General features: G+C 32.8%; 1 protein-coding gene across 1 annotated transcript; it reads left to right on the forward strand.

The window, feature by feature from the left end:
• The first annotated feature begins 7,243 nt into the window (after positions 1–7,243).
• LOC126890253 (uncharacterized) lies at positions 7,244–73,600 on the forward strand. The gene is made up of 2 exons (XM_050659110.1): positions 7,244–7,375; positions 73,100–73,600. The coding sequence occupies exons 1-2, from the start codon at positions 7,244–7,246 to the stop codon at positions 73,598–73,600; spliced, it is 633 nt and encodes a 210-aa protein (XP_050515067.1).
• The last annotated feature ends 70,579 nt before the right edge of the window (positions 73,601–144,179 follow it).

Here is a 144,179-nt window from a genome sequence, read left to right on the forward strand (position 1 = left end):
TGGCAATTTTAAAAATAACACAAATAAAATTTGCAGATGCCTTTCATCATGTTGTAAAGCTATATGGACAAAAATTTGACAGAGTAAAGTTAATAACAGAATTGATAGTTCTTTTTAATAATCCAAATTATATCGATAACTTGATAATGCATTTCAGGAAGATATTAAATTGGCAAACGTATTTTTAACAGTTTTGGCTACAAGTGCATCCGCTGACAGCAGTTTTTCAGCATTGATGTGAATTAAAACCTGCCAAAAAATACCCAATTGCAAGATTAAATGTCCTCATTTTCTTTGATTTCCATTGAGAAACGCTTTTTAAATGGATTAATGACAAAATCCTCTTTATACAATTCTGTTATTAACATTTTTGCAAATAAACAAAAACTTATATTCGGGAGCTTCAAATTCAAAATATATTTTTTAATACATCTGGTTTTGGTAACATTTTAGAAACAGTCACGCGCCGCCACTGGATACAATACGTTCCGGACAGTGTAAATTGTTCATATTTAAAACCATTAAAATCAATATTTTTCCGAAACTAAACGCTACGTGCCGGAAACGATGCCTGCATGAAAATATGTAGAAACATTGATAATAACTGAAACTGTATGATGGATATTCCGCGACCACTCATGAACAAAATCTAATCTTATAAAATCCTAATGCGACAAGTCACGCAGTCTGTTCGGTACGATTTCGATATGAAAACATTGAATGACGTTTAATAAATGGCATTATATTTTGGTATATCTTTTTTATAACAGCTCCAGAATGACTGAATCGAAATACCTAATTTTGATTTTAAAACATTTGAAGGAGTACAAGAAAGGTTTAAAAGGTGAGAAAATGTGATAAAATTGTAAAGGAAATACTAAAAACAATAAAGGGGAGTGCATATAGATTTTCACTTCGGAAAAAATCAAACAAGACAGAACTTTTTGTAATTTCATTAAGAAATGTTTAATAAACAACATATCAAAAAGTTCTACTGGAGAAGTGGGTGCTTCATTTTTTATTAAACAAATGAACTACGAAATTAGATGTTTTTTTAAATACCTCCGAAAATATAAATTTTAGAAAAAGACTGACTACCATTGAAAAATTTAGAAAATTTTACAAAAAAAACCTTATATAAAGAATTTTCTAAAATTAAATCTGTATTTTCTATAATTTTTTATTTATAACGCTAAAGTCACCCTTCTCACACACATTGGCGCACTATAAACTAGCGAAGTGCACGGTTGAGCTATTTTAATGTAATTCTTTAACTAATGGATCAAATGAAATTTTGCAAATTGAACATGGAAGAAGAATAATTAAGCTATATTATGGTTATAATAGAAAGGAATAAAATATATGGGCATGAGTACGGTGTGGACGGAAACTGAGCCTTACATGAATTTTGTTTAAAAATGATTTAAAAATGTGTACCTAATACAATTTGTCTTATAAAACTCACAATTTTGCACAGCTTACCTTTCAAACATCTTACTAAATGATGTTTCATTAAAAAAAAATCTCAAAAATTTAATTCAAATGATATGACATCTCAAAAAATGTAATTTTTGAATTCTTCGTAGTTTTATAGAATTACCACCACTTTAAGACGGTACTATTCAAGTTTGAACAGATCTATTACAGTTTTATACGTGCTTTTTAAAGCTTAGGATGTAATCTTATTATTATTAAAAATTATTTTACTAAATTATTTTACTTTAGAAATTAAATAAACTATTTCTTTTTAAGAAAATTAAGAAAGATAACAAAAATGTAATACAAAAACCGAAAATTACCAGCTAAAAAAATGTTTATAAAAAGTGATCAAAACTTTTTTCTTTAAAACTTACCTAAAATACTAATAATAAGCTTCAACAATAATAAATGTTCAGCAAAAATTTTTTTTTAGCTCTTATACGGTATGTCTGTCTAACTTGGAACCTATTGATAACTTTTTTATTATCAGTTTAACGAAAAAAAGTTATTCTTCAGAAAATACTCTGCATCGTATATAATCTAAGATGCAATCATCAAATATCAAATTTAATTAATGTTATACGAGGTATGTCAAAAAATATGAATTTCACTCAAGAGTAAAGTACTTTTACATTTCACAATATCGAAATTTGTTATTAAGAAAATTTGTTTGGAATTAAAAAAATTTTTTTTAGTGTTCAATTACATCTTTCTAATTAAAATATTGTGAATAATAAAGGCACTTAACTCTTAAGATAAATTCATATTTTTTACATACCTCGTTTAAAATTAAAAAATTTGATAAATGGTGGTTGTATCTTACTTAGATTTTCGACCAGGGAGAGCATTTTATGAAAACTAACTTTTTTTCATAGAAGTGATAATAAAATAGTTATCATAATTGTAATAAAATGATGATGAGTATCCGTAATTTGAGAAAAAATTGAAAAAATTTTTTTCGATTAGATTGTAATTCTATATTGTAATTGTATATTGTAATACTGTAATTGTATATTTAGACATCGTTTCTAATTTCAAACAACTTTTCATAATAACATTTTTTAATATCCAGGAATACATATAAAGGTACTTTACTCTTTAACGAAATTCATATTTTTGACATAACTCGTATAAAATTGATAAAATTTTATATCTGATGGTTGAATTTTAGGGTTTTGACTATCCAGAGCATTTTATTAAGAATAACTTTTTTCGTAAAATTGATAATAAAAAAGTTTTCCATGTGGTTCCTAGCTACGCAGACACACTGTATAGGAGCTTCTGTATAAGAATTTTCAAATTGCAATGCCATATTCGGATTCAGCATAATCAAAAACAAAATAGAAACATATTTGTTCAAAGTAAAATGATGAATTTAACGATATTTTTAAAATTATTTATACAAAAAAAATTGTTATTGTTTAAACAGTCAATAAACAATTAGCGGCCAAATCAGCGAGTAGAACATTTTACTTTAACATGTATATAAACTAACAAAAATTTTTTTAGAAAAATATAAGCTTGTTTGAATTTTTCCGAAACAATGCATGTTTTCGTTCTAATCCCTAATAATGTTATTGTCATATAGACACAGTTATGCTATACTCCTTTAGATTTACGTCACTAAAACTGCGGCTAATTTTGAGTCTATTTATTTACTTTTTTACATTTCCCGTGAAATTCATGCTTTTGGCACTTTGTTAGATCTAAATATGATATTTATACTACTACTACTTCATGTCGGTTTATAACGTTCTCCGCCGTTTTCCGACTTCCAATTGCCACTTCGTCCGGTTGTTCCATAGGTTCTCTTCTATGTGTATTTCTCTCAGCTTTTTATTTATTCCTTAGCTCCAACTTTTTCTCGGTCTACCTCGTTTTCTCTTTCCTTCTGGTTGACATTTTAATATTTTTTTTGGTATTCGTTGTTCATCCATTCTTTTTATACCTATGTCGGAAACAGATAATTTGCTTTGTTGTTAGGTCATTCGTGATTGTTCGTTTAATTCCCATTATTCCTCTAATGCGTTCGTTGCTAATAGTTGCACATCTTCTACTATTCTTAAAAACAGTTTCTTCTTTAGACCTGTTGTTGGTAATGAGGTAATGAATGTGATCAATAATTTAAAAAATAAAAAAAGTACTGGATTTGATTCTATCTCGATACGAGTATTAAAGGCTATGTCATCTGATATAATAAACCACATTGCATATTTGATAAATTTATCAATAGGTAAAGGAGTCTTTCCAAGTATTCTAAAAAAAGCAATCGTTATTCCTATTTACAAAAAAGACGATCCGGAAGACATTTCAAATTATAGACCTATTTCCTTATTGTGTGTACTTTCCAAAGTATTTGAGAGAATTGTGTATAACCGTATGTCTGAGTTTTTGGGTAGATTTAAAATTGTAAGTGATTGTCAACATGACTTCCGTACCGGTAGATCCACTCAGTCTGCTGCCTGCAGATTTTGTGAAAGGGTCTACAGATCTTTGGATGCAGGTGAATATGTGGCAGGTCTCTTTTTTGATCTAACCCGTGCCTTTGATTGTCTTGATAGTCGTTTTGTTAGCAATAAACTGTATAATATTGGTTTTAGAGGCATATTTTTAGATTGGCTAATCAATTATCTATCAGATAGGATCATTTCTGTTAAAATGAATGAAGCTATTTCGGAGGAACGTTTTATTAATCTGGGAGTTCTCGATCTTTTCTGATTATTTGATACCCTCTACATCTTATAACATGTTGGTTTAAGAGCCAAGATTCGCTAATAAGGATTATATCTGGGTTAAGGTTTTTTATAAGGATTTTTAGATTGTCAGAATTAGTGTTATATGAACGTATATTCCACTGAATAATAGTTATCGGAGTGTTAGGATTCATTATATAGAGTATGTTTGCTAGACCAAGGACTCAGAAGATCTCGAATCCTCAGGCTCGAGATCCTCTCTTCCCCTCCGACTCTGTTTTACATTTGTATTGAAAGGTGATACATTTTTAGTTATGCTGGTCTTTAGATCTACCATATTGTAAGTAATGGAGTATGATTTTGAGTATATTAAGTCCCCAATGAAGGTCATGACGAGCTCCCTGTGAGATTGGTTCAGCATAGACATGGCCTGATTGAAATCCAAATGAAGTTGGGATAAATATTGTGAGTTAGTGATTCGAGAATCATGAGCAGGATTGAATTTTGAAGTTGAGGGCTCATTTATTCTTCTACCTGATGGATTAATAAGTAGTCTTTGGTGGGAGATTTTATCATAACCTGTATTTTCTTGTATTGAAGGTCTTCTTCTTTTTTGTGGAGATTGAGTGACTTGACTAAAAGGTTTTGAATATTGAGCTGAGGCTGCAGACCTCCTCTCCTGTGGTAAGATGCCATTAGAATTATTCTGATCGTTATGTGAGGGGGGGAAATCGTTTATGTTGAAAGATGAAATATTAGAGATCCTAGGAACCTGCTGACTTGCCTCATAAAAAGATAGATTAGAAAAGGACATTATATCCTTAATATCTTTTTGTCTGACTCTCTCTCTACAATTACGACTACTTGATTCATGGTCAGAAGATTTGCAGAAAATGCAATATTTTGTATACGTATTAGATGAAGAATCCTCATGAGAAGTTCCGCATCTAGCACATTTCTTTTTTCCTCCACATTGGTTCGTAGAATGGCCATAAAGTAAGCAATTTCCACATTGAAGAACAGGGCTGATGAATGGTGTGACCCTCATTGGTAGTTGATATATGGAAATTTCTTTTGGAACAGTTTTTCCTGAAAAAGTTATGCTAATAGTTCCCGTGGAGACAAATTCAATCTTTGAATCTACTTGTACTCTTCGATTCATTCGCTTAACACTTAATATCTTACATAAAGCCAAGTTTGTTTCTGATGCCTCCTTTATTTCTTCCTCTGTGAATTTTTTATTAACTCCCCTTACTATACCCCTACAAGAAACCTTGATGAAATGGAATGAACACCTCATACCCTAGGGCTTCCCAATCTTTTCTCACAACGAAATCGTTGGCTGCTTTTCTAGTAGCAAATAATACACCTATCGTGTTTTTACCCTTTCTACTGATTTTCGTGATGTCTTTAATTTTTAAAACAGAAATAGATTTAGCTATGCTTAACACGTGATAATCTCCAATATTGCTATTCTGACCTTGGACAAACACTTCGTAAGGACCTATGTCGGTCTCCGAATATAGTATTTGTTTTTTTACTGTAAGACTTTTTTGAATACTTGGACGTTGAGATTGACATTCATATTGGTTGATTTTATTAGGAGGGTCAGGTGGTGGAGGAGGATCGGGAGGAACTTCTTCTTCCATCTTATGCGGCGGATTGACGAATTTAAAATATATACTAGGCGATGCAAATTAGAAATTAACAGGAAAATATAGGTAGTTTTGGCCCTTACCCTTTGGATGAGTTTCAAAAGTCGTCCGTTCACCCCTAACGATAGTCACAGATTTGTCTATTTCAAGTTTTCTTCCAAAAAATCAAACGTCAAACACAACAAAAATCACAAGAGATAATTCACTGCGAAAAGAAGCCGAGGCTGTTCATCCCAGCGGACCTCGACTTCTTATCAGCGATAAATAAAAAATTAACAAATTTAACAACTATTTTCAAATTAAATTAGGTTTGATGAGGTTTTTTATCAAAAAGTAAAAACTGTCAACTATTCGCTCGTTATCAAAATTTGACACTCATATTCAAGTCTTCTTTACAATGAACTGTCAATACGGATGGAATAGGCCCAAAGACAACTAATGCAGCCGCGAGAGAGGTCCTAGAGAGAGACAAACAAGGTGGTGGAAACTTTGACAGGCCGTGTAATTTGAGTTGCCTATATCAACTTAAATCGGGGAAATATAAAAATAAAATTCTAAATATAAAAGTAACATAAAAACATAATCAAGGACTACTTCTTCACTTTATATAAAACAGTCACTAATTTAGTATTTAAATAGTTTTAAAATTATTTAACTCCCAAATACTTTAGGAAAGTAGGTATTTGTTTTGATAAATACAAATAACCATTCTGAAAAGTATTTAAACACCAAGTATGGCACTGTGTACTCTATTTATCCCCTAAATACAAAAAAGTGGTTAAATTTTGAAATATGTACTGCCAATCAGCATTAGGCCTTAGCCAAGTTAAAATATAAGTTAAAATATTCAACGAACTGTAAATACTGATTCAATCGGGTCCATTTATATAGGCAACTCAAATTACACGGCCTGTCAAATTCTCCAACACCTTGTCTGTCTCTAGGACCTCTCTCTTGTATGTTGGTGTCAATCTTGCTTCACTATTTGAATGGGACATGGCCATTCCATCCGTATTGACAGTTCATTGCTTCTTTATCTTAAAATAGTTCAAAAGACCAGTGACGTCACAGAGTTTGACTATGTGGTTGATTGTCAAATAAAATACCAAACGTCAGACCGCGTATTTTAAATTTAAGAAATATTTTCCAAAAATTTAATATTTCTAAACTAGACATTACGCTTTCGAGGTGTGAACAGTTTCTGTTTTGCAGCAGTTAAAGTTTGCCACTAGTTTAGGGTCTTAACCTAGCTAACAACCGCCGGTGTTGTTGCTTAAGTGTTTGCATATAGGTAAGTTGAGCATTTTTGCTTATATTTTTTTTTCAAGCGGCTTTCTTTTATGCTATTTTGCTTGCTCTTTTTATTTCTTTTTGCTTTCTAGTTATTAATACTTCATTGACTGGTTTTTTCTTACAATGAGTGAGGAAAAGGGGGGCTCAGTCCCCCCTTATCCTGATACTTCTTCTCCGGCTAAAATTGCAATGACTAATAATCCCGAAAAAAATCAAAATCAGACTTCCGACAATAATTCTCAGGAAGAAAAAAAGGTTAATACATACTCCGAAAAAGATCATGGACCTTTTGTAGTATATCTTGAATCTACAAATATACCGAATATAAAAATTGGCACATTCAATACAATTAAAATAGCTCGAGATATATTCAACCTCAAACTTAATGACGTTAAAAAAATAGATAGTAAAGGGCTCAATAGAGTTTCAGTTGAATTTGCCAATTTTCACTCGGCTAACATGCTACTTAAGAACACTCAACTTCTAAATCAGGGATACAAGATATATATACCTTTTAACTTCGTAACCTGCAAAGGTATCGTCAGACAGATTGATACAGATATTGATGAAAAAGAACTTCTTCGGTGTTGCGATACAGGAAATGACATTGAAATTTTACATATAAAAAGATTAAATAGAAGAGTAATTAAAGATGGAGTAACTTCTTATGAACCCACAGGTACGACACTATTTACATTTCGAGGCGTTCTTATGCCCAAAACTGTGTTTTTTTATGGCATACCAAGACTAGTGGACACATATATTGCCCCAGTGACACAATGCTATAACTGTCTTAGATTTGGCCACACAAAAACAAACTGTAAAGGAAAAGAAAGATGTTTTAATTGCGGGGAAAACAAACATGAAGACGTATGCATGACAAAATGTTTTTACTGCAAGGACTCTCACAAATCTATTGACAAGAGCTGCCCAGAATATACAAGGCAAAAGAATATTAAAGAACTGATGGCGTATGAAAATTTGACATTTTTTGAGGCAAGTGAAGCCATTCCAAAATCGTACATCTCAAATAATAAATTTATTTATAACCCGAGAGATTTTCCAAATTTTAAAAATAACAGCAGGCCATTAGAAAATACTCCAAGTACCAGTACAAATAATTCTAACACCATAGAACCATCGCAACGAAGAACAAACAATTTTAGATCATCTACAGTAAAACGTTCCTTTCAACAGGTGGTTCTGAACTCCGACAACAAACGGAGAGTCGTGCAAAAACGTCAAGATAAGCAACCAAATGAAAAGAGTACTTATACATAGCAATTAAGACCAGAAAAGCCAACCTCTTCCCCCACTAGCTCATTTTCTCGTTCAGAACCTTTCAAATCAAGAACCTCAGCTAATTTATCACAAAACTCCAATCAAGCCTGGCAATCCAGTGCATCGCAAAACTTTCAAAATATTGATACCTTTTCTTCAAATGACTTTTTAAACTCATGCCTAAATTTTATTAGTAATACATCATCAGAAAACTTAAATTTACTTAAAAACCATTTATTTTCCCGATTAAACGTAGAGTCCTATATGGACCAAGAGGATAAATCTGATTCTGATTTTAATTAATTAAACATATATCAAATCACATAATCATGAATTCAAAAAAGAAATTAAAAATTATTCAGTGGAATATTAGAAGTATTAAATCAAACAGGGAAAACATAACGAACTTAATTTTCAAAGAAGACCCTGACATAATTGCTATTAATGAAACTTGGCTTAAACAAGATTTTAATTTTTCTTTGAAGTATTATAATGTTGTCAGACAGGACAGAGATGACGGATATGGTGGAGTAGCTACTTGTATCAAGAAATCTATTATTTTTTCTACAATTCAGAAGTACAACTCAGACCAAATCCAATACATAACAACAAAAATTGGTAACTTATACATAATAAACATTTACTCCAATACAAATAATGCCATAACTCTTCCTTTCTTGAGCTCAACAATAGAAAACATACCTACAGAAAACTTAATTATACTAGGTGATCTGAACTCTCACCATCCCCTATGGGATAAATGTCCTACCAATAAGGGAGGAAAAAATATTTATGATTTTATTTTTGATAAAGAATTAATTATCCTAAATGATGGGTCAGCAACATTGTTTCAACCTCCTAATAATAATCTTAGCGCTGTAGATCTAGCCATAGCAAGTAATAATATGGCTCTATGTTCTACTTGGGGTGTCATACAAGATTGTGGAAATAGCAACCATTTCCCCACCTTTGTCATAATAAACAACTGTGAGTTTAACAAAAATGATAGCATCTATACACAAACATACAAAATGAGAAATATTAAAAGAGCAGACTGGTATACATTCCACACTGGGATGATAACAGGAATGCTTGATTTACCGGTAAACTCTAATTACAATGAGTTTTTGGAGGTAGTTAATCAAGTAGCAGATAACTCAATTCCCTATAAAAACTGTAGAACACAGGGTAAACCTTCAAATCCGTGGTGGGATGAAGAATGTTCACTTTGGATTAAAAGCCGCAAACAGGCAATTCAAAACTTTAAACAATCTGTTTCCTTAGAGAACTATATACACGCTAAACGTATAATCGCCCAAACTAAACGAAACCTCAGAATTAAAAAAAGAAATAAATTCATAAACTTCTGTGAATCATTAAATAAGGAATCTAACACTACCTATGTCTGGAATAAAGTTAAAAAATTCTCAAATAACAAAAATTACGGCCAGTCATTTCATAACCCAGCAGATAACATTAAAACAGAAATTCTACAGAACATGTCTGCAGTTTTTATTGATCCAAATTTTGAGCTTGACGATATAAACGAGCAAGTTTCCCCTTTTACAATCTGGGAACTTAACAATGCTGTAAATAATAAAAAAAATTCGGCACCAGGTATGGACGACATTCCTTACCTTATGATAAAACATCTACCACTACAAGCTAAACATTTTCTGTTGAATATCTACAATAATTGTCTAAATGGTGACAACCTGCCTGAAGATTGGAGAAACCATAATGTTATAAATACCTTAAAGCCACACAAAAATCCACTCTTGGCCAGTAGTTTCAGACCAATAGTTTTATCCTCATGTGTGCTTAAAACATTAGAAATATTAATCAAGAATCGCCTAGATTGGTCCTTAGAACATAACTGTTCATTCACCAACCATCAGACAGGTTTTAGAAAAGGAAGAGGCACTGCTGACAACTTGACCATCCTTCATTCCACAATTGTGGAAGCCTTTGAATCCTCCCAATCGGTTTTGGCCATCTTTCTTGATATCAAAGCAGCATATGATAATGTCAATATATACAAACTTTATAGCAAACTAAAACTTCGAAATATTCCATCTGCAATAAATAATATTGTGTTCAAAATTTTACAGAACAGACTTTTATATTCAAGATCTAATGATGGTGACTTTTTGGGACCTTTCATGGCAACTAAGGGGCTACCTCAAGGTTCTCCCTTAAGTACCATTTTGTTTAATATTTATATAGCAGAATTGTTTTGTATTAGCAATAATGAAGTTAAAATATGTGGATATGCAGACGACTTGGTTTTGTATATTAAGGGATATGATATCCAAAGCATGGTAAGTAAAATAAACAAAGAATTGGAAAACACATTACACTGGCTGGCAGAACATGACTTGTCCTTATCCAAAGACAAATGTGAAGCTGTATGGTTCACAAAGGGTAGGCGAAGAGATAATCTAACAGAAATCAAAATCAACAACACAGCCATTCCTCTAAAAAATGAAGTGAAATTTCTAGGCATAATTTTTCATAAGAATCTATCATGGGACTTACACGTTGACAATATTATACTCAAGGCAAAGAAAAATATTAACATCCTACGTGCAATATGTAGAGCCTGGTGGGGAGCTGACCCACGAACACTCCTAATGGTTTTTAATGCCTTGATCAGATCTCACCTCGATTATGGTTCCTTCCTATTCAACCCAATATCACAAAAATGCAACAACAAACTCAATGCAGTATTTTTTGAGGGACTTAAGATATGTTTGGGGTGCATGAAGTCTACACCAAATTTGGCAATCTTGGCAGAGTCTGCCCAAATGGACCTAGAACATAGAAGATTATTGTTAGCCTCTAAATTTTTAAGTAAAATCATCATTATTGAGAATCATCCCATAATATTACTCCTAATTGAAATACGTAAAAGACTTATAAACAAACCTAATTTTTATACAAGGAATAATGTACCATACTTGGTTTCGGCATTAGAATATTTTTTTCCATATTTTAAAAAAATATACAAAAGCTCAAATTTTCCATGCTATGAATTAGACTATGATACACTAATGAATCCACTTCCAATTCTAAATTGTAATATCAAAAAATATGACCCGATGATTAAAGAAAAATTCCTTATGACTACTGAACAATATGGGAAAGACCATACCTTTATATATACTGATGCCTCAAAAAACAAAGAAAGGGTAGGTTTTGGGATATGCATCCCGAGTATTGAATATAATTTCTCCTCAAGACTTCCTGGAGCTCTAAGCATAAGCAAAGCAGAGAGTATAGCAATACATCAAGCGGTGGAAATCGCAACTACAAAACATCTAAAGAAAGCTATAATATTTTCTGATTCGCGCAATGCAATAACCAATATTAAAACATGTAACATATCTGCTTCAGCAGATATAAGGGCCCTAAAAACAAAGAAACTTATATCTTCAGCCAATGAGAATGGTACCAAAATTCTCCTTTCCTGGATACCTGGACACTCTAATATATTTGGTAACACCCAGGCTGACATACTGGCAAAAATAGGAAGAGACCTGAATGTACCCATGGAAGTACAACTGAATTCCCAGGATGCCCTATCAGTCATCAGAGGAAAAATTACAAAAGAGTACCAAGAAAAATGGAAATCTTTAGTCCATAAGAAGACTTCGCAATACAAAACAATTCAAGACTTCTTTCCTACAAAACCTTGGTATTCAAATTTTCCATATAGAAATAGAAGACATACTACCACCATCATTAGAATGCGCACAGGCCATTGTTTAACAAAACAACATCTGTATAAAATGAATATAAAAGATAATCCTTTTTGTGAATGTGGTCGTCTCGAGGATCTAAACCACATCTTTTTTGAATGCCCGATTAATGTGATTCCTAATTTTGATATATACACAAAATTTATTTCCATGAACTTCAAAACACCGCTCTCTATATACAATATTCTAAGTTCCTTAACGGAAGAATCAGTCAATGTAATTATGCGTTTTCTTGCAATTAACCAAATAAGCTTATAAACTGCAATGCGTTTTCTAGCAATTAACAAAATAAGCTTACAAATTGCAAGGCTCAACTGTTTATATGTATCCGTGTTATGTTGCTATTTGTCATTTAATTTATGTTTTAATTTTTAATCATACTTAACCTGACCCAATTAATCTCATTTAATTATAATCATCACACCTCATCAAAAGCTTCCTTACAAGAACATAGTCAGCGATTTTGGTATGGCTTAGAGCCAGACTACGTCAAGATCGCTTATAAATCGTGCTGGTAATCGCCTTGCAGCGAAACCAAAAACAAAAAAGAAGAAGAAGACTATGTGGTTCAGTTTCACGGTTATTAGACTTTATTACGGTTGTCTTGTCCGACGGTGGTGGGGAGACTTATATTTTTGACTTTACGTCACAAGAGTTTACATTCCCATATTTTTAAATGATTTTCGATCATTGAATGTGTTTTATTGTGTATATATGTGTATTATTTGTGTTATTGTGAAATAATTAGACAAATAGTACACATTTTATCTTATACCGGGTGGTGAATCGTAAAAAGGGCCATAGGAAACTCAATGTAAAATTCTGAATTGTTGAATTCCTGCTTCCCTAATTATTTTACATCAAAAGTCATGAGAGAATATTTGTAGAGAATTAAAATCTGTATTAAAATCAAAAGTTAAAATTGTTCTACGATTTAAATGCATTCCAAAATTTTGAAAAATATGATACATTTGCCACAATAGGTATGCGTGTAAAAGTAAGGCCACACGTTACTATTTAACTGACAGTGCTCACATCATTGACTGAATAAAAAAATCTTTATTATTAATCCTTTCTCCGCAACTGAGGGTATCTTATCAACTGTATTGTTTTTAAACAATAGATGATAAAATAAAAATATTGACAGTTAAAAAATGTGAACATTATTGCATTGTGTGTGGCCTAAGTTTGGGCTGAAAACTAAAATGAATTACATTTTTACAAAATTTTGGAAATATGTTTAATTACGTAGACCAATTTTAACAGTTATTTCCAATACAGATTTCAATCCTCTACAAATAGTTTCTAATGTCTTTTGATGTACAATAATTATTAGGGAAGCTGGAATTCAACAGTTCAGAATTTTATATCGAGTTAATGCAAAATTTTGACGTATGTCAAAATTCTCAATGTGTTTTAATAGGGCTTTTCATTCACAGTCATTTGTTTCGAGCTTCTGTCATGTGTCACATAATATTAATATATCTACGTAATACGTTATTGGAATATAACAATGATACAAACCAGAGACGTATGACGTAGATATATTAATATTATGTGACACATGACAGAAGCTCGAAACAAATGACAATCGATGAAAAGTCCTATTGTATTCATTTTTTTCGAATCTTGAGAAAACTAATAAATATTTTTGAAAAATTTAAACTTAGAATGAAAGACTACATTATTACTGAGGGCTGAAAGTCCCTGAAAACTTCTATAATGTTTATTTTAATAAGTTACAGGGCTGAAAATAAAAGAGAAGTGTGATATTTAATTTCAAATATTTCATTCAATAGAATCTGCTTGTTTATTCTAAGGGGCTTTCCGCCCTGGGTAATAATGTAATCTTGCATCCTGCGTTTAAATTTTTCTAAGATACTTGGTTTTCTCAGGATTCGAAAAAAATCATATTACGATTCAAATGACAGTAAACTCTCGTGACGTAATCTTACCCTTAATGTTCATTGGTTAGTCGATTTAGGCAACCGTAGTAATGTCTAAGAACCGTGGTTCAGTTTACCGTTATATTTACGTATATTCTTCTTCTTCTTCTTCTTTAGTTTATTGGCCTCCACCTACTTGGGGATTTAGCCAGATCGTCGTCGGGGAATAAAGGAAAAATATTTATATTCTAATGACATTTATCGTATGTCATTTTAATAAAATATGCCAGTTTGTTGAGATTGCAGTTTGATACAGTTTTTGAAGGAAAGGAAATTGTTTACTATTGAAAATAAAACCAATTTGTAAAAGTACAAATTTTCTATGAATAGTTCAAAGGATCAAAAACATTTGTATATAACTGTATTTTCTACTGACATTTATAATGTCTAATTTAAAATTATGAATACAATAGGGAACTTGCACATTTTTTTTATTACATAATAATGTTCAGTTTTGTATAAAAATGAGATTTCCAAAATTTCACGCTTCAAAACCTCTTAATAGCTTAGAAGTACAAATTTAAAGTCTTCGGTATTTTAAAGTAAGTAGTTCGAACGGCCCGTGACGTCACCTAGTTTTCCATTAGTTATTATTATGGTTTATAACCCAATAAAGGAAGAAGAAGAAGAAGATTATTATGGTTATATTTCGCTGTATCTAGGTAAACGCTAACGTGTACGCAAATAAAAAAGTTAGGTACATACACGCGAATAAAAACTTCATCAAGCCAGTGACGTCATTATTTAACTTACGCAGTGACTGTATATTTTGGTAAATACATGCTATTTTGATATGTTTAGTGTTTGTTTGATAGAAAAATATTTGTTAAGGGAAGGGAAGCAGAACTATTCAGATGTTTCAAACTTAATTGTAATAAATCAATGTATACGCTCTGAGCTTCGCTGGTGTCGCTCCTAGCGGTTACTAATTCAACTTTTACCGGTAATTTTTAAATTTATTGTTTAATTGTTATCGCTTAATATTTACAACGCAAAAAAGTAATTAAATTGTAATCGATTTTTTTAAGATTTTTCTAATCATTTTGACGTTCTATTGATAAAATATCAATTTCTTACTTCGGATACTTTGACAATAATCGTGTAGATGGCGCTAAGAGTATAATAGATTATTTATAATTAGATATTACGGAACAATAAAAAAACTTAAATTCAGTATTTAAAACGTAAGTATATTTAAGGTAAAAATATATACCACAGCTTTGACCAACTAATATTGTTTATAATTAATGTTTTTAATTTTAATTTTAAATTAATCACTTTGACATTTATGTCAAATTTCCGGTAAACGTTTACAAACTTGTCACTACTGGCGTTCGCGAATTTGTAAATATCCCCTCTACGTACGAGCTCACAGCGTATATAATAAAAGTATATAAGTATTTAGGTTAGCAAAATAAATATATGTATTTAGTTGACATGACACGTACAAAATATTGCTAAAATAATTTTTATACGTAAGTTAATTATTATAATCAACTATTCTAAATGGGAAATGAGCCACAATTTAACCAAAAAAAGATTTTATTAACGTTTCGACGTCCAAATCGGATGTCATTGTCAAAATACAAAAATTGGTCAGATTAAATAAATTATTAAAAAAAGTTTTTTACTACCCAAGTAGCAATTTTTCGACGCATTGGTTGTCAGTACAAACAAGTGCACTGTATATAACGTTGCCAGAGAGCATTTTCAGTTGTTTCGGCCAACGTCCCCTATCGCGACTGACATTACGATGTTACAACTTTAAGTAATACCTTTAGTTATACGGGCAACTAATTTATTACCATTGTGACAACTACATATCACAGTTCAGTTTTTCAACAATCGCAACGACTTAAAAACGTTATAATGCTAAACTAATTTACTCCCTGGCCGATTTGTGTTTTCTGGCCGACTCTGAAGTTGTCTGTCACGACCCTAGGTGTTGTTCTAGGTGTGTGACACCTTTGCGGTAACTTCAGAAGGAGAAAAATAATTTACTTTATAACCTTATTTTTTTCTTATTATTATATGTTTTATTTTCCTGGAAATTTTGATTTATTTAACAACCTGTTAATTTGTTTTTTTAATAGCTGGTTTCCATTCCATTGTCCACTGTTTTATCAGTAGATTTGATAACCTTAATCTTTCAATCTTTGTATCAGCTTTAGTAGGCGGGGTTGCCAGGTGAGTTTTTACTCTTTCAGTATACTTATAGCTTTGCTTTCACAAAATCAGTAGATTCTTTTTAGGCCATGTAAATACAGTATACTTATACAGTAATATGCATATCCGTCCTAAATATCCCAAAAGAAATTCCAAAAATTATATATATATAGTTTAGCTCTCCAGGCCTAGAAGGCCCATGGCTTGGTTTACTATTCCTTTCCAATCTCTCCTATTTGCTGCTTTATTTTTCCAATTTGTGATTTTCAGTTCTTCTATGTCTTTTTCAACATCTTTCTTCCATCTGGTTTTCGGTCTACCTTTCTTCTTCTTTCCTCCTATTCCTCCCGTTAGTATTTTTTTGGGAAGTCTCGTGTTTGGCATCCTTTGGATATGTCCCAACCATCTCAGTCTTTGTGATTTTACGATCCCTACTATGTTTGGTTCACCATACATCCTCTCCAATTCCACATTTGGTCTTCTTATCCACATTCCATTCCATATCTTTCCGCCAAATATTTTTCTTAGGACTTTTCTTTCCCATACTTTAAGCATGACTTGCTCGGATTTGTTCATCGTCCATGTTTCACTGGCATACAAGACTATAGGTCTTATCACTGTCTTGTATATTCTTATCTTAGCCCCTCTAGATATGTTCTTATTTCTCAATAAGTTGTTTAGAGCAAAGATACAACGATTGCCAGCCATAATTCTCGCTTGGATTTCTTCTTTTATATTTGGTCTCCTAGTGAATGTCGCTCCTAGATATTGGAATCTCTCTACTTCCTCGAATTTATATATTTTTGCCTCTGTGTTTATTGTCAGGTATTGTCCTTGTGTGTATTCTCGTTCTGTCCATTCCATATATTTAGTCTTTTCTTCGTTTATGTATATCCCTTTCTTTCTTCCTATCGCCTCTAGTCTTTTTAGTATTTCTTTTAATTCTTGTTTGCTTCTGGCTATCATTACTATGTCATCAGCGAATGCCAAGCATTGGTGTTTTCGTTGGTATACAAGTCCTGTCCTGTTAATTTCGGCTTCTCTGATGACTATTTCAAGAAGGATACTAAACAACAGTGATGACAGTGGGTCTCCTTGTCGTACCCCTTCACCGACCCTAAACTTATCTGTTTCCTTTCCATTTATTTTAACCCTGTTCTCTGTTTCTCTGAGTGTAACTTTTACCATCTTTATTAATTTTTTACTAATTCCAATTTCACATAGTGCTTTGTATATTTCTTTTCGTTTAACTCTGTCAAAAGCTTGTTTAAAGTCAATGAATAGGGCCATTGTAGATTTTCCGTATTCGTAGCTTTCCGCTTGTATCTCACGCAGCAGGAAAATTTGATCCACCGTGCTGCGTCCTCTTCTGAATCCACATTGATATTCTCCTATGTCATTATCTATCTTTTGTGTTATCTTGTCTTTTATATGTACTGCAAGTATTTTATATGCAACGTTTAGTAGGGCTACTCCCCTGTAATTATGGCATAAACTTTTGTCGCCTTTTTTGTGAATTGGACACAGTGTGGCTTCAGTCCATTCTTTTGGTATGTGTTCTTGTTCCCAAATTTCTTTTATCAGCTTTTCCAAATGCTTAATTAGTACTGGTCCTCCATATTTAAACATTTCAGCTGTTATTTCATCCTTACCTGGGCTCTTGTTTTTCTTTAGTTTTTCTATTATTTCTTTTATTTCTTTTTCATTAGGCGGTCTTTCTTGTATTTCTTCTTGATCAATATTTTCATTCGGTCCTTCTTCTTCTTCTTCTGCATATTCTGTTGTGGGAATTTCATTTAGAAGCTCTTCGAAGTATTCTCTCCATCTGCTCAGTATTTCTTCGTCGCTTACTAAATTCCTTCCATTTTTGCTTTTGTAGTGTACAGGTTTTCTTTGGAACCCCTTTTTCTCATTTTTTACTCCTTGATATAAGTTCCTGACTTCTCCATTTTTATAGTTTTCTTCTATGCATTTCAATTTATCTTCGTTGTACTTTCTTTTCTTTGCTCTTATGATTCTTTTAGTTCGTTTTCTTTGTTCGTTGTATTGTATCTCCATCTCTGGTGTTTTCACTTGTATCATTTTGAGTCTTAACTTATTTCTTTCATCCAGTTCTATTTTACATTCTTCATCAAACCATTCTTTGAATCCATCTTTTATATTTCTATTACTGACTTGCGCTGCTTTGGTCATACATACTTTTATTTGCGTCCATTTTTGTTCGATGTTTTCATTTTTTGCAATATTTTCCAGTTCTCTAGTGACTAGTCTTTCATATTTACTTTGTTCTTCTTCTGACAGTAGTCTAATAGGTTTAGTTACTTTGTACCTTTTTTTCTGTTGATTTCTAAGAACTGGTATAACCTGTTTAAGTTGTATTCCGACTATAAAGTGATCTGTGTCTGCATCCGGTCCTCTATATGTTCTTATGTTCTTTATACATTTTTCCATGTCTTTTTCGATGAGCACATGATCTATTTGATTTATGGTTTTTCCATCTGGTGATCTCCATGTTCCTTGATATATTCTTTTGTGTTGAAAGTACGTGCTCATAACGATCATGTTTTTTTCTTTTGCAAAATCTATTAAGAGGTGACCATTTTCATTCGTTGTTTCATGCAGACTATATTTTCCTATGGTGGGTGTGTATATTTCTTCTTTTCCTATTTTGGCATTAGCATCACCTAGTACTATTTTTATATCGTATTTGGGAATATTTTCGAATACTGTATCTATTTGACTGTAGAAGTCTTCCTTTATCTCTATGTTTTTCTCTTCAGTCGGTGCATGTATGTTTATAAATGTTATTTTTTGGTATTTTCCTCTTATTCTTAGTATGCATATTCTCTCTGAAATTGGTTTAAAGTCAACGATTAGATCTTTCAGCTTTTTGTTTACTACAAATCCTGTGCCTAACATTCTATTTTCGCCTCCGCTATTGAAAAATAAATAGTCATTTATTTCCATTGAGTTTTGGCCTAGTTGTTTCGTTTCTTGTAGTGCTACTATTTCGAATTTATATTTTTTACATTCATCTACTAGGTGTTTCAGTTTTCCTTCTTCGTATGTTCCTCTTACATTCCATGTTCCTACTAATATATGTTCTTTTATGGGCTGCTTTTCATTAATAATCTGTACATTTTGTCTATTTCGTGTACCTGTACTTTGCCATGTCGTCTCCGTTATTTCAGTCTGCTTTCGTTGTATTGCTAGTTTTTTGGTTGTATATTTTTCTCTTTTATGAGTTGTTGTTGGCTGTTATTCCATGTCCATATTTCACCATTAATGATTAGCTTCTGGTATCCTATTTTTACATTTTTTCCATTATGCCTCTCTACCATAGCCTTGCTTCTAATTTCTTTCTGAATAATTCTTTCTTCTTTTGACATATCATCATTAATATAGATTCTTTCGTCCTTTTTGGTTTTTAATTTACTTTTATTTTTCATTACTTCTATTTTGTTTTTCACGCTGTTGAGTTCCACTATGACAGTATTTTCTCCTATTTTCCTTGCTCCATTTACATCTACTGAAACTTGTAGCTCTTTTTCCATAAAATTCTCCATAGCCCCTCGTAAAACTTTCTGATCATTTGTATCAATTTTTATTCCTTGTATTATTACATTTTTTCTCTTTCTTTCTCTTTCCAATTTCTCTATTTTTTCATTTGCTATACTAATTTCTTTTTCTAATTGACCTATTTGATTTATAGCTTTTTCGTTTGTTTCTCGCAGCTTTTTTATTTCATCTTTGTAGCCGCTTTGTTGATCTTTCAGTTCTTTAATTTCATTCTTTAGTTGTGTGATTTCGTCTCCAGATCTATATTGTTCTTTTTTTATGTCTTTTATATCCATTGCTAATTCCCTCATCATTTTCATCATTTGTTCCATTCCACTTATGTTATCTTCATCTGTTTTTTGTGATGTTCTAGCTGTTATTTTTGATTTTTTGCTGGGATGTTCCTCCTCTTCCCTTCTCCTTTTCATTTCATCATCTAATTCGCTATCTGAACTCATTGTTCTTAATTCCTAGTTATTTTTCGTGCTAGAGTTATTAGTCAATGCGTCACGGGTGAAGTTTCGTGGAGAACTCTACTCACAGTTCAAATTCCCACCCGCACCCGCGCTAGCCGTTACTAATTTTCCAGCACTTTTATTCCTAGGTAAAATCAAAATCAAAATCCGGCCCTGGTTATCTGTTTATAATAAAATTAATTATATTATAATAAAGTTTTCTACTTACAGCTGATTCTGTTTATTAATATGCTTTATTTTCCTGTAGAAATACACCATTCACAATATTGTTTTGTTTCCACCTACTGCAAAACCTGCTTTGTTTATATTCGATATCACACAAGTTTTTATCACTTTACACAAGAATTTAATTCCTTATCGTTGGAATTACTTTTTTCCGATTTTTTCACTGTATAATTAGTTAACTAATTAGGTTGTTTATTTATGTACCTACATATATTGGTTTATAGTTACACTGCACTTTTGTATAACACAATTGTTTTATTGCTATATCTGCCCGAGAATCGAGTTAAGATACGAGCTAAACACGTGTGTTCTATTCGCTGGTCAGCGACCGAATCCATTCCAAAAATTGGAGACCTAATTATTCCAAACCATTCGATCCAAACCACCAACGTAATTACCATTTTTTAGCTAAAATCTGCTAAATCAAAAAATAAAATATACTTAAGGATTTTTGGGATATATTTGGGATTTTTGATAATAAAAACAACAGCTAACTTAAGGGGATAGGCGCAAAATGTCGCCTGTTAAAATGTTCAATGTATTTTAAATGTTTACATTTTTTGCGAATCCTGAGAAAACTAATAAGTATTTTGAAAAATTTAAACGCAGAAAGAAAGATTACGTTATTACCGAGGACCGAAAGTCCCTGAAAACTTCTATAATGTTTATTTTAATAAGTTACAGGGGTGAGAAAAAGAAAAAAAATTAGTGTGACTTTTAATTAAAAATATCTCATTCAAAAGAAACGTTTTGGTTTTTCTAAATAATGCAGTCTTTCATTTTGCGTTTAAATTTTTCAAAAATACTTATTATAGTTTCCTCATGATTCGAAAAAAATGAATTGGTACATTTAATAACTAGAATATTTTGTCATCCCCTAATTTTAACATCTGCATGTCTGGATCAAATTCTTCAAACAATTGTTTCGCATTTAACATTAGAAACACGTAAACACAACATTTTTTGTTTTGCAAAATTACATATGTTTAGATATTTTAGTTTTCCATCATTAGCTTCTAATAGGCTCACCGAATGCCAGAACTCTTCAATAACACCTGAAATACTGCTTGCACTGTTACTTGAAATCTGCAAGTTTGTTACACAAGAATCCAGTTTCCACTTTCATTTCTCTGTAACATTGCATCATCTACGTCCTGAATCTTATTTTCGGTAATGACATTAGGAAATTGTAACCAAATGTCTGAAAATTAATTTAGAAATGGGGTAAATACTATTAAAAAGCAAATTTTATTTTAGTCATAACAAAATGTTGAAATATATCAAAAATCTACTAACAAATATTGCCTACTAGAATATTTTAAAAAATATCAAAAACCTACCAAAAAAAGTAGAAATCTCCTAAATGTGACAACGCTGTTAAGGAGAATGCTACACTTTTGACACTGGTCACATGACCTCTGTCACTCAATAAGAGGGTGCGTTCTAAAATGGTTGGGATAGTCGGCGCGGCCGGGTTTTGGTTGGCGATTGGACTTCTAAGTTGTCTTTTCCGTCTAGGGTTGGTAATAAGGTATTTTTTAGTAATATTGGTAATATTGTTAATGCACCATTTTGGTTTTACTTGAGATGTAAAGAAAATGAAAACACAGGATATAAAAAATGCAGGCATTTTTGATACCTTTAAAAGCACCATCAATACATTAAATTTATACAGAACATCTTAAACATAAATTTTGACTTTTATATTAAAATTAGATTTTTTTAAATTTGCATATTTTTTGTCAAGAATGTCATAAAAAGGAGCGCGTGTGTTTTTTAAAGGTGAAATATCCATATTTGACGGTAATCTGAGATGCGTTTATAAATTTCACATCAGGTAATTTTGTTTAAGTCCTTTATGTATTTATATAAATTTAAATACCTAAAACGATGTCAAAATAGTTACCTTTTTGGTTTTCGCATTCACCATACAGGTGTTAAAAATATAGGTAAAAAAACATAACCAGTCTGACTCCTTGAGCAACCATTGTACGCGCAGGTTCTTTTTATAGTCGCTTCAGTTGTCTTATGCAACGCTTACGAAACGATGTTGCTTCACAGGAGGTTGCCTAGGCAACGTCAAGACAACTCAAAAATCGTCCACCAAATTAGTGCAGAATAGGGTCGTCTTCTAGGCAATAACAACGTTGTAACAAAACGTTGCCAAGCGGTAGACAACGTTGTCGCGTCGACAAATTGCTACTTGGGTAAGCAAGAACATTTTGTTTAATTTAATAATATTTTGTATTTTGACAACGACGTCCGATTTAGACGTTGAAACGTTAATAACATCATTTTTTTAGTTAAATTGTGGCTTAGTTCCCATTTAGAATAGTTGATTACAAAAATTCCACAAGGAAATAGCTTCATAACAAGTTAATTATTATTGTGAAAGCTTTAGGTCTTCCTTTTATTTTAATTTTGGACGGTAATACTAAATATTGTATATACTAAATTGTAACATATTGTAATACTAAATACTGTATTTCACTTATAACTAAAAAAATATATATTAATTTATAGTCTCTTAACTTTTTCATACTATTTTAAAATGTTGTTAAACTCATTAAAACAACTAAATAATTGTCCACACTGCATAGTTAATTTAAAAACAAACACTAAACAAATAAAAAATAAAAATCCCTTTACTAATCAATATTTAAATTAAAGTATAAACACAACGCAATTAAACAAATTCCAACACTCTGACACTAACTTTTTTATTTGCGTACACGTTAGCGTGTACCTAGACACAGCGTTATATTTAGGTATATTCTTCTTTTCCTTCTTTAGTTTATTGGCCTCCACCTACTTGGGTATTTGGTCAGCTCGTCGTAGGGTAATAAAGGAAAAATATTTATATTCTAATGACATTTATCGTATGTCGTTGTAATAATATATACCAGTTTGTTGAGATTGGAGTTTGATACAGTTTTTGAAGGAAAGAAAAGAATGTTTACTATTGAAAATAAAACCATTTTGTAAAAGTAAAAATTTTCTATGAATAGTTCAAACGAACCAAAACACTTTTAACTTCACATAACTATATTTTTTACTGACGTTTATAATGTCTAATTAATTTTGTTTACTTTTTGGTGTAAAATGTAAATGCAAAACCATATGACGTCACGACGCGTTTTTTGCTGGCTGGAATAATTTGAATTTTTAATCGTCTGTAGGGGAAAAATGAAAGACAAACAAAACTTTTTTATCATTGATACATGTTTTAAATTATGTTCTGTTGTGATTTATAACATTTTTTTCCAATTTTAAATTTTATGCAAGTTCCCTATTGGTGTAGAATGTAAATATACAACCCTGTGACGTCACGACGCGTTTTGGGGTGGCTGGTATAAGTTGAATTTTTAGTCGTCTTTAGGGGCCAAACGAAAGACAAACAAAAGTTTTTTATTTTTATACAGGTTCTAAATTATGTTCTGTTGTGATTTATACCATTTTTTTCGAATTTAAAATTTTATGCAAGTTTCCTATTACGTTTGTAGAACAAATATTGTATGATATGCGTGTTAAAAAGTACATTTTTAAGGCACTCATGTGAATTGCAGAACTCGCTTCGCTCATTCTGCAAACTTTCACATGCGTGCATTAAACATGTACTTTTAACACTTATAAATAACTACATATTATTAATTTAAGTAAACAATGTTTTAAAATTATTTTGAATTATATACACACGTCCTATAAAACTAATAAAATTTGATATCTGATGGGAAGTTGTAAAGATTTCCTTAGACTTCTACAAATGTTTCAAAATCAAAAGTAGCCAAATCAATCCAGTCCTTTTAGAGTTATAAAATAAAAAATATAAAAAAAAGAGTAAAAAAACTGAGTGCAGTGAGTGTAGAAGGCAATTACTGATTATATATAGGGTGGAAGAATAAAATTATTTCTGTTCTTGTTTCAAAAAATTATAAAAAATGCTGAAACACGTCGATTTTTAAATAAAAATGTGCACTTTTTAAACATAAATTTAAATGTACAGAGTGATCCTTGCAAGTCTAACAGAGTCCATAAGCTTTATTTTTAAAGGAACGCCCTGTATATTCTTATATTTTAAAAGCTGTTTAACAATCTGATTTCAACAAACAATATCATGTAGGGTATATTATGAATAATATAGGGTGAAATTTTGAAATTAAAGAGTATGGAAATCACTTATGGAATAAAATTGTTTGTGTCTTTATTTTAAAAAATTATAAAAAATACTGGGATATGTCCGCTTTTAAATTCTAATGGGCGCTTTACAAACATAAATTAAAATATACAGAGTGATTCACGCAAGTACAGCATAGTCCATGATCTTTAGTTTTAATAGATCACCCTATATATTTTTATATTTTTAGAATCTGCTAAACAACCTCATATCAAAAAACTGTATACCTATTATGTAGGGCCTATTATAAATAATACAAGGTGAAATTTTAAAATTATGTGTAATTTTCGGCAAGATATTAAATACCTATATAAAATTTTAAAATTAATAATTTACCATGCTTTAAATAATGGTATATATTTTAAATTAGCTAAATAAAGGCATCCATTTTCTAAACTAATTATTAAATAAGGGTTTTGTATTTAATGTCTTGACAAAATTGATAAATAATTTCAAAATTTCACTTTGTATTATTCATAATGGACCCTACATAATACACTTTTTTGATATGAGATTATTTAGCAGATTGTAAAAATATAAAAATGTACAGGGTGATGCATTAAAACTAAAGTTTATGGACTATGCTGTACTTGCGTAAATCACCCTGTATATTTAAATTTATGTTTGTAAAGCGCACATTTGCATTTAAAAATTGACGTATCCCAGTATATTTTTAGTTTTTTTAAAATAAGGACACAAACAATTTTACTCCATCAGTGGTTTCCATACTTGTTAATTTCAAAAGTTGACCCTGTATTATTCATAATACACCCTACATGATATAGTTCGTTGAAATCAATTTGTTAAGCAACTTTAAAAATATAAGAATATATAGGGTGTTTCATTAAAAATAAAGCTTATGGACTCTGCTAGACTTGCAAGGATCAAGTATATTTAAATTTATGTTTAAAAAATGCACATTTTTATTTAAAAATCGACGGGTCTCAGCGTTTTTATAATTTTTGTATACTATTGTATATGACCAAATTCACTATTAGTAGTAAATACAGTGAGCACGTAAATGTTGGAATAAATTCATTTTCTCGAGAATGGACGACTTTTGAAAAAAATCCCAAAACAGGTCAATTTTTAATTTTAAATTACGACTTTTTGGCATATATATATAATACTAGTGACATCACCCATCTGGGCGTGATGACGTCATCGATGATTTTTTTAAATGAGAATAGTAGTCGCGTGATAGCTCATTTGAAAGGTAATTCAATGCTCTATTCAGTAATATAAACATTAACATAGTTATTTATACAGGGTGTCCAAAAAAATTTTTTTTTGATTAAATTTATTGACATAAAAGAAGAATGTATGTAATTTATTTATTTCAAAATACATTTTACTGCCCGCAGAAAACAGAAAAAAATGTATATTTGAAAAATAATCATTGCTTTTCGCTTAAATTAAATGTTCAAATTGTCACGAGGCTGGTGGGTACCTGCTTTAATATTGAATTTAAGCCAAAAACAATATTTATTTGCCAAAAACACATTTTTTCCTGTTTTCTGATAGCAGTAAAATGTATTCTGAATTAAATAAATTACACTCATTCTTCTTTTTATGTTAATAAATTTAATTAAAAAAATTTTTGTTTGGGCACCCTGTAGAAATAATTATGTTAATGTTTATATTACTGAATAAAGAATTAAATTACCTTTCAAATGAGCTATCACACGACCCCTATTCTCATTTAAAAAAAACATCGATAACTTCATCACGCCCAGATGGGTGACGTAACTAGTATGATATATATGCCAAAAAGTCTTAATTTAAAAATAGAAATTGACCTGTTTCGGTAGTTTTTCCCAAAATCGTCCGTTCTTGAGAAAATGAATTTATTCCAACCTTTACGTGCTCACTGTATAATAATAGCCGGACAAACCCGATTTCAGGAAAAACTAGTTTGGCCTAGGCCAAACTAGTTTTTCCTATCGCGCGTAGGCCAAACTAGTTTGTCCTTGGCCAAACTAGTTTATCCTAATATAAATACAAACAATTCAGGCCAAACTAGTTTATCCTGATTTAATAAAGAGTCACACTCCAGGATAAACTAGTACGGCCTAGTCTAAACCAATTTAACAGAGTCGAAAGTAATTTAGCGAACATGTAAGGACTTTTACATGCGGGGAATTCCCAAATCACGTCCCAACAGGAATGGCAAAAAATATTATACATCGATATAGTGTATCATAATATGATACATCGAATGAAGATATTGATACATGCTATAAATAAATATATTTTTGTACAATTAAGTAATATAAAAAACAATAAATAAAAGGAAGAGGTTTTCTCCAAAAATTGAAAGATAAATAGACTTACGAATAAAATCGAGTACGAATTAATATTACTTTCACCAATTTTCAAACAATGTGAAAACGTTGAATTATTCACGTCCGTCTCTCCGTCCGTCCTTCCGCCTGTCTGCCTGTCCGTGAACTCAACTCCTCCGTCATTATACCAGGTAGAATGGCAAATGAGGTGTCAAATGAAAACTTATAATCCAAGGATGGTACTAAATGTGAGAAATTTGACCTAGGCTGTCTGCCCGTCCGACTGGGAAATATGCCCGAATATAACTCAATATTATTGTTTGTTTGTATTTTGTTCAATTTATTATTTATATTAAGCCGTACTAGTTCGCTGGATTACTTTCTTCTTCTTGGCTATTTCCCATTACGAGTTTGCCGTTTTCGTCTTCCATAGCACTGTATTGACTCTATTCTCCCAGTCGCCATCTCTGAGGTCTCTATAATATATCATAGCATTTCCTATGTGAGTTTTCCATCTCACAGCAGGTCTTCATCTCCGTCTTCTTCCCCGCGGGTCCCAGTCCAGTAATCTTTTCGGCTACCTGAGCTCCGGCATTCTTTGTAAATGCCCGTACCATTTCAGGGCTCTACGTTTACTACCACAACTTTTTTGTAATTGAGCATTCTACTTCTGTTCTGTTTCATATTTCCTCTGTTCTTATTCTATCATACCGGGTAATTTGTAGACACCTTCTCATAAACTCCAATTCAACTGTTCGTATTTTATTTCGTATTATTGTTGTCACTGGCCATTCTTCTGCTCTTGTAGAGTAATATTCAGCATTACGCCCTGAAAGATCCTTTTTTTGTTTTCTTTAGTAAGAGTGTTCTTCCATATCACCCCATGGAGTATTTTCGTGGCTTGTTTTCCCCGTACTATTTTCATTTCTATGTCTTTCATACAAGTGCCATCTCTGTTTATCATTTACCCTAAATATTTAAAAGTCTTACAACTCTTAAAAGTGTCTCCTAGACTTACGTTTAAATCAGCAACCAATCTGTAATCAATTATTTTCGACTAGATTAAAGTGGTTTAGACTAGGCTAAACTAGTTTATCCCGATATAATAACATACACTTTAGGATAAACTAGTTTGGCCTGAAGTGTGCGTCTTTATATCAGGATAAACTAGTTTGGCCTAGCACAAACTAGTTTGCCCTACGCGCGATAGGACAAACTAGTTTGGCCTAGGCCATACTAGTTTAACCTAACGCGCCTAGGACAACTAGGCCAAATTAGTTTGTCCTGAAATCGGGTTTGGCCGGTAACAGATATAACTAATAGATATAAGCATATAACTTATGCTGTACAATTTGTAAATCTAAGAACTCTAAAAACTAAAATAATACCTACTTGTGTAGGTACGTCCAATAAATTTCTTTCTGTCTATTGAATTCGAAATGATACAGTTTCATAGCTTTTTAAAAACAACAAAAACAATAATAGATTATAATGCATGCACTATTATTATGGCAACAAAGCTTAAAGAGTTATTATTGCCCATTAAAACTTTTAAGTTCCCAGCTTTAGAATGTCTGTTTCTTCATAATGCAGAAAAGTAAAAGAACTTGGATAGATTAAACTAAAAGTTTTAATAGGCTAATAAATTGTTTCTCATGGTTCAGTTAATAGAAATAGGAAGCTGCACTTCGCTTTGTCATATCAAATACCAGCGTACTTAATCAGATCAACTTCTGACAGGCACTTATCAGTTCTTGTTATGTACGTATGTCTCTCAATCGGCTAATCGATATAATATGTAGTATACTTATTTTTTAATACACGATTAATTATAAATGTTGAATCATAAAAAGAATTAAAAATCTTGAGGATATATTCAAATCTTTTGGTAGTTTTACCTGGAAAGTTTTCCGGAAGTTTTGTAAATTGGCACTTTTATGGATTTCGGTATGCTCTTTCCGAATTTCAACTTTGCTACGTCGTATCACCGCCGCTCGCGCCGCCATATTGAAAATATTAAAATTTTTTTCATAAAATCAATCGGTTTTGGCGTACGAGCTCCGCAAAGTATATCTCAATAGATGTTTTGAAAAAAAAAGTCATTTCCACACCACCTGGAGTTTTTTATTGCGGTTTTTATTGTGGGCTTAATCCACATATGATTCATTTATTAATTTAGAAATTTAGCACAGTCGTTTTTCTGTTCCTGATGGACTAGGTGATACCTACGAATTCGTCCGGAGCGTCAATCGAGATGCAGACCAAAATTTCGTCCGCATCATCTGCGATGTGACTATCAGACTCATCACATGCCTCTTAGTTTTCGATTTCATCAGCTTTTTCAAAAATAGTCGCCATTTATTCCTCTTCATCGTAATTATACAATGCAATTTAAAAAATTATTACAAGTATCACTACAATTTGTACATTTTATAATGCATTTTAATCTAGCTTTTCTGCATCCACAGGCTTTGTGACATCCTTTTTCACACTTACAAGAAATAAGTTTCAATAACGATTCTGGAGCTGGAGCATTTTTTTCATTCTCGTACCACTGCTTAACCTGATCATAGGTTCGGAATGAATGTTGTCATGCTGCTGCTTCTGTTGGCGGTAGCGACACAATATGCAATATCCAATATAAAATATGCAATATGCAACATAGCAATATTATTTTACGCAATATTAGCGACGCAAATTTACTTTTATTTGCTGTTTGCATGAAAATCCATTGTATTTTCAAAATCCATCTATAGCGCCACATCTCAAATGCTTCTAACTTTTTTATATTATCTACTTTTAGTGTCAAGCTCTCCATTCCATACAACAAAGTCGAGAACACGTATCATCTTAAAGCTCTTTTCCTAAGCTCCAGAAGAAGGTCTCGAGTAACAACAATTTTTTCATTTTTATAAATGTTTGCCTTGCAGATATTTGTAGTTATTCACTATTTCTACTTGTTTTCCCTCGACTTCTAGCCTTTCTATGTATATTACTTAGAAATAATTATGAACTTGGTTTTCTTAACGTTCATTTATAGTCCATATACTGACTTGTAATCTATTTACTAATCGTTGCAGTGCTTCTAGACTGTCTGCAAAAATAGAGGTGTCGTCTGCGAATCTTATGTTGTTCCGTTTACGATTTTTCCGTATATTAATAAACCCTGTTCTTCGTCTGATACTGCTTTTTAAAAATAGCTTCGCTGTAAAGATTAAATAATAATAGAGTCAATACGCAACCCTGTGTAACACCTCCTTTGTTTTCTATAGTTTCTGTTTCGACATTTTCGATTCTAACCTTTGCTTTTTAATTCCAGTACAGATTGACAATAACCCGTATATCTCGACTGTCCACATTCTTTTCTTTTAAAAATTTCATGAGTTTCTGATGTCATACTCTATCAAAAGATGACATCAGAAACTAGAAATCATCTGAGTGGAAAGGATTAATACCGACGGGAATAATAAAATATTTTAGAAAAATATACGAAAAACTCGTGATGGTGTAGATGATATTTATTCTACAGAAAAAATTATAAACACATAAATTGTAAGACATTTTTTCTAGTTTAATTTTGTACATAAATATTTTTTCGTTAAATAAATGGAAAAGGAGATACTCCCAAAAAACTGTTGTTAGGCACCATTTTTTCAATATGGCGGCGCGAGCGACGGAGATACGAGGTAGCAAAGTTGAAATTCAAAAAGAGCATACCGAAATCCATAACATAACCAATTTTCAAAACTCCCGGAAAACTTTCCAGGTAATCCCTTTTTTCGACCAGATGACTGAACTAACATAAAAGTTTACGTAAATTAAATATTTTTTAGTAATATGCACAACAGTAAAAAATTTAATATATCACGATTCACCGTAAGAGAAAATGATCATCATCATAAGTGCCATCATAGCTCGTTGAGCGAAATGCATGAGCGAGAGCATTCTTCAGAACAATCTTCCATTCATCCCTGTCGCTGGCAACTCTCATCCATACTCTAACTCCAATAAATTTTAAATCGTCCTCTAAGTTGTTTTGATACCTAAGTCTCGTTGTGCAATCAAACTTTTCACCTCTTGCACCTTCCTCTCACCTGATTACATACTCTATCCATCTAAGACCTTAACCCTCGCGGGACCATCCTTTTAGTAGAAACAGCTAGGACCAAGGAGGGTCAATAAATGTCCACACATAAATTAATCAAAAACGTGCTTCTTTGTTTAAACTAATTTAAAAATATCACTTTTATATTATTCCTAGACGTTAATGGAACAGTTAAAAGATACGAATTTATAATTTACCCGGAGTCTTCGACTTCAGTGGAATTGGCATCATCGTAGGATACAGAAACATTTTTGACTTCTTGCTGTGCTTACCGCATATGTACATACATTTTGAACAAACTATGGTTGTTTTTGCCCACTTATTGGCCTTTTTTCTTTTAGAATTTGCTAATTTGACACATGAATGATATCGTTCGTTTCCATTTTGGGATGGTGTTGAAGGTATTCAAGGGGATTATTATAGTCCACTGTCAACTTTTTATAAAAGTATGAGGAAATGAATTAAATTATAGAAATGCTAATTCTGCCATCTAATAGGGCAGTAGTACGCCGACAACTACTAATTATTTTAGATTTTTAGGAACAAAGATATTTAGAAAATCGGATGTCATGCAATGTTGTGAATACTTTTTAACCCTCCTTTTTTCTTCTAGGGTTAATGAATTTTACAACGTCATGTTCCTCAAAACTTCTATATAACTCAACGCTTATGCCACAAACCCTGCTATCTTATTACTCCATAAATTCTTTTTATGATTTCTCACTCAACACGTTTAAGCAGTTCTTGGTTCTTCTGTGCAAGTGATCACGTTTCTGCTATATATTATGTTAGCACTGGTCTTATTAGTGTTTTATAGACGGTCACTTAAATTTTCTAAGGAAGTTTTGAGGTCATCTGTCTTCTCAAGTCATAGTAACACTTATTTGCAAACACTATTCTTCTTTGAATTTCTTCGCTGGCGTTGTTATCTTTAGTTAACAGCGGTTGATATGATTGACAAGATGTCCACGCCTTCCAGTTCTAAATCGTCAAGTATTATTTTTCAGGTGTCTGGTTACTTGGCCTAGTACAACACATACACTACGTTTACTTTTCGATTAGATATACCTAGGGACTATTTCTTTAGTTTTGAATATTCTTTTAAAAATCCTTACTTGTTAATTGTTTTACTTATTCATTCCAGTTATTAAGGTACCAAGGGTATTATATGGATAATAACGCTTGAGGTCAATGGTGTATAGACCGAGGGCCTTCGGCTCGAAGTATATACGTTGACCGAAAGCGTTATTATTATAATACCCGTGGTGCCTTCAACGTTTAATGTCCGACTAAATTATCTTTTATATGCAAAAGATTTGAATGAATTTTGAATTAATTAGTTTTCAAATAAGTACATTTACCAGATAGTCGTAACGTAATTGTGGTAACCATAGTTTTACTTATAGGTCTGGATCCCGCGTATGAAGAAAAGTTGATTAATAGCAAGCTGAAAATTTGTTAATAGCTTAAGGGTGTCTATTCGGATAAACTTTGATATATGGGAACACTGGGACAGGGGTAGTTTTAATTGTGGAACAGGTTAAATATTTGGAACGGTCAGACCACGAAAACGGCATATGTATTTTGTCTGACAGAACAGACTTAAACTCTCCGAACAGAGATTAAACTCTCATACAAAAATCAGACTGCTATTTATCAGCAAATGGGCGTTTTAATGAGTGGAACATGTAGAATATGTCAAATGGCAGGAATTGGTGATAAATAGCAGCCTGATTTTTGCATGAGAGTTTAATCTCTGGTCGGAGAGTTTAAGTCTGTTCTGTCGGACAAAATAAATGTGCCGTTTTTGTTGTCTGACCGTTCCAAATTTTTAACCTGTTCCACAATTAAAACTGCTCCTGTTCCAGTGTTCCCATATATCAAAGTTTATCCCACTAGACACCCTTAAGCTATTAACAAATTTTTAGCTTGCTATTATTAATAGACTTCGAAATAATGTCATTATTTGTCAAATAATAAACCAGCCGGACATTAATTAATTATTAGGATTATTTTTTCACCAACTGTGTATTCAGTTATTACAATAATTTATAATATGCTGTACATTAAAGAGACTAATAATTGTAAAAGTGATTTTAATAATATACTGTTATTATCGGAACGAGTACGAGTAGATATATTTCGAACATCTTTAATGCTTAAAATATAGAGAGGGGATTGCTGAACGATGATGGAATAATAAACAATATGCGACTAATGTGGATAACCACATGTTGCCGATTTTAGCGCTTTTTTCAATGTGGTATATCTAATTAGAAAGTAAACGCTCTCTACATTTGGTCTTTTGGGCATTAATATTTAGTCCCATAGTCTCTGTGTAGATGACCCTAATGACCGAAATGCATCGGCCAGAGACTGTGAACCTAGCTATGTTGATGTCTCCTGTACATCCGATAACTTGCATAGATTTGTTGAAGATAGTGTCATTTGTGTTAATTTGGAACTCTCGAAATATCTTTTCTAAAGCAAGGTTAAATAAAAGCTGACCACCTTGTCTTAGTATGTTTTTCCTTAATTAACTATTTAGATAGGAAATAAGCAACAATTAAATTGAAAAAAATAATTCTATTAACGTTTCGACGCCCAAATCGTGTGTCGTTGTCAAAATACAGAAAGTAGTACTTTCTGTAACAGTAGAAAGCTACGAATAAGTAGCATAAAAAAACAGAAAAATTAACCAGCAATTTTACAGAAAAAAATTAAATTTTTGCACGAACAATACGTTAAAAGTGGTTAAAAATTAGTAGTTCCATTATGTAAATCAACAAAGAAAAAGCATTAATAACGCACATTAAAACTTCTAAGATAATCTGAAAAAGTGCTGTAATTTCAGTTGTCTAATGGGGCAGAAATGCAAATGTATACTTGGAGAGATGGTATTAAAAGTTTTAATATGCGTAAGTTATTTCCATTTCTTTGTTCATTTGCTAAAACGAGGAATTGTATTTTAGTTTTTTAATTGTACCTAATGTATATATTATGTGAAAACCACTTATGAAATTAAATAATTTGTGACCTTATTTAAAAAAAATAGTTAAAAACGAGATATGGCAAGCTATGGAAAGATATGGCAAGTTTTAAATATCTATACACCAGTTCCAAATTGTAACAAGTCAAAAATCATTAGTAACTAGAAAACAGTGTAACAACTCGAATTGTTACACTTTGGAACCAAAATAATTACCGTTTTATGACAAAATAAACTGCGCGTCATAGAAAACGGGCACCCTAAAAAATGGGTCATTTTTGATGTCGCGTATCTCCTAAACCTGTTGTCCGATTTAAATGATTTTATGAATATGTTATAGCCCTATTCTTTGTCAATATCTCTGTATTAATATTTTTGCAAAACAGGTAAATTTTCATTATATACCGGGTGTACGAATCAAACTGTGTTTTTTTCTCAAAGTTCGCAGCACCCTGTGGATTATTCTAGCATTTATAAAATACTGAAATTAAAATTCAACTATAGCCTCAGGTTTTCTTAACATTGTGTTTTTTGATTCATTCACTTATGTTGGATAATACAAAAGTTATGTACTTTAACAACTAGCCATGTTCTTCATCAGTATAGGGTGTTATAAGTCTAAAGTGTTTCAGGGACTAAATAAGTTCGACAAACTTCAAGGGGTAATTCTGCATTAAAAATAATGACAGTTTGCTTTATAATCATATATCCGCAAAAGCTTCGTTTCCGAGATACGGGATCTTAAATTTTTTCTTACAAACTGATGATTTATTTATTGCTTTAAAACCGGTTGAGATATGCAAATGAAATTTGGTAGGTTTTAAAAGATGGTTATTGGGCATTTTTTGACATTCAACTAAGAATTTTATATTCATTATTGGAGCGCATACGGGTAATATGACCGATCATATTATTCGTATGTACGCCAATGGTGAATAAACAATTCTTAATTGTATATCAAAAAATGTTCAAAAATTACGTCTTAAAACCTACCAAATTTCATTTGCATATCTCAACCGGTTTTAGGGCAATAAATAAATCGTCAGTTTTTAAGAAAAAATTCAACATCCTGTATGTCGGAAACGAAGCATTTGCGGACATATGTTTATAAAGCAACCGGTCATTATGTTTTCATGCAGAATTACCCCTTAAAGTTTGTTGTACTTCTTTAGAAACACCCTGTACTGATAAAGAGCATGCCTAGTTGTTAAAGTACATAACTTTTGTATTATCCATCATAAACGAATGAATCAAAAAACGTAATATTAAGAAAACCTGAGGCTATAGTTGGGTTTTAATTTCAGTATTTTATAAGTGCTAGAATATGCCACAGGGTGTTGCGAACTTTGAGAAAAAAACACAGTTTGATTCGTACACCCGGTATACAATAAAAATTTACCTGTTTTGCAAAAATATTAATACAAGGATATTGACAAAGAATAGGGCTATAACATATTCAAAAAATCACTTAAATCGGACAACAGGTTTAGGAGATACGCCACATAAAAAATGACCCATTTTTTAGGGTGCCCGTTTTCTATGACGCGCAGTTTATATTATGTGTGACATTTTTATAGAACTTTATTATAGTTGTTATCCTTTGGAACTCGTAAATATTGGTTATTGAAGCATTTTCCAATACTTAACTTAAAATAACTAAAATTCAAACTTTTTACTCTTAGACTGGGGGATAATATACAGAAGTTCAGGCACGATTTTCTGAGTCCTGCTTTTTGCAATTCTGGAAGCGTAGACGAGGTTCCTACAATTCGTGGAAATATCCACAAATTTTCTAGGAAATTTTCCTGTAAAAATTAGATTTTCCCAAAAAATAAAAATAGGGTTTTGCGATGAATTTCAGAGTCCTGCCATATCAGTAGAATGACAGGATACTATGGATTTTATGAAGAATATTTTTTGGACAGGAGGATTACAAACGGCCTAACGGAGTATAATATGTATACAAACATGTAAGGAAAATAATGAAATTTTTATGATTTTCTGGGTCCTGCCAACTAAATAAATGAAACATGTTTATTTCAAAATGACCAAAAAAAAATGTTGGCATACTGTTTAAGTATACTAGTTCATTGGAAAATTCTGCGGAAAATTTTCACCCTGGTTCCGTGATTTTGTGAGTCTTGCCTTTAAAAAGTTATAATACTCAAATGCAATCAATACTTTTTGGGTACTCGGCAGAAAGCTTAAATGGTTTTTGTAAGACGGGATGAGTCCTAGATTTGTAAGAAAATTCGTGAAAAACTCCACGATTTCTGAGTCATGCCATTTTGCAGATGTTTCAAGAATCTTAATATAAGTCTATTTATAAAGAGGCAGGATGGTTTTATAGTTATTTCGTATACAGGGTGGAACATTAGTGTGACAAAGTCAAATTACTCGTTTGTCGTAAGAAATACGAATAAAAGATATTTATGTAAAACTTGGGGCAAAGATAGGACCATAATTTATATATGGGGTATTTATATATAAAAATATTTTCTCATTTACAGGCCAACCGTATTGAGGAGGTGACACAAACTTATGTTTTTTAAATCGAACACCCCGTATATAATTTTAAGTTTCTTAAGATAATTTTAAGAAAATTTAACACAATTCACCTAATCCAAAAATGTTTCCTAAGGGAGCTAGAGCTCTTTGAAGATGGCACCTTGTAACTAGTTTTTTATATCTCCGGAACGCTTCCATTTCGACAGACAGAAACTGGTCCGCTATTTTATCTTATCAGAGATAAATCGATTCAATCAATTGCGATCTAGTACTGGTCATAGGGGTCTGTTTTGGGTAGGGCAACGGTTATTTTATCGCATAACTTTTTTGTCCGTAACTTTTAAGCATTTTTGACACTAGATTTAGTAATAATAAGAATTGTGAGGTATTCTACTACTAAAAGATGCTTTTGCTTTAAGTCGGTAGGATGCACAATTTCCTAGAAAAATCGATTTTAAAATTTTTCGTATTTTGAAGTTGAAAAAAATTTGAAAATAAATTAAAAAACGGTGTATTTACCGACTTAAAGCAAGAGTAACTTCTAGTACTAGAATGCCTCAATTTAATACTCTACTGTCACAAATATTTATAAATTAAAGACCAATAAGTTATGAGATAAAATTTCCGTTGATCTACCAAGACGGACGCCTATGACCGGTACCAGAAATTCACAATTGATAAAATCGATTCATCTCTGGAAGAGAAATAAATGTACTTATTAGTTTTCGTTTTTCTGAATAGTTTTTTTTAGATTTTTTCATATTAAAAAATCGAAAAAATTTTTAAATCGATTTTTAGAGCAAATAGTATTCTACCGAATTAAGCAAGAGTACCTTTTAGTCGAAAATTTAAATAATTCAGTGTCAGAAATGCTTAAAAGTTAAACAAAGAAAAGTTATGCGATAAAAAAATCCGTTTTCCTAGCCAAAACGGACGCCTATGACCGGTACTAAAAATTGACAATTGATGGAATTGATTTATCTCTGGAAGATAAATAGGTGTACCAGTTCCGTTTTACTAAATAGAAGCGTTCTGGAGCTATTTAAAAAAATAAATACAATAAGCCATCTTTAAATAGCTCTAGGCTCTTCCTTAGGCATTTTCGGACTAGGTGAATTGAGCTAAATTTTCTTAAAAGTATCTGAGGAATCTCCGGTCTTCGTTTGTTAGGAGAGTTTCTAGACACCCTGTATAATAGGTACCAATAAATTGTAAAAATTATTGATTTTCTTCCCATTACTTTTATTGCGTTTACTTAGACAAAAATATGATTTAATCGCTTAAAATAAAGATGTTACAGTTTGGTATTAGATTTGAAAGGTGTGTAAAAAATCCGAGACATTACTCAGGAAAATAATATATAATACCGTACTATTGTTTTAACGATATATTATAGTCCAGAAAGCCACTGCGCATACGCTAAGAAAAATATTCTGATTCGGATTTTTTGCACAATCTTACTCAAAAAGGACCCCTTTTAACAAATTTGCATGTTGCCAGCTCCAAAATTGGGCCAAAAATTTTTTAAACGTTTTTTTTCCTAAAATTATTTTTGTTTGCATCGAACGAAGCTTTCTTAAGTTTTTTGGACCATTTTAAACAGAAAACGTCTGTATTCTGATTCTGAAAAATATTCTGATTTAATTTTTGTTTCACCACAAATAAATTTGGATGTTGCCAGGATAAAAAAGCAGAACAAACATTTTTTAAACGTTTTTGTTGTCTCCTAAAACTAATTTTTTTGCATTGGACAATTTTTTAGGTTTTTGGATCATTCCAAATAGAAAAGAGCTTAAGTGGCTTTTTCTAAATGTGATAGTTTTCGAGATATAAGGGACAGAAAATTTAAAAATTGCAAAATCGGCCATTTATAACCCTCAAAAACTATGTGAAAAACCGGAAATTTCAATGTCACCAAGGTACTTTGATATTCTAAGAACATCTTTTAATGAAATCCCGAAGAGCTTTTTGCAATACAATATCGAAAACCCCTTTGTTTCTTAATTGCTGATGAAGCGGGCGCAACACTATTTTCAACAGTTGCGTGTATAATTATGTAATCGGAAAACATTTTAAGTTTAAAAAAATGTTTAAAACATTTTTTGACTCATTTTTGATCCTGGCAACATGCAAATTTGTTAAAAGGGAGCCTTTTCAATCAAGATTGAAAGCAAAAAAAATTGAGTCAGAATATTTTTCCGCACATAATAATTTTTTTCTACAATCACTTGATAAAGAAGACTTTTTCGCTTGTCAATGGCAACGAAAAGTTGACGTTTACTGAGTACCATCGCTTTATCGCTCTAGCGCGTAAAGTTTGATTTTACGCTCGTCGTCCGTAGCAACCGTACAACCATACAATAGGGCTTTTCATCGATTTTCATTTGTTTCGAGCTTCTGTCATATGTTGTGTAATCTGTGTATAATATTAATATACACGGATTATACGATATATGACAGAAGCTCGAAACAAATGACTGTGAATGAAAAGGCCTATACAAACACATTGGACATTTAAACTGAAAGATATAAAAGTTATTTGTATCCCAAGTAGCAATTTGTCGACGCGACAACGTTGTCTACCGCGTGGCAACGTTTTGTTACAACGTTGTTATGGCCTAGAAGACGACCCTATTCTGCACTAATTTGGTGGACGATTTTTGAGTTGTCTTGACGTTGCCTAGGCAACCTCCTATGTTTAAGCAACATCGTTTCGCAAGCGTTGCATAAGACAACTGAAGCGACTATAAAAAGCGCCTCCGCGTGCAATGGTTGCTCAAGGAGTCAGACTGGTTATGTTTTTTTACCTATATTTTTAACACGTGTATGGTGAATGCGAAAACCAAAAAGTAAACTGTTTTGACATCGTATTAGGTATTTAAATTTATAAATACATAAAGAACTTATTACCTGATGTGAAATTTATAAACGCATCTCAGATTACCGTCAAATATGGATATTTCACCTTTAAAAAACACACGCGCTCCTTTTTTTGAAATTTTTGACAAAAAATGTGCAAATTTAAAAAAATCAAATTTTAATATAAAAGTCAAAATTTATGTTAAAGTGTTCTGTATAAATTTAATGTATTGATGGTGCGTTTAAAAGTATCAGAAAATGCCAGCATTTTTATATTCTGTGTTTTCATTTTCTTTACATCCCAAAAATCTCAAATAAAACCAAAATGGCGCATTAAACAATATGGCCAGTATTACTAAAAAAATACCTTATTACCACCCCTAGACGGATAAGGAAACTTAGATCGCCAACCAAACCCGGACGCGCCGACTATCCCAACTCCCAACCATTTTAGAACGCACTCTCTCATTGGGTGACAGAGGTCATGTGACCAGTGTCAAAAGTGTAGCATTCTCCTTAACAGCGTTACCACATTTAGTAGATTTCTACTTTTTTGGTAGATTTTTGGTCCTCGGTATTAACGTAATCTTTCTTTCTGCGTTTAAATTTTTTAAAAATATTTATTAGTTTTCTCAGGATTCGCAAAAAATGAAAGCATTTAAAATACATTGAACATTTTAACAGGCGACGTTTTGCGCCTATCCCCTTAAGTTAGCTGTTGGTTTTATTATAAAAAATCCCAAATATATCCCAAAAATCCTTAAGTATATTTTAGTTTTTGATTTAGTACATTTTAGCTAAAAAATGGTAATTACCAGTTGGTGGTTTGGAATAATTAGATTTCCAATTTTGGAATTCCTCTTGGGACATTTAGGACGGATATGCATATCACTGTATATAATGTATTTACATGGCCTAAAAAGAATCTACTGATTTTGTGAAAGCAAAACTACTGAAAGAGTAAAAACTGACCTGGCAACCCTGTCTACCAAAGCTGATACAAACATTAAGATTATCAAATCTACTGATAAAACAATGGACAATGGAATGGAAACCAGTTATTAAAAAAACAAATAAACAGGTTGTTAAATAAATCGAAAATTTCCAGCAAAATAAAATATATAATAATAAGAAACAAATAAGGTTATAAAGTAAACTCTTTTTCTCCTTCTGAAGTTGCCGCAAACGTGTCACACACCTAGAACAACACCTAGGGTCGTGACAAACAACTACAGAGTCGGTCAGAAAACCCAAATCGGCCAGGGCGTAAATTAGTTTATAGGTACCCTATTCCACGAACATACGCCTGTTTTGGATTACTTCGACAACGAATACTTTACTGTGCAAAATAAGAAGAACGAAAGTAAATTGCAAATTACATTGGCACAGGAAGAGGCGTATGTTCGTGGAATGGACTATAGCATTATAACGTTTTTCTAAGTCGTTGCGATTGTTGAAAAAACTGAACTGTAATATATAACTTAGTTGTCACAATATGGTAATAAATTAGTTGAACGTATAACTAAAGGTATTAATTAACGTTGTAACATCGTAATGTCAGTCGGGGTAGGGGAAGTTGGCCGAAACAACTGAAAATGCTCTCGGGCAACGTTATATAATGCATTTGTTTGTACTGACAACCAATGCGTCGAAAAATTGCTACTTGGGATGGCATTATAATGACAGATATAAAATAGTTTCAATAATGGTAATTATTTAAAAATAGTTTCATTTTATTTAGTGATTGTAGAAAAATGTGTGTAATTATCGAGTAATTACCGCTCTCTGCTACGCGTCGAGCGGTAACTCTTAGGCCGTCCGCACATGGAGCGACGCTCAAAGTAATCGACTCGATTCCAATCGCGTAGATCTCTCCCCGTCACTTAAGTTCCTTCGTTGTGGCATTGAGTTCCGTACACGGAGCGTTTAGGATTGCAAATCTCCTCGTCTTGTACGACTCTCGTTCCGTGCGATCTGAAGCGAACGAGAAAGTTCGAGTGAGACGCACGTTTAGTCATTATTTTATTTGTTTGCTTCGTTTTTGTTGATTTTTGCCCTAAATTAAATTTTTGTCTTTTTAAAGATCGGTGAATGTTATGTTCGTTGATTGTAGTACTATTAGCTTTGTGGAAATATACTGTTTGTAATGTAAAATTCTGAAAACATTGAACTTCTGTTTCTAGATGTTTATTATAAAATTCGTTGAGGAAGTAGAAAAATATCCTCAACTGTATAATGCAACTGTATAAAAATGTAATAATACCGTACTCTTCACAGATCGAAATAGTCGTTTTGGTTACTATATAAAAAAATGCGTTAATTTATAAAAACAGAATCGACTATTGTGCGGAGGGCAATCGCTTGTGAAGCAGGGTTCGTACAAAACGAGCAAGACGCGCGAACTTCGAGACGTGTCTTCGATCGACCCATGTGCGGACGGTCTTATTCTCAAGCAATAATGTATCACTTTTCGCTCTTAATACATAAATAACTAATATTTACGCATATTACATACGATGTTGTACATAATAAATGCAACCGTTGGAAATAGCAATTAAAAAACAAGGGGGTTTTCGATACTGTATTGCAAAAAACTCTTCGAGATTTCATGAACCGCGTCCCAACTGGAACCAAGGCCCGCTGATCTATCAGTACGCCACTGATAAGCAATGGTCGGTCGATTCTTCTTCTACCGAGTGGTAAATTATCTCTCGCTATTTTGACGAAACGTGTATCCTCCATTCTGATTATATGGTTATTCCATTATTTTTTCTCTTTAGTGTCCATTCGTTTATACACTGTACGTTCAGGGCTGCTTTATCCATCAGGCAATATAGGCAGTTGCCTAGGGCGGTAAATTATGAGAGGGCGGCAAATTATAAGAGGGCGGCAAAAATACTGTACAAAAAATATTTGTATATAAAAATTAAAATCGAATAACATTTAAGTACAGTACATCCATCAATGGAATATAAGTGGGCATTCATTTCTAGAAAACAAATTGCATTTTCTTAACACTATTCTTTCAAAAAGGACAGAAGTCTTAAATTTAGGGATTATTGGGCCGTAGGCAGCACTGTTCTATAATTTTTTTTTAACTGAGTCCTTTTGGGTTATTCGTGGTTGAAAATTTGCCATTTTCATTGAAAAATGTCGCCTTTTCGGTCGCGAATACCTTAAAAATTGTGCATCTAACGAAAAAAATTATATAAAACATTTTTGTAACATAAAAAGAGATATGGTAGTTGAAAAGAATTTTTTTTGTGCATGCTCAAATGGGTGTGTTCAACTTAATAACAGAAAAATGGTCGATTTTAAGGGTATAATGCTATCAATATCTTTTGTAATTACTGCCTGAAAAGACTTTTAAAACGACCGCACTGTTAAATTTCGATTACATTCAAACTAAGCGAGCTATGGTGCAACAATAAAGGGTGACTAATTTATTTAACCTCTCATCCACCAGATTTAAATACATCGTTTTGCTTCTACAATACCTTTTACTATAGTGTCATTTCTATTTTCAACAAGTTGGACGGGTTTAAAATGTATGTTTTTTGAAAAAAAAAAATAAGATCAAATTATAGAGAGTATTTTTAATTTTTTTTAAATCTTCTTTTTCTCCATGTAACTCGAAAATGATAATGAGATACAGTAATGAAAGAAAAAGAAAATTGTTATCTAAAATAAAACCTACATTTTTGTAAGGTATTTTTTACGTATCTCTTATCACTTTCGAATTACATGGAGAAAAAGGAAGATTTTTAAGAAAATTTAAAAATGCGCTCTATAATTTGATCTTATTCTTTTAAAAAGCCATTCATTTTAAACCCGTCTAACTTTTTGAATATAGAAAAAACACTATAGTAGAAGGTATTCTAGAAGAAAAACGATGCATTTAAATTCTGGTGGATGAGGGGTTAAATATACTTCTGATTTTTCCTTAAAATTGATTAGTCATAAGTTTTTTGCACCATATCTCGCTTAGTTTGAATGTAACCGACATTTAACAGTTCTCGTTTTAAAGGTCTTTTCAAGGACTACAAAAGGTATTCGTAGCGTTATACCCCTAAAATCGACAAGTTCTCTGTTATTTAAGTTGGATACACCGATTTGAGCATACACAAAGAAAAATCTTTTTTCACCTACCATCCCTTTTTTTTATTAAAACTAGAAGATTTATGAAAAAATGAATCTCTCTGATTTTTCATAAACTACAAAAATGTTTTATATAGTTTTTTTCGTTAGTTGGGCAGTTTTTATTGTCTTCCCAAAAAAACAGTCTTCGAAAAGTGTCATTTTTCAATGAAAATGGCAAATTTTTAACCACGAATAACTTAAAAACTATTGAGTTTTCAAAAAAATTTATAAAACAGTTATTGCTTAGAATTAGGTTCTCTGGCCACTTCCGGTGTTAGTGTGATAAAAAAAATTCCACCCCCGAGAACGGGTGGGAACCATCCCTAAGTTAAAAGCGTCATGGGATATAGCGTAGACTTTGTTTCTTGAGCTATTCCCTACTTACAGTGAAAATATCAAGTAAATTGATGTAGTAGGATGGAATTCGGAGCCAAATACCCTCACTGACTGCACTAATAGATACCTACATCATTCATACATGAATGCATTCACTTAAAGGTTCATTTGGATACCACAATAAAATCACCAATCACCAATAATTGACATATCTAAATATTTAAAGAAGAGTGGATTGAAAGATATTTTCCCTAATTTTGATATTGCTTTGCGCATTTATTTGTGCCTCCCAGTTGCCAACCAACGTGTCAAGAATTTAAAATAGTCATGAAAATAATTTCCGATCAAGTATGACGCAAGAACGTCTTAACAATTTGTCGATTTTGTCCATAGAAAGTAACGTAACGAAGGCGATAAATCATGACGACATTATAGATGATTTTTCCAAAGAAAAATAAAGAAAGAAATCTGATCTGGTCGAACTGGAGTGACAATTTTTTTTATTCTTATTTAAATAAAAAAATCTGCTTGCAATTTTTTTTCGCAAAAATGGTACATGCTTGAAGGGCGGCTACTAGAGAATTGCCTAGGGCGTTAATTGACCTAAACGCGGCCCTGTGTACGTTACGTTGTCTTCTAATGTCTTCACTCCTCTTTCGATCTCTCAGCGTATTTCTTGTACCTAATTATTCTCAGTACTCTGCTGTTTCCCATTCCCATAGTCTTTTTGTTGCTGCTTTTTGTCTAGATCTCCGTAGCTTGACAATATAATTCCAACGTCTTATATTTCCAATACTTGTTCAATACTGATTTTCTATTTAAAATCTGATTGGTTCTTTACTGATTACTATGTTTTTAGTTTTCTGACATGAAATTTTCATATTGAATTCTTTTGCTCTCATGCAAAATCTTTGGACCAATCTTTGCAGACTGTTTTCATCTCGGGCTATCAATATTGTTGATTCTGTATCCTCCTCCTTTGTTAACTATTTTGATGATTTCATCCATGGTTAAATTGAAGAGCATAAGAATTGAAGAGCATAAGAGTCTTTCTCTCTTGTCTACCTATCCTGACTTTCATTTTGTTGTTTTGGTAGATGTTTTTATTAGTTTTTATGATATCTACGGGGACTTAAGACTTCCCTATTATAGAGAAGATGGATTACATCTTTAAATCTTACTCTGTCAAATACTTTCTTCAAATCAATTAGACATATAAATGCTGGTCAATTATTATATGCTAGTGATTTCTCAGTAATTTGCTTTATGGTGAATATTGTTATCTGCACCTACATGATTTTCCAGTACGAAAACCCTGTTGTTCACGTGCTAAACTTATCATCTAATTCATTAATTCTTGTAGAATTTTAGTTGTAAGTTTTGGGGCAGTATTAACAAGGTAATACCTCTGTAGTTTTCTGGTTGGTTTTACCTCCTTTTTTGATATTATAATTAGTTCGTTCGTTCTCTATTTAGGCGTACGGCACACCTCTAATTTGAGGCTTAGAAATCGAAAGAGCGACCATGATGGGTGACCGGCAAATTTGGGTCATTCTTTATATTTTCGAGGGCGCTGATAGATAGAAGTTCTTAATTTTTAAACCTTTTGTCGTCAATTTCATTAGTTTCGTGTTTACTTAAAACAGTTGAGTGAAAAACTTATTAGTTTATAATTTTAGCCAATAGAACATTAAAATATAAGTCATAAAGAATTTTTCTGGAAAATTTTATGTCAAAATATGCAATAGGAAAAAAGTTATGTGACTTTATAGACAAGTGGCACTCCCAAAAAAACGCTTATTTCTCGAGATACCGACCACGGTGTGGTGAATAGCTCATTTTGGTCCTACTTTATGATGGTGCTAAACACGAAAATGAGGTTTATTTTAAATTTTAGAGGGGGAACATTGTCAAAATCGCAATTTTACCCTAAAAATAAAAAAAATAAAATCACGTTTTTCTTAAAATTATTATTTTTATACAAAACATTTTGTTGTTGTTACTCTATATTTTAACATATACTTGATTAAAAAGCTAAATTTCAAATTTTATCACTCAACTTTCGCGACCAAGCATTGCAATTTAGGAATGTGCACCTTTTACTTCAAACAATTCATAACTTTTATTATAATAAGACAAAAAGATTTGAGAAGGTTCCGTTGTCTTCAGAAAGGTGATAAATATACACTATAAAAATTTCAGAAAAAAATATTAAAATGGAACAGAGTTGTAGCGATTTAAATCCAAAAAAACGTGATTTTATTTTTTTTTTATTTTTAGGGTAAAGTTGCGATTTTGACAGTGTCCCCCACGTAAAATTTAAAATAAACCTAATTTCCGTTTTTAGTTTAGCATCATCAGAAACATAAAGTATGACCAAAATTAGCCATTCGCCACACCGTGGTCAATATCTTAAGAAATAAGTGTTTTTTGGGGTATGCCGCTCGTATATAAAGTAACATAACTTTTTTCCTGTTGCCTATTTTGACTTAAAATTTTCCAGAAAAGTTCTTCATAAATTATGTTTTATTGCTGGGTTGGTTAAAATTTTAAACCAAAAATTTTATCACTCAATTTTTTTAAGGCAATCGGTACATAATTCGTAAATATTTTACGGCTATCCCTACTTTTTCTGTTTTTACACGGCAAATTACGTGTAGTAAAATTCACACTGTTATGGATATGTAAACATTACTAGAATGTCATTCTACTTGACAATGGATTCTGACAGTTATTCTTGGATAACTGTTATTTGTATAATTGCAAATTATTAATTCAGTTAATAAATGTGATAATTTTTTCACTGCGTATTCAGTGATTGTAATAATTTATATGTACAACAAAAACTAATACTCAATCGAGAAGAGAGGAAAAGTGTTAAAGTGATTTTTTAATAATATATTGTTACTATGAAACGCTTACAATTTTGAACATCTTCAACAAAAAAATACTTGGATCACAGAATATTTCCTGATGTATTCTCTGCTTGGATTTTCCATAAATAATAAACAATAAATAACTTTTTATTAAGTTCACGTCTTAAATCAATTACAATGGTAAACACACAATTTGCTGCCGGAAATTTTTTTACTTTTTCTAGGTAATTTGGGTCTGCTGAATCCAAAAATTCCACCAGATTTGCTCGATCAGATCGCTTTCAGAAAATACGACAACAGATTACATTTCTTACATATAGGGTAATTTAACGCAGCACTACCTACATATATGTAGTGATGCTACCCATGAAATAAACAAAACACGAATAAAAAGTAATATATTTATTGTACAACACTATACTTACAAAAATCATGACATATCTGCCAAAAAACTTAACTTTCCATCTAACTTTACCAGCGTCGCAGCAAAAAATGCCGTTATTCGGCATCACCTAAAAACTTCCTTTTATATGATTTTCTATCGTTTTGATATCTTGGTAAAAGCGTTACCCTTGTTCCTCACTAAGCTCACCAAGATTTTCTGGGAAACGGTATAAATGGCTGTAGAGGTATTTTAATTCTCATATGACAACCGTGTTTGTTAAAGTCGTTGAGAATTTCTTCCACTCTAATGCCCAATTGGTATACTTCCATATCTGCTGCCATTATGTAGAAGGACACACTTTAAACTTCGTTTGGAATTGTCCATAAAAAGATGCCAGTGATCTGGTGTATACTCAGATACACCCATTTCTTCTAACAGTCCTTTAATATTGTTATAAAAACCATATCATCTTACTGAGAAAAAAAGGCAAAAGACCTTTTTCTCTCTTACGGTCGTATGTAATTTTGGTGTCTGGGTGAAGAATGTTCCTTTGTTTTAGTCTGGAGGCAAGCAACTCAGAAGAATCCTTTGGAAGGTTCTAAGCTCTGATAAGATCGCTTAGCTCTTCCTGAATAAAACGCTCAAGACGTGTTGAATCCCCTTTAAAATCACTGTCGTCTTCCCAAATCTATTAGTCTGTAGTTCGTCAGATAACATTTCGAGATTATCCTCTGGAAACGTAAGTAGACTGCTCAATATTGGAATGGGTATCTGCTCAAGCTGATGTGGAATTGGTCTTATTGCTGAATCCAGGTTAGGATGGTCTTTGCTGAATCGTTAAAATGATTTTTTGGTTCTCTCCATACCATTGGAACACCAAACTTTAAACATTTTCATTGTCCTTTCGTCCACTGTCGCAAGTTTTTAAGACAAGTTTTGCACACTACATGTGGAGCCCAGGATTTATCTTGATCTCCTAAATGAACAACAAAATACGCTTGATATGTCCTTTTGTCCATTTGCCCATTTGTCTTAGATTTTGTTAAGTTTGTTTATAAACATATTGCAATTATAGTGGTGGAATATACAGAAATGTAAGAATATTTAAGTATTTGATGAGTATGATATATCTCGAAAACTAGAGCTGATACAAAGAAAAGGTTTATATTTTTGGAATCAGCATAGATGAATTAACTAAAATCAGTTGATTTTTTTTCTGCAGCAAGACAAAAAATTTTTTTTGTTGGGCTGTGTTATTTATCAAATACACTCCCAATATTATTTAATCAACAACTCAAAATATACCCGATGCCATGTAAAATATTTAAAACTGTCACTGTGTCTGTCTTGTCATCATATTCTATTTGACTCATTATACTTTTAAGCATCGTAATTGTGAAAGGTGAGTTTTTAATAAAAAAAATATTATATTTAAATAAAAATAATAGTCTTGTGGTAACTGGTCTTTACCAAAGCCATTAAATAAAAAAAACCTCTGTAGTTGACACAAAATAGATAATTAAAAAATTATGTTTTCTTTAAATAGTTGTACTAAAATAGTTTTTTCTTTAAAATAGTTGTTCCTACTAGTTGTACTTTTCTTTAAAATAGTTGTACTTGTAACCGTTTAAAATAGATTTATCTTTAAAATAACCGTTTTCAATAGTATTATTTGGTATAGTTGTTCCATTTTAACTTTGCCCATGCATCATGTGTCAGTTTCAAACAAATTAAATCAAAACATAAAGTGAAGCGTACGTCGACGTGTATAAGTCAGGCCGTTTGAGTTAAAATAAATACATTATCTCGAGAAGGGGCGAAGTTGGAGAGAAATCCTGAGACAGGTCGATTTTTATTTTTAAATTATGACATTCTGGCATATTATTGACGTCATCCATCTGGGCGTGATGACGTAATCGATGATTTTTTAAATGAGAAGAGGGGTCGTGTGATAGTTCATTTCAAAGGTTATTTAATTCTTTATTGAGTAATATATGTAAACGTTAATATAATTATTTATACAGAGTGTCCAAAAAAAAATTTTTAATTAAATTAATTGAGACGAAAAGAAGATGGTATGTAATTCATTTATTTCAAAATATATTTTAGTGCTGTCAGAAAACAGAAAGAAATATTTATTTGAGAAATAAACATTGTTTTTCGCTTAAATTTAATGTTAGAACTGCTAACCACCGGTCTCTTAGTAGTTTGAACATTAAATTTAAGCGAAAAGCAATGTTTATTTGCGAAATACACATTATTACCGGTTTTTCTGACAGCAGGAAAATATATTTTGAATTAAATTAATTGCTTACATTCTTCTTTTTTGCAAATTATTATAATAAATTTTTTTGTAGACCCTGTATAAATAATTGTAGTAATGTTTATATTACTGAGTAGAGAATTAAATAACCTTTCAAATGAGCTATCATACTACCCCTAATCTCATTTAAGAAAATCATCGATTACGTCATCACGCCCAGATGGGTGACGTCACTAGTATGATATATATTATGTCAAAAAGTCATAATTTAAAAATAAAAATCAACCTGTCTCAGGATTTTTCTTCAAATGAGCCCATTCTGGAGATAATGCATTTATTCCAACTCAAACGTCCTCACTGTATAGTATACAAGTATACAGTATACACAATGTATATAGGGTGAGGCAGGTAACTGGCCTATTAGAAATATCTCGAGAACTAAAGGCAACAGAATCATGAAAATTGGGATAAAGGGGTTTTGAGGGATGATCTATTAAATGAAAATATTTTCATCTCTTTGCAACTTCCGGTTATACCGGAAGTTGCTTATAATTTGGTTTTTTTAAATGGGACACCCTATATATTTTTACATTTTTGGATTCTCCTCAATATCTTCTTTCTTAAAATATGAGAGTTTGTAATATTATACAGAGTATTTTAAAAGATATTTACGTTTTTTTATTAATTTCGTAGCAATATTCACACCCTGTAGAATTGTAATAGTTTGACATTAAAAACTCTGCTTACGTTCAAGTGATTTTTAATATAGTCTATTATTGTTAAGAATCATTAGTACAACTAATTTTGAAATATTAGTATACAGGGTTGGTCGAAACTCGGAATGAATATTTTCTGAGTTTTCTTAAATAGAACATCCTGTATTTTAGTATTGTAATGGAATAATATTTCATAGTAATTTTTTATTTTATAAGTATTCCCTATACCTAACTGCTTTAATTTATGAGTTATTGGTGATTCAAACTAAACATTAATTGCAACAAAAAATACGTAAAATTTTATTAGGTTGGCCATGAAAATATTCAATCACAAATAATTTTTCAGAAATAAATACATATTAATCCAGACTGATCCTTAAAATTACCAATAATGGTTTAGCTATCAAAATAGCTACGTAGTTAACATTGTTGGTGCGACTAACAATTAAGCACAAATTAAAGCAGTTAGGTATAGGGAATGCTTAAGAAATAAAAAAGTACCATAAAATATCATTTCATTACAATACTAAAATACAGGGTGTTCCATTTAAGAAAACTTAGAAAATACTCATTCCGAGTTTCGACCAACCCTGTATACTAAAATTAAAAATTTAGCTATACTAATGATTCTTAACAATAGTAGATTATATTAAAAATCATCTTAACGTAAGTAGAGTTTTAGTTGTCAAACTACTACAATTCTACAGGGTGTGAATATTGCTACGAAATTAATAAACAAACGTAATTATCTTTTAAAATACCCTGTATAACATTACAAATCCTCATATTTTAAGAAAGAAGACATCGAAGAGAATCCAAAAATGTAAAAATATACAGGATGTTCCATTTAAAAAAACGAAGTTATTCCGGTATAACCTTTGCAACTTCCGGCATAACCGGAAGTTGCAAAGAGATGAAAATATTTTCATTTAATAGATCATCCTTCAAAACCCCTGTATTCCAATTTTCATGATTCTGTTGCTTTTAGTTCTCGAGATATTTCTAATAGGCCAGTTATCTGCCTCACCCTGTATACACATCGACATACGTTTCACTTTGTGTTTTGACTCAATTTGTTTTAAAATGGATCGTGGCGCATGGGCAAAGATAAAACGGAACAACTATACAGGATGTAACAAAAATACAGGTCATAAATTAAAGCACATATTCTGGGACCAAAAATAGTTCGATTGAACCTAACTTACCTTAGTACAAATATGCACACAAAAAAAGGTACAGCCCTTTGAAGTAACAAAATGAAAATCGATTTTTTCCGATATATCAAAAACTATTAGAGATTTTTTAATGAAAGTTGACATGTGGCAGGAACATCTTAAAAATAAATTATAGTGAAATTTGTGCACCCTTTAAAAAATTTTATGAGGGTTTTGTTTCTTTCAACCCCCCACCCCCCATACTTTTATATATGTTCCAATTAAATTATTATTTTGGTACCATTAGTTAAACACAATGTTTTTAAAACTTTTTTGGCCCTTAATATTTTTCGATAAACCAGTTTTAATCAAGATGCGGCTTCTTTTTTAATATGTTAACAAAAAAAAATTATGGGCGTTTTGTGGCTTTAAACCCCCCAATGTTTGTGTATGATCCAATTAAACTATTATTGCGGTACTATTAGTTAAACACAGTATTTTTAAAACTTTTTTGCCTCTTAGTATTTTTCCGATAAGGCACCTTTCATCGAGATGTGGCTTTTTTTTCTAATATAGTTCAAAATATACCTCAAACTGTAATTTGTAAATAAATTTTAATATTATTACTTTCAGGTCTCTTTAATAAGTAACAGTATACAAATATGTGGTGGATTTGAAAAATATGCAAAACATTTCAATAAAAACTAGCTTTTCGAAAAAGTACTAATAGGCAAAAAAGTTTTAAAAACAGTGTGTTTAACTAACGGTAACAATGATAATTTAATTGGAACGTACACAAAAGTTTGGGGGGGTTTAAGGGAATAAAAACCCCCATAAAATTTTTATGGCGTGCACAAATTTCACTATAATTTCTTTTTATGATGTTTCGGTCATAAAGAATGTTACATGCCCGTTTTCAGTAAGAAAACTCAAATAGTTTTCGATATATTAGAAAAAATAGATTTTTATTTTGTAACTTCAAAAGTCTGTAACTTTTGTTATGTACATATTGGTACTAAGGTAAGTTAGGTTCAATCGAACTATTTTTGGTCTCAGAATACGTGTTTTAATTTCTGACCTATATTTTTGTTACAGCCTGTATTTGCTACATACATCGGTGTTCACTAAAAGACCGTATTATGGTCTAAGAGAGAGCTTAATTAGTGTAAATTCTCATTACAGAAGTTGTAATTACTCATGCCCTTGAGGTGTCTTCTCTATTAGGTAGGGATGAATGTAGTAAATTGTTTTCCGTCCCATGCCATCTTTAGTAATTGATTGTAGTTATGTGTATCTCAATTTACTTAAGTTAGTTGGACAAGGGAATTTATTCGTTTTTGATGCTCTGTTTGCTTTAATACTTAAATTCAAATAGAAGATAAGATAAGGTCTACTTAATAAGTAAGTAAGTTCTAAATAGTTAAATATTTTCTCATATATTTCCAGAACTAGTAACATGAAATATTAACGTGTAATTTTTAGGGTCAACTCCGAATTGCATGAAAATTTGGATCTAGGTTCAACTTACCCTCCACTTCAAAGTTAAACTTGTACCGTTGGTTGCTTTTACTTGAAGGGTGAAAGTCACCTCTTCTCGGGGGTGAAAAAACGCACCTTTAAAATAAGTTTGGTAATTGAAAAATTGATTAATTCTAAGCAAATTTCATTTTATAGGGTTGTTTAAGTGAGTAAATACTTTTCGAATTATTCGCGATTAAAAATGTTTATGTTTATTTTTCGACAAAAAAACACGTTTTTAGTCAGATTTTGGTAAATAACTCAATAAGTAAGTATTTTATCGAAAAAAGTATTCTTAGGAAAAATGTATGTTGTGAAAAGAACATTTAAATTAGTTCGAATTTTTTAAAATCTCGCTTTTAAATCTGTTGGGACAATCTGTAGCATTCGCTAATAAGATTTAAGAATTTTGGAATGTTGTGTTAGGCGCACATATGACCAACACATGGTTCTCATTTTTACATCTTCGCATTTAGCAAGGAGAAAAACACATGTGTGGATACGCTTTTATCAAATGGCGTTTTAATACCCTTAAGAGGATCGGTACGTATTTTCGGCTGCAATGCTATTCAAATGGGGATTCATTTTTTTCGAATCCTGAGAAAACTAATAAGTATTTTTGAAAAATTTAAACGCAGAATGAAAGATTACGTTATTAGCGAGGGCCGAAAGTCCCTGAGAACTTTTATAATGTTTATTTTAATAATTTACAGGGATCAAAAACTAAGAGAAAATGTAGTGTGATTTTTAATTTCAAATATCTCATTCGAAAAAAACTTCTTATATATTCTAAGGGGCTTTCAGCCCTCGATAATAATTTAGTCTTTCATTTTGTGTTTAAATTTTTTAAAAATATTTGTTAGTTTTTTCAGGATTCGAAAAAAAATGGACACCATGTCCATGGAAATCAAACATTCGCTATCTTTGTCATACAACCCACTCATTCGAATATAATGTTATGACAAGACTCAAGGCAGTGACAAATAGAGATGTGCCCGACCCGCTATTTTAATATACCAGTTCATTCTGCTACTGCTTTTTAACGCTTTTACGATGATAATAAAATCAATCAAAGAGTTGTTTATTAAATAGTACTTATTGAAAGTGTATTTGAAAAATAATAATTGATTTAAGGCGTACAATTATTAAAAAGTTATTTATTGTTTATATATATTATTTATTGAAAATCTAAGTATTTCAAGTCATTAAAGTTCAAATAAAAGTATTATTTTATAAGAGTTTGTTCCGATAACCGTAAATAGATACGAGTTTAGCTATAAAGTAAAGTGCCTATGGTGGCATAAAATGTAGTAAATGCTAATGCTTCTAGTACGTACTACATTTTTGAAGATTTCACTACACTTAAAAAGCATTTGCTTTTCTCCGTAGTATTTGCTACTATTTACGCAGCCTACATAGAAGAATGTACTACGCTTTTGAAGTATGTAGAAGAAGATTAACAAATAACAATTGTTCATTTTTATCCTCGCGTAACTCTTTTGTCGCTTCGGATCTGAGTCAATCATTTTTACTCATGTACAATTCTAATAATTTGGTACGTAAAAATGTGAATTCACAAATCACAAGCACATGGAAAACTAATTCCATCACTATTGGTGTAATGCAGACACGGCTGGCGCTACGCTTTTTAGTAGATATACTTCTGGTCAGTAGTAGGTAATTCTGTTGTGTAGTAAGTTCTTCTCAACAAACGCACCTACTTTTATGTAAAAGAAAATGCTACAGAATAGTGACTATTTGCTGAAGCAATAGCATTTACTACGTTTTATGCATTCCGCCCATTTTCTTGAGTGAATTATTAAATGTTGGCTTCATATTGTAATAAAGATGATTTTAAGATTTTATAATTAAAGGCTTCGCTTTTTACTAGGAGTTTTAACGCTTTTTTTTCTCGAAGAAAAATAATAAAATGATATTTTCGGCTCCTCCTGTTAAGTGACTCCTCTATTGAGGTTGGCGGTCAATATGGCAAATTTCTCTCTATTCTGGGCTTGATGAATTAAGTCATTTCCTCTTGTGTGGGTCCAATCTCTGATGTTTCGGAGCCAAGATTTTTTCTTTCTTCTTTAATCCCTTTTACCTTCGATCTTGCCATTTAATATTACCTGCAGCTGCTCAAATTCCCTATGGCACATTATGTGTCCTAGATATGACGTCTATCTAATTTTGATAGTATTGACCAGATGAGGACGTGTGTTTATTATTCTCAGTAATTTTTCATTCGTGGTTCTGCTGGCCCAGCTTATTCTTAACATTCGGCGGTTCATCCACATTTCGAATAAATTCAATTTGTTAACGTCATACTGTTTTAATGTTCAGGTCTCGCAACCATATAGTAATAGAGGCCACACATTCACACATAACACTTTAGTGTTCTCAATCTTATTGTGACTGATAGCTTGGGGTTACAGAGCATTTTACGCATGTTCATGAAACCAGACCTTGCTATTTCAATGCGTCTTATGATTTCTTTTCAGTGGTCTACTTGAGTATTTAGCTCTCTGCCCAGGTATATGAAGCTTTGGGAACTCTGAAGAATGACTTTAACAGCCTGTGACTTTCTTCTGATATTATAATATGTTCATCCATATCTTAAGTTGGTCTTCTGTTTCCGCTAATAAACTTTTTTTCTTTTTCGACTATTTGTATAGTATATAAATAATGGTAACCACTGAATACATAATTAGCTAAAAATAATCATATCATTTATACAAGTAAAGGTTATCCAAGAACATTCAAAAACTGAACGAAACCGAAATAGCCATCTCTACCTTTCTAATGACAATGTCATTGTTAACCTAATGTTTACATTTGCAGTTTCCATACCAGTGAGAATTTTACTTTACGTAATTTGCCGTGTAAAGACAGAAAAAGTAGGGATAGCCGTAAAATATTTGTGAATTATGTACCCATAGTCTTAACGAACCACGAAAATATTATGCAGTGATTTAGACTAGTCCCTGCTCAGCCTCTGGGCGAAGAGTTTGATTTTACCCTCTTGGTGGTTTTTCTGTCGCGAATGAATGGTATGGTACGCGTTTTCCTTTTATCGTGCACCCTCGCTGATAAGCCTGTATACATAGACTCTGTTTCAAGTTTTAGACTCTTTCGCTAATAAAAACTCTCTTAATCGATCAATCGTTTATGTAGTTAAATTAGTTGTTTCTTAATAAATTTTTGTCGTTTAACAGTTTCTATTTCTTTTCCACCTCATAGACAACACTTTATTCTCGTTTCTTAGTTGCTTTATACCAATACTAAATACATCGTAGAACCAGTTGCCTTAAAGTTCATTATTTATTAATATCGAAGGACAGATTTATTATTTAAATATTTGCCGATATCCAATTAGAGCAAACGGAATAATTAACCCCTTTTCACCACGGTGGGGCGAGATTAAAAATAAATAGCTCCGCAATTTAGCATGGAAAGAACGAAAAGAAGTTGTGTATCCGTAAAGTCTGTAGAACCAGCAGATTAAAAGTTGGAGCTCATGAAAAATACGCTTTTATTTGTCAAATTTAAAATCGAATATGTCAACGTGAAATAAGCAAAAAATTAATTTTTTTTTAATGTTTAAAAAAGCTTTATTTATATTTTTTATAAAAGTTTCTAGCATCAAAACTAAGTGAGTTACGCTCAAAATAAAGTTGGCTCTTTTTTGGTAAAGAAAGTCGTGAAAATCTACTCCTATTTAGCACCTCACATGAAATTACCGCTTTACAAAAAATTTACTTTACTTATGTATTTTGTATACAATCTGAAAATTTCACCGGTTTAAAGTGCTTATTTCTGAAAGGGTTAAAGCTTTAAAGTCTTGAACTAGTTACTAATCACGAGAGTATGCAGATTTTGAACAGCCATATCTTAACCAATTTTTGTCTTACAGAAAAGCAAAATAAAACAAATCCTACATTTTTTGTTGTCTTAGATTTTTCGCATCACTAATACTTTTAAGTTATTTTGAAAAAAAAACATTTTTCCAAAATTCTTTGAACAGTTTTTTTTTACCTAAAACCATTTTTTCCATAAATCGGTTTTAGTATTTTAAAAAATTTAATAAGTTTTTCCCGAAAATTGTTTAATTTTTTTTTAATTCACGTTGAAATATTCGATTTGTAGTTTGACGAATAAGAACGTATATTTCATGAACTCTAACTTTTACTAGGCTGATAGACTTCATTTTTACACCATTTTTTCCTTTTTTAATAAAGCCACATTTTTCATTTATTTACAAAAATATTTTTTTTCATAAAATACTTTTTTTTTGAGTTATTTGCGAAAAACCGCCTGAAAACATGGTTTTTTGTTGAAAATACACATTTTCGCTCGAAAATAACACGAAAAGTAGCTTAATGTTGTTCTGAAGCTATTTCCTTGTGGCATTTTTATAATCGACTATTTTCAATGGGAAATAAGCCACAATTTTACCAAAAAAAATGATTTTATTAACGTTTCCACGTCGAAGTGGGGTGTCGTTGTCAAAATATTAAATTAAACAAAAATGTTGTTGCTTAGTAAAAAATTCTTCTAATAATTTATTTAATCTGACTCATTTGTGTCGGCAATTCAGACACGTATTTTACATTTTAAAGTAGAAGACTTTAAAATGATATTGTCAATATTGATGAGTTGCGTTCCTGGGACGACTTTACTAAAAAATAGCTCATTTGATTACATAAAATCAACCCAACTCAAGAATATCCGCCACAAAAAATCATAGCATGTGATCTGTCTTTAAGAAATAGCTTTGTTAAAAATCTCTATAGAACAAAAGTTACTTAGAATTAGTCAGTTTATGCATTTCCGGACTTAGCTTGAACGTATGTTTTTTCACCTAAGAAAAAGGGTGACTGTCACCCCAAAATTAAAAGCAAGCAACTGCACAAGTTCAACATTCAACTGTAAGGTAAGTAGAACCGAAAACCAAATTTTCATGCAATTGGAGTTGACCCTGAAAATTACACTCCAAAATGGTCATTTACTGGGCTACTAATTTAAATGCTACGTTATGTTTCATATATTGTGAAATATTTGTTCAAATCAATTGATTACCAATTAACAGAGGAAGCAGAATCAGTTATTTGGAACAGTCTTTATGTTCTAAAAGGCTGATAGTATTAATACCCCAGGCTGTGGGTGAATAAACTACAAAACTACAAAACACTAACATTTACGTGATGTATAAAAGAAAAATATATCCCAAATGAACGGACGCAATCATCTATTTAATCTATATACAAAAAAACGCTGGACGGAAGGGCCGCCCGAGAACTTTATCGTACCGATCTATTATCGTTATGGTACTAGATACTGGCATTCTATAAAAATAACAAAGTTACTCGTTATTTTGATATTTTAGAAACACTTTCTGTACTTGAAAGTATTTTATGGTTCCACGCATCATTAATTCCTGCATTTGAGAAAATGTTCGATGCCATATTTCAGGGATACACTATAGATGTATAGATTATTGCATCAATAGAATATTATAGTCATACTTTCATTTCAAATTAGTTCATTTTTCTGAGAAATTAATAGTTTACAATATTTGCATTTCATTCTATTTCGATTACGCTAGTCAATGCGCGATATTAAGAACAAGATATTATCTTCAAATTCTATCCTACTGCATGGATTTTAATGAAATTTTGGGAGTAGCCCAATCTCCTAATTCAAAGTCTATCCTATATACTATGGCGCTTTTATCATGGGGGCGGTTCCCACCACTTCTCAGGGGTGAAATATTTTTATTTTCGAATTACATGGAGAAAAAGGAAGATTTTTAAGAAAATTTAAAAATTCATTTTATAATTTGATCACATTTTTTACAAAAACCATTCATTTTAAATCCGTTCAACTTTTTGAAAGTAGAAATAACACTATATTAAAAGGTATTGCAAAAGAAAAACAATGCATTTAAATTATGGTGGATGGGGAGTTAAATGTATATACTTTTCATTTTTCCTTAAAGTACATTAGTCATATATATTTTTTGCACCATATCTCGCTTAATTTGTATGTAACCGGCATTTAACGGTGCTCATTTTAAAGGCCTTTTCAAACACTACAAAAGGTGTTGGTAGCATCATACACCTAAAACCTACCCTTCCTCTGTTATTTCAAGTTGAATACACCAATTTGAGCATGCACCAAAAAACAAACTATTTTCACCTACCATATCTCTTTTTGTATTATAAATAGAACATTTACGAAGGAACGAATCTCTTTATTATTTATAATCTAAAAAATGTTTTATATAGTGTTTTTAGTTCGATGCATAGTTTTTAAGGTATTCACAAAAAATCCGTCCGAAAAGGTGTCATTTTTCAATGAAAATGGCCAATTTTCAACTACGCATAACTCAAAAAGTATTGAGTTCTCAAAAAAAATATAGACCAGTTTTTGCTTAGAAATAGGTTCTTTAGCCACTTCCGTGCTTATTTTGACCAACAAATTTTCCACCCCCTTGAAGAAGTGGGAACCGCCCCAAGATAAAAAGCGCCATAGTATATAGGGTAGATTTTGTTTCTTGAGCTATTCCCTACTTACTGTGAAAATATCAAGTACATCAATGTAGTAGGATGGAATTCGGAGCCAAATACCCTCATTGACTGCCCTACAATAATGCTCTCCTATGATCGCGTGAGAGAGGACACACATAAGATTATAGCAAAATTTCTATTTAGCGTAACTTTTTGAGTTTTTGAGCTACAGCAATGAATTTTATGCCATTGGAAAGGTAATTTTACATTATTTCAAAATGTTTAAAAATATATAGGGCGTATCTAAAAAATTAAGATTTATTATTTATTTCCGGTTCAACCGGAAGCCATATTTTCGGTAAAATTTATTATGATAATAGATAATAAAGTACCATATATGTCTGCAAAATTTCAAATTTTAGTTTCTATTAAGAAGGAAGTTACGGGCACTCGAATATTTTTTTATAAAAAATTCATAACTCTTCTCCTATTGGGAGTTAACAAATCTGACTAATGTCATTCAATTTAACGATAGGATATCAAAAATATGTCAAAAAATAAAAAAATTCCTTGGAGCCATTTTTGAGAAAATCTAGTTCAAATTTATGTCAAATTTTGACCCCTTAAATATAGGCAACCCGTAACTTTTTCTGAAAAACGATAACATCCTTCTTATAGCCCCATCTATAGGCTATATAACGACTTTTTCAAATTAAACTTATCTTAAACAAGTTTTTAGATAGGTAGGGAAATGTGTCGGGTGGGCGGTCGGCCATGTTGGCCGCCATTTTGAATTTGGAAATGTCAAATTCCGTATTTTTATTTAACTATCGATGATCTTACTTTGAGTTGAATTTCATTCATTTCGGTCAAAATTTGCAAAAATGGGCCCTAAATAACCCCCCTATTTCGGCCCCCCTTTGAGAGGTTTTTTTTAAAAGCTTAGTTTCTCGACAAAATTCTCTTAAACTTACTCATACCAAATTTCATCAAAATCGGTTTGGTAGTTTTTGCTGGGCGGTGGCGAGATACGTACGTACGTACATACTTCCGACATGTTTTTTTTTTATTTGCTTTTTAGACTCAGGGGGACTCAAAACGTCGAAAAAAAGTGAAATCTGAAAAATTTTTTTTGCACGATCCTATAACTTTATCTATTATACTATACTACGTATATAGTACGATAAAGTAAAACAGTAAGTCGACTGGACTTTTATATGGTAGAATGATTAAAACTAGAATAGAAGTTAATGTGACATAATATGATAATAAGACAGACATCGAAGAACAAATTAGTTTTAGAGCTAGGCTTTGATAATATATTATTTGATTTAAGACAGATTCTTGAAAAGCAATCTGAAAAGAATAGATCCTTCCTCTACTTTTCGTAGACCTTCAAAACGCATACAGGTTGAATACTCACATATTTTAAGATACTTTAAATTTAAATTTTAAACGTGGCCTATTGCCAATCCAAAAACAAGGTAAATTTTCGATATTTTGCTGGAAGTCGGGATATCGGAAAAGGTTATTTGAATAAGTTGTTTCAATAGTACATTGTTTACCGGGTAGGAAAAGCTTAACATTCCTGGACGACTGTGAAGATTGCTAAGTCGAGGCGCAAGCCGAGACTTAGCAACACAGAGTCCAGGAATGTGGCTTTTCCTACGAGGTAAACATACTATTTTTCCGCAAATCGTTTAAAATTCGACAGATACTGATTGATTTAAAAAAAAACGCGATAACTTTATTCCCAAATAAATGGTGCTTTGAAATTCCTAATAAAATTACTTGGGTTACTATGGAAACGTATTGAGGTTGAATTGTCAAACTTGACGCTTATAAATTTAATTGCTGGTGTTCTCGAAAGTAAAATGATAAGTGATGATGAAATTTCCATTCCTGGGACTCCTCCAGAGCTGGTTGAGGCAGTGAATACTGCTTCATTAGAATTATTGCCAAAGAAATCAAGAGAAAAGTACGAAAATGCATACAGACGTTTTATGGATTATCGCATGAGTAAAAATACGAGTTCTTTCTCAGAAAATGTTGTAATGGCATACTTCCTAGACCTTTGTTTAAAGATGAAATCTTCAACATTATGGGCCAATTATTCAATGCTGAAGTCAACCCTTGCACTTAAACACAATGGATATATCTACATACTCAAAACTTCGTTCTTTATTGAAACGGCAAGCTCAAGGTTATAGGGCAAAGAAATCTAAGATTTTAACGAAGGAAGAAATTGAAAAATTTATCCAGGAAGCTCCAGATAAAGAAAATTTAATGATTAAGGTAATTTACAAGGTTTTAATAGCAATGTGTTTTCTATCATTTATGTAGAACACTAACAACTGTACGGAAATATCATTTCCTTACAGTAAGGAAATGACATTTCCTTACAGTAAGGAAGTCCTGACTTTTTCTTCAAGAAATTTTGACAGGAATGTCAAAATTTCCTGGCGATTTGCGGAAAATAATATTATTCTAACTTTTTGTGTCCTGGCGCAAAATAATGAAGAAACTAAAAGTGAAAATTTTGTCATGAATTTTGGTATGTGAAGTTAGAATAATATTTGAAACAATTCTTTTAAATAACTTTTTCCGATATCTGTATCGCGAAGATGTCGAAAATCTACCGTCTTTGTGGATTCGCAATAGGCCGCGTTTAAAATTTAAATTTATCATTTAATCCTTTTATTTCAAAATGCCGATAGCGGTATCTTTAAAAACTGTCGACCAAATGAATTTTACCATATATTTTTTAAAGTTCAAAGATGATTAATACGTTTATTTTAATTTTCTTCAATATAGATGAGGAATTTCCATTCAGTTACACAACAACCATTTCAATACTTGGCAAGAGCGTCATTTCATAATTTCAGAGCATTCACCATTTATTCTGAACGATAAGGCTAAATTACATTTCTCTATGATTTATGGTTTGTGTAATGCGCGTTCTTTAAAATGTATTGTAATAAAATGCATACATATAATAATATAAACTATTTTTACTTCAAAAACACGCTTACGTCAGTCAAGATTATTGACGTCAGAACAGTGCCAAAACATTAGAATATGACTGTTCATTATGGTCATATTTCTTGTACACATAGTTATTGCGAAGTGGATTATACATCAAAACAAATTAATACTCAATGCAAATAAATTAATGTTACCAATAGGGTTTTTCGTCGACTCTCATTTGTTTCGAGCTTCTGTCATATGTTGTATCATAATCATCATCACTGGCTCGACAGCCCTTTCTGGGTCTTGGCCTGTTCCAGGATTCTTCTCCACTCTGATCTTTTCCGTGCTTTTTTTCTCCAGTTTTTTATTTTTAAGGTTATTATATCATTTTCTATTTCTTCTAAATATCTCAGCTTCGGTCTTCCTCTTGTTCTTTTTCCTACTGGCATCTGTTTGAATATTTTGTTTGGTATTTCGCTTTCTTCCATTCTTTCTACATGTCCCATCCAACGCAGCCATCCTATTTTAATGAATGTTATGATATCCGGATCCTGGTATATTTCGTATAGTTCAAAATTGTACCTTCTTCGCCAAATTCCGTTTTCTTTTGTGCCCTTATATATGTGTCGCAAGATTTTTCTTTCAAAAGTGGCTAGCAACGTTTCCTCTCTTTTAGTGAGTGTCCAGGTTTCTGAGCTGTATGTGAGTACCGGTCTTATTAAGGCTTTGTATATTTGGCATTTTGTTTTCCTTGCGACGTTATTTGATCTTAGTTGCCGAATTAAGCCATGGTAAATTTTATTGGCAATAAATATTCGCCTCTTCACTTCCTCTGCTACGTTATTATCAGACGTGACTAGGGATCTTAAGTATGTAAAGTTTTTTACCCCCTCAATGTTATATTTTGTGTATTCTCCTATTCTCCTATTGTTATATTTTGTGGCTGCCTTATTTCTGTGCTTTTATTTACCTGCATATATTTTGTTTTGTTCTGGTTGATTTTAACGCCACTATTTTGTTCAGCTCGTTCTATTTTATTGAATGCCTCTATCATTTCTCCTCTTGATCTTGCGATTATGTCAACATCATCTGCAAATGCTAGTATTTGCACGCTTTTATTAATGATTGTTCCTCGAGTATTGACTGTTGTGTCCCTGATTATTTTCTCGAGTACGATGTTGAACAAGATGCATGATAGAGCGTCTCCCTGGCGTAGTCCCTTTTTCACATCTATTGTTTCCGTTAGTTCGTTTTGTATCCGGATTTTACTTTCTACTTTTAGAGATTCTTTTATCAGTTCTATTAGTTGTGTTGGTAGTCATATGTCATATGTTGTATAATCTGTATTGTTATATTTCTATTTGATATGAAAATTAAATTTTGATAATTATAGACAAAATTCAATTTAATATAAAATATTTTCAATTTTCTCAACCACGGGCATATAAATTTAGAACAACCTGTATACAACAAATTGTTATATTTAATTTAAGAAGTGATTAAACGAAACTCGGGACAATGCGCTTAGAACAAACAAAGTGAATGGAGCGTACCATTATCGTTGTTCGCGGAAGGTTCGATCATTAGCCTATGCTAAATAAAACTCAAGTGAAATCGATAATAGGTCATTATCGTTGTTCGCGGAAGGTTCGATCATTAGCTTATGCTAAATAAGACTCAGTTGAAGTAGATAATAGATCATTAAATTTTGTAATTAGTAGAAAGTAATTTTAGAATGGGAATTAACTATTTTTCTTTTGAAATCCATTAAGCATATTTAGAAAGATTAAAAATTGGTTTTGAGGAATACTGCGAATGAGAGTTGGTGGTGGAAGTTTGATTTGTGAATCTGGAAGGGAAATTTAGAAAGTAGGGGAATGAATGACAAATAGAGATCAGAATGTTTTGAGCGGTCGAGAAGTGAAGTCCAGTAGTAGACGGTAGTGTACGGAGAGTGAGAAAGCCGGTGTAGTTCCGTGAGTGTGGAGTATCTATCGTGGAACGAGAGGTAGGCCAGGTTGAGAGTAAAAGAACCTCCTTGAGCCAAGAGTTCCCGGTAGCTGATTGCAGTTTCGAAAAAGGTAGAACACAGCATCACGACAGAAGCAGGGTACGAGAGCTATACGAGCTAGTTTCAAAGGAGAACATTACTGGAAGCCAGGACGAGGTTTTGATCGCAGCCAAGGATAGCAGGAAACGGGTTTTGTGTGAAGACATTCTCAGTTCACCAGAAAAAGGTCAGTCTCATTTGTTTGGACATGAATGTATGGGTTTTTCGTATTAAATACCACATTATAAATTGAAGAAACATAATCAATAATATCAGAAAAGCTTCATCAAACTTAAATAGAATTGTTGCTAATAAATCCTAATAGTTAAATGTTAATAAAAACTTTCAATTGGAAACCAAAAGGAAATAAGATTCCCATTTGTAAATGTTATGTTTAAGAAAAATAAGATCTAGCAAATATTAAGCAGTAATTGCCATTTAAATAAAATAAACAATATTTTGATTATAATTGTAACCCATATATGTGTATTATTTTACTCTTTTCTTCCCTATCCCGATTAGGAACCATTGAGAAATACTTAGAAGCCACGAGAGTAAGTAATTAATTTTATAATTCGCCCTGAGATTGAAAACATATTGATATGTGATCTAGTAAATTAATTAGATTATCATTAATACATTGATTAAATTAAATGACATATAAGAATATTATCTCATATCAATAATCAAGATCACATCAACTGGCGCCCAACGTGGGGCTTTGTAAAGTATTTCTAGTGGCAAATTTGAAGGATAGAAAGAGTAAAGCCGGTATTTGAAAATTTATATGCCTGTGGTAAAAAGTGAGATACTTACATTTGATAACATAAAATTTTAGATCTCTTTAGGTACAAATTTTACATAACTGATTTAATATTTTATTTTTACGATATTTACATTTGATATATTTATTGACAATTTATAATATTTGGGTGAGAAAAAGTCGTCTTGGTAACATACTAGTAAAATTTCATATTTGGCGGGGACAGTACTTCGTGAAAACAAATGTCTGTGACAAGAAGCCAAAGCAAAGACAACAAAAAACAAAAAGAACATTCAGACCAAGAAGATATCTTAGACACGACAATCATGGCATCAGAACAGCAAGAATTATCAGGAATAGATAAACTATTACAACTGATGCAACTCCAGTCACAAAAAATGGATGAAGCAAAAAGGACAATGGATAAAAATCAGGAAGAAACATCAAAGAAAATGGATAAAGTGGATCAAAAAATGGATGAAACACAACAAAAAATGGATGAAACACAACAAAAAATAGATGAAACACAACAAAAATTGGATCAAAAAATGGATGAAACACAACAGAAAATGGATGAAACAAAAAGAATAATGCAAGAAAATCTGAAGGAAACAAAACAAGCCATAGAAGAGAACAACAAGAAAATGGAGGAACGCATAGAAAAGTATGAAATGAAAATTAAGGATCACATGAAAGAACAAGAAATGAAAATTCAAAATAAAATAAAGGAGATAACGAATTACCAGAAAAAAGAAATGGAAAGTTTGGAAAACAAGTTGCAAAACGCTATTCAAGCAGACATAGAAGAAGTGGATAGAAAGATTGCGGAAATCAATACTCAACAAAATGTCGGAGAAAGAAGAGAAATGGTTATACATAGCACAGATGACGTGAAGATAAGGTTTGGCGGGACGTAAGAAGATTACACCCAGTGCCGTTCATAAATAGCCTGAAAAAGAAAATACAGCACATCGGAAATTTCGAAACAGCAAAAGAAACTATCAGAAACCATCTCAAATATGAAGCAAGCCTATGGTTCGATAGCAAAGAAGAAGAATTCGGCAATTGGCAACAATTTGAACAAAAATTTTTGAATTATTTCTGGGGAAAGGTCCAACAATTGGAAATTAACAAGGAATCGCAAAATGGGAAATACAATGATAGGATGGGTGTATCAGAAAGGACATATGCTTTGCAAATTTACAATAATGCAAAACATTTACAATATAATTACTCATCGGAACAATTAGTCGAACTGATTGCAAGACATTTCGAGGAAACGCTGGAAGACCCCATCACATTGCAAAATTACAAAGACATAGATAGTTTATGCCAATTCCTACAAATAAGAGAATCACGTCTAAGAGAAAGAAAATCAAGAAGGTCGCGAGAAGATTACAGGCCCCGTGAAACACAAGATTACAGAGATAGAAATCAAAATAGGAGGGACTATACAAGACGAGATTTTAATCCCAGAAGGGAAAACGAAAATAGAGACAACGGAAGAGGAAATTATGAACAAAGAAATAGGCAATGGAATGAGGACAGAAATCGAGAATACCAGAATAGAAACACCACACGCTCAAATCAAGAAAACAGAAATAATGGTAGACAAAATGAACAGGGATATCGAGAAAACCGAAACAGATCCGACAGACCAAGAGAAAATAGAAGAGAAGTAAATAATATCCAGACAGATGAATATGACGGAGAGAGACATTATGACGAAAATATAAACAACGATGAGCAACCGGCGTCTTTTCACGACGGCGCTCACTAAAAACCAAAAATCAAACAGGAATCTTTTGTCACCCCAAGGAGTTTATTAAATTGGCAGGAAACAACGAAAAGAAAAATGGAGTTAATTTAAAATTTGTGGATGGATTTATCAACGAGAAACCAATTAAAATTATGATAGACACTGGATCTGAAATAACATTGGTCAACAGAAAACTAATAGAAGAAGTTAACTTAACAAATTTAATTTACAAAATACCTAGGGTAAATTTAGTGGGCGCAAACAAACGGACATTGGCAACTATAAATGAAGGCATACGAGTAATGGTACGACTGGGTAAGAAGATGTATGCACTACAATGTGTAATAATGCCAAACATGTCACATGACATGATAGTAGGAGTTGACGAATTGGCAGAAAAACATGTAGTGATAGATTTTAAAAATAATACGATGAAACTAACAGAAGAAGAAGAAAAAGAACAGGACAAGGAACATGAGAAACAAAATACGGACGAATCAGGTAAAGAACAAACAGTGGAAATGAATTTGGCAGCGAAGCAAAAACAAAGAAAAAAAAGGAGAAAAGGTCAGAAAAAGATAAAAGAAAATGAAACCTGTGGCTCCTCAAAAGAAGAGTTGAGCCCAGAAGAAGAAAATTTGAGAGTATCAGAAACAAAGGAAACCTGGGATTCCTCAAAAGAAGAGACGAGCTCAGGAGAAGAAGAAATAAAGCTAAAAAATGAAAGTGAAAAGAATATGTTTGAAACAGTAGTATTTGAAGAGGAGGTATATGCAAACGAGGATGCAGAATGCACGGTAAACATGTGTGAAGAATCTGAAAAAAAAGACAGAAAATTGATATGTGGAGAAGGGAAAGAAAAAGAATTGCGGTTGATGTTAAGAAACTACGAAAATTTGATCAATGAGGAAAACAGAGTGGCTAAAAAGTACGAACATTCATTTGAGGTGAAAAACTTGGGAAATTTTCGATCAAAGACTTACCCGATTCCATACAAGTATCGACAAGAGGTGAAAGAAGAAATAAATAAAATGTTGGAAGATCAAATCATCGAAAGATGTGATTCACCGTATGTTAACCCGATTGTGATAGTAAAGAAAAGCAATGGAGAATTGAGATTATGTTTAGATGCCAGGAATATCAACCAGCACACTGTATCACAATATGAATCACCTCTGAACATCGAGGCCATTTTTGGAAGAATCACCGGGTCACACATATTTTCGAAAATTGACTTAAAACACAGTTTTTGGTTGATACCGTTAGCTGAAAAGTGTAGAAACTACACCGCTTTTTCTATTGATGGTATTGTCTACCGGTTTAAGGTAGTGCCATTTGGATTGCAGAGTGCTTGTGCTGCACTCGTCCGAGCTCTACATACCATTTTGAATCGCCATGAAGATTTCATAGTTCATTATATCGATGATTTATTAATTTTTTCACAAGATACTCAGAGTCATCTGGAACACATAGAAATAATTCTGAAAGAATTGGACACAGCGGGATTGAAATTAAACATTGAAAAATGTCAATTTTTTCAAAAAGAAGTCATTTATTTGGGTTTTCAATTGGACACCAAAACAGTAAGATTAGCCGAAGACAGAGTCAAGCTCATAGATGAATACCCAAGACCAACGAATTTGAAAACATTGAGAGGTTTTCTTGGCACGATTAATTATTTTAAAAAGCTGATTCCCGATTTGAGCCAAAAGGAAATCCCTCTGATAAAATTGCTTAAAAAAGGAATAAAATGGAATTGGAAAGAAGAACAGGAGGAAGCTTTTGAAACATTAAAACGAGAATTCGCAAAAGGAACGAAAATATACCACCCCATTTACAATTTACCTTTTATACTCCGAACTGATGCGTCCATACAAAAATTTGCAGGAGTTCTGTCTCAAATACAAAACGACCAAGAAGTGCCGATATGTTTTATATCTCGAGTGACTAAAACACATGAGAGAAAATATAGTGTTACAGAATTGGAGTTTGCCAGTGTACTATACTGCGTAAACAAATTGAGGTTTTACTTATTGGGAGCAAAATTCACAATCGAAACAGACCATGCAGCTTTAGTACATATCATGAAGAATAGATTAGTAAATAATAGAATACATAGAGGCATTCTATTATTACAGGAGTATGATTTTGAGTTCCGATATATAAAAGGAAAAGACAACATAATAGCCGACGCTCTAACACGGGATGAGGACACCGGAAAAAAGGAAACAATTACTCTACAGGTGGGACTAAATAGATTAATACAAGAAGAAGGGATATATTCGTTAAATGAGATAAGGACAAACCAGGAAGACCTAGAGGAAAGAGAGAAAAGAAGAGCGGAAGTAGAAAATAACATATATTTTAAGAGAATAGACGGAAAGGAACTATATTTAGTGACACAGACATTGGCCGAAAAGATAATAAAGAAATTACATGAGGACAATGGGCATATCGGTAGCAGAAAAGTTTGGCTCGTTTTTAGGGAAAATTTCATCAGCCGACAGGATTACCGCATTGCAAAGGAAATTACCCAGAAGTGCGATGTATGTCAAAAATATAAGAGTCGGAATTTCAAAAACGAAAATGTTGCCAAAAATATTGAAGCCCGAAACAAACTAGACATTGTAGCAATGGATATGTTAAGCGATCTAATTATGACCACTAAAAGGAACAAACATATTCTGGTAATGGTGGATGTGTTTTCAAAATACGTAAAATTATATAGTTGCCGCACCACAAAGGGGGAAGAAATATTAAGAAAAATCGACAATTTTATAGCCATAGTAGGAACACCAAAAAAGATTCTACTGGACAATGCAACGTATTTCCGAAATGATCGTTTCAAGGGACAACTTCGAGAACGAGGAATAGAGACAAATTTTGTCAGCATCAGGCATCCACAGAGTAATCCTTCGGAACGATTCATACAGGAAGTGACGAAATTTCTTCGCATTGCAACAGATGGTCAACATCGCCACTGGGACAGGAAAATGGCGGAAATAGAAAGGTATCTAAATACAATTCCGAGCACAGTAACAAAAGAGACCCCAGAATACATCATGAAGGGTGTACTGCCGATAAGGCCATGGGAAGACCAAGAGCCAAAAGAATATCAACAGGTGATTGAAACCGTACAGAGAAGATTACGGCGAAGCAACGAAAAATATATCCAAAGACAGGAACAAAATAGAAAAAGAAGACCAGTGACTTTCCAAAAGGGTGAAAAAGTACTCGTGAGGGCATTACGAGTATCAAATCTTCCTGGGGGCATTTGCGCAAAGTTGATGCCTGTTTTCGAAGGCCCGTACATCGTGAATAATGAAAATGGGATAAATAGTTATGAGTTGAGGCACAGGAACTCGGAAAAGATCCGAGGAATTTATAATATTCACGATGTATACAAATATCACGAATAAAAGACAGATATATGAAGTAGATAGTAAGTTAGGATATAAGACGTAGATTAAAGTAAGGAAATATACAGGGAGTTGGTTTTGCCTCGAGAAAATTTATTTAAAAATGCGGATAAATTTTATCGAATACAAGGCGGGGATTTGTTATATTTCTATTTGATATGAAAATTAAATTTTGATAATTATAGACAAAATTCAATTTAATATAAAATATTTTCAATTTTCTCAACCACGGGCATATAAATTTAGAACAACCTGTATACAACAAATTGTTATATTTAATTTAAGAAGTGATTAAACGAAACTCGGGACAATGCGCTTAGAACAAACAAAGTGAATGGAGCGTACCATTATCGTTGTTCGCGGAAGGTTCGATCATTAGCCTATGCTAAATAAAACTCAAGTGAAATCGATAATAGGTCATTATCGTTGTTCGCGGAAGGTTCGATCATTAGCTTATGCTAAATAAGACTCAGTTGAAGTAGATAATAGATCATTAAATTTTGTAATTAGTAGAAAGTAATTTTAGAATGGGAATTAACTATTTTTCTTTTAAAATCCATTAAGCATATTTAGAAAGATTAAAAATTGGTTTTGAGGAATACTGCGAATGAGAGTTGGTGGTGGAAGTTTGATTTGTGAATCTGGAAGGGATATTTAGAAAGTAGGGGAATGAATGACAAATAGAGATCAGAATGTTTTGAGCGGTCGAGAAGTGAAGTCCAGTAGTAGACGGTAGTGTACGGAGAGTGAGAAAGCCGGTGTAGTTCCGTGAGTGTGGAGTATCTATCGTGGAACGAGAGGTAGGCCAGGTTGAGAGTAAAAGAACCTCCTTGAGCCAAGAGTTCCCGGTAGCTGATTGCAGTTTCGAAAAAGGTAGAACACAGCATCACGACAGAAGCAGGGTACGAGAGCTATACGAGCTAGTTTCAAAGGAGAACATTACTGGAAGCCAGGACGAGGTTTTGATCGCAGCCAAGGATAGCAGGAAACGGGTTTTGTGTGAAGACATTCTCAGTTCACCAGAAAAAGGTCAGTCTCATTTGTTTGGACATGAATGTATGGGTTTTTCGTATTAAATACCACATTATAAATTGAAGAAACATAATCAATAATATCAGAAAAGCTTCATCAAACTTAAATAGAATTGTTGCTAATAAATCCTAATAGTTAAATGTTAATAAAAACTTTCAATTGGAAACCAAAAGGAAATAAGATTCCCATTTGTAAATGTTATGTTTAAGAAAAATAAGATCTAGCAAATATTAAGCAGTGATTGCCATTTAAATAAAATAAACAATATTTTGATTATAATTGTAACCCATATATGTGTATTATTTTACTCTTTTCTTCCCTATCCCGATTAGGAACCATTGAGAAATACTTAGAAGCCACGAGAGTAAGTAATTAATTTTATAATTCGCCCTGAGAATGAAAACATATTGATATGTGATCTAGTAAATTAATTAGATTATTATTAATACATTGATTAAATTAAATGACATATAAGAATATTATCTCATATCAATAATCAAGATCACATCAGTATATATTTTATGAATATTATACACAGATTATACAACGTATGACAGAACCTCGAAAAAAACGAAAGTCGATGAAAAGCCCTATTCGTCCCAAAACATCACCTTTTTTCGATCGGAGGTAGAGTGTAATCCGAACCAGTGTGCTTTATAAAAACGCTTTATATTCCACTTATACAAATTAAATGAAACAAGTTAGGGTATGATTCTTCAAATTTGCATTAATAGAAACCTTTCAGTATAATTTTTTCGCATATATAATAAAATATTAACCAATCTCAGGCAAGTTTACTTCACTGTTATCAAATTTTGACACTAATGGCATTTCTTAGGTTAATTAAGTTATATCAGCAATTTTTTGTATTTTCTGCGTTATTCCTTTAATTTGTGGATTATTAGTGTGCTTTTATATAAAATACAGTTGTTCTTAGAACTCTTTAGAGACGTATTAGTATAATATAATATTTATGGATTACCATCAAAGGCCGACATGATCAACCAAAAAAAGAAGGTGTATTTGGTGATATTGCTAGTGACTTTCTTGGGTGTGAATTTGTCTTTTTAGTTTACTCCTCTTCGTCTAAAAACAAAGCTTAGTGGCTGTAATTCCAGAGTATTCAGTTAATTGAGTCTAAAAGGAACACACCTACAGTTAAGTCCAGATTTCTTTACCCGTGCGTCATCATTTAAGAGGAATGTCCAATAACAAATATTCAGAATTCATATCCGATATTGAACAGAATAATTATATCACCCAGTAGATTGCACGAATTTATTTGTTTTTATATTCACACACGTAGATTATTAGTTTAGATCCAAATTGGTCAATTATCAACAATATAATTTGGAAATGACACGAAAGTGCTGACGAAAGTAGAATTATTTACCTTAATTAAATATACAAATCACGCGGGCATCGGGTCACCAATGACCCAATTTAAGCTTCTATAAAACCAAGATATCTGGCCTAGAGAAAGAGCATTCATCAGTCTGCATCAGTCTTTAGCTAATCGCGTATCAGTAATTAGTCAGTGTTCGGAAGTACTCCCGGGGTAGAATTATCCTAGTGTCGGTTCTATCAATAAATACCTTTATCGCTATTCGGTGTTTATATCCTTATCTTTATACATGGTCCTTATCGAGAAAAAAAGGAGGCCTACAACTACAGTCCACACCAAACGAGCCCAGTAGCAGATAGACGACGCTAGGCCCGGGAGTACAGAACAGAAACCAGATCCAGAAAGCCATTGCAGAGCCAGAGATCGAAATACAGGCCAGAAGCCAGATCCAGAAAGCCATTGCAGAGCCAGAGATCGAAATATAGAGCAGAAGCCAGATCCAGAAAGCCATTGCAGAGCCAGAGATCGAAATACAGGCCAGAAGCCAGATCCATAAAGCCATTGCAGAGCCAGAGATCGAAATACAGGCCAGAAGCCAGATCCAGAAAGCCATTGCAGAGCCAGAGATCGAAATACAGAGCAGAACCAGATCCAGAAAGCCATTGCAGAGCCAGAGATCGAAATACAGGCCAGAAGCCAATTCCAGAAAGCCATTGCAGAGCCAGAGATCGAAATACAGAACAGAAACCAGATCCAGAAAGCCATAGCAGAGCCAGAGATCGAACTACAGAACCAGAAGCCAGATCCAGAAAGCCACTACAGAACCTACAAACTACAGGATCACTTGCACAGCCATTCCAGAACCAGGAGAGCCGCAACGTCCAGAAACATAAAGAAAAAACCGTAAGTTTTTGAATAACCTAATATTTTTCCAACTTTTACGTATCGTATATACAATATTTTCCATTTAAACCCAAACTAATTGACGTATACATACATACAATATATATTTTTTAGTGCATTCTATACAATATTTTCCATTTAAACCAAAACTAATTGACGTATACATACATACAATATATATTTTTTAGTGCATTATATACAATATTTGCCATTTAAACCCAAACTTACAGATAGATATTTTTTTTGCCTATATAATAATAATAAACGGTATTTATCCCTACAAATATTTACTACCTATTTTTTTTTTATTTAAAAATTGTGATAAAGAAAAAACGTATACGTTAATAGGTACATATTGCCTTTGTATTTCATTCATATTGCATAATTTTAATTAAACATAGTAGCCGAGAGGTTTCTATTTATAGTTGTGTAACATAATATTTTGCTTGACGACATTAACCTACATGTACAACTGACCTTCAGAAAAACTGAGCGTCAGCAAGGTCAAAAAGAGTAAAATTCCCGCATCATTTAAACGTGAATCATAGTAAATTGAAAATATAAATAACATTTTAAAAATACCGTAAAAACACTTACTACTGGATAAAAGTAGGTGAATTTAAACATGGAAGCGGTACAGAACAAGCAAGCAGAGATTGGAGCAGAGATTTGTAAACAGGTATCGTCTCTTAAGAGAGACCCTGGATCTCGCAAGAATCAACAATACATTAAAGAGCGTCAGGATAGGTTAGAGGATTATTGGACAAGATTTGTGCATAACCACGAGAAATTACTAGAGAGTGGAGTAACGAAAAACAAATACTTCGAAACAAAATACTACGAGCAGGTCTTTAAGACATATATTGAGGGAAAAACCCTATTGGAAGAATATGGAAGAATCTTGAAAAGAGGAAAGACAACAAAAGTAAAGGAGATACAGATAAGAAAACAAAAAATCGAGGAATTATTACAAGAATATGAACAAGACTTGCAGTACGATGAAGAATTGCAAGCAGAGTTAAAAGAACACATGGAGAAAATAAATACACTCGTCATCGAAGCAACAGTAAATGAGGAGCTGGACGTGTTAGACAGTGAGGAAGTAGAGAGAACAAATCAGCTAAGAAGGAAAGTCAGGGAGACTTTAAAGAAAATACGGCCTGGGATGCAACGGCCAGACAGCACACAGAGAAGAAATGGTGTGACATTACCGCAGGTAAAAATCCCTGTGTATGAAGGAAGATACGAAACGTGGAGAACTTTCCACGATCTGTTTACGAAGGTAATACATGAAAACGACCAATTGTCGAAAGCAGAAAAGATACAGTACCTAAAAACACAAGTAAGAGGGGAAGCCCACAGGATGATACAACACTTGCACATATCCGAGGCCAACTACAAAGTGGCATGGAACATGTTAAAGGAAAGATATGAAAATCCGAGGATGATACTGTTTAAACTAATAGACAGGATGTTACTAGCACAGGAAGTAAAGGAATCTTCCGCTAGAGCACTGAAATCACTACATGACACCTTCCATGAGTGCCTGGAAGCCATAGGAGGCTTAGGAACAGACACGGAAGCGTGGAGCCCATTGATAGCGCGAATTAGCATAACAAAATGGGACAATGAGACAAGGAGGCTATACGAAAACCACATCGGAGACAGTAGAGAGATACCGACGTACAAATCAACACAAACATTTTTACAGCGCCGATTCCAAACACTGGAACTTCTGGAGTCAGAAAAGAGACAAGAGAAGCATGGAGGATCGGGTAAGAAAACAATAATGAGTTGCGTGATATGCAACGGAGATCACGGAGTACCATACTGCAGAGAATTTCAGGAACTCAATGTAAGAGACCGGAACAGGATAATACGAGAAAAAGAATGGTGTGCGAATTGCCTAGCACATAAGAAGGAGAAACAATGCTTTTCACAGATTAGGTGCAAACACTGTGGCGGAGACCAGACCACCACAAAATGTTGCATTATGAAAAAGGAAACACAGGCAACAGAAGAACCACAAATGAAACAAAAGGAGAACAAACACAAGAAAGAAATGGAAGAGAATCGAACAGTAGAAGAAACGGGTACCAATCGGACAGGTACAGAGGAGGAAATAATTATTCCAACAACGCCAGAGAACAAAATAACGGAAGACGAGAAAACACGCAAGAGAACAAGGGGCAAAGAAACAACAACACACAGCAAAGAGGACAGAACTCAGTTAACTGTGCGAGCCATAAGGAAGGTGAAGCATTACTAGCCACAGCAGTGGTACGCGTAAGGGATGCGAATGGAGAGTCTCTCATAATGAGAGCATTGATCGACCAAGGGTCACAATGCGCAATTATAACGGAACAAGCGGCGACGGCGCTAGGAACAAAAAGGCAGCCAATACAGGCGACCATATCCGGAATAGGCTCGTCAGGGGAAAAGACAGCCAACTGGAGTATGAAACTTTTGATCGGAAATCATTACCAAAGTGACTTCGACATGGAAATAGAGGCACTGGTACTGCCGAAAATAACAAGGGATTTACCGGAACAGGACATAATCCTACAGGACTATAACGAGAAGTATGTACTACTGGCAGACCCAAGATACTACAGGGTAGGAAAAATAGACTTACTGCTAGGAGTAAAAGAATATAGTTACATATTGACAGAAGGGATGCACAGAATAAGTAATGGACTCCTAAGTCAAAACACCAAACTAGGTTGGATAGTTTCGGGGATAGCACGAGAAAGGGAGACTACAAAAGCAGAAGTATGCTGTATGATATCCAGACAAGAAATGGACATACAAATAAAGAAATTCTGGGAATTAGAAGAAGTGAATCAAGAAACAAGTTTATCAGTAGAAGAGCAAGAATGTGAAGAAATGTATCGACAGACAGTAAAAAGAAATGAAGAAGGGAGATACGAAGTGAGAATTCCGTTTAAGGAAGACGTCACACAGTTAGGAGAATCTAAGCAGCAGGCATTCGCCAGATTGATGCAACTAGAAAGGACGTTTACAAAAGACAAACAGTTAGAAGCGAATTACAGACAATTCATGGAAGATTATGAAAACCAAGACATATGGCAATAGCGGAAAACCAGGGAGGCGGTTACTACCTACCTCATCATCCAGTGAGAAAGGAGGACAGTACTACAACAAAAATAACAGCCGTGTTTGATGCATCAAGTAAAAGCTCATCAACAGTAAGCTTAAATGATATTATGCACACGGGGCCAAAATTACAACAGGATTTGACAGATATACTATTGAGATGGAGATCACATAAGGTAGCATACTCAGCGGATCTGGAGAAAATGTTTAGACAGATCAGAATGGCAGAAGAAGACCAAATGTATCAAAAAATACTCTGGAGAAAGGACACAAAGGATCCAGTGCAAGAATATAAATTGAAGACGGTGACATACGGCACGGCCGCAGCACCATTTTTAGCGTTAAGAACAATACAACAATTACAAGAGGATGAAGGAGGGAATTTCCCTACAGCATCGAAAATAATAAAAGAAAATATGTATGTAGACGATATACTAGGAGGAGCGTAGACGTTAAAAGAAGCAGAAGCAGCCCAAAAGGAACGAATACAAATTTTCAAGAAAGGTGGATTTACACTTAGAAAATGGTTGAGCAACGAAGAAAAAATAATGGAGAACGTACCGGAAGAAATGAGGAATGTAGACTCAAAAGCATTCAAGCAAGAAGAAGTACGAAAGACGTTAGGAATACATTGGTCACCTAAAGAAGATACAATCAGATTCAAGATAGAAATAACGACGACAAAGAAAATAACGAAAAGACACATACTGTCAGAAGTAGCAAAACTATATGACCCATTAGGATGGATAGCACCAGTAGTAATTCAGGCGAAAATGTTCATACAAGAACTTTGGGAGCAAAAGACCAGTTGGGATAAAGAATTAACTAGCACGCAACAAAGCCGGTGGAAAGCATATCAGGCACAATTAATAAATCTTGAGAAAATAACATTACCCAGGTGGAACAATTTAAATAAAACAAGCAGAGTAGAACTACATGGATTCGCAGATGCGTCTCTGAAAGGATATGGAGCGGTAATTTATTCAAGGGGGTTAGACCCGGAAATTAAAACGAATCTAGTGATAGCAAAATCTAAAGTCGCACCATTGAAAGGGAAAACGACATTACCAAGATTGGAATTGTGTGCCGCGGTACTATTAGCAAATTTAATGAAGAAAACCCTACAAGCATTGAACAGGGAGAACATGGCAATATATGCATGGTCGGACTCAACAATAACCCTGGCTTGGATAAAGGGATCATCAAAAAGATGGAAAATGTTCGTCGCCAACAGAGTAGAGGAGATAAAAGGAGTTATAGGACCAGAAAATTGGCATAAAGTGGATACGAAAGAAAACGCAGCGGACATCCTCTCACGTGGAAGTACCGCATTAGAGTTATTAGAAGCAGAGTTATGGTGGAAGGGACCAACTTGGCTGACGAGTAAACAAGCACTTAGGCTAACGGCAGAGGATATACCTGAAACAAATGAGGAGGAAGTCAAAACGAAAGTAACGGCGCACATGGTAACGATAAAGGAGGACATATGCGAGAGATTCTCGAATTTAGAAAGAATGAGAAGAGTAGTATCATATTGCATGAGATTTGCAAACAACTGCAGAAAAAAGGACAAAAATCAAGGACAACTTACAGTCCGAGAATTAGAGGAAACATTGTTAAAAGTGATAAAGCTCACACAGCTCAACAACTTCAAGCAAGAAATCAATAAGCTGGAGAAGAAACAGCAACTAGACAGGAAGAACAAATTAGCATCATTGGTACCATTCCTGGATAAACAAGGGATTCTAAGAGTCACCGGAAGGCTGAGGCACACGAAGCTACAGTACGCGGAAAAACATCCTATAATTTTACCTAAGGACAGTGCACTAACAAAATTAATTATATCGGAGAGTCATACAAGAAATCTACATAGCGGACTACAACAGACATTACAGTACATAAAGGGGAAATATTGGATAATAAACGGAAGAAGAACCGTGAAAAATCAATTAACTAAATGTATAAAGTGTAGGAGGTATAGAGGACAAGTAGCGCAACAGTTAATGGGAGACCTGCCGGAGGACAGAGTGAACCCGAGTCATCCCTTTACGAATACAGGGATAGATTATGCCGGGCCGATAAAAATAAGTACTACGAAAGGCAGAGGACAAAGGAGTTATAAAGGATACATTGCAGTATTTGTGTGTCTGTCAACAAAGGCAGTACATCTCGAGGTAGTAAGTGATATGTCTACGGATGCATTTATTGCGGCGTTCAAAAGATTTACGGCACGCAGAGGACAGTGCATCAACATTTACAGTGATAACGGAACCACATTCGTAGGAACGGCAAATTTAATAAAAAAGGAAAATCAAAACATAGAGGACGAGATAAAACAATGATTAGTTGCACTAGGCACCCAGTGGCATGTCATACCTGAATATGCGCCACACTTCGGAGGATTGTGGGAAAGCGCAGTGCGAATAATGAAATATCATTTGAAAATAATCATAGGGGAAACAGTATTAACATATGAAGAACTGAGTACGGTGCTAACACAAATAGAAGCCTGTATGAATTCGAGACCATTATGTGGATCATCAGAAGACCCAGAAGGGAAAATAGCAATTACACAAGCTCATTTCCTTATAGGGAAAGAAATCGTATCACCGAATCGGGAAGAAGAGCTCACGACGTATTTGAAGATGCCAGCAAGGTGGCGAATATTGGAAAAAATAAAAAGAGATTTCTGGAAGATTTGGAGGCAAGAGTACCTGCAACAGTTACAACAAAGGAATAAATGGCATAAAACGCACCCAAACAAAGAAAAAGAAGAAATAGTCATAATTAAGGAAGAGGATACACTTCCAGGTAGATGGCCATTAGCAAGGGTAATAGAAACACACCCTGGAGCGGAGGGATTAACCAGAGTAGTGTCAGTGAGAAAGGCAAACGGGAAAATAACAAAAAGGCCTATACATAAGCTGATAAAATTGGAAGACGAGAAACAGGAAAAACCAAAGAATTCATCAGGATCAAGATGGAAGAAAATACTAATCGCAATAATGTTTTTAACACTATTAAAACCCATGAATGCAGAACTGTATAAAATATACAATCCGGAACCAGGGTTATTTACAGAAGACCTTGGAGAGGTTTACATAGACCGGGGAACATTCCGAATAAAAGTGCTAATCGAAAAAGGAAGAGTTCAAAAGGAGCACCAACTGATAGGAGGTATGATACAAGGCATACAGTATGTGTATCAAGAGACAAAAGTCGTAAACTGTATAGATATAATAGGGAAGTTAGAGGAAGGACAAAGGAAGGCGGAGTCAGTAAGAGAGGCATTGACAGTAGAAATAAAAGGAAGTAGAAATAAACAATGGACTCAGGTGACTTACAACCACCGTGAGCGACAAAAGAATTCGGTGCCGGATGCAAAATTTTCGGAAGTGTATGCGAACTAGGTAGGGATTAACTTAAGGGTTGAAAGCTAAGTCGTGTGTGATGATGCTAAAGAGGTAGGCCTAGGGTGGTAGTACGAATCCCACTCGGTTTGAGGATCTGCATATTTAACACGAAAATAGATTGTGTACATGATGAGAAATAAGCAAACGGAACTTGGAATTATGGAATTAGGATATTTTTTTTGGAAATCAGCTATAAAGCTGCAAATTGTGGGGATTTTTATTGCCTCGCCCCAAGGAAGAATCTACTAACTATAGAAAGTAGATTATTATTCTACACTTCTCTACAAACCTTATACAACTTTTGTATACAACTACAGGGTTGATAATTTAATACTTCACTTATGGTCATTCAAAAGGACAATATAAAGGTGACTGCAATAATTAAATACTCTAATAATAAATCGTCTAATAATAAAAATCAGTAAAATAACTTTTATATAGTTCAAGGCTGGATGGAATTAAAAAATGCATCAGAATTTAGGAAATATTAGCCTACATACATTTATCATGTCATATAACACGAGTTTACAAAAACTCAGCTGGTATGTTATGTAATAATATACAACGGTATCTACAATAACACAAACACAAAGGCAAAGCATATCAGGATATAAAAATAGTCCGAGAGCTAGTAGCACGATCTATAACATTAATAATAAACTAACGAATAGTACTCGATAATAATAATAAAATAATACAATAATAATATTATTCTTAACTAACATATTGAAACATATCCCACTCAATACCTTTAATTTACCCTTACCTAACCTAAACTTTCATTTGAATGTTTTGATTTAAATTCTGATTCAGATTTAACTTGATTTATTACCTAAGGTGTTGCAGTTGGAAAAGTATTAGTTGTTCAAAGACTAGTGTCTTTACATCACACATTATATTAACCTATCTTTGTAACCTAATGTATTATGTTATACTTGTAAACTTCGAACACTGACACTTGGGACCGCTTTTCCGGCGGGCAGTATGTCCAATAACAAATATTCAGAATTCATATCCGATATTGAACAGAATAATTATATCACCCAGTAGATTGCACGAATTTATTTGTTTTTATATTCACACACGTAGATTATTAGTTTAGATCCAAATTGGTCAATTATCAACAATATAATTTGGAAATGACACGAAAGTGCTGACGAAAGTAGAATTATTTACCTTAATTAAATATACAAATCACGCGGGCATCGGGTCACCAATGACCCAATTTAAGCTTCTATAAAACCAAGATATCTGGCCTAGAGAAAGAGCATTCATCAGTCTACATCAGTCTTTAGCTAATCGCGTATCAGTAATTAGTCAGTGTTCGGAAGTACTCCCGGGGTAGAATTACCCTAGTGTCGGTTCTATCAATAAATACCTTTATCGCTATTCGGTGTTTATATCCTTATCTTTATACAAGGAAACAGTAGCGATCAACAAGTAGCAAAAACGCGTTCCAAGATTGCGGCGGCTGTAATTTTAAATATTTTTTCGAGATATTTGTCACACGCATTCGTAATATAATAAAGAATGGCGGTACAGAGCCCAATTTGAAAAATATATTAATATGTGGAAATTACTCTGTAATTAAATATACTATTAAAAAAACGAGCCTGTAACGCCATTAAGAAGAACAAAAAAATACACTTTCCTCAAATAAACTTTTTATCCAATGCCTAGATTTTGTGTCATTTTGGAACTACTAAAATTTTTTATTTAATTAGTAGTTCCAAAATGACATAAAATCTAGGCATCGGATAAAAAAGTTTATTTGAAGAAAGTGTATTTTTTGTTCTTCTTAATGGCGGAATAGGCTCGTTTTTTTTAATATTGTATTTAATTACAGAGTAATTTCCACATATTAATATATTCTTCAAATTGGGCTCTGTACCGCCATTATTTATTATATTACAAACACGTGTGCCAAATATTTCGAAAAAATATTCAAAATTACAGCCGCAATCTTGGAACGCGTTTTTGCTACCTGTTGATCGCTACTGTTTTCTCTTAAAGTTTTTACAATACTTCTAAACAATTACTATGATAGACTTAATGCAGCTAATATCCAAAATAAATTTTTGCTTCATGGGATTATAAGTAAATTAACAGGAAGTGCAAAAAAAGTTATATCTGTAATGGATGCGAAAATTGGGATGAAATAAAAAATGCTTAATCCAAAATTTCGGAGATCAGAGAGACGAAAATTCGCTTACATCAGAGCAATGAGACCAGGAAGTTTAGCCACAGCGATACAATATGTACAGGAAGAAAATAATATTCGATACCTTCAAAAAAATCAAATAAGTCAACCTTTAACATTCGAAAATTAACCAAATTATAGTCAAAATCGTCAACTACAATCCACGACCTCCAGCAATTATACAAACCTTTCCGAATAAAAGACGTTATCATATCCAGCTATCGAAAGATCAGTTAAAGGCTGATACCATAAAAATTTTTAAGGAACACCTCAATCCGAAAAAGTAGTATGCAATTTTATTTGAAGCAGAAGAAGAAAGTTTTGCAGAAATTTGAGAAATTATCAGGAAAAATTTAAAAACAACGCATATGACTTAGTGAACTGTAACCTTTTATTGGAAGATGTTAACGTAGAAGAACAACAAAAAGAAATTATAAAAAACTATCATGAAGGTAAAACGAACCATAGAGGAGTAGCTGAAGCAGAAAAACAAATAAGAAGAAGATATTACTGGCCTAATATGAAGAAAGACATAGACGATATCATAAACTTCTGCGGTATATGTCAAGAAAATAAATATGACAGACTTCCTTTCAAACCAAAATTTATGGTTACACCAACTCCCACTAAACCACTGGAAATAGTTCACATCGATTTATTCCAGGCTGATGGACAGAAGTTTCTAACCATAATAGACGCATTTTTGAAGTATGGACAAGCCTACCCAATAAATGGGGGAAACGCAATCAATGTATTCAACGCCCTACTAATTTTTATAACCCATCATGGACTCCCAACAATGGTAGCCGATAATGGTACGGAATTCAAAAATGGAGTAATACACGAATTTGTAGATTCTCATAAAATCTCAATCCACTATACGACACCAGAGAATCCGCAATCCAACGGGATGATTGAGAGATTTCATTCTACATTAATCTAACATCTTCGAATCCTAAGGAACACCAAGGAAAATCTCCCGATAAAAGAATAAAAATGCTATACGCTATATTTGGGTACAATAATTCCATACATTCAGCAACGAAGTTACGTTCCCTTGATACACTAAATGGACATAACGACGCAAAAGATCCCTTTGACGTTGACATACAGAAATACTCTGGGCTAATTAGCAAAATACAAGGAAAAGTTATTTACCAGCAATTTTATTGCTGGAATCGAATTTCATTATTGTATGTATTAATAATATAGATATGCAAAGTCCGCAGATAGTGTGCTACTTTTTTTATAAACAAAATGGCGCCCGAAAATCGTGTTTTTTTCAATTTTTGCTCTATAACTCTAAAGATTTTAACTTTAGACCAAAAACACCCAAATAAAAATTCACCGCAATTAAATTCTGCATAGAGACGTGTTTTTTCCGATTTACTTTGACGAAAACTTTCCCCGGAAAAGGCGGGTTTTTCCAACAAAATCTTTAATTTTCAACTAAACTTTTAGATAAGTAGTTGTTAATCAATAATTAAATAACTTGGTAACGTAAAAGCCCTTTCCGTATATATTATAATTTCAGAAGTCTATGGAAATTGAATGAACATTTAGCAGCAATTAAAATGTTAATTAAAATTTTACGGTCGCTATAATAACGACAATAATTATGATGCATAAGAATAACTATGATTTTTTTATAAAAAGAGACTATACCTATCTAATGTACTTTACAGAATTGAAATTGGACTATTTAAGCGGCCTCAGGAATATTTTAAGGTTATAAACAATTTTTTGGTCTATAAACAAATAGAATATCTCGGGAAATATTAAACTAAATTAAATTGTGATAACGGTATTCGAAAGGCAGCAGCAGAACGCTTCTTTTAAAAGAAAGAACGTTTAATTATGACAAGTGGTTCCTGAGATACAACCGGTCAAATTTGACCGGAATTTACGGCAAAGATATAAACAATAGGATCATAATTTTCAAACCATCACCTTTTTATTTTGTCTTCTTTCTCCACACCAATTTTCATATCTTCAAAATCCTCATAACATATATTATTATGATAAAAACTATCGATAATACGTGTGAAAATTGCCAAAAATAGCAAAATTCCAATCAAAAATTAGGTTGGAGAAAATGTAACCCTCAAAGTTCAAAATCGGTATACGTTAACAAAATGCATTTTCTCGGCTTTCCATGGAGCAGTTTCCTTCATTCTTTTTTTGTTCCCTAATAACTCGAATAGAGCCATCGAACTAACGCATTATTAAATGTCAAACTTGCTTTTGTTTTGTTATAATATATTAATTTATTTATAAGAACAGAAAATTACATATTTTTTCCAGTTGTAGCCTTTTTTAGATAAACTTACTACAAGTGTACCTTTTAATGTTAAAACATAAATATTCTCATTTGAAAGCTGTATAATTATTTAAACAAATTTTATTTAAACAAATTAAAATATTAAAATATAATAAATAATTAAATTTATTATAACAAAACAAAAGCAAGTTTGACATTTAATAATGCGTTAGTTCGATGGCTCAACTCGAGTTACTTGGGAACAAAAAAAGAATGAAGGAAATTGCTCCATGGGAAGCCGAGAAAATGCATTTTTTTAACGTCTACCGATTTTGAACTTGAGGGTTACATTTTCTCCAACCTAATTTTTGATTGGAATTTTGCTATTTTTGGCAATTTTCACACGTATTATCGATAGTTTTTATTATAATAATATGTTATGAGGATTTTAAAGATATGAAAATTGGTGTGGAGAAACAGGACAAAAATAAAAAGGTGATGGTTTAAAAATTATGATCCTATTGTTTATATCTTTGCCGTAAATTCCGGTCAACTTTGATCGATTGTATCTCAGGAACCACTCGTCAAAATTAAACGTTTTTTCTTTTAAAAGAAGTGTTCTGCCGCTGTCTTTCGAATACCGTTTTCATAATTGAATTTAGTTTAATATTTCCCGAGATATTCTATGTGTTTATAAACCAAAAAATTGTTTATAACCTTAAAATATTCCTGAGGCCGCTTAAATAGTCCAATTTCAATTCTGTAAACTACATTAGATAGGTGGTATAGTGTCTTTTTATGAAAAAATCATAGTTATCCTTATGCATCATAATTATTGTCGTTATTATAGCGACCATAAATTTTTAATTAACATTTCAATTGTTGCTAAAGTGTTTATTGAATTTCCATCGGCTTCTGGAATTATAATAAAAACAGAAAGGGCTTTTACCTTACCAAATTATTTACTTATTGATTAGCAACTACTTATCTAAAAGTTTAGTTGAAAATTAAAGATTTTGTTGGAAAAACCCGCTTTTTCCGGGGAAATTTTTCGTTGAAGTAAATCGGAAAAAACACGTCTCTATGCATAATTTAATTGCGGTGAATTTTTATTTGGGTATTTTTGGACTTAAGTTAAAATCTTTGGAGTTATAGAGCAAAAATTGAAAAAAACACGATTTTCGGGCAGCATTTTGTTTATAAAAAAAGTAGCACACTATCTGCGGACTTTGCATATCTATATTATTAATACATACAATAATAAAATTCGATTCCAGCAATAAAATTGCTGGTAAATAACTTTTCCCGTTAACTTAATTAACAAATAATGATTTTCACTTATTTTGCAGTTTGCGTAGCAACAAATTAACTTTTTAACTTTCAAAAATCAGCATTTTGAAGGTTTTCCAATGTTATAAAAAACTAAATTTTGTAATTTTATGTCAACTATTTAGTTTTTGAATGGAGTGCAAAAAATCGAAAAAATCGCGATTTTTGCCCTAATCACAAATTACACAAATTGTATTGCACTAAATTGTTAATAATTAAAAAACGGACGCGAACTCTAGGCAGGAAACAGGTAGGTCTTCTTCTTATAGGTCTACAATAACTAAAAAAGTAGTCAGCTACCTGGATCATTGAGTGTCCCGAGAAAATCCTTATTACCCTGGTCTACATATATAGATATTTTTTGTATACAATATACAAACCTTTGCACGAATTATAAATGTTCTTGGGAAAAACACTTTTTTAAAAACTGAACTTCACAATTATAAACTTTTATTTCGGCTAACAAAGATTTTAGTTAACAATAAAACACTGAAAACGTTTGTTTTCTATACTTCCACAAAATTTATTATATCTAAGTGACTACAGCTGTTTCCAGACTACACAACAAACATGAGTTCTCCGTATATCATAAACCTACCCATACTGACGCAACTATACACAATTCATCATCCCATCCTACACAACACAAATTAGCAGCCTACCATAGCATGATACATAGACTGACAGAAATTCCCATGACAAAAAATAACTTCGAAATAGAACTAAACATCATTAAACAAATAGCAGTAAACAACGGCTATAACGAACAAACAGTTAACAAAATTTTAAACCAAAAACTCCATAAGAAAGCCCTGAAATTAGTGTATCCACCACCACAGAAAGAACCCAGTACCTTCTGCTCTCTCACATATACTGGCAAAATAACAACAACAATAGCCAGATACATAAAAAAGAAAGGAATAACACCAGCTTTCAGAACTAACAACAACTTAAGCAAATATATTAAGAACAATAAAAGCCGAAAAAGAAAGCAACTACAGAGTGGTGTGTACAAACTAACTTGTGGTGACTGTCCGAAAACGTACATCGGTCAAACTGGCAGAACTTTTGACAAACGGATAGCAGAACACAAAAGGGCATTCAACAATAGAAAAACAGACACTTCTACATACGCACTTCACCTTCTAGATCTTAATCATTCTTTCAATGAAGAGTTTCAAATTCTACATATTCAAAATAAAGGCCTTAAGCTATCTTTTTTAGAATCTATTGAAATTAATAAACTGAAAAATACAGATATAATTCTGAATGACCAACTCGAGACAAACAGCTCCCCACTCCTCAACCTCTTCAGTTGAAGATTAAAAAGGCAAACACATTGTAAACTATATTACTTGAGAAAGGCACTCCGCCGAAACAGCTGTAGTCACTTAGATATAATAAATTTTGTGGAAGTATAGAAAACAAACGTTTTCAGTGTTTTATTGTTAGATAAAATGAACTTCCATCAAGTAACGGTCGAATCCATCAAAGATTTTAGTTACAACTCAATAATTTAAAGTCAGACTTAAATTAGAGATTTTAATCAGACTTTAATTAGAGATTTTAATCAGACTGAAAAATATTGATTTTTACATGGTGTTTTATAATTTTATAATTGCTGATCTTGGTGTCCAGTACGTCGCAATTAGGTCCAGAATGTTCAAGCGGTAGCCTCGTGTTGTTTTATAAATAACTAAGTATGTCACTCCGGCAAAATTTTTTAGATTATTTTGGTCATTCGGAGCAAAAAAGGTCTCTTGTGATTTTTCTCTAAAATTGATAGTTTTCGAGTTATACGCGATTTAAAATTTGAAAAATGCGAAATGACCATTTTTAAGGCTTAATAACTCATTGATGGATTCGACCGTTACTTGATGGAAGTTCATTTTATCTCACAATAAAACACTGAAAAATTTGTTTTCTATTCTTCCACAAAATTTATTATTTACACCTATGTGACTACAGCTGTTTCGGCAGGGTGCCTTTCTCAAGTGATATAATTTACAATGTGTTTGCCTTTTTAAGTCTCTAACTGAAGAGGTTGAGGAGTGGGGAGCTGTTCAGTGTTTTATTGTGAGCTTAATAACTCGATTAAAAACTATTATTATAAAAGTCAGAAAGTCTCCTAATCAAAGTTTAAAGCCCCCTCCCCCCTACAAGACCCTGAAGAAATTTTTGTCATTATTTTATTACTAAGCTGTCATTTTTAATTATCAACAATGAGCGCTAAAAGCGTATTGAGGCGGCCGTCAATGTGAGTGCGAGTAAGATCCTCCATTCCGACCGTCCAATGGTGCATCTCAGTCGCACTCACATTGACAGCCGCTTCAATGCGCTCCTAGCGCTCATTGTTAATAATTAAAAATAACAGCTTAGTAATTCAATAATGACAAATATTTCTCCAGTACCTTGTAGGGGGTAGTTAAAATTTGATTTGGTAACTTTCTGACTTTCATAATAATAATTTAGCCTTGAACATGGTCATTTTCGCATTTTTCAAATTTTACATCGCGTATAACTCGAGAATAATAAATTTTATAGAAAAATCACAAAAGACCTCTTTTGCTCCGAATAACCCAAATTAAAATGTCCGAAGTTAATTTTTTTTTGTGAATTTGTTTAAAAAAAAATTGTTCAAACAATTTTGCGATTACGGTACCACCTGACACCCTGTGGATTCGTTATAAGGACCTCTTTTTGAGTAAGTTTGTGCAAAAAAATCGAACTGGAATAATTTACCTAACGGGGACGACGATACAGTCTGGACTATAAATATCACGATTTGAACATAATATACCATTTAATTTCTAGAATCGGTTGTTTGTGTGAATCAACTTTTACTAAATGGCATTGGGAAGAGTATATTTTAACTAGTTGGAGTCTACTTTTAAACAACTGCAAGAAGCAAGATTTCCAACCTTAAGAAAGAAAGAGTCACCGAATCAACTACAAAACCAACAGCTACCAGTGGCTACAACAAATATAAGTACAACACAAAGACCTACATATGCTCAAATGGTAAATACCAACCAACAAGATATTACAATGGTCACTCAGGCAAATGACATGCAGGAGTTAAAGAATATGATGAAAGGGCTTATGGAACAAATGAGCACCATGCTAAACTTATTAACAACACTTGTCTCAAAAATGAACTAATGGCTAATACACTAAAATTTGCCATATGGAATGCTAATGGCTTGACACAACACAAACATGAGTTGTATGCATTTATAGCTAATCACCAATTAGACATAATACTGATTTCAGAAACACACTTCACGAAAAAAAGTTTCATAAAATTTCACAACTATAAAATATATCACACAACACATCCAGATGGAACTGCACATGGTGGGACAGCAATCATTATAAGAAACAACATCAAACATTACCAGACAACTCACTATCAAAAAGCACATATTCAGGCCACAAATGTAGTTGTAGAAGACTGGACAGGACCTATAACTTTTTCAGCTATATATTGTCCACCAAAACATTCAATTAAACAACCAGAATTTAAAACCTTTTTTGATACACTTGGACTTAGGTTTATTTGTGGCGGAGACTACAATTCAAAACATCTAAGGTGGGGATCTAGACTTATTAATACCAAAGGCCGTGAACTACAAAAAGAAATACTAATAGATAATCTGAACATAGTAACCACAAGGGGGCCAACATACTGGCCTACAGACCCTGCGAAAATTCCAGATCTCCTCGATTTTGTTATAGTGAGAGGAATAAATGAAAAATACTTTAAACCAAAGTCTTGTTACGATTTATCCTCTGACCATTCACCTGTTATCATAACTGTAAGCAAAAACATAACAAAAATAGAAAGGAGCTGTATATTACACAACAACAAAACAAATTGGAGTTATTTTAGATATCAAGTAAATAATCAAATCAATTTAGACATCCCACTAAAGACCGATAAACAAATCGAACAAGCAGTAGAACATTTTAACACAGTTTTACAGGAAGCAGCATGGAACTCAACACCATTACCTACAAATCGACATATGAACAAACACTGTTCCAATACAATACATGAAAAAATAATTGAGAAAAGAAGACTCAGAAAACAATGGCAATTATCAAGATCACCTCAAAGTAAAACAAACCTCAATAAAGCACAAAAAGACCTAAAAAAATTGATAATAGCAGAAAAAAATGCAAGCTTTCAGGAATACCTACAAAAACTAGATGCAACTCAAGCTACTGACTACTCGTTATGGAAGGCTACAAGGACTCTACGAAGGCAGAACTATACAGTCCCACCACTAAGAACACAAACAGGACAATGGGCGAGAAGTCCTCTAGAAAAGGCCGAAACATTTGCGACACACCTTAAAAAAGTCTTTACATCAAATGAGGGAAGTTACTCACTACAAACTGAAGAAGAAATTATTTCGATACTCACAAAACCTTATCAACTAGAACTTCCTGAAAAAAGATTCACAAAAAATGAGGTAAAAAATATTATACAACACAACATCGATCCAAAAAAGGCTCCAGGATACGACCTGATTACAGGAAAAACTCTTCAGCAACTCCCAGAGAAAGGCTTCCAATTTCTGACACAGTTATTTAACTCTATAATGAGACTAGGTCATTTCCCATCACAGTGGAAACTAGCACAAATAACAATGATACCAAAGCCAGGAAAAGAACCAGAAAATGTACAGTCCTACCGTCCTATTAGTCTTCTTCCCGTGGTATCCAAAGTTTTTGAAAAGCTGACACTTACTAAGCTAATGCCTATACTAGAAAACAAAAAACTAATACCACCACACCAATTTGGGTTTATAAAACAACATTCAACAATACAACAGGTACATAGAATTGTAGAGAGAATCAACGAGGACTTTGAAAATAATAGGTACTGCTCGGCGGTATTTCTGGACGTAAGTCAGGCATTTGATAAAGTCTGGCATAAAGGCCTATTATGTAAACTAAAACAGAATTTACCTACAAATTACTATATACTCTTAAAGTCATATATCACCAACAGAAACTTCCAGGTAAAGTATGAGAATGAATACACAAACATACAACAAATTCTCGCTGGGGTGCCCCAAGGAAGTGTACTAGGACCTATATTATACCTTATATTCACTGCTGACTTACCGACAGATACACATATCACTACAGCCACATTTGCGGATGATACGGCAATACTATCATCGAACAAAAATCCCAAAATAGCCTCAGAAATCTTACAAAATAATCTAAATAAAATTCAACAATGGATGACAAAATGGAGAGTCAAAATTAATGAAAACAAATCGCTACACCTAACATTTACCACGCGTAGGGAAACATGTCCGGCTGTATACTTAAACGATAAAGGAATCCCACAAGGGGATGAAGTCAAATATCTAGGTATGTACTTGGACAGAAGATTAAACTGGAGGAAGCATATATTTACTAAGCGAAAACAACTGGGTCATAAGTTAAGAACCATATATTGGCTGTTGGGCAAAAAATCAAAACTATCAACTGAAAATAAAATATTAATCTACAAATCCATCCTAAAACCAGTGTGGACTTATGGGATAGAATTATGGGGAACCGCCGCACATTCCAACATTGAAATCATACAAAGATTTCAGTCCAAAATATTGAGATCAATACTAGGAGTTCCATGGTTCATAACCAATGAAGCCATCCATCGGGACGCCGGACTACCATACGTCAAAGATGACATCAAAAAGTGCGCGAAAAAACATACAGAAAAACTTAAAGTGCATCCAAACGTGTTAGCAAAAAATTTAGTGAATAAACCGCGTACTGTTCGTAGGTTAAAACGAAAAGTTCCGTTAGAGTTAAGTGAACAATAGGTACTAAATTAATGTGTATAAGTTTATGTCAGAAATAGTCAGTGTTGTAGGCTAAGTTTTAAAAAAGGGGTGCATCACTGGATGCCTCCCTACATGTCATTCCTAATTATTGTCAGTCCTATTACTTATTGTCTGTTATCTACCTAAACATTTAGGTTTAGATTGTATAGATAGATTGTAATAAATGTGGGGTTAAAATAAAAAATAATAATAATTTAGCCTTGAACATGGTCATTTTCGCATTTTTCAAATTTTACATCGCGTATAACTCGAGAATAATAAATTTTATAGAAAAATCACAAAAGACCTCTTTTGCTCCGAATAACCCAAATTAAAATGTCCGAAGTTAATTTTTTTTTGTGAATTTGTTTAAAAAAAATTGTTCAAACAATTTTGCGATTACGGTACCACCTGACACCCTGTGGATTCGTTATAAGGACCTCTTTTTGAGTAAGTTTGTGCAAAAAAAATCGAACTGGAATAATTTACCTAACGGGGACGACGATACAGCCTGGACTATAAATATCACGATTTGAACATAATATACCATTTAATTTCTAGAACCGGTTGTTTGTGTGAATCAACTTTTACTAAATGGCATTGGGAAGAGTATATTTTAACTAGTTGGAGTCTACTTTTACTAGTAAATGTCGAATAAAAATCTTCATTTTATATTTATAATCAACTTTTACTAAAACCAGCCGTTTGAATCGACTCGTACTAGGAAAGTCAACTCCGACTGGATAATCAACTTGAACTGTAACATATATACTAATCTATAAAAGACTTCTACTTCAGTTTCCTTCCCCTATCGGGGGTTGTAAATCATCATCGCTATTTTAATTTTATTGGCCGCACTTCTGAATAATTCTAATGAACTGCAACCGAACCACTCTCTCAAATTTCTTAGCCAGGATATTTTGCATCGTCCTGGGTTTCTCTTCCCTTGTATCTTTCCTTGCATAATTAACCTAAGTAATACGTACTTCTCGCCCCTCATTATATGACCCAGATATTAAATCTTTCTAATTTTAACAATTTTTATGACTTCACATTTTTCTTCATTCTTTGTAAACGACTATAAAATTTTAGAAATAAGCTTTTGTTTCAATTGATTCTGTTTAATTATGTTAATATACTGCATGTGATTATTCTTTTTGTTTACATGTTAGCTATAACATAAGCACGTATGCTTGGTCGTATAGTAATTTCCAGCCACTACCAGTCGCTATTCAATTTATTTCGATTGATTAATTTTAATTTAGTAAATATATATTTCTCTCTGTCATTGGTGGGTAATTTGATTGACATATTCATCTGACTTCAGTGGTTTTCAATGTCAAATCGGCTAAAAAGGGCGAAACAGACAATACATTTAAATATTCATTTATTATACTCGTTCATATACCTCATTTATTATATAAACACTAAAAACCTTTTATTTTTTCAACATTTCGAGAAAATTTATTACAATTTATTGTAATTACAACTGTTTCGGCAGGGTGCCTTTCTTAAATGATAAATTTTTACCCTGCGATTGCATTTTAGTCTTTAACTGAATAAGTTGAGGAAAGGTAAGCTGTTTGCGTTTCAGAAATAAATCTGTATTTTTTAATTAAATAATTCCCATAGATTCTATTAAAGATAGTTTGAGGCTTGAGGCCTTTATCTGGAACATGGAGAATTTGGAAATTAGTCATTTAAATACTGCTTGTGATCTAGAAGGTGTAGTGCTAAGTTAGAATTTGTTTTTACTATTGAAAGTCCTTTTGTGTTTTGCTAGACGTTTGTTAAAAGTTCTATCAGTTTGACCGATTTAAGTTTTTGACAGCAAAGTAAATTTTTGAGCAAACTGGCAGAACAGTTAACAAACGTGTAGCAGGACACGAAGGGGCTTTTAATAATGTAATAATTTTAATAATAATAATAATAATTTTCTACGTACGCACTTCACCTTCTAGTAGATCATAAACATTCTTATAATGACCAATTTCTAATTTTTTATATTCAAAATAAAGGCTTCAACCTATCATTATTAGGATCTACGGAAATTGATAAATTAAAAAATACAGATATAATTTTGAATTATGAACTTGAAAAAAACAGCTCACCCCTTCTCAACTTATTAGTTCAATTCGAGGGTTTAGTGTCAAACAACGTTATCTACATTTTTTGTGAAATTGAGTTATATCTAGATATAATCGAGTTCACCGTTTTCGACTTCATTTACTAACAAAAACCTGTATCTCTATCTGAAGCAGATTATAAAACACATTAAACGTTAACTACCAATTGTGAAAAAATTGTTCATGTCAAAAACATCTAAGAGGTGATAACGTTATTTCACAGTGAATTTCGTGATACATCAAAAACAGTTATCGACTGTTAACGTTTATTAACACTAATATTTTAAGTTGTAATTGTAGACAGCGTTATTATTATAATTTGTATTTGTTTGAAAAACGTCATTTTGATACTGGATAGCTAAATACATTTGTTTATTTTCGATATTATTCGATTCTTCCATCTAATTACTCATTACATGATAACATGATTACAATAATCTGATTACTCATTACATTTTTTAGTTTTGCCGAAGTTAAAAGAAAACATAGATGTTATTTTCTTATTGCCGGTTACGTATATATTTGTCGTAATTATTTAATATTTTGATTTTGTCAGTGTTTAACAGAAAAATGTCCAGTCGTAGCACAAAACTTTGTATGACAGAATACGAAGCATTAGCGGGTCGTGGATCTTCTGAGGTAGCCTCTTGCCTTACAAATACAATGAAAAGTGAAGTTACTGGGAAAGACTTCTCTTTTATGGCTGAAACTTGTTCGGGCCAAAATGGAAATTCAATTATTGTTTCCGCAATGTTTCTATTTGCTCTCACAATAAAACACTGAAAAACGTTTGTTTTTCTATACTTCCACAAAATTTATTACAACTATGTTATTACTACAGCTGTTTCGGCAAAGTGCCTTTCTCAAGTGATATATTTTACAATGTGTTTGCCCTTTTAAGTCTTTAACTGAAGAGGTTGAGGAGTGGGGAGCTGTTTGTCTCGAGTTAGTCATTCAGAATTATATCTGTATTTTTCAATTTATTAATTTCCATTGATTCTAAAAGTGATAGCTTAAGGCCTTTATTTTGAATATGTAGAATTTGAAACTCTTCATTGAAAGAATGATTATGATCTAGAAGGTGAAGTGCGTATGTAGAAGTGTCTGTTTTTCTATTGTTAAAAGCCCTTTTGTGTTCTGCTATCCGTTTGTCAAAAGTTCTGCCAGTTTGACCGATGTAAGTTTTCGGACAGTCACCACAAGTTAGCTTGTACACACCACTCTGTAGTTGCTTTCTCTTTCGGCTTTTATTGTTTTTAATATGTTTGCTTAAGTTGTTGTTAGTTCTGAAAGCTGGTGTTATTCCTTTCTTTTTTATGTATCTGGCTATTTTTGTTGTTATTTTGCCAGTATATGTGAGAGAGCAGAAGGTACTGGGTTCTTTCTGTGGTGGTGGATACACTAATTTTAAGGCTTTCTTATGGAGTTTTTGGTTTAAAATGTTGTTAACTGTTTGTTCGTTATAGCCATTGTTTACTGCTATTTGTCTAATGATATTTAGTTCTGTCTCGAAGTTATTTTTTGTCATAGGAATTTCTGTCAGTCTATGTATCATGCTATGGTAGGCTGCTAATTTGTGTTGTGTAGGATGGGATGATGAATTGTGTATAGCACCCATCCTCCACAACACAAATTAGCAGCCTACCATAGCATGATACATAGACTGACAGAAATTCTTATGACAAAAAATAACTTCGAGACAGAACTAAATATCATTAGACAAATAGCAGTAAACAATGGCTATAACGAACAAACAGTTAACAACATTTTAAACCAAAAACTCCATAAGAAAGCCTTGAAATTAGTGTATCCACCACCACAGAAAGAACCCAGTACCTTCTGCTCTCTCACATATACTGGCAAAACAACAACAAAAATAGCCAGATACATAAAAAAGAAAGGAATAACACCAGCTTTCAGAACTAACAACAACTTAAGCAAACATATTAAAAACAATAAAAGCCGAAAGAGAAAGCAACTACAGAGTGGTGTGTACAAACTAACTTGTGGTGACTGTCCGAAAACTTACATCGGTCAAACTGGCAGAACTTTTGACAAACGGATAGCAGAACACAAAAGGCTTTCAACAATAGAAAAACAGACACTTCTACATACGCACTTCACCTTCTAGATCATAATCATTCTTTCAATGAAGAGTTTCAAATTCTACATATTCAAAATAAAGGCCTTAAGCTATCACTTTTAGAATCAATGGAAATTAATAAATTGAAAAATACAGATATAATTCTGAATGACCAACTCGACACAAACAGCTCCCCACTCCTCAACCTCTTCAGTTAAAGACTTAAAAAGGCAAACACATTGTAAAATATATCACTTGAGAAAGGCACTTTGCCGAAACAGCTGTAGTAATAACATAGTTGTAATAAATTTTGTGGAAGTATAGAAAAACAAACGTTTTTCAGTGTTTTATTGTGAGATAAAATGAACTTCCATCAAGTAACGGTCGAATCCATCAATTGTTTCTATTTGCTGTTGAAACACTAAATATTTCAAAAATCGACCAGTTATTTTTTGAGCCCGGACATTCCCAAATGGAATGTGATATGGTCCATGCCCACATCGAAAACGCGAGTAAAGACTTGGAAATTTATGATCCATCGGGATGGTATATGTCCAGTGAATAAAATGGCTCTAACTAAAGAAATCAAAATACGAAGTAGTTGAAATAGATCAAAGAAGACATTTTGGATTTTAAAAAACTTCAAACTCAAATGATTAAAAATAAAAAAACTGACATTGAATGAAATGTTGTCAAATGTTTAAACATAGTTTGGCTACAATATACATATTATAAAAGAAGACATTGCACCCAGTTATTTCAAATATAATTTTAAATCAGACAACTTTACGAAATTTAAAATACAGAGAAGGCAACTGCACACATTTTCAATTAACAAACTTGTGCCAAGAAGAAAATATGACGTCTATTACGCCAGATCATCCATTTCATAAGACCATATTTGGAATAGTTTCATATTTTTTTGCTAATTTTTTGCTAATTTATTACCACAAAAACAAATTTTTTGCTCCACCCCTAACCGAGAAACAATGGTTGATGTAGCGTAATATTACGTCACATCAACGATAGCCATATCTCGCGAACCTAAAGAGCTAGAAAATCGTACTACGCGGCATATTTTTTTGCTAATTTATTGCTGTCGATCTGCATATGCAACATACCCCAACACCACCCCTGCTTCCCTTACAGCTAAACAACACCCCCAAAAAACAACGAAAAATCTTGAAAAATGATTTTTGTGATATAGTTGACGGTTGATATTTAATTGCTAATTTTTTGCTGTCATTAGCCGCAAAAAACAATTTTTTTGCTCCACCCCTAACCGAGAAACAATGGTTGATGTAGCGTAATATTACGTCACATCAACGATAGCCATATCTCGCGAACCTAAAGAGCTAGAAAATCGTACGACGCGGCATATTTTTTTGCTAATTTATTGCTGTCGATCTGAATATGCAACATACCCCAAAACCACCCCTGCTTCCCTTACAGCTAAACAACACCCCCAAAAAACAACGAAAAATCTTGAAAAATGATTTTTTTGATATAGTTGACGATTGATATTTAATTGCTTATTTTTTGCTGTCATTAGCCGTAAAAAACAATTTTTTTGCTCCACCCCTAACTGAGAAACAATGGTTGATGTAGCTTAATATTATGTCACATCATCGATAGCCATATCTCGCGAACCTAAATAGCTAGAAAATCGTACGACACGGCATATTTTTTTGCTAATTTATTGCTATCTGAATATGCAACATACCCCAAAACTACCCCTGCTTCCCTTACAGCTAAACAACACCCCCAAAAAACAACGAAAAATCTTGAAAAATGATTTTTGTGATATAGTTGACGGTTGAGATTTAATTGCTAATTTTTTACTGTTATTAGCCGTAAAAAACAATTTTTTTTCTCCACCCCTAACCGAGAAACAATGGTTGATGTAGCGTAATATTACGTCACATCAACGATAGCCATATCTCGCGAACCTAAAGAGCTAGAAAATCGTACGACGCGGCATATTTTTTTGCTAATTTATTGCTGTCGATCTGAATATGCAACATACACCAAAATCACCCCTGCTTCCCTCGAACATTGATAAATGCTCAAAAATTTTTTAACAACTTTCTGAAGTTTGTTGCTTACAGGCAACAGACCTCCGCCTACAGCGTCGGTCTGTTTCCAAGCAACAAGCTTTCGAAATCTGTTATAAAATTTTTTCGAACAATAGGGAACTTGCACAATTTTTTTTTATTACATAATAATGTTCAGTTTTGTTTAAAAATGAGATTTCCAAAATTTCACGCTTCAAAAACTCGTAATAACTTAGAAATACATATTTAAAGTCTTCAGCGGTATAAAATAGTTCAAACGGCACGTGACGTCACATAGTTTTGCATTAGTTTTTATTATGGTTATATTTCGCTGTGTCTAGGTACACGCTAACGTGTACGCCAATAAAAAAAGTTAGGTATGAAAAAAATACACGCGAATTAAACTTCATCAAGCCAGTGACGTCATTATTTAGCGTGCGCAGTGACTGTATATTTTGGTACAAGATATTTTGATATGTTTAGTGTTTGTTTGATAGAAAAATATTTGTTAAAGGAAGGGAAGCAGAACTATTCAGATAGCCAGTGACGTCATTATTTAGCGTGCGCAGTGACTGTATATTTTGGTACAAGATATTTTGATATGTTTAGTGTTTGTTTGATATAAAAATATTTGTTAAAGGAAGGGAAGCAGAACTATTCAGATGTTTTAAACTTAATTGTAATAAATCAATGTATATATAAAAGTATATATTTAGGTTAGCAAAATAAATATATGTATTCAGTTGACATAACACGTACAAAATATTGTTAAAATAATTTTTATACGTAAGTTAATTATTATAATCAACTATTCTAAATGGGAAATAATTTGGGAAATACGTTTTGGGGTATGTTGCATATTCAGATCGACAGCAATAAATTAGCAAAAAAATATGCCGCGTCGTACGATTTTCTAGCTCTTTAGGTTCGCGAGATATGGCTATCGATGATGTGACATAATATTAAGCTACATCAACCATTGTTTCTCAGTTAGGGGTGGAGCAAAAAATTTGTTTTTTACGGCTAATGACAGCAAAAAATTAGCAATTAAATATCAACCGTCAACTATATCACAAAAATCATTTTTCAAGATTTTTCGTTGTTTTTTGGGGGTGTTGTTTAGCTGTAAGGGAAGCAGGGGTGGTTTTGGGGTATGTTGCATATTCAGATCGACAGCAATAAATTAGCAAAAAAATATGCCGCGTCGTACGATTTTCTAGCTCTTTAGGTTCGCGAGATATGGCTATCGATGATGTGACATAATATTAAGATACTTCAACCATTGTTTCTCAGTTAGGGGTGGAGCAAAAAAATTGTTTTTTGCGGCTAATGACAGCAAAAAATTAGCAATTAAATATCAACCGTCAACTATATCACAAAAATCATTTTTCAAGATTTTTCGTTGTTTTTTGGGGTGTTGTTTAGCTGTAAGGGAAGCAGGGGTGGTGTTGGGGTATGTTGCATATGCAGATCGACAGAAATAAATTAGCAAAAAAATATGCCGCGTAGTACGATTTTCTAGCTCTTTGGGTTCGCGAGATATGGCTATCGTTGATGTGACGTAATATTAAGCTACATCAACCATTGTTTCTCGGTTAGGGGTGGAGCAAAAAAATTGTTTTTTGCGGCTAATGACAGCAAAAAATTAGCAATTAAATATCAACCGTCAACTATATCACAAAAATCATTTTTCAAGATTTTTCGTTGTTTTTTGGGGGTGTTCTTTAGCTGTAAGGGAAGCAGGGGTGGTTTTGGGGTATGTTGCATATTCAGATAGCAATAAATTAGCAAAAAAATATGCCGCGTCGTACGATTTTCTAGCTATTTAGGTTCGCGAGATATGGCTATCGATGATGTGACATAATATTAAGCTACATCAACCATTGTTTCTCGGTTAGGGGTGGAGCAAAAAAATTGTTTTTTGCGGCTAATGACAGCAAAAAATTAGCAATTAAATATCAACCGTCAACTATATCACAAAAATCATTTTTCAAGATTTTTCGTTGTTTTTTGGGGGTGTTGTTTAGCTGTAAGGGAAGCAGGGGTGGTTTTGGGGTATGTTGCATATGCAGATCGACAGCAATAAATTAGCAAAAAAATATGCCGCGTAGTACGATTTTCTAGCTCTTTAGGTTCGCGAGATATGGCTATCGTTGATGTGACGTAATATTAAGCTACATCAACCATTGTTTCTCAGTTAGGGGTGAAGCAAAAAAATTGTTTTTTGCGGCTAATGACAGCAAAAAATTAGCAATTAAATATCAACTGTCAACTATATCACAAAAATCATTTTTCAAGATTTTTCGTTGTTTTTTGGGTGTTGTTTAGCTGTAAGGGAAGCAGGGGTGGTTTTGGGGTATGTTGCATATTCAGATCGACAGCAATAAATTAGCAAAAAAATATGCCGCGTCGTACGATTTTCGAGCTCTTTAGGTTCGCGAGATATGGCTATCGTTGATGTGACGTAATATTACGCTACATCAACCATTGTTTCTCGGTTAGGGGTGGAGCAAAAAAATTGTTTTTTGCGGCTAATGGCAGCAAAAAATTAGCAATTAAATATCAACCGTCAACTATATCACAAAAATCATTTTTCAAGATTTTTCTTTGTTTTTTGGGGGTGTTGTTTAGCTGTAAGGGAAGCAGGGGTGGTGTTGGGGTATGTTGCATATGCAGATCGACAGCAATAAATTAGCAAAAAAATATGCCGCGTAGTACGATTTTCTAGCTCTTTAGGTTCGCGAGATATGGCTATCGTTGATGTGACGTAATATTACGCTACATCAACCATTGTTTCTCGGTTAGGGGTGGGGAAAAAATTTGTTTTTGTGGTAATAAATTAGCAAAAAATTAGCAAAAAAATATGAAACTATTCCAAATATGGACTTATGAAATGGATGATCTGGCGTAATAGACGTGAAAATATGACAAACCGTTAACGATTATTAATAAAAAGTTAAAAGGTTTAGTAGAACTCTGTGAGCAAAAATTAAAGAACAATATCACTTCTTTTACTAGAATCTTCAAGGAGGGGGTGATGATCGTAATGAAAATGTTTCAGAAGATGAAGGCGTTTAAAGGTGGTATAAGTATTTAGATATTTTTTCATAAGTTTAATATTTGTATGTTATTAGAAAAATAAAGTTTTTTATTTAAATACACTTATTAACATTTTTAATAATACAGGGTTAGTGCTGCATTGGATATCCTGAAAATTTTGAAAATATCATCGAATTTAAGTTAAAGTCAAACTGAATATCCTGAAAAAAAGGAGAAATATCAGCAAAATTTTCGCCACATTTTAGGGAAATTACATTTTTACATTTTCATCCAGCAGTACTAACCCTGTAGTAAAACTATTATTATCAGGTGCGACGTTAACGGTTACAAAAATATATATCGGTAATATCAAAAAGCGTTATCAGGTCATTATTAGAAAAAAAGTCTATTTTTTTTCTGTAGAATATCAATAACCTGTAATAATTTTTACAATATGTCAAAGAAACCATAATAATACTATATAAATTTACAGATTTCTATTGTAATGTATTTTGCCTCCGTAATCACAAATTTCTTGGCTGATATTACGTTTCAAAACAGTTTTTCGCATTTTCTGCCACTTTATGTTTTTGTAGTTAACGTTGTTTGATACTAAACCCTCAAATTATCTCAACAAGTTGAGAAGGGATTAAGGACTATTAGAACAGTTAAAACAATTTTTTTGAGGTTAGTCTACCTACGGATCTATAAAAAAATAGTCATGTTTTATAAAAGCATCAACTATGCTTGTGAATTTTTTTAAGTTTAAAACTGATTGCATCCCACCTAAAAAGAAATAAAAACGAAAACTGAAGTTTTTGATAGCGGGGGAACGGGAAAGGGGTAGTGGGTTCGCTCCCCATCACCCCCAAATTACGCTCAGCAATATTTTTTAATCAAACAGAACTTGAAACAACGAAAAACATTGAATTATGGAAGTAAGGGAGGGTAGCTTTTAATTTATTTATCCCGTCCATAAGTGAAAAGTTTAATGCACCACTATCGACTCATGTCCCACTAAAAAGTGACGGCATAGTGTTCATACGTTTTCTTCTAGGTTCTACTATTTAAGTTATATGCTCTAATGGTAAACAAAACTCTTCAGTGTTTTATTGTTAGATAAAATGAATTTCCATCAAGTAACGCTCGAATCAATTACCTTTAGACCACTCATCAGCGGTAAAAAAAACTGTAAAACCGTGGAATTTTGAGAATCAACACCGATTTTAATGAAAATTTGGGTTTAATACGTTCAGTGCTGATGACGCACCGGTGCGTCAAACTATTTCTTGTAGAGGGGCGGATGACGCACCGGTGCGTCATATACCATATCGAATATAATGTTTATTTATGTGCTAGTACTTGTAGTGTGTGTATCGTAGGAGTGGTAGTACTTGTGGTAATATGTGTACTTATTTTGTCTTGTTTTAACTCTTATAACACACACATTAACAATAATGGAGTTCCAAAAATTTCAAAAATATGTATCAGGCCGGCAGCAATGTTACTAATATGTGAGTAGCACTGAACGTGTTAAGCTCTGTTGACACTCTCCTTCAAAATCTACCCTATGCCGAACTGCGCTTTTGCCCTGGGGTGAAAACAACCCCATCTAAGGGATGAAAATTTTTTAATCAAAATAACTATGGAAATTGATATAGTGACTAATTCTGAGTAAATTTTTTTCTATAAAATTTTTTTGTAAAGTTGACAGTTTTCAAGTTAGATGCGATTGAAACTATGCATTGCTCATTGAAAAAACTCACGTTTTATAACCGTTTTCCATGAATAACTTAAAAAAATGTAATTGTATAGAAAAAGTAAATAAGAATAAAATTGTGGATAATAAAAAAACAAAGAGATTCGCGTCAGAAAGGCTTAAGTATACCCAATAACGACTACGTTATTGCGCTTTAAAAATGGTTGTTTTCGAAGAACCTCGAAATGAAGAACCTTCAATCTCAAATACCTCGAATGTGGTGCAATTTCTTGGGAAAACTTTAGAATCATAATTTAAAGTTCATTTAAAAATCTTTCAAATAAGCTCTGACAAAAGTCTTTGCATAAGAACTGAGTGACTTATGATGAAAATAAAGTAGCTCTCTGCTTTTTTATTTTTGAAATGTAAAAATTAAACCCCCGTCATTACAGTCCTACTAGAAATGGATAGCTTCCTACTTGAAATTAACTTTAATTAGGTAAAATTAATACGATCCATGTAATTCGACTGGTTTGGAATGCTTAGTTTAGAAAAAATAGTTGATTAAATCGAAAATGACAATATTGCAATTAAAGGAAGTGCATTTTTCTTAAAGTTTTCAGTAAAAGAAATTCTACAATTAATATTTGAAACATTTTTTCATATTATGAATACTTTTAAATTTATTTAAGAAAAATGCACTTTTTTTATTTTTAAACATGTCATTTTTGATTTAATCAACTAATTTTTCTAAACTAAGCATTTCAAACCGGTCAAATCACATGGATCGTATCAATTATACCTAAATAAAGATAATTTTAAGTGGAAAGCTATTTATTTCTATTAGGATTGTAACGACGAGGGTTTAATTTTTACACTTAAAAAAGAAAAAAGCAGAGAGCGACTTTATTTTCATCGTAAAGTTTCATCAGTTCTTAGGCAAAAAACTTTTATCTGAGCTTATTTGAAAGTAAATTTAATGAAAACTTCGTCTTGGTAAAAGATATATTAATTTAAAAAGCCCCTAAAAGGGCTACAAATAAAAAACAAAAGGTTTTCCGTCTGTAACAAGAGCACCAAGCTTACAAATAGCACTAATAGTAATGTTGCTTTAACAACCAATACTGATGACATTGAAAGAGACTGGATCAACTTAAGGGACGCTATATGCAACGGTGCGAAAGAAGTAATTGGTGACTACGAACGGAAGAAGAAGAACGAATGGATGACAGATGAAATATTACACCTCATGGACAGAAGGAGAGAAAACAAGAATAATCCCGAACAATATAAAGAACTGGATAGAACTGTCAGCAGAAAGATAAAAGAATCAAATGAGAAATGGTTACAAGGAAAATGTCAAGAGATAGAAAAGCTAGAACGAAGACACGATAGTTTTAGCATGCATAAAAAAATCAAAGAGTTTACTTATACTTACAAGAAAAAACAGTTTGGTAAGTTAATAGATGAGAATAACAAACTTATTGTAGATAAATAAAAACAGTTACAGACTTGGGCAATTTACATAAAAGATTTGTTTACGGATTATCGTCATATTTCTACGAACACTCTTTATCTGAATGGACCAAAAATATTTGAAAGTGAGGTGATAAAAGCCATAGATCAAACGAAAGATGGGAAAGCAACAGGATGCGATGAAATACCAGTCGAATTTTTAAAAGTTTTTAACGAGAACAACATGAATGTAGTATTCGAACTGTTTAATAAGATATACGATACTGGTCAAATTCCATCGGACTGATTGAAATCTACATTTGTGCCCCTTCCGAAGAAATCCAATTCTAAAAAGTGTAGCGAATATCGCCTTATAAGTTTAATGAGTCACACCCTTAAAGTATTCTTGCGTATTATCCATTTCAGAATACGAGCAAAATTAGAACACAGCATAAGTAAAACACAGTTCGGTTTTAGATGCGGTTTTGGAACTCGAGAGCCCCTATTTGCAATACAAGTCTTGATTCAAAAATTTCTGGATCAACAGAAAGATGTTTACGCCTGTTTTATCGACTATGAGAAAGCATTCGATACTATCAAACATGACAAACTCATAGAACTATTACATCTTTCAGGACTTGACACTAAGGACATCCAGATTATAGAAAATCTATATTGGAATCAAACAGCCCACATAAAGAATGGACATATGGTGAGTGAAAACATAACCATTTCTAGAGGGGTTAGACAGGGCTGTATTCTTTCGCCACTGCTTTTCAACCTGTACACGGAACAAATATTTCTAGAGTCACTGGAAGAGTACAATGAGGGCATCAAGATTAATGGCGTACCAATAAGTAATTTTCGATATGCAGATGATACTGTTATACTGGCCGATAACATCGAAGATTTACAGATGATGCTAAATAGAGTAAATATAACTGGCAACCGATTTGGACTGAAGATCAATAGAAAGAAAACTAAATTTATGGTGATCAGTAAAAAGAGCATTCAACATATCGACCTGAATATTGAAGCCGAACGTATTGAAAGAGTACACCGATTTAAATATCTGGGATATACAGTAAATGATAAGTGGGACCCAGACGTATAGAGATTAGGATCCGAATTGAAATAGCAAGATCCAAATTCTTAAAAATGAGAAAGCTCTTAAGCAACCGCAACCTAAGCGTTAACCTCCGATGGCGCGCCACGAAATGCTACGTACTCTCTACGCTACTTTACGGAGTAGAAGGGTGGACGTTAACAGCAGCAACTATAAAGAAGTTAGCGGCTCTAGAAATGTGGCTGTATCGACGCATACTGAGAATACCTTGGACAGACAGAGTGACCAACACAGAGGTATTGAGACGAATGGGTAAAGAGGTGGAATTTTTAACAACTGTTAAAAGGAGGAAAGCGTCATACCTGGGCCATGTGTTCCGTAATGATAAGTACAGTCTGCTACAGCTTATCGTGGAAGGCAAGATTGAAGGTAGAAGAGGTTTGGGCAGAAAGAAGAAATCCTGGCTGAGAAACTTAAGAGAATGGTTTCAAATACCAGAAGCTGCGACCATAATACATGCGGCACAAAACAGAGAAACCTATCGTTTGATGGTCGCCAACCTTCGGTAGAAGACGGCACATAAAGAAGAAGAACAAGAGCATCATCAGTCTCACAAGAACATGCTGAGCAACCCAAAAATACCAAGGTTAAAACCTTTTAAAAATGCACTACATGTCTTATAAAAGTGTATACATAATTAAATCCAAAGGATGGATATAATTCCTATGGATATGGCCTTAGGGCAACATATGCCTCCCACACGTGGTAAACTGTGGTCTGTTAAATTTTCGTTCTTATTGTGTTGACTGCATGTTGGGATTACTTTGTAATATTTGTTTATAAGTCGGTTTTATGTTTGGATGATGATTTTGGAATGTATTATTAATGGTTGGCGTTTGGTGTACTGTTTCTTGATTTTGTTGGTGGATTTGAGGTGGACCCTCTTGTTGGTTTTCGTTTAAATTAAATCTCGGTGCACAGAACATCCCTTAAAATTAGCTGGATGACCTCCATTATACAGGGTGTCCCGAAAAGATTGGTCATACATTATACCAGAGATTCTGGGGTCAAAAATAGATTGATTGAACCTCCCTTACCGATATACAATAGTGCACACAAAAAAAGTTACAGCCCTTTGAAGTTACAAAATGAAAATAGATTTTTTTTCATATATCGAAAACTCTTAGAGATTTTTTATTGAAAATAGACATGTGGCATTCTTATGGCAGTAACATCTTAAAAAAAAATTAAAGTGAAATTTGTGCACCCCATAAAAATTTTATGGGGTTTTGTTCCCTTCAACCCCCCCAAACTTCTGTGTACGTTCCAATTAAATTATTATTGTGGCACCATTAGTTAAACACAATGTTTTTAAAACTTTTTTGTCTCCTAGTACTTTTTCGATAAGCCAGTGTTCATCGAGATATTTTGAATATTTGTCGAATCCACCACATATTTGTATATGGTTAAGTACGATTATAGACCTGTTAATAATATCTGAAAATATATTTATAATTTACATTTTTAGGTATATTTTGAAAAAGAAGTCGCATCTCGATAAAAGGTGACTTATCAAAAAAAGACTAAGAGGCAAAAAAGTTTTAAAAACACTGTGTTTAACTAATGGTACCACAATAATAGTTTAATTGGAACGTACACAAACATTTGGGGGGTTTAAAGGAACAAGATCCCCATAAAATTTTTATGTAAATATATTAAATAAGAAGCCGCATCTCGATAAAAACTGGCTTATCGAAAAAATACTAAGAGGCAAAAAAGTTTTAAAAACGTTGTGTTTAACTAATCGTACGACAATAATGAATTAGTTGGAACGTACAAAAAAGTTTGGGGGGGTTTAAGGGAACAAAACCCCCATAAAATTTGTATGTGGTGGACAAATTTCACTATAATTTTGTTTTAAGATGTTCTTGCCATAAGAATGATACATGTCCATTTTCAATGAAAAATCTGTAATAGTTTTCGATATATTGAAAAAAATCGATTTTAATTTTGTAACTTCAAAGGGCTGTAACTTTTTTTATGAGCATATTTGTACTAAGGTAAGTTAGGTTCAATCGAACTATTTTTTACCCCAGAATGTGCGGTATAATTTATGACCATTCTTTTCGGGACACCCTGTATATAGAACATGTAACGGGAGTATTACGTGGCTTCTGGCAGGTATTTGAGTCATGTCCACGCCCACATCTTACACAGTTGGATGGTTTTGTGCAGTATGTTTTTGAGTGTCGGTAACTCTGGCATCTCATACACTGAACTATTCCATGCTTCGGTCTAGGAGGCTCAACCGTTATTCTTGTGTGGTGTAAATATTGTAGGTATATCATATATTTCCTTATTATTATTTGAGGCTCCAAGTCTACAAAGAATAAGGGTAGAGGTGCTTTACTTACTCTGTGTGTGACGTTGACTATATTTCTAACTTTGTGTCCTTATATTGTAATTCATGTAGTATATCATTAACTTTTACAGAGTGATGAAGTCCTCTAATAACCACTCGAAAGGCGCGTTCCTCTTTTAGTTGATAGGTGTGGTGGACTATTCTTCCGCTAAAACGTTTGACAAATTGGTTAACCTAGCAGCATAATCAGTAACACTGTACATGTATATATAGGAGGAGGTCCGGATTTTATTGCTGTATTAGTATTTTCAGATGCACTTTTGCTTGTATCCTCATTTGTGTCAATAGCTTAACGGTGTCTAGTCGGACAAACTTTGATATATAGGAACATTGGAACAAGGGAAGTTGTAATTGTGAAACAGGTTAAAAATTTGGAACGTCAGACTACAAAAACGTCCCACGTATTTTGTCGGACATAACTTCCAATTGATTTGATACCCTCTCATTAAACTCTCATGCAAAAATCAGACTGTCATTTATCACCAACTGGGTATTTTAATAAGTCCGACACGTAGAACATGTCAAATGACAGGAATTATGTTGGTAATACGTAGCAGTCTGATTATACATGAAATTTTAATGGAAGGATAACAAAGCAATTGGAAGTTCTGCCCGATAAAATACATGGGAATTTTTCGTAGTCAGACGTTCCAAATTTTTAACCTGTTCCACAATTAAAACTTCCCCTGTTCCAGTGTTCCCGTGCATCAAAGTTTGTCCGAATAGAAACCGTTAAACTATTAACAAATTTTCAGCTTGCTATTAATCAACTTTTTTTGTACGCGGTATCAAGTCCTATAAGTGTGTTTTGTTTATCAGTATTTGTGCTAGCTTTTTTACACCTTTTTCGTGTTTGTTTAATAACTTCATGCCAGGGACGTTTCTCTGTTTCTGGGTTTGGATTTTCTGTTTCATCATCGCCGCTACACATTCAACAATCGGAGTAATGACTGCAATCCAAATCATACATGTGGTGTGTTGACGCTGAAGGTCCTGGTGGATCGTCAGGTGCTATCCGATTCGGCATGCTAGTGTTAGGTGGCAATGATTGGTTTCGAGGAGTATAAAAAATCTGCTGACCATGTTTGTTAAAGTTTGGTATCATACCATAATTAGGCATAGTATTAGTTATAGACATTCTTGGTTGAACCTGTATATAGTCCAAGTAATGAAACTTAAAATAGGACAAAACCTCGCAATTTTTACAGAATGGAGCGATTTGCTTGAAAATTAGAGGAATAAGTAGTGGATGGTCCAAGGATCAAAATCTACATCATCCCAAAAGGCGCTTTTACCATGGGGGTGGTTGCCACCCCATCTCGTGGGTGAAAATTTTTATTATATTTTTACGGCACGAGTTGGTAAAAACATTCATTATAAGCAAAAAACGTTCTATACATTTTTCTGATAAAATTAATAGTTTTCGATTTATTCGCTATCGAAAGTGTTAGTTTTATATCGAAAAAATCAATGTTTTTAATTAGTTTTCTGCTAATAACTCAAAAAGTTTTCGTTTTATCAAAACAACTTTACTTAACAGAAACGTAACTTTTGAAAAAATAAACAGAACCGTTTTTTTTTATTTTTTTTTTTTGAGACCAATAGTAATCGATCTATACTTTATTATATGTTGGTTATTCTTCGTCAAACGCTAAATATTGTTGTTCCAAAGTTAAAGGACGGGAAACTATGAATTTTTCGAGGATAACTTGTTGAAACTAATTTAAATTATTTAAAAATATGTATCTCCAGAAATAAAAAAATCTCTAGCTAAAAAAAATTAAGTGACATAATGAAAATAATGTCAGTCCCTATTTTTTCCAGCAAAAAAGTGATCGTAAACAACCCCCTAATCACCAACCTAATTAAAATTTGTCATTGACCTAATTTAGTTTTCTTGATTTATGTATTGTTATAGGTTCTAGAAGTTTGATCGGCTTAGAATGATTAGTTTAAAAAAAAAGAGTTAAAAGCGAATAACGAGTTTTTGTAGTTTGGTAAAAAATGCCCTTTTCTTCAGAATAGAAAGATTAGCATCAGAGACACGAAAAAATATTTAAATATGAAATTGTTGATTATTTAATTTCCAAGGACTTGGTTTGCAAAAAATGTTTTACGGCAAAAATTGAGTGAGCTATTGACAATTAAAATTTGTAATATCATGCAAAAATCACCTTTACCAACCCTTTCAATGCCACCTCTTTTTGTGACTGAGAACTCTAAAAGGATTTAATATTAATAGCCTAATAGATCTTATAAACACCTACAAAATTCATTTTTAACGAAGTTTCTAAGATAAAAAAAAAGGTTACGGTTAAAAAATCAATATATTTTTTTGAAAACAAAAGGAGAAATCCAATTGGAAGCATAATAATGGAAGTTAGCGGCGTTCTTAGGCATTTTTCCTTATTTACTCTTCTTTATTTATGTATTATTAACAGATTCTAAAAGTTTGACTGGTTTAGAATGATTAGTTTTTAAAAAACTGAAGTTTAAAGCCAATATCGAATGCTTGCAATTTGGTAAAAAATGTCATTTTCTTCAAAATACAAAGATTAGCATCAGAGATACGAGATGTTTAAAAATGGTATTGGAGGTAATTTAATTCCCAAGAACTTGTTTTGATAAAATTTGTTCTTCGGCAAAAATTGAGTATACCATCGTATATGAGTATAGAATCGTATATGAGTATACCATCGAAAAACATTAATTTTTTATATATAAAACTAACAATTTCGATAGCGAATAAATCAAAAACTATTCATTTTATCAAAAAATGTATAAAGCATTTTTTGCTTATAATGAATGTTTTATTAACTTTTGCGGTCAAAATATAATAAAAAATTTCCATCCTCGAGATGGGGTGGCAACCACCCCCATGGTAAAAGCCACTGTCGGCATCATATAGATTTTGATCCATGGACTATCCACTACTTATTCTCAAATTTTCAAGCAAATTGATCCATTCTGTAAAAATTGCGAGGTGAAAAGCTTCGGTTCCTGTACTAATATTTGTATTGCATTGTGTATTAAGGCGGAAATACATATCCGCGCCGCAAACTCCGCGCCGTGTGAGTGCCACGCGTTCGTGGCGCGGTTAATGTTCGTTAAAATTTTTCATTTTGACGAACCTTCCGGGATCCAGAGGAAACTTACGAACATTTAGTAATTGTAGATAATTAGTATTAAATGTGGGTGCCTACATTTAATCCGTTTTTCTCCGATCAGATCAGATCCGATATCGGCCGACGTCGGGAGTAGCTTCTCCTATTCTCATCGAGAAGTGTTTGGTTTCATTCCGATTGGTTGCAAGTTTGGTTGCAAGTTAGTTGCAAGTTGGTTGCAAGTTGGTTGCAAGTTGGTTGCAAGTTGGTTGCAAGTTGGTTGCAAGTTGATTGTAAGTTGGTTGCAAGATGGTTGCAAGTTGGTTGCAAGTTGGGGGTTTGCAACCTAACATGTTTAAATATATTCAATGTCATCATCTCATTTTCATTTTCCACGGTAAACATCAATAAGTTATATATTTCCTTCCGACCACTCCATTACTAACAAATATTCAACTCAGGCGCCCCAAAACCAACAAACCACTCGCAAACCCGTCCAAGTACGTATTGCAAACCATCAAAGCATTTGTTGAAAAGCCGACAGAAGTTAGATCGTGGTGCGCCGTGTGCGAGCCGTTTGTGTGCCACTTGAAAACACGTACATACTAATCTAACAAATATGCTGCGCGCGAGCGGCTCGCATACCGAGCAGAGCGCATATGTATACCTGCCTTTAGGATAAAACTGTACATTACCAGATGTAGGTACGTTTTGTTTACCATGTATATTATTATATGTTTTTGTCACTCCTTGGATGTAATTTTAATTATCCATTTTTTGAAATTCACACATATTCACATTTAAATACACTTCAACTGTTAATGGGTTTGGTTTTTGTATCGCCAGTTAATAATTACTCGCTGATAATAAACTCGAAATAGGTGTTCACTGTTCGAACTTTAGAATGATAATACCTGAAAAATATGCATGCAAAATGTATACTTTTAAATTAGTCAAAATTCTCATATAAACATTCGAAAATTCCAGATTAGGTTATTTGATCAATATGATGCCTTGCTTTCAACACTATTCTATTTTTCAGATAAATGGCTACTTCTTTTTGCTCTCCTTTACTTCTACACGAAACGGAAGCCAACCCGAAGTTTATCAAATCTGAGTGTATAAATTGTATTGAGATTTTGCATGTTAACTTATGCTCAGCGCAATATATTCTAGATTCTAGATGCTGCTGAATTTCTTCCTACATTCAGTCAAGACAATTTCCAATCGATTGAACATTTTGGTGAAATATGTTAAAATTCTATTTTTCTTTTTATGCGTCTAGTCCTGCAAGAAAATTTCAATATACGGCCATGGTGGATCCAGTCAGACAGCAAAATCAGCGATACACTTTAATATTAGAAGAAGCAGTAAATATAAATTCACAAAGTATAAATAATATAATTGAAAGGAAAAGAAAAAACATTGATGGCATTTGGTTTCGTTTACATCCTGTGTCAGTAAATATCCAGTGATCCAAAATTATTGTTCCTATAGTGAGCTCTGACGAACAGTGATAGCTATACAGCGCATGTCTATCATTAATTCAGATTGCTATAGGTACAGGGTTATTCACTATATTTTGACCCACCTGTAAACTGCTTTATTTACAGAATTAGAAAAAAATGTAAAATACAAAAGTTATTCGATTTTTAAATTATGATTTATTGACATATATATCGTACTAGTGACGTCACCCATTTGGGCGTGATGACGTAATTGACTATTTTTTTAAATGGGAATAGGGGTCGAGTGGTAACTCACTTAAAAGGTTATTCCATTCCCTATTCAATAATATAAACATTAACCTGATTAATTATACAGGGTGTCCAAAAATTTCTTTTTAATTAAATTAATTGACACAAGAAGAAAATGTATGTAATTTATTTAATTTAAAATACAATTCTACTGCTGTCAGAAAACAGAAATAAATGTTTATTAAACAAATAAACATTACTTTTCACTTACATTCAATGTTCAAGCTACCGCCCATCTACCTCTTTTCAGTTTGAACATTGAATTTAAGCAAAAATCAATGTTTATTTGTGCAATAAACTTTTATTTCTGTTTTGTAACAGCAGTAAAATGTATTTTAAATTAGATAAATTACATAGATCCTTCTTTTTGTGTCAATTAATGTAATTGAAAAAAAAAATTTTGGACACCCTGTATAACTAATTATCTTCTTCTTTTGCCCTTTAATTCGTCCAATTTTGAACATAGGCTTCCCCCAGTTTCCTCCAATCGCTTCTGTTTAGTGCTTTCTGTTTCCAGTGCGTTCCTCCTATCTTTTTAATGTCGTCTCCCCATCTCATCTGGGGTCGTCCTCTTGCTCTCTTTCCTGTCCATGGTCTCCATTGTTGTATCGTGCTATTCCACCTATTGTCCGTTTGTCTAGCGTTATGACCTGCGAAGCTCCATTTTAGCCTGGCTATATGTTGGCCTGCGTCTTTGACTTTTGTTCTATTTCTGACCCAGTTGTTTTGATTTTTGTCTGTCAATTTTACTCCTAACATTGCTCTCTCCATGGCTCTTTGTGTCTTCATTATTTTATCCATGTTTGCCTTGGTCAAGGTCCATGTTTGGCATGCGTATGTGAGAATTGGGAGTATGCACTGGTCAAGCACTCTTGTTTTTAAGTATTTTTGTATTTTTTTATTCTTTAGGACCCATTTTAATTTTCCAAATCCTGCCCAGGCTAATCTGACCCTTCTCTTTACCCCCGCTGTTTGGTTTTCCTTATTTATTTTTATCATCTGTCCCAAATATATATAATCATTAACCGCTTCTATTGTGGTGTTAGCCTGATAAAATAAAAAAAAGTCAAAATGTAAATTCGTACAGGTTAAAACAAATTTTATATCAAAGTTTAGGTGGGTACAAAAGATATTTTCAAGAAAGTATCCAAATCATACAAGGGGATCATTGTTGAAATAATTAAAAAGGGGTAATTTTTGTAAAAAAAATACTTTTTTAACTGCTGAGGTAATTCACTTATCAATGAAGATCTATGGGATTTTTTTCTACAAAGCTGAAGGGTAAATCTTTCACATAAGACTTACTAAATTAAATTTGACCCCCTATTTATTTAAATAATTGTATATAAAACTTAAAAAACAAATTCGCAAATAATTATTTTGAGCGTTTTAAATAAGCACTATTAAATATCTTATTTTACAGACTAACTTAAGCTATGTTACTAGTATTAAGCAAAAAAAATTGGTCAAACAATATTTAATATTTTTTGAGATATTGAAGTTGTTTATTAAATGTTACTATATTTTCAATTGCAAAAACGCGGTTGTTGCCAAAGAAATATTCACCTGCTTAAGATCTCATTATTTTTATTTTTATGTATATTGTCGATAATTTTATGGATACATTCAAATTTCAATTAAACTCCCCCCTAAAATGGCATTTGAAAATCATACAAATTTGTTTATAATTTGTTTTTTTAATAACGTCGCGGGGATTAAGTATTTTAAAATGCCGTTTCGATAATTGGGTTCCTGGGAATTTTTTACTAATTAACACAATTTTTTTGTCGTTTTTTCTTCTTCTTTTTTTCCTTGGAGTTATATTACTACGGGCCCTTTTATGGTTAAATTTTATTAAGAATGTTGAGTCTATGATATCTAGATTGTAGACCTAAAAATATTAAGATTTAACTAAAATCTCTTAAATAAAATGTGGCTACTTACTGAGTTACGGGGTGTTTTATTTAAAAAGTTAAAAATTATTGTTACAAAGTACTTTAAAACTATTTAACGTATCCTTATCATACTTGACAGAAAGTGTGGCTATTATACACCCTACTAAATTGTGATTAATAAACGTTTCTAGCTAGTGCCAGAGGCGTACGACAGGGGATAGTTAATGATTGACCCTTCCCAAATTCTACGCCACTGAGTGAATTACTATTTTAACGAAATTTTTCGATTCTCCAATACTTTGTATGTAAATAACTTTATTGGTATCGATAAAGTCATCAGTTTGAGAGATATTGGAAGTTTAAAATGAATGAATGAATGAATCAAAATAACTATGCCGTTTCATTTTTAACGTCCAATATCTCGAAAACTAATGACTTAATCGTTACCAGTAAAGAGTATATTATTTACATATAAAGTAATGGAGAATCGAAAAATTTCGCTAAAATAGTAATTCCCTCAGTGGCGTAGAATTTGGAAAGGGTCAACCATTAACTATCCCCTGTCGTACGCCTCTGGTAGTAGCTAGAAACTTTTATTTATCACAGTTTAGTAGACTGTATAGTACCCACACTTTCTGACAAGTATGATAAGGATGCGTCAAATAGTTTGAAAGTACTTGGTAAAAATAATTTTTAATTTTTAAATTAAACACCCTGTAACTCAGTAACCAGCCACATTTTATTTAAGTGATTTTAGACCAATCTTAATATTTTTAGGTCGAGAATCTATAACTTAGAGATTCGACATTCTTAATGAAACTTAACCCTAAAAGGGCCCGTAGTAATATAACTCCAAGAAAAAAAAAAGAAGAGGAAAAAAAGACAAAAAAATTTGTTAATTAGTGAAAAATTCCCAGAAACCCAATTATCGAAACGGCATTTCAAAATATTTAATCCCCGCGACGTTATTAAAAAAATAAATTATAAACAAATTTGAATAATTTTCAAATGTCATTTTAGGGGGAAGTTTAATTGAAATTTGAATTTATCAATACATTTATCGAAAATATACATAAAAATAAAACTAATAAGATTTAATACAGGTGAATATTTCTTTGGCAACAACCGCGTTTTTGTAATTGAATATAGAGTAACATTTAATAAACAAATTCAATATCTCAAAAAATATTAAATATTTTTGGACTAATTTTTTTTTTTTGATTGATACTGATAACATAGTGCAACTTCTCCTGTAAAATAAGATATTTAATAGTGCTTATTAAAAACGCTAAAAATAATTTTTTGCAAATTTGTTTTTAAAGTTTCGTGTATAATTATTTAAATAAATAGGGGGTCAAATTTAATTTAGTAAGTTATATGTGAAAGATTAACCCTTTAACTTTGCAGAAAATAATCCTATAGACCTTCATTAGTAACTGAATGACCTCAGCAGTTGAAAAAGTAATTTTTTTGCAAAAATGACCGCTTTTTAATTATTTAAAGAATGATCCCCTTATGTGATTTGGATACTTTCTTGAAAATATCTTTTGAACCCACCTAAGCTTTGATATAAAATTTGTTTCAACCTGTACGAACTTACATTTTGTTTTACATGTAGTGAAATTTTATTTTACTAGACTATGTCGTTTAATATTACGTTTCTATTGTCTTGTATGTTTGTCATTGTTTTTATTTTGGCAAAATTCATTTTTAGACCTATTTGTTCGGATTCATTTGCTAGTTCGTTTAGCATGGTTTGTAGTTCATCAAAACTTGATGCTATGTCTACTACATCATCTGCATATCTTAGGTGATTAAGTTTCTTTCCATTTATGTTTATTCCCATGTTTGTCCATTCCATTGTTTTGAAAACATCTTCCAGTGCTAATGTAAATAGTTTAGGAGAAATAACATCTCCCTGTCGCACTCCTCTGTTAATTGGTATGGGTTTTGTGGTTTCTTCCAATTGTACTGTCATTGTTGCTTTCTTATATATATATTATGTATTAGCATTCCGTATATCTGGAATCTATTCTACAGTTGTTTATAGCTTTTTCTATTGCCCACATTTTCACGCTTTCAAATGCTTTTTCGTAGTCAACGAACGCTAAGTGCAGATCTATATAGTATTCGTTAACTTTTTCTATTAGTGTCCTAATTGTTAGAAGATTGTCAGTGGTGCTATATCCCTTTCGGAACCCTGCCTGCTCTACTGGTTGATACGAGTAAAATTTGTGTGTTAGCCTGTTGTTGATAATCCTCATGAATAGTTTATACGTTTGCGACAGCAGTGAGATGGGTCTGTGATTTTTTATGTCCTTTCTCTCGCCTTTCTTAAATAGCAGGATTTTAAGACTTTCGTTCCATTCGTCGGGTATTTCTCCTTTATGTAGACACTGATTAAACAGATTTCTTAATGTTTTTAAGATTTCTTCTTTCCCTTCTTTCAAAATTTCAGCAAGGATTCCTTCTGGTCCTGGTGTTTCGTTGTTCTTTAATTGTAATAGTGCTACTTCTATTTCATAATTTTGTATTTTTGGTAATGTTTCTGAGTTTATATTCGTGAGTGTTTTCTTGATATATTCCTGAGTGTTGAAGTTTGCGTCTTTCTTTGAGGTGTATAGTTCTTTATAAAATCTTTCTACTTCTTCTGATATCTTATCTTTTCTCCTCTCTTCCCGTCCTGTTTCATCCTTTATTGAAATGAGTAGTGGCTTCGCTAAATTTGGTCGTAAGCGTTTTAGACCCTTATTTCTCTCAATTACTTTCTCGATTTCATTTTCAGTGTGTTTTCTTAGATTCTCTCTGTTTTTTCTCCTAATAAGTTTGTTCAGTTCTACGTATTCTACTGTGTTTCTTTTGTTTTCGCTTATTAGTTTACGTCTATACGTCTACTTTCCATTAATTTAACTGTCCCGCTACTTAATCTATTTTCTTTTGTTTTTAGTTTGTTGGCAGTTTTCATTCCCGCTTCCAAAAGTTTTTATTTCATTTCTTCATTAATCTTATTAAATTCTGACTCTTCCTTTGCTACTTGTTATTTATAGTTTTCCCTTAAAGTCTGTCTATATTCTTCTGCGTTTGTCTTATTCTGCTATGGTCAATAGCCGTTGGTTTTCTTCTAGATTTCTGCGTCTCTAGTTTGCTTATTTCTATTTTGGCTCGTAGTATGCGGTGGTCGCTGCCAGTTGAGAATTTATTAAATGCAGTTACGTCTTCGAAGATTTGTTTATTTTGGCAAAGGAAGTAGTCTATTTCATTTTTTGTTACCCCATTTGGGGAGACCCATGTCCATTTTCGGTTTGGTTTCTTATTAAAGTATGTATTTATTGCATGAAGGTTTTGTTGTTCCAAATATTCTAGTAGTCTTTCACCCCTAATATTCCTTGATCCAAGTCCGTAGTTTCCTATTTTGTTTTCTGAATCTTCCATTTTCTTTCCGATTTTTGCGTTAAAATTTCCCATAACGATTGTTGTTTTTATATTTTTGTCTTCCATTGCTGTGGTGATGTCATCACAAAAGTTATCAATTTCTTCCTCATCATGTGTTGTTGTTGGAGCATATACTTTTATCTGTTATATCTGTATACATCTTAATGTTTATTTTACTGAATAGAGAATTGAATTACCTTTCAAATGAGTTAGCACACGACCCCTATTCTCATTTAAAAAAATAGTCGATTACGTCATCACGCCCAGATAGATGACGTCACTAGTATGTTATATATGTCAAAAAATCATATTTTAAAAATAGAATAACTTTTGAATTTTACATTTTTTTCTAATTCTGTAAATAAAGCAGTTTACAGGGGGGTCAAAATATAGTGAATAACCCTGTACTTGCCAGATTACGTCCATTTTGACTATGTTCAGATATACTTACTTTTTTTTTGGCTTAGACTTACCGTCATACTGCCAGACACATAAGGAATACAAGTTATCAAGTTATACAAAACAGGTTTAAAACAAAGATAACAACTAATAGATATTAAGAAACACTAAGCTTAACAGCTAAAACAACTAACTACCAAAGGTATTAATTTAAAATGTTTAAGGGAATTATTTCATTCATAGGAGATTCTGACCAATAGAAAGCTACAGACATGCAAATTAAGGTGATAATTTTTGATAATCTCCCGTCGTTAAGCATATTACGTCAGATGCCCTTCGTTGCTACGAAAAAATACATTCAGTAACACTAATGACAAATGTTTTAAAAATTATAAAAGTGATGACTTTCAACCGTCAAATACATATTTATAACAACTGTGTGTTTAATTTCACTAATTGGTACTTACATTATATAAATTACAATAAAATTTTTGTTTTTGAACAGTTTTATTCATGAAATAATCGCAACAAATTGCACTCGAACTCTAAAATTAATATAGAATTTTTGCCCTCGTGACACTTTGACATAATTTCACTCGCCTTCGGCTCGTGAAATTAAAACTGCCAAAGTGACACTCGGGAAAAATGCAATAATTTTAGAGCTCTTGTGCAATTACTACTGCTAATTTGCTGTCTTTTAAAAAGTTAATTAAAGAGTTGTATACATCTGCAGAACCAAGTGATAATAAATATAGTATATTTCAAGGAGTTGCTACTTTACATTTTAATAAATCATTTATTAATTTAGATGAGTAAATTGTATTTTTAGAACAACCAAAAAATATATGATCTAAATCACTTTCCTCTTCACAATGCTCACATTTATCATTATCCAAAACCTGTATTTTAAATAAATGCTTTGGATAACATGCGTGCCCGAATCGTACTCTAATAATAGAAGTTATGTACTTTCTAGAAGCTCTACAAGACTTGTACCAAGGAAATTTGGGAATATCGGGCTGAATTAACGAGTATCTATTTTGATTCACAAAAGAGTATTCCTTCCACTGGTAGCTCCACTCCCGATGCAGTGTTGACTTGAAAGAGATTATACTATCAGTCAGTGTTATTTTATGTAGAATACTGGTATCGGATGAAACGCTTTCTTTGGCTAATAAGTCGACATACTCATTATGTTCAAATCCTGCGTGTGCTTTAATCCAAATAAAATGTACATTGATTCCTTTGGTTAAAAGATTTTGTTTAATATGTTTAATTTTATAAATGTATGGGCGGTCTTGGATGTTTGGGGGTCCATATTTACCAAGAGATTTCAATACTGCTAAGGAGTCAGACAAAATTATAATATGGGAGAAATCAAATTCAGCTACATATAGTAAAGCTTCATATATTGCAATAGCCTCTACTGTATAAATCGAAGTCTCCGGTTTCAGTTTGAATTTCTTTTCTATATGTCCCGATGGTATAAAAAAGGCGCATCCAGTTCCATCTGCAGATTTAGACGCATCTGTATATAGAGCTATTGACTCATTGTAATTGTTCGTTATGGATAAAAGAATATTTTTATTTAAATATATGTTTTCACTATAATTTGGTACAATAATATCTGTAGGAGAAAAGAAAGAAGAGTACGCGTAGTTTTTGAATAAGCCGTTCGTTTTATCTATATTTTTTAAGGGTACCATATTTTGATTATAACCTTCACACAGTAAGGGAGATTTCTTTTTTTGCCAATATTTATTCGTTAGATCATGGCAACTCAAAGTCACTATTTTTTGGTAGAGAAGTGGGTTAAGTAAGTTAGAGGGCGTTCTAACCTTACTCCGGTATAAATAGTTTTATTGTATACCGAGAACTACGGAAGTTTTGATTTAAATTTGTCTTCGTGCATAGCCTCCTTGACAAAAGGTAGACCTAGAAATAGCGCTATCGGGGGATGGCAGGAGACAGATTTAAATCAAAACTAAACCGTCTATTTTTGTATTTTTACTAATGCCATACTCTGTATAAGAGTACAAAGACTCGTTTCATATAGTTTCTCTAAACCGCATTTTTGGAATATTTCCCAGCGGTGCCTGTTGATATTTTGATATCTAGGTCAACAGAAAACTAGAATCGAGTCGCCATTTATTTCACTTATTCCCCGTTAGAGGGCGTTCTAACCTTACTCTGGTATAAATAGTTTTATTGTATACCGAGAACTACGGAAGTTTTGATTTAAATTTGTCTTCTTGCATAGCCTCCTTGACAAAAGGTAGACCTAGAAATAGCGCTATCGGGGGATGGCAGGAGACAGATTTAAATCAAAACTAAACCGTCTATTTTTGTATTTTTACTAATGCCATACTCTGTATAAGAGTACAAAGACTCGTTTCATATAGTTTCTCTGAACCGCATTTTTGGAATATTTCCCAGCGGTGCCTGTTGATATTTTGATATCTAGGTCAACAGAAAACTAGAATCGAGTCGCCATTTATTTCACTTATTCCCCGTTAGAGGGCGTTCTATCCTTACTCCGGTATAAATAGTTTTATTGTATACCGAGAACTACGGAAGTTTTGATTTAAATTTGTCTTCTTGCATAGCCTCCTTGACAAAAGGTAGACCTAGAAATAGCGCTATCGGGGGATGGCAGGAGACAGATTTAAATCAAAACTAAACCGTCTATTTTTGTATTTTTACTAATGCCATACTCTGTATAAGAGTACAAAGACTCGTTTCATATAGTTTCTCTGAACCGCATTTTTGGAATATTTCCCAGCGGTGCCTGTTGATATTTTGATATCTAGGTCAACAGAAAACTAGAATCGAGTCGCCATTTATTTCATTTAAGTAAGTATACTTTCATTAAATATTTTTTTGACAAAAAACTTCGTCTTAGATTTAAAGGAGGTTCCAAGGCTTCCAAATATAAAGCTTGTACTGGAGTGGATCTCATAGCTCCTAGACATATTCGTAAGGCTGAATTCTGTAAAACGTTGATTTTGTTTAGTAGTGCATTACTTGCTGATCCATACAAAACACTGCCGTAATCGAAAATAGATCGTATGTAAGCTTTATAAAATAATAAACTTACTTCAACATCCGATCCCCACCAAGTTCTGTTAATTGATTTAAGAAAGTTTATTCCCTTATTACACCTGTTCAACATGTCGTCAATATGTAACTTCCAGGTCAATTTTTGGTCGAGTATCATTCCAAGATATTTAATTTTATTTTTAAAAGAAAATTTATGCCCACCTAAGGTGATTGTGCTAATATTAGGAAAGTTATGTCTGGTAAATAAACAAACTTGTGATTTACTGCATGATAATTCAAAGCCATTTTCAATAAACCATTTTTTATGGAGACCATACACACTATTCAAGTTTTCAATGGATTGCTGATATTTCTTGTGTTCTGTGTACAAACAGAAATCGTCAGCATATTGTACAATATTAAATGCAATATTGTTAATAGTGATGTTGTGTAGATCTGCTGTGTAAATGTTAAATAAAATAGGGCTCAAAACCGAGCCCTGAGGTAATCCTTTATTATTAAGTCTAGGGCCTATAAGAGTATGATTATTTTTTAAATAAATTATTCTATTTTTATACAGGTTTACAATGTTAGAAGCAAACTGTGATGGAATATTAAAAAATGTAATCATTTTTTCTTGGAGAATTGAAAGAGAGACAGAGTCATAAGCACCTTCGATGTCTAAAAATAAAGCGGGCACATAACTGTTCCTGGAAAAACTGTTCTGAATGTCTACAACAACATTTATTAAGGAATCTAAAGTTCCATAACCTTTTTTAAAACCATGTTGGTTAGCGGGTAAAGGATTTTGATCCCTTAGCCACCAATCCAACCTAATCTTAACCATCCGTTCGAGAGTCTTCAATTTACATGATAATAATGATATCGGTCGGTAAGCTTCAGCTAATTTAGGGTCTTTTCCCGGTTTGGGAATAGGAACGACTATAATAAGCTTAAAATCTATTATGCTGTTGCCTTCAATAATTATCTGGTCAAATATATTTAAAAGTAATTGTTTTGCGTTATCTGGTAAATGTTGTATCATAGGATATTTGATTGCGTCGTATCCTGGTGAGGTACTAACGCGATTATCAAGGGCAAATTCTAATTCAGCTCTCGAAAAAGGTGTAAGGAGAAAATGATTCTGATCAGATGAAAGCGTTTTAGAATTAATATCATCTAACTGGTTATTTACGTAAGGTGGAGCTATTTTATCGAAAAAATCGTCTACCCATGAGTTACTTAGAGGTAATAAAAAATTTACTTTTTTCCTATTCATTTTTCTTGCTTGATTCCAAATAAGACTAGATGGAGTTTGTTTATTTAATTTTGAACACCATTCAACCCAACTTTGTTTGGCCTTTAATTTCAGGAATTTTTTGACACCAGCATTTACTTCTTTGCATTTACAAAAATTTTCAGGAGAAGAATTGTTTGTTTAGTTTATTAATGCCTTCTTTCTTTCTGCAACGGATTGATCACATTCCGAATCCCACCACGGAGGGGGAGTCCGTTTGCATTTAAATGGTTTATATTCAGAAATAGATTGTTTAGAAGCTTCATTAATAAAATCAATAAGGAAATTATATTTTTCTTGGGTATTTAAGAATGTGTGAGGTTTTTCGTTTAATAAGGTATCAACAAGCTGAGAGTATAATGACCAATTTGCTTTTTTAATGTTCCACTTACTACTGGGATAAATGGTATTAGCATTAGTTTCCAAGACATTGATCACAACCTTTATAACGAAATGATTTGATCCCAAGGTATCAAGATCTACAGACCACGAAGTTTTATCAAAAAGGGATGGTGAGCAAAACGTGACATTAATCATGGAATCTGAGTTTCCTGGACTCGTTTGGCAAGTTGGTTGTCCATTATTCATTACTACATAATCTAAATTCTGAATTGTCTCCACAATTTGATGGCCTATATTATCATTTTTATATGAGCCCCACAGAGAATTATGTGCATTCATATCTCCTCCAATGATACAAGGGTGTTTTAGTTGAGAAAATAACTTATCCCAATCTTCGGTTTTGGTTTTAGTTTTTGGGCACCTATATACAGAGAGTAAACTTAAATAACTTTGTTTATACTTAATTTTAATACCACAAGCAAGCAAGTCTTGAATATAATTTTTTTTAATTGTTATGCGCTCAAAAGGAATACCAGTTTTAATTAAAATAGCAACTCCAGAATAGCCGTCATCACAATCTTCGCGTATCACATTATAACCTCTATAAATATATACAACATCCCGTTTAAACCAAGTTTCACTTATTAAAGCTATGTCAATATCTTCGGTTATTAAAAAGTTAATAAGGCTGTTTTTGTTAGCAACAGCTGATCGAGCATTCCATTGTACTATTTTGAGTTTAGATTTGTTTGTCATTAGATGAGTTTTTTTTTTTTTAAATATTATCTAGAACATTATTAATACCTTTGGCTAACAAATTCATGTCAAGTGATTTTGCCTCTTCTAAACAATTAATATTTTGAATAAAACTTGAGAAAAGAAGTACTAAGGAATCTACTAACTTATTTTTATCATTGTCTGTATTAGAAAAACTTTCCTTGTTTAAGGCAGGTAAAGGTTGAGACGGTCCAAATCTGAAAGGGATGAGATATGGTGTAGGATCTTCGGAAGTTGGAGAAGATACTTTTCTTTTTTTATTTGCACTATACTCAGTGCTTGATGTACTACAGCTTAGTTGGCTAAAATTTTTGGGTTTCTGTAGATGAGGCCTCAATGGCTTGAAATAAGGAGATGTACTAACTTCAGAGGAGTTAGTTAATTTTCGAAATTCTTTGTGTGAATTTGACAATATTTCAAATCTGTTATTAGAAATAAGACCAGAAAATGATGAGTCGCTCAAATTTTTTGCCTCCAAATATGAGATTTTATGTTCAATCATGATATTTTTTATTTTTTTTTATGTTCGAAAAAAGGACAGTTTTTAGAGATCGATATATGCTTATCAGTTTTACAGTGTATGCAATACTTTTTTGTTTCATCACATGTATGTATATCATTTTTAATTTGTCCACATTGTATACAGTATTCCTGTGTACCTTTACACTATCTAGAAATATATCCATATTTGAGGGATTTATAACATTGCGTCACTTTACCCAACAATTTTTCCACTTGGAAAAATACATAATTTATCACAACATAGTTTGGCAAACAATTGCCTTCAAAAGTAATTATAACATTACGTCTAGGGACGTATTCTGTATTTCAATCCTTTTCTACTTTTCTGTGCATTCTTTTAATATCAACAATTGGTGAACTAGAGCTCATATATTTTTTCAAATAGTCAATATTATATTTGGTATCAACATCGCGTATCAGTCCTTTGATTTCCAAAAGGTGATTTGGAATGTACGCTTTTAAATTATCTTCCTTTAAGTGACTATTATTGACTAAATTATTTGCATCCAAAATAGATTTGAGGATTACTTTAACACGGTTTCTTCCTATAGTTTTAATTTGCTTAATATTATTAATCTTTAATTTTTGATGTAAAATATCTGCAACAACCATTGGATGCAAACGGAAATATTCTGATCATTGGTCTTCTCAACATAAACACAACAATTTTGAAAGTCGTAACTATTACAATTAATATTAAAAAGTTTTACTTCCCTTGTAGCAGAAGAATTTGTGGTGATAGTTCCTGTATCCATGTCTTGATTACTAACACTAATAACTTCAGCAGTATTTAGTTCGCACACTGGCGTCTTTTTTATATTCTCCCCATCTGGGGAGAATATTTTCACTATTGTATCACTATTCTACAATATGTAAATGTTTTTACCCACGATGAAAAATGTTTTAATTGTCACAAAAACTGCGAGCTGAATGTCAATATTTAGGTACGTTTAACCGTGGCCAAATTTTAAACTGTTCACACAAAAGTTAAACACCGTGAAAAGAAGCCTAGGCTGTTTAACCCATAGGACCGATACTTCTTATCAGTGATAATTAAAACCACTATAAAATTAATTTAAGTTAAACTACTAAAAAATTAATTTTTTCTGGAGCTACTTTAGATGCAACCGTATTTGACGCAGATATACTTACTTACGGTTCTTAGATATTTACTACGGTTGCCTACTCCGACTGAGGTGAGGAGACTTTTTTGGCAAATATATCATACTAGTGACAAGATACATAATTAACGTAACAGACAACATTAACATAATTATTTAGACAAGGTGTCCAAAAAAAAAATGTTTACTTAAATTAATTTACACAAAAAAAAAGAATGTGCGTAATTTATTCAATTTAAAATACATTTTACTGCTGTCAGAAAACAGAAATAAAATGTTTTTTTTTTATTTAAAACACAAAACCACATCAACCGCGCAGGGTTATTAGTGGATATTATGACAATACAAAGTATTACATTAAATATATAATACAATTTAATTTAATATTATACAATTTGATGTCTTTTAAATATGTTAATACTGATGAAACTTTTTTGGTGAGGATTGTCTTGAGGTCATCGTCTGTGATTCTATGGGATCTTCTTTCTTTTTGAAATTGAGGACACTCTTAATGTGATTGGCTTAGCTTCTAGGTCTGTTCTTACAAGGATGGCTACTCCGCCACTTGCCTGTTGTGCTATTCTGTTTTTTGGAAAACATTGGTAGTTTTGAAGATTAATATTGGATTGCTTAAAATGGGTTTCTTGAAGACATAAGATCTTAGGGCATGTTTCGTTTATTAGAAGTTTTAATTGTTCTAAATGGGTGTAGAACCCATTGATATTCCACTGTAATATATAGGGGTTAGACATTTTCGAGTTCTGACTGAGAATGTGTTTCATCGGTCTCTTCTGTGGAAGAGAAATTATTGGGGCTTAGTTTCTTTCTTAATCGAGTTATATTATTTTTTAATTTTGAATTGTGGGTATAAGCGTGATCAAAATTAAGGATCTGAATTAATTCGGCTGTTTCGTTCGAATAGTTTTTTGAGGTTATTTCGGGATGTTTTGCGTTTAATGTGTTTTCGAGAAAGTCACATATTTCGTCGAAGTTAAGGACAAATGGTGGTGATCTGTTTGCGATTTTGTCTTTAATTGTCTCTAGGGAAAGTAAAAGTTCATCTCGAGAATTTCTTTTAGACGTTTTTGTTTTTTTCTTTGATTTCCTTGTTACTGGAGAAGTGAAGATATGAGAATCGGTCTGTGTGGTATTTTCGTTGATTTCTGGAGACGATGAGATGAGCCTTTTTGGATGTTTTGTGACGTTTGGAATAATTTTAGGTTGTGTTATTTCTAATGGAGTAAGATTGCTGATCTTGTTGGAAGTTGATGATGTTGGGATTTTTAAAGTGTTTGTTTCATTTGTATTATTTGTAGGTCTTGACATGTCGTCAGTTTCTATGGTAGATTCTAATTGGTTATTAGAGACCTGTACGTCTGGGATCTGATCTAATATGTTTTGGGAAGATGCTGGGTGATAGTTAGAGGTGGATATTAAGGCTTTGTCAGAAGGTATTTGTTCTGTTTGGTTATAAGGTAGATGTGCTATATATTGTGTGTTTTGGGAGGTTTCTGGAAGAGCTTTAGAAGTGGTTGGATTAGAATTGGTTGGGTCAGGATTTGTTGTATTAGAAGTGGGTGGATTAGAATTGGTTGAGTCAAGATTGGTTGTATTAGAAGTGGTTGCATTAGAAGTGATTGTATTAGCATTGTCAGGACATTCTGTTTCTTGGTGACCAATAGTCTTGCATTTTGAACAGTTGAATCCTTCTATAGAAAGGTATAGTCTGTAAGTGGTATTATCATGAGAGATTATGAAAGAATCGGGAATGGACATATTTTCTAAAGGTGTGATAAATGTTTGCCTTCTAAAACTCAAGACATGGCTGTATTCGCTTTCAGGCATTCCTACCCTAAGAAAAGTCATTTTAGAGACGGCGCTTATACCCATTTTACGTAGTTCTTGTTCAATTAACGTGGGTGGAACAGAAGGACCAGCGTTTGATATTATCAGTCTTTGAGCTGGAGTGATAAGTCTTCTTATTTCTACTTGAGTTTCTTTTATATTGACGTATTTGTGGAAATGCAGCAATGAATCAACCATATTTTTAGAAGAGAGATATATACATATTCTATTATTGGCTATTCTGGAAGCGAAAGATACGTTACGTGGACCAACTATTGAACCGACGGCTATGATGTACTCTTGAACTTTGGTTCCTTCAATACTAGAAAGAACTATGGCTTCGTCTTTTGTTGGTTGTTTAAACGTGTTAACAACACTGGAATATGAGATGTGAGATGTAGTTTGTGTAGTGTTCATGGTGTTATTCGAAGTCATGTTTGATTAATTTTGGAGACGTTGCAAGGCCGGCCCTGTCGCCGGTTCAAAAACCGGTGTGGATCTTGGCCCAAAACTGGTCCCATTTATATTTCTTGGATATTTTATAGGTTATATTATTATTAATATAAATATAATAGATGTGGTTTTTGGTACTCACGTCAGGTTTGCGGGGTTTACATGGTGTTTCCACTATAACAATGTGGAGGAACTAACAAAATAATTTTAAACTGTGTTTTTATCATTTAAAAACTGATAAATTTCGCAGCGGTTTACAACGTGATGTATATTATCATTGTCAGGACCGTACTCCAAATAAAATGTTTATTTCACAAATAAACATTGCTTTTCGCTTAAATTAAATGTTCAAACTGTCAAGAGGCAGGTGCTGTCAAGGGGCAGGTGGGTGGCAGCTTGAACATTTAATTTAAGAGAAAAGCTATGTTTATTTGTGAAATAAACATTTTTGTTTTCTGGTTTCCCATAGTAGTAAAATGTATTTTGGACACTCTGTATAAATAATCATGTTAATGTTTATATTACTGAATAGAGAATTGAATTACCTTTCAAATGAGCTAGCACGCGATCTTTATTCTCATTTAAAAAAATCATCGATTACGTCATCACGCCCAGACAGATGATGTCACTAGTAAGATCCATTTACGAAACAATGGATTTATTCCATTTCGATTTGTCACACTGTATGTAGTTTACATAAATGTGTATAAAAAAATTAATTAATAAACAAAATTAATCAAATCCAATAAAAGTTTCTTCGGCACAATCATGGATTTTTCTGTTAAATATTTGCCAAAAGATCCTTCTAGTAATGAAAGTTGTAAAGAAGAAATGAATAATTTCAAGAAAACATAGAAAACATGAGAAACATAATTACTTCAATTAAGGTAGTCACATGAAAAAAATGCTAGGGCTAGTTAACAATTAACTAAAGAAAATCGAAAATCTTTATGCATTTAAAGGGCATAATTATGCTCATTAACCTAATATTATATTTGTATGTTGTTCTTTTGTCTTAATGCATATATTTTTATTATCCCAACAACGTTTAATTGTTTATTAATACCTAAATCACTCAAATATTTTTCCACAGAAGACAGTATTTATAATCAGTGTCAATAGCTGTTAGCATCTCCACATGTATTGTATAGCCACTACAAAAGCTCGCTGGTTTCTACACTAGTGTCCAAATCTGTTAGTATTGCAAATGTACTGTTTTTCCAAACCCTAACTGATTTCAGCACCCTTGTGTCTACACACCCTAGCATCTGTAAAAGTAAAAATGCGTATGGGTGTGTATACGTGTTCCGTTCCGGGATTTTTTTTAAACTACTGGCTTACGAATTAACAAATTTATTTCTTTAATTTGCACCATACAGTATATAAACCACATTTAACTTACGCTGTACCATATATAATCTTTAGACCTACTACCCTCTCGGGTGTAGGTATTAACGTGTGCTCTGTTAACAGTGCACAAATCTCTTCCATTGTTTCCTGTCCTGTGCCATCGCCTTTGCTTCGTTCCATGCTATTCCTTTTTTGTCCAGAATCCTTGCCATCACTTCGTTCCATGTCTCTCTCGGTCTTCCTCTACTTCTTTTTCCCTGCACCTTCGTTTCCCATATCTTTTTAACTGGTACTTCTTTCTGTAGTCGTTGTAGATGCCCCACCAACTTAATTGTCTTTTTTCAACATACTCCATCATTGTCTCGATTTTCAGTTCTTCTCTTATGTAGTTATTTCTTACCCTATCCCTTCTAGTGACTCCTTGAACTCTGCGTAGATACCTCATTTCTGCTGCCTGTATCTTACTTTTCTGTTGTCGATTTAGTACCCAGGATTCACATCCGTATGTAAGTACTGGTCTGTATATAGCCTTAAATACCTTGATTTTCGTATGTTTTGTTACTTCTTTCTTGTTAATAATTGTTTTTCCTATTGCGTGGTACAGTATATTCACTTTATCAATTCTTTTGTTGATCTCAGTTCCCTGTCTACCTGTTTCTTCAATGGTTACTCCCAAGTACTCGAATGATTGTACCTGTTAATCTCTGTATCATCTACCTGGACATGCACATCCTCTCTTTCTTTAGCTATTACCATTACCTTCGATTTCTCTTTGTTCATTATGATAGTCATACCATACTTTTTTAAAACTGTGTTCCATGTTTTTACGCTTCTTTGTAGCTCGTCTTCAGTCGCTGCTAAAATTACTACATCGTCGGCAAATGTACAATCTGCTATCTCCGTGCTTTTCAGATTTCTATACCCTATGTGTAATGGTCTGACTTTTGTTTTTGTTTATTTTATTATTTCGTCCATAAAAGTAATAAATAGTAACGGGCTCAAGCTTCCCCCTTGTCTTACACCTTCAGTTGTTCTGAACTGGTCAGATATCATATTTTTACTTATCACACGGTTTCTAGTGTCTCTGTATATTGATTTAGTAACCTGTATAAGCTTCTCTGGTATGTTTCTGTTCTTCATACTTTTCCATACTTTTGATCTAGGTACTTTGTCGAATGCTTTTTCCATATCAAGGAAACTGAGGTACGTTTTTTTCTTCCTAGATAATCTTTTATTTATTATATTGTTTAACGTAAAAATGTGATCTTGTGTACATCTACCAGGTCTAAAACCACTTTGCGATTCTTCTAAAGTTGGCTCTATTATTTTTCTCAGTCTACTCTCTACTATTAGCTCATAAACTTTCATCACTGTATTTAACAAAGTTATTCCTCTATAGTTATTGCAATTCTTGTTGTCACCCTTTTTATGTATAGGTACAATCAGACCAATCTCCCAGTCTGTAGGTATTTGTTCGTCTCTCCAAATCATTTGAAATAGTTCTAATAACTTTTGTAGTCCCATATCACCCATGTTTTTTAGCTATCTAATCGCGTCAGTTAGTTCATCCATTGTAATGTTTGGTATAAATTCAACTTCTGTTCTTTCTTCATCTTCTTCACTTGTGCTGTGTGGTTCGTGTTGTAGTAGTTTCTGTAAATATTCTTTCAATCTTTTCATAATGCTCACTTCATCAGTCAGTAGATCTCCGTTCTGATCTTTTAGTGATGTTACTTCTTTATGTTTATTACCTCTTATTCCTTTTATGACCTTATAAAATAATTTCTGATTGCTTCTGCTATCGTGTTCTAATTTGTCTCCAAAATCTTTCCAGGACTTTTGTTTTGCTGCTACTACTATATTTTTAACTCTTTTCCGCTGCTCTCTATATTGTTTATAATTTTCTTCTGTTCGGTTACCTAGATATTTTCTCCACATCTCCTTTTTATTGCGCGTGTGTCTTCTGATTTCCTCTGTCCACCATGCCGTTAGTTTCTGTTTACTGTTGCTTTTGTGTATTCCACAAACTCTCTCTGCTGTTTTTATAATTGTGTCTTTGAATGTTTGCCACATTTGTTCCACTTGTAGGTTTTCCCAATTTTTCCCTCCTAATTCTTCGTTCAAAACATTTACATATTTGTTCGCTAAAGTTTTGTGTCTTAATCTGTATGATTTGATTGTTCTAAATTCTTTTGTTATTGCTCTTTCGTTGTGATCCTCTGTTACTTCGTCTTTTATTGTTGCCACGAGTAAATAATGATCACTACCTATCTCTGGACCACGTCTTACTCTTACATCAGTGATTTTCCTTCTATTTTCTTTTTCTATCAACACATAGTCTATTATGGATTTTTCACCTCTGCTAGGTTCTTCCCTTGTATACTTAGGAATATCTTTGTGTTCATAGAAGGTATTTGTGATGATTAAATTGTGTATTTGACAGTAGTCGAGTAGTCTCTTGCCATTATTATTTCTCTTTTTTTCCCATGTATTCCAATTACTGTCTTGTACTCATGATCTCTCTGCCCTACTCTCCCATTAAGGTCTCCCGCTACTAATATGGATCCTTTACTTCCTTCGGTCGCTATTGATAGTTCTTCCCAGAAAACATCTTTTCGTTCTGCTCTTTCGTCTTCGTTCGGCCCATACGCCACTATTATACTTTTGTTTTGTTCATTGCATTTAAATTCAATTACCATTATTCTGTCGGATATGGCCTCCCACTTTTTTAAAAACTTTCTGTTTCTGGAGTGTATGATGCATCCTACTCCTGATGCAGCTCTATCGATTGTGTCGACCCCACTGTATAATAGCAAATGTCCATTTTCTAGCTCTATTTCTCCTTTGCCTTTCTTCTTAGTTTCTGTCAATGCAAGAAAATCTAAATTTGCCTTTTCAAATTCCATTTCTAGTTCCTTCTCTTTGTTATACAAAGTTTTGATGTTCCAGGTTCCTAGTTTAATAGTTTTTGTCACTCTTGTTTTGTTCTTCTCTCTATTATTTTCCTTGTTATTAGTTGTCCTCTTTATTTGTTCCTTCGTAGTACTGGATGTTCCATGTCCTTGCCTGGTCGTCATCAACGTCTCTCCGTCCGATTCGCTAATTAGTTTCTTGAATGGATTGTTCTTGGGTATTTGTTGCGTATCTCAGGAGACCTTTCCGTTTTTCCCATCTCAGGTGACCTTTCGCTGTATGTTCTTCCTGATTTTGATCTTGCATTATATTCCTTATCGCTATCTGTTACGACTTGTTGCTCCTCTTGTTCATAACCTAAGCTCTCTGCTGTATAAATTTCATCATTTATGTACAATTTATTGTATACTATATTTGCCTTATATCCTTTTTCTCTCGCTTCTTTCATCTGTTTTCGTAACATTCCTCTCTGAATCTGAATTTATTTGGGGTAGTTTTCATCTATGAATATGTTAGTTCCCTTTAATTTATGAGTTGCCTTGATTATTTCCCTTTTTTTATTCCAATCTGTTAGCTCTATTAGCATCGGTCGTGTTTTATTTGCCGTTTTCTTTCCAATTCTTCTAATTTCACTTATATCCTTTTTTTCATCAATTTCGATATCCAGTTTTTCTATAACTTTCTGGCTTTCCTTTTTTATAATGGATGTATCCTCATTTTCTCTTTCCCCAATCCCGAAGATTATTATTTTCTTTTTTCTTATTTCTCTTTCAGGTCATTTATCCTGCTTTCTTGCATTTTCAGTTCTTTCTTTAGTTCTTTATTTTCTTCTTTGATTACCCGGTATTCTTTCTTAATATTTTCTCTTCCGACTGTAGGCTATCTATTTTCTTTTCCATCCTGATGCCTCTGTCTTCCATGCTTTCCAATTTTTTCATTATTTCCTCCATCATTTTCTCCATTTTCCTTGTTATTTCACGAACTTATTTTAAACCAACGAATAGAGTGTTTATCCGAATTCGCGTACCGCGATAAGAACTTTCACCCAGTTCAACCCTGCAGAGGCTCAGTTCTTCTCAGTACCATTTATTAGCTACGTAATTTGAGGTCGACTAAAGTTAAATACAATGTAACACCGAAAGTTATTTTGGAACGCTTCGAGGATAGGTTTGTCCACCTCTATATTGTCTATTAAATTTAAATAATATAATGTTACACCGAAAGTTATTTTGGAACTCTTTGAGGACAGGTTCCTCCACCTCTATATTAACTAGTTAATTACTTACTGTTTACTATTTTTTTCTTTGGTATCCGAAAAGTTTGTACAGATTATTAAATATTATTATATATTTTGTACTTACAGTTTTCAAAAACTATATTTATTCTTCTCACCAATTTCTATACCTTTAAGCACATTCTCCATTACTTTATTAGCGTTTAAAACACTCGTATGACCCAAAAATTGAGTTGAAACCACGGAGCGATTTAAACACACCTTGTCACTTCTACTAGAGATGGACCATGATGTACCAACTTACGCTGTACCATGTAGAAAATAGAGAAAAATTATTTAGAAAAAATTATATCGAGTTTATTAGCTTTGTTGTTTAATAATAATTATTAACATATAAAAATTATGGATGTATGTACAATATATGATTTTTAACAACGAAATTTTTGCCCTGCTGTAAACACCCATAACTTGCGTAAAATTGTATCAACATCATCGTCACAATTATGTTGATATATAATTTTCACCTAATCTCGCTTGGTGACATTATATGCCAGAAGTTGAAAATGGTTGGACTACGATATCGATAACTCTACTAATGTACCGAGAGAATATTATCCTCATAATGCCCGTTAAGCTGCACCAATCGGCAAATTTTGACCGTTATTGTGTCAAAAGGCTTATGGTGAAAATCTAATTTATTTAGGTGGTAGTTACGAACCTACATTACGAACATTAAAAAGCAAACATCCAATTATACATAGTACGAGATTCCACCGCAGAATCACTACGTTCGTCAGTTAGCATCAGAATTTTATATAAATTTAAGAATAGAACAATACATTTGTAGTAGGTTGCCAGTCAAAAGTGGCCGCAAATAGGTTTAATTAAATTAATAATAATTCATTTTTGAATGTGGCTAACGGAACTGCATCCAAGCCATCTTTTCAAACACATTTTTGAAAAAAAAATGCATTCCTGACGTAGGTGCATGATTTTTATATTAAATTTAAGATATTTTTTCTATTGCGATGATAGTATGTTTATTTTTATGTCCAGTGACGAGAGAGAAAAATTTTCTAAAGAACACATACAAGCCACGAGCGTAACTATAACAAACTACTCCAGTCCACCAACCATGTCTGCAATTTACTGCCCGTCCAAACACAACAATAAACAAGAACAATACGAAGAATACTTCAAGACATTGGGCAATAAATTTCCAGCCGGCGCGGAGACTAAAATGCCAAAAATAGGTACCGTTTGGGGATCACGTATAACAACCACTAAAGGCCGAGAACTATTAATAGTCTAAGAGCTAGTGAATCCTCCGACTAACGGTCGTCCTGTAAGGCTAGAAATTTGTCTAGTGATAATTCATAGCACACCAAGCATGACCTAGCAGGCTAAAAATTTTAGCAGGCTAAAAACCATGACCTGGCAGGCATCAGCCGTGCACGTGTATCTACCAGGTGAATCGAAAAGTGCATAGTTTAGGGGTTTCTCCTGTAAGGTTTAAATTTAAGTATGTGTTTGAGTAAGTCATTTAGTAGAGACGTGTACAATGACAGGCGATTCTGAAGAGCATAAGACCTTGCCAGGCGAGGGGAAAGATTAGGGGTTTTTCCTAAAATTTTTTTTTTGCATCGAACAATTATGTTTTTTGAATCATTCCAAACAAAAAAGGTCTTTAGTGATTTTTCGTGTAAGTTAATAGTTTTTGTTATATAAGCGATTGAAAATTTGGAAAATTGCGAAATCGGCCATTTTTAACCCTAAATCGGAAATTTATCTAAAAATTTCAATGTTGCCAAGGTACGTAAATATTCTTTAAACGTTGATTGATGAAGTTCCGAAGAGATTTTTGCAATAAAATATCGAAAACCCCTTTGTTTTTTTAATTGCTAATCAAGCGGGCGCGACACTGTAGTATAAGTGAGGACGTTTGAATTTGCATAAATGCATTATCTCGAGAATGGGCAAATTTCTTAAGAAATCCTCAGACAGGTCGATTTTTATTTTTGAATTAGGACTTTTTGGCATATACATAATACTAGTGACGTCATCCATCTGGGCGTGATGACGTAATCGATGATTTTTTTTTAAATAAGAGTAGGGGTTGTGTGATAGCTCATTTGAAAGGTTATTTAATTCTCTATTCAGTAATATAAACATTAACATAATTATTTATACAGGGTGTACAAAAAAATGTTTCTTCTATTTGTCACATTTAATCAAAGTTAATTTAATAAAAAAAAGTTTTGTACACCCTGTATAAATAATTATGTTAATGTTTACATTATTGAATAGAGAATTAAATAACCTTTCAAATGAGCTATCACACAATCTCTACTCTCACTTAAAAAAATCATCGATTACGTCATCACGCTCAGATGGATGACGTTACTAATATAACATATATGCCAAAAAGTCCTAATTTAAAAATAAAAATCGACCTGTCTGAGGATTTCTCTTGAAATTTGCCCATTCTCGAGATAATGAATTTATGCCAACTCAAACGTCCTCACTTATACTACGGTGTCTCGCCCGCTTGATTAGCAATTAAAAACAAAGGGGTTTCCGATATTATATTACAAAAAACTCTTTGGGATTTCATCAATCAATGTTTAAAAAATATCTACTTACCTTGGCAACTTTGAAATTTTTAGATAAATGTCCAATTTAGGGTTAAAAATGGCCGATTTCGCAATTTTCAAAATTTTCAATCGCTTATATAACAAAAACTATTAACTTAAGAGAAAAATCACTAAAAACCTTTTCTGTTTGTAATGATTTAAAAAACCTAAAAAAATTGTTCGATGCAAAAAAAATTATTTTAGGGAAAACCCCTAATCTTTCCCCTGGCCTGGCAAGGTCTTATGCCCTTCAAAATCACCTGTCATTGTAAACATTTCTTCTAAATGACTTACTCAAACACATACTTAAAGGGCTTAGCCGGGTAAGATGATGAAAAGTGCCCCCAACTCGATTCGAATTCCATATAGGTCACCGTTTAGCATATGTAGTGAAACTAACTTTCTGAAATTTTTAGCCCCCTATGTGGTCATGTGACCCACCTAGAGCCTGATTGGGGTTTTTATGTTTTTATTTTTTATCTCAGCTGCATCGAGAACTAGCGAAAAACTTTATATAAAAAGTTGTAAGCTTTAAAAAGTTCTGTCCGAAAATTTTTTTTTAATTTTTGGCGGGAAATTTAAATTTTAGAACGATTTTAAAATTTTAAATGAGTATAAAAAAATAACTAAGAAATTCGTTTTCACGAAAAAATATATAACGTGTAATTTTGCATAATATTTCACCCTGAATTTTTTCAAATTTTTAAAATTGGTGAAACGCCCCTTTAAAAATAAAAAACCGCATTTTTTCGGTTTTTTTTTTTCGTTTTTTGATACAATTTTATACATGTTTTTCAAAAAAGGTAACACCGTCACTGTAATTTGTTAAAAACTGAAAAACAATTGAGGTTTACTTAATAAAAAATTTTTGTAATGCCATCCATTTTCAAGATACAGTGCGTTGAAGAAAACAAAATTTTACACATTTTTTACGATTTTGCCGAAACTACTGGCAACATTGTAATAAAATTTGGCAAATTTTAAGAGGTAGTTGTTGTGCATTTTTTAACATACAATTAAGAATTTTATATTTATCATTGAACTCATTGAACATTGAATAGTCTGAACTTTTTAAAGAAAAAAGACAGTACGCCACTGACATATTTCAAATTAATGATCGTTTTTGAATTCCTCGTTCAATTTGTGACAAAAAATCTATCTCCCTATTTTTTCATACGACGCGCCATTTTTATTCAAAAAATAAAACATCTTAACCCTTACAAAGTATTCGAACTTCTAGTAGTAGTATGGTATAGTTAGACCCAAACCCAGACATCCAAAGTGAAAGTTATCCTCCAACACCAAATTGTTCTATATGGTCCACATAATGTTAAGAAAAAAGTCACACCATTTTGAGCGTCGGATTTGGGGGGAGGGGGGAGAAATCTTCAAATTCGTAATTTTTTAAGTTTTTCGTCAATATTTCTAAAACTAAGCGGTTTAGCATGAACAACCTTTCGCACAAAATTGTTCTACATTAAATTTGAAATAAAAAAGGTCCTATGCATAACCCTTCTAACATGAACGGTTCCAAAGTTACGGAGGTAGTATAGTATAATTGGTCCAAAAAAAGGCCTAACCCAGACATCCAAAGTAAAAGTTTTCCTTCAACACCAAATTGTTCTATATGGTCCACATATTGTTCAGTAAAAAGTTACACCATTTTGAGTGTCCGGTTTGGGGGGGAGATGGGGGAGAATTCGGTAAATTAGTAGTTTTTTTAAGTTTTTCGTCAATATTTCTAAAATTATGCTTTAGCGTAAGGAATGTTCTATAGAAAAATGTTCTACATAAAATTTAAAACAAAAAAGTTTCTACACATAATTGTTATAAAATCAACAGTTCCAGAGTTACCGAGGGTGAAAAGTGAAGGTTTTCGATATTTTTTATTTACCGATTTCTCCCCCCTCTCCCACCCAAACCCGACGCTCAAAATGGTGTGACTTTTTTCTGAACATTATTGGAACATATTTCTGAATGAAATATTACATTATTGCCGAGGGCCGAAAGTCCCTGAAAACTTCTATGATTATTTTAATAAGTTACAGGGGTAAAAAAGAAAATTTAATGTGTTTTTTAATTTCAAATATCTCATTCAAAAGAAACTGTTTGTTGATTGTAAAGGATTTTGGACCCTCGGTAATAATGTAATCTTTCATTCTGCATTTAAATTTTTCAAAAAGGATTTTCTCAGGATTCGAAAAAAAGGGGTGCATTTAAAAAGCATTGGTCCGAAATTTTGCGCCTACGCTCTTCATCTCTTTTATGCGAATTTGTTGAAATCAACAGTATTTGTGTTCGTAGTGTTCAATGAAATGAATCTCTATCTTCTGCTTTTCTTAAAAACATCAAATCTGTGTTTAACCCGGTTCAGGCGCGAATAGTTTTCGGCCAGTGTATTTGTCGTCTAGCAGGACCATTTTCCTTCAATTTTACCCGTCATAATCAGCTGCTGCAACAACTTACAACAACGTACATATCATTTCTAAGTATGTGCCCTTTCTCCTTGCTGTCTTTCCCCTTTTACTGATGGTCGAAGTTCTCTGTTCCTTTTCCATTCTGTGTAACACCATTTCGTTCGTAATATGATCGGTCGGTCCATGGTATTTTCAAAATTCTCCTAAAGAGCCACATCTCAAAAGCTTCCAGTTTTCTCATTAAGTCAGCATTAACAATCCAATAAACGACAATAGAGTGGACATATCATTTTTATTATTATCCCGGTTTTTTATAGGATTCTCCGCCTTCCGGTTCCCAGCTTCGTCCGTCCGTCGTTGTGTTCGCCAGGGTGAAGGTTCCTTTTTGACAGTACCTTCTGAATGCCACACAGCTAGGCGTCAATTTTAAAATTTATTTTGGCAGCCTGTCGTCGTCCATTCTTTCTATATGACTATACCAGATCAGTTGTCTCCTTTGAATTTCGTCGATGATGGTTGACTTGACATAACGTTTTACAATTCGATATAAGATTGGCAGATTGAATCTTTGGTTACTCAAAAATTTCCTTATCTTCATAAAGGCTGCTCTTGAATTTCTGAATTTCATTTTTATCTAGATCCTTGTTATGGCTTAATATAACGGACCACATTAAAAATTTCGTAATTTTACTGGGAACAAATTGTTCGCATGTACACACCACACCCCAACTATGACAATTTATTATTAGTATTATCTATTACTAAGAGTCAAATGTCTTTATCCAAATGCTTTAAAATGATACTTATAGTATTTTTGTCAAAAAAAATTCTTGGGCAGAGAAAACCACCACCAAAAACATTAGCGTGTGCGCAGCGTACATACTGGGTATAGGTCTCCGGCCCGGGAGACATTTTGAAAATTTCATTTTGGCCCATGCTTAAAAGTATTTGCCCACCCCTGGCCTAGATATTAAAAAATGCAAGGTGACCACATCTGATGACCTGTGCTCCGATCACTCCCCGATAATAATCACAATACATTCAAAGATCTTAAAAAAGGAAAGCCCCTACATTTTATAATAAAAAAACCAATTGGGATGAAACCTAACCAAAAAACACCTAACGACAAAAATTCAACAAGCAGCATGGAACGCAACTCCAATAATACACCGAGAAGGAGAAGCAAACGAACTACCCCAATGAATTAAAGAGAAAATAACTATTAAGAGAAAACTGAGAAAACAATGGATGAAAAACAGAACACTAGAAAATAGAAGAAAATATAACAGAGCTATGATTCTTTTCATGAGCATTTTTCAGTGCGTCACAAATGATAGCAAAAAAGGTAAGTCCGTGATAATATACATTTTAGTGACATGAAATTTTAGTTAAATCTGACAGTTCTCACATTTTACTTGCAATTTGGCAAAAAACAAATCAAATGTGTTTATTGCATTTATAAAATGGTATTTTCTTTGATTTGTACAGTCTTATAAATTGTTCAGATTATATTCGTAGATATATTATATAATTCGCAAATTATTTTATTTTCGATTATGGCGCCATCTATTGACAACTAGAATAAATGTTATAAATGTCACTGACAAAATGTAATCACCGACGTGCGTTTTTTTCTGTCACATACAATTTAATGCGTTAGAAAGAAATCTAAAAACTGTGACTCACTGGAAGATCCTCATGAGAAAAAGCATACCACAGAATTAAAACAGACATTATCGAACAGTGAAAATGAAAACATGCAGAATTATTTAGAATCTCTAACCCCAACGGAAGCCTCAGACTACGCATTATGGAGGGCTACAAAAAAGCTTAAACAACCTCAACAGTTTAATCCTCCAATTAGAAACGGAAATAAATGGTCAATAAATGACAAAGAAAAATCAGAAGTCTTTACTGAACACTTAAAAAAATCATTCCATCCATACGATCTAGAGAAGCATTCAGAAGATAAAGAAATAGACGAAACACTTAATGCACCCTTCCAAATGGACCTGCCTAAAAAAATTCTAGTAAGTGAAACCACAAATATAATCATGAACGAACTGGACATTAAAAAAGCACCAGCATCTTATCGCAGGAAAAGTGTTTCAGGAATCTACACCCAAATGCTTTAAATTACTAACATATATCGTTAATGCCGTCCTCATACTAGGGTACTACCCAAAGATCTGGAAAATAGCACAAATAATAATGATCCCCAAACCAGGCAAAAAATTACAAGAAGTTACCTCTTATCGACTTATTAGCTTGCTACCAACTATCTCCAAAATATTCGAGAATATATACGTCAAAAAGCTGAAGTCGATAACAGAAATGATGCATTTAATTCCAGACGACCAATTTGGATTCCGAAACAAACATGGCGCCATGAACAAGTACATAGAATAGTTAACAAAATTAACGATGACTTCCAAAAAAAACGTTATTGTTCTGCTGCATTTATTGATATGTCACAAGCATTCGATAAAGTCTGGCATACTGGACTCTTCTACAAAATTAAGAAGCTACTTCCATATCCCCACGTCCTGTTACTAAAATCATACCTAACCATTAGACACTTCCTTGTCAGACAAAACCATGAATACTCTTCTCTGAACGCCATAAAACCAGAGTTACCACAGGGCAGTGTACTCGAACCTATCCTGTATTTGTTGTACACAAGTGATCTTCCTACTACACCGATGGTTACAATAGCCACATTTGCGGACGACACAGCTACTCTCTCTTCACACGAAGACCCAAAGATGGCATCAAGACAACTTCAAATCTGCCTTAACAAGATACAAAAATGGCTGTCGAAATGGCGCATGAAAGCAAATGAACTAAAATCTACACATGTAACATTTACACTCCGTAAGGAAACTTGCCCACCAGTACAACTTAACAACAACAATTTACCTCAAGCCGAAGATGTAAAAGACTAACATGGCGAAAACATAGTTTCACTAAACGCAAACAATTAGGACTAAAGCTAAGCCGTCTATACTGGATTATCGGCAGAAACTCTAAGTTGTCTTTAGAAAACAAACTACTGGTCTACAAAGCCATTATAAAGCCCATTTGGACCTACGGTATCCAGCTCTGGGGAGCAGCTTCTAATAGCAACATAAACATAATATGTACAGAGGTTCCAAAACAAGACGATAAGGCTGATTCTTGATGCTCCGTACTACGTAACCAACTACGTGATCCAACGAGACTTAGCAATTCCAAGAGTGCAAGAAGTGATAAGTGAATATAGTGCAACATATCGCAAAAAAGTGTCTGTACATCCGTTAGTCAGTATCAACGAGTTAGCCAAGCGGTTGTTTGAAGACTTACATGAACATGAAGGAAGAAGATTAAAAAAATTCCAACCAAGAGACTTATTTAATAGGTTTAAGTAATTTTTAATATACATATTTTTGTAAATAGTAAAATATTGTAAACAGTAGAGGTACTGCCACAAAGTTAGCAATAGCTACATTATAAAACAGAGTGCTTAATGGAGCATCCCGTACATGTCATAATCATTTATCTACAAAGACGCTTATTGTCATTACTGATAGATTGCAGAATAAAGGAGTTAAAAAATAATTTAAAAAAAAATGTGTAGTGATGTTTAGAATGTCAGAAAATGTATACAAACTGAACATTAACATAGACAGTTGACAAATATTAGATCAGCTGTGTTAATACAGTTGATCTAATTTTGACGTTTACCGTTGTCATTTTGTTAAAGTTGTAAAAGTTTTAAAGTATTGTAATATTCTTGGTGTTTGAATAAAGTTACTTTAAAGCAGAGTAGAATACTATTAAGTAATGCATTTTTTGTATGGAAAACCAATAAATTTGAACAGTTTCTTGACAGTAACATGACAGGAATAAAAGTCACATCTGAGAACGGACCGGATTAGCCCATAAGCATAGCAATAAGGCACCTACCCATGTGTCTAGTGGCTCTTACTGTATAATCCATTAAGATCGACTTGAAATCGCTATATTTCATACAATTATATTATGTAAATCATATATGTTGACGTTACCACTTTTAATAGTGTGCTAGTTTCATCTACTAAGCAGAACGCACTGAATCTAATCTAATTCAGATCTAAAACTTTTTGCAATCCATTAGAATGACATTTTAAAAAGTTTTTAATAAACATTTTATACTAATATACAAATCGAAGTTTTAAATACTTCTGTATTAGTTAAGTATAATATATGCTTCCGGTTTTTATATCACTTTCGATTAAAAAGGTGTAATAGAAAGTGCCACATTATAGTCGCAGAAATAGTACATGTGATATAAGTATCAATCATCACGTTTTGAGAAGTTGAGCTCGAATATTTAATTCCGGTTTTGATGTTATTTCTGGGTAAAAGTTATGACCGGAAGTTTGGAAAAATTACTAAAAATTAGCGAAATCGTACATCAATTGACGCAGAGTTCTAGCTACGAAGTCCAGTTATTGCATAACCAATCATAACAGAACAATAAATTTAAATAAATTCATAATTGATAAACAATCCAAATGTTATGGATTATAACATTTTTTTGGCATTCATTGTCCAAAGTAATATAATTAGATCTATTAGCCATATCGCCTTTTGTTTCTTAAAATATGAAAACAATACTACACAAATACACAAGAAGTGAGTTCTTATACCGTTACCTCTTAACGAAATCTCATTTGCCTCTAAACCAGACAAAACCACTAATGAAACATTAGAAGACAAGAGTACATTGTAATGTACCTACTAATGCAAGCGACAAAATGCAATCTTGTCGGACTCCCCGTTGTATGGAGATTTAGTTGGTGTGGTTATGTCCAATTTTTACGATAGCAGTTTGATTCCAGTACAAATTTTTAACCCTAGAACAGCACAGTTCGTTCATCTAACGTAGACTGCACAGAGGGGTCTCGAAATCCCTAGTTGATTTTTTTTTAGTAATAAATGTTATTCAATATTTTTTTCTGCGGTATGTAGTACAAAACAATAAACAACAATATCTTATTTTCAAAATATGTATGTTTATTTAAAAAAAAACATTTCTCATTAGATCTGATAAAAGTAAAAAAAACATAAACTAGTGCTTTTATCACATTTTTTTTAAATATGGAGATATGACAAAAAAAATAAACAAAATTCCAGTGAAATAAAACTTGTCTTTTGAAAACCCTTTAAATTAAAATAAATCATAAATGTTGTTACAAGATAACTATTTGTTACTTTTAGCCAGCCACTTCAATTTTGGTTCTGACACACATACTATAATTGAGCTCGATGTTTTAAACAGTACGATGTTATAAACAATTTTTTCCAGTATACTGGCGATATTTTTTTGCGAGGTATTGGGTTCTGTTTGTTCTTCTTCATTATCGTCGTCACTTTGTTCGTTATCAGTGTCAGACTGATGTTCAGGAACATATTTATCGTCTTCATCTGATGAGTCTCCAAAATCATCTTCGATGGTCTCAGGTTCATCTTCATTCGCCCACAGGTTTTCAGCTTCCCACTCTAATTCTTTTGTTGTCAGTGGACGCTAATATTTTCCCTTAGAATCTGCCATACTAACAAATAACAAAGAATCACCTCAAAATGTTAACACCCTTTAACTGCACACTGGGGTCCGAAGCACCCACAGCTCCACTAAAAGCGTCACAGCAAACTATACAACAAACTTACGCGGCGCAGCGACTGTCTCTCAACGTAATCGGCGCTTAAGGCTTAACCGAATTTACGTGCGAGGGATCGCCAAAAGACGCAGACATGTGCAAGTTACATTGAATGATTGATGCGCCTGGGTTTTTCAGACATCAGTGTGCAATGCCAGGGTTAAAGACAGCATTAATTTTACATGCTGTACTTTATCGAATGGCTTGTCGAAGTTCAAGAAGCATCCAAATACATATTTTCTTTGGTCACGGCATTTTTGGGATAGGA

This window comes from Diabrotica virgifera, chromosome 8, assembly GCF_917563875.1.
Source record: "Diabrotica virgifera virgifera chromosome 8, PGI_DIABVI_V3a".
NCBI classification, from domain to species: domain Eukaryota; kingdom Metazoa; phylum Arthropoda; class Insecta; order Coleoptera; family Chrysomelidae; genus Diabrotica; species Diabrotica virgifera.

Excerpts from the sequence above, each read along its gene's own strand:
- LOC126890253 (XM_050659110.1), top strand. The coding sequence starts at position 7,244 with ATGAGTGAGGAAAAGGGGGGCTCAGTCCCCCCTTATCCTGATACTTCT. Across the intron at positions 7,376-73,099 it reads ATTCTCAGGAAGAAAAAAAG|AGCCAGAGATCGAAATACAG; the intron begins GTTAATACATAC and ends AAGCCATTGCAG.